The following is a 106,028-nucleotide window of genomic DNA, read 5'->3' on the forward strand; positions in this document are numbered from 1 at the left end:
TGATATGAATTTACTTGATCATCACACAGTTATTCTTAGAATGTTATATTTTATGCATATATTCATTTATGTTTTGCATTGATATCTTTCAACATGGACCTAGTTCTACTTTGTGGATACCAGTATTTATTTATATAATTTGGATTTAGTTTTGAACCCATTAGCGTCTTATATCTGATCCGCCATTTTGTACCCAATTATTATATTACAAACTTGCCTGCGCTCTTGGACATATATTGTTTATAGAATTTGCTCTGTATATCTTATCAGAATGCTTTTCAATTTGATTTACCATGAATAGATAGGATTGTCATATTCTGGATTCTTTACTCCGTTATTAATAGGTTCCCCTTATAGTATCTACTTCCATTGTTTATTATGCGCTGTTTTTAATCCTTTATTGTCTTTATTTGTTTTGTTTATGTCTATCACTTTGTCCTTTTGGCACGCTCAATTTATTACTAGGGACGTTCCAGCGCTGTTGCTGGCGATCCTCCGCTCACACAGGAACAGTCTGAGTCTTGCGGGCAGTGCATTGGTTGATGGGATTGGCCAATGAGATCTGTCCGTTTGGATTTTGGCGCCTTTTCCACTGCGCATGACGTACTGTTTGGGGCGGGGGGACATCTTTATCAGCAGGAGCGTTCACAGATGCAAATTCACTCTTTGACAAAGGGCTTTTTGCCCGAAACGCGTCAGAGTAGCATCCTTGCGTCCCCCCACGTCTCAACCATGGAATAAAGAATAATTTAAACCCTTCTCGCTGGTGTTTGGCCCCACTGGTTCACAGCTGTGCTCCGCATTTTTCCTTTGGTATACATTAGAAGTACTGTAATGCAGTAATTACAAAATGAAAACAAAAATACTTACTCTGTTGTGACTTGGGGACACCGCTTTACACTTTTTGCCTTACTATGGACATGATAGCTGACGGTGCTTTTTGCTAAACCAAGGCCCGAAGAAACTAACCAGCGTTGGATCTTTAAAATTCTGTGTCCTTTCTTGTACATATCCTGTATTCTCTTGCTGAGATCCTTGGGAATCCTTTTCCTCTGCATCGCTGCTTTAGAAAATAAATCAAGCATGGAGGAATGTATATTCGATGTATATTCAATGTGCATTGAATCAACATAAGCAGTGGTGTTTTTATACAATGTGATGGACCTCGCTTGATAGGTTAAGCACTGTACACCCACTTTTAACACATGTGTCATGGGAGACTCCTGTGGCGGGTAGGATCTCTGTGGCCGGAACAGCAGGAGCGTAGTAGGGGTCACAATCAGAGGGTCCGAGGCAGGCGGCAGACAGCGCAGTCAGGTAACAAGCAGAAGTCGGCAACGAGGAGACTGGAACAGAACAGGGGAGCAGGAACAGGTCCGGGAGCAGGGACTGAGAACGGGGAGCAGGGACTGAGAACGGAGAGCAGGGACTGAGACCGGGGAGCAGGGACGGAGACCAGGGAACAAACAGGGACAAGCCAGATTATCAGCAAGGGCCTTTACTATGAACAGAATCAAATACAGGATTTGTACAGGAACAGATTAGGATCAGAGACAGAAGCATGTGCATAGGAGTCTGACTCAAAACAAAGGCAAGGGAACAAACAGGAAGCAGAAGCTATAAAGGACAGAGACAGGAGCAACAAGACAGACAGACAGAGGAACCCCAGAGCACACAGAAGGCAGCAGCACACCCAGTGGACAAAGAAGAACTATGGCTAGGCAGGAGGTCTAGGAGACCCTGACAACCTGCAGCTTGTGTCTATGCATAAAAGGTGACCCAAATTGCATAGCCTCCCACACGCTGATCTCTATCTGAATGAGCTCTTGTCTAGATACTGTGTTATGCATTCTTCCATCTGCTTTCATGGATTTTCCACGATTCTACAACCACGAGAAAGCGAAAGGCTGAAGCGGTTTCCAAGCCAAAGGTTAATAAAGAAAATGTTTAGAAGACTCCCAAGGCAAAGAAGCCTGGAACTTATTATGTGAAGAAGAAAATTGCCAAACAAAACTTCATTCAACCTTCTTGGCCGGGCACCAGAAGTGCACCCGCACCCACCGAATCGGACGTCCCAGACTTTTCACTGCCATCGCCAACCGCCACCACTTCCTAAACATTTGCCCGCCCTGACCCATTGTCCAACGATGCTTGTCCAGAAACCCCCAGCTCACCTGCTCCAGCACCCATCCACACCGATTCTCATCCAGAAAGTCCCCGGCTTACCTGCTCCAGAACACAGCCACGCCAATGCCCATCCGGAAACCGCCAGCTTACCTGCTTCAGCACCCATCCACGCTGACGCTCATCTGAAAATCCCCAGCTTACCTGCTCCAGCAGCCATTCATGCCGATCGTCGTCTGGAAACCCCCAGCTTACCTGCTCCAGCACCCAGCCACGCAGATGTTCATCCGGGTGACACCAGCACTCCTTGCACCAGATTCAACTCGGTCGCCCCCATGCTGAATGTTTTCAGTGATGTCGATATCACTGACAACTCAATAGAGCAATACAGGGACCGAATGAAGGTCAAGATGGATCGTCTTTTGGAGATCATGGATAGGTGCATGGGTGTTCAGCTGGATCAGATTGAGAGGGACATCGCGGGGCTCTATTCTTTGCTTGGAGTCCCTGCCCCTGTATGTTCGACGCAGGAGCATGGCCAGGAGGCACCTTATTCTCCCATGGAGGAACTGCATACCCCCTCCCCCCGTGCACCCTCTCAATCTCTGGATTTAACCTTCACAGTGCCAACCACACCACAGGACCCCCCACGCTCACCCCCTCCGTTTGAAGAATAAACGTATAGGCTTCTGGTGGAGGAGATGACAACCCAGGTAAGGCCACGGCAAGAGGAAAGTATCCTCCCAGACCATCTACCCCCGTCCGCTACCAGAAGCACACCCGCTCCAGCACCCAGGATTGGACCTTTAACGCTCCCTGACATCTTGTTGAGAGAACTGCCCCAGAGCGTCCGGGATAAATCCAAGATCAGATGTGGTGGTCTACCTCAGAAATAAGCCCAGTTCATCTTTAAACACCACTTCAGTTTTGAGCTGTACAGCGAGTGGACCCAAAATGTCAATTATGAAGGCAATAAATACAAGAAAAAATACCAGGAAAAAAATGATGGAAGAAGTGCAGCGTTATTTTAATGTTACCACTCTTCTTATGAGATACACTAACAGCAGTACTGTACTACTGTCTAGCAGATACAGTATTTACTGTAGCGACTCCATGAGGAAATGCACTGTGCTGCATCTTACTGTACAGTACTGAAATAAAAATGCTTTTAGTGCTTAAATAAACTTACACTACAGTATCTACACTATACTATAAAAATCTAGAAAATAAACATTGTTTTTACTTGTTACAGTATATACAGTACACTACCAGCAGAACTGTACTACAGTCATGACTCGCATATGCGTTTCAACAAGTTCCAATTAGACATACACTCATGCACAGAAATGTGCTGACCCATATACGTTTCAATCAGATTCCAATTAGACATACACGCATGGGCAGAAATGTGCTGACACGCATATGCGGTTCAATCAGATTCCAATTAGACATACACGCATGCGCAGAAATGTTATGACACACATATGCGTTTCAACAAGTTCCAATTAGACATACACGCATGCGCGGAAAAAATATTTAACATTTTACATTAGGAAGAAGAAGCGAAAGCGACGTTGGATTTTAGTATTATTCCTTTTCCTTTATTATCCTGTACAAATCCAACATTTAATTCGTTAAAAAATACTTTTTGTTCTGTGCGCTCATATTTTAATACTTCTACAGTTAGAGGATTTGTGCATAGCTAAGTAGCCTCAGAAAGGACTTCTTTCCCATGTACACTATACAGTATGGACTCGTAAATTTAATCTTCAAATTACAATTACACATACTGTATTGTACTGTACGGCAATAAAAGACAGGTTGAATTGCAATTAGATATTTAAGACTACATCTCGCGATCGCCCACTTGAGTTTCTCGACGGTATTGCAGACAACGCTAAAATGCAATTTTCTGCACTCGATAAAAACACTAGTAAACACGCGTCTTAATGCATTAAAGTTTGAGGAAATCACGCAGCACGATCTGGGTATGCCCAGGAATACAACCCGTGAAATGTTCGAATAACAGCCGCTGCATCTGTAAGAGTATGTTAAAGCGGTCCTGTTTAGGCGGTACTGGGTTAATCCTAAAACCTATCAGGAGCGGTCCAGTACTGAGGACAAGACAGCCCGAGACACCCACACGGATTTCATGGCCCGGATAATCCATCGGGGTACCCGGTGGGTAGAGGGGTGCAACGCCTATACCCACAAGGAATTGCTGACCACATCTTTTGGGAGAATATCTATCAGAGGTGTCTGCCAGAAGTCGGGAATGGGTCATTGACCACAAGCTGTCAAACTGCGAGGAGGCAGGCACCTTGGCAGATGAGTTTGTGAACACCCGACCCCAGCATAGGAAGTGGGTGGCGCTGCCTTCGGTGACCCCTGCCAGTCGGGCAGGTAAGCCAGCAGAGGCTCCCCCTACATCCCCGACCTGGAATGTAGTCTTCCACCGGGGGTAGTGCAGCCAAGCCCGCAGGATTTACCCATGAAGCGCGGTGCTATCAATGCAACTGGACCAGACATATAAAGCCAGATTGCCCCAACCTGCCTCGGACCAGCAACCCCAATCCGGGGCCATGCACTCCAGCGGAGAGACCAGTCGCCTCCATGGGACTGGCACAACCAAGGAGCAGTGAGCAGCCATCCACCAGATCCAGCTACAGACCTAGGCGGCAGTCCCTACATCATCTACAGGCAGCATTGCAGCGCAGACGGACAGGCATCAAGTTACAGCTATCGGGCTGCAAGTGAACGACATCCGGAGGAAGCCTTTGCTTCCACTGACCATCGGAGATCACCAGGCAGCAGGCCTGATCAACTCTGGTGCCACCGCCTCTGGTGCAAACTGATATGGTCAGCCAAGAGGATCTGCTCCCTGGCCCAGGGATGCAGATCACCATACCAGACGGGGGACCTAGGTCAATCCAGGTCACCCGGGTGTTTCTCAACTGGGGTGCCGTCGAGGAGTGAGGGATGTGGGTGTCCTTCCAGGGTTAGATATGTAGGTGTTACTCTGTAACGCCCTGGGACACTCGTATGCTCTTTTGCGGAGGAAGATTTCCCTGTGGCTGCGGTCACGAGGAGTCAAAGTCGGGCACTTGCCCAGATGGGGAAGCCTATGGCACCCTTGCCCACTGAGGAGATCACCGTCCCCCTGCATTTTGGACCACCGATTCCTGAGGTCCCAGAGGAGACCGGGCAGGTAAGCCAGACCGAGTCTGTACTGTGCCCTGACCTCCTTTCCAACGTACCCGTTTCCCATTCCCCTGACTTAATGACTGTGGATTAGTGGCTTTAGCTGATGGCACAGTTCAGAGAAGCAGTATGGTCTGACCCCGACTTAGCGACTTAGAGGGCATGAGACTTTGGGTGTCCGAGCCTGTCTCAGAGTGGGTCAGCTCAGTATCATGGGCACCATAGGCTCCTGTACAGAGAGCATGCCCCTGATGTTTCAGACAGGGTATGGCCCGGTAGGAGACAGTTAGTGGTACCCAGGGAGTATAGGCAGTTGTTGCAGGTAGCCCACTCCATCCCGCTAGTGGGGCATCAGGGGGTCTGCCACACTAGATCCCAGCTATTGCAGCATTTCTACTGGGTGGGGGCATCGCAGGCAGTAGTGGATTTCTGTCACTCCTGTGATGCCTGCCAGCGGGGAAGGCAAGTCGGGTGACCGCGTGAAGGTCCCCCTGAACCCACTACCAGTGATCAATGAACCTTTCCAGAGGGTAGCAGTCGACATAGTGGGACCCCTTATGATTCCTAGCTGGACGAGGAAGTGCTACATCGTCACAGTGGTTGATTATGTAATCAGGTACCCTGAGGCTGTGGCACTGTCCTCGATCAAAGCATAAAAGGTAGTAGAAGCTCTGATAGGGATTTGTTCTAGAGTAGGGTTCCCTAGCGAGATTCTGACCGATCAGGGGACACAATTCGTGTTTGAATTGCTCCACTGTCTCTGGGAGGGGTTCAGAGTGACAACCCTCTGTACTACCCCTTGCCCCCCCCAGACAAACTGACTGTGTGAGCAGTCCAATGGTACCCTGAAGCAGATGCTGCAAGCATATGTAGAAGATGAACAGTGAGACTGGGAGACTCATTTACAGCATCTGTAGCCCACCGATGGGGGACCCGGCAAGCCAAGCTCTGCTCAACATCCTAGGGGAAGCTAGGCAGGTGGCACAGTAGAGCAGGGTGCAGGCACGAGCTATGTTAGAACAGAACAAGGTCCTTGTGATGAGGAAAGGGTTAATCAGGCCTAAAATAAAGGTTATACCCGGCTGATTAATCCTACCTTGCGTTGGGAATGAAGGGGTTAACAGTCTCTGCTCAACACCACTGTACTTGCCTTGTCCCAGCCTTTTTAATACCCATTTGCAGGCTATTCCTGGCCTGCTGTGATGAACATAAATGCATTGCTTGCTATATTCTGTGGAGATACAAGATGACGTAATGAGCACCACAGTAAGCACTGATTGAAGAAGTGTGGCTGCGGTTAGCAGTCTGTGTAAAGGATGGGTATCCATTTTTTCTATCGGTTTGACCTGTAACCACAAGTCAATTGAATAAGTGGCTTGTGGTTAAATCTGAAGAGGCTTTACCGGTAGAATGTATCCATGCCTTAACTTGAAAGCCGGAGAGTCAATTGGTGTGGGAACTGTGTCAATTGACATGAGAATTTGGTGAACTTTGTTCCCAGAAGCCGGCATTTCAATTAAGGGGGCTAACTAGAGAACGGAGGCACCCAGGACCCTGATTTTTGGTGTGCAAGTGTCAATAAATAAAACACGAAAATACATAAAAAAGTACAGTGATGGTACACCCAGAACATGAAGTTTGAATAAAGTGTGATAAAATGTGATTTTAAAATGTACAGGCAGGAACTGTTTTTTCTATAAGCCCGGGAAAAATCCTTTGGCATGTAAATGTGTTAGGGGTGAATGAGCTGAGGGTATTCCCTCCCTGGCACTTCAAGGGGATACCGCTGTAGCGGCGACCCTCAGTCTATAAAAGTGTCAGGGATGAAAGACCCTAGAGCACTATAATGTATACATGGCCGGACTCCTGAGAAGTGGCAGATCCCGGACCATTGAAACCTTTGGGTCAAACCTCAGACTAAGAGGCGCCAGCAAGAGGGTGTAGCCCACATATGCTAAGTTGCCGGGGTGTCAAGCCGACACATGCGCTTTGCAAACCGGAAAACCTTTTTGCCCGGTTTTGCAAACTGCGGGCAATGCAGCTATTGGTGGGTTAAAAGTTCTCACAACGGGGATTGGGTGCACATGTTAAATGTACCCAGGAATCGCCTATAACTGTGCCTACCAATCTGTCCCCGGTGTGATTCCTATCATCCATGATGCGACTACGCTTTACTCAAGACTTTGTTCAAGCACAGCGGCAGCCGTTCCGGAAGGCAAGGGGTTAATAACAACGCAACTAAGGATTTGCCCCAAACTTTGGAATTAGTTAGCCCTGGTGACTCCCGAACGAATTCTAACAAATATCTACGAAATTCTTTGAGGTGGCTGAGTTATTAGATCGGCAAGTTGCGATCTGGCCACGGGACCTTTAAACCAAGACTGCATTTCTTGCGCTTGCATGCTAAGGACAATCTATTTCTTTCCGTTATCCCAGTAAATGTTGTTTTAAGTGTATTCTGCAGATGTCGTGTGTTTGTCAACCCAGGAAATAAATCACAATTTATTTTGCTCCTTGTTGTGTTCAATCGAGTACCCAAAAATATAAATGTGTTGAAAAGTTGTGTCCACCGTGACAGTCCTGTTCACAGACAACCCGGGCAGGACCCATATTACTGATCACCCAGTCCACACCGGGGATCAGAGACCTCTGCATAAGAATGCCTATCAAGGGGGGGGGCTGCACAGCCAGGAGAGGCCTGAGGAAAGCGGGGGGCTGCACCGCCAGGAGAGGGGGGGGGCTGCACAGTCGGGAGAGGCCACAGGCGCCGACCCTAAATACATTTGGGGACAAGGAGAAGAATTGTTTTGGTGAAAAGCAATCTGAAACCCAGAACAAGAAAAAAATGGAGAAAAAAGCAGGAAGCGAAGTTGCTGGATTAAAGCGAGAGGCGCTTTGTGTCCCAGCCTTTATGAAGGACAGGCTACAGCTTTATGAAACCTTGAAAAGGGAACACAAGACTTTGCTCGCAGATCGAGCTGCAAACCAAAGCAAACCTATAAAGATCACATCGGCCGATGGAAATGTGATTGGAGAGGAGTCTTGGAGGACAACACCATATCAAGTGGCTGCTGGCATCAGTCATTGCCTGGCTGATAATACTATTATAGCAAAGGTGAACCAGGAGTTGTGGGACATGGATCGTCGATTGGAAGAAGATTCATACTTGGAACTGCTTAGGTTTGATAATGAAGAAGCTCAAGCAGTTTACTGGCACTCGAGTGCTCACATCCTCGGAGAGACGATGGAGAATTACTACGGATGCTGCATATGCTATGGTCCGACCATCGAAAATGGATTTTATTATGATATGTTTTTAGACGGCAGAGAAGTGTCCAGTAATGAGTTCCCTGTTCTGGAGACCATGTGCAAGGCCATCATAAAGGAGAAGCAACCGTTCGAAAGGCTGGAAGTCAGCAAAGCGCTACTGTTAGACATGTTCAAGTACAAAAAATTCAAATGCCGAATCTTGAATGAGAAGGTCGATACACCAACCACAACTGTTTACAGATGCGGCCCACTGATTGATCTGTGTAGAGGTCCACACGTAAGACACATTGGGAAGATTAAGACCTTGAAAATATACAAGATTTCTTCCACATATTGGGAGGGGAAGTCCGACATGGAGACACTGCAGAGAATCTACGGGATATCTTTCCCTGATACCAAACTGATGAAGGAGTGGGAACCGTTTCAGGAATAAGCTAGGAACCGGGACCATAGGAAGATTGGAAGGGAACAGGAGCTTTTGTTTTTCCATGATTTGAGTCCTGAGCTGTTTCTTCCTCCCTCGAGGTGCCTATATTTATAACACGCTTATTGATTTCATAAGGGAGGAATACCAGAGACGGGATTTTACAGAGGTTGCCACTCCTAATATCTACAACAGCAAACTGTGGGAAGCGTCCGAACACTGGCAACATTACAGAGAGAACATGTTCTCCTTCGAGGTTGAGAAAGAAACATTTGCTCTTAAACCTATGAACTGTCTGGGACATTGTCTGATGTTTGGTCATCGTCCTCGGTCCTGGAGAGAATTGCCCTTACGATATGCAGATTTGGATGTCCTTCATTGTAACGAGCTGTCGGGGACTTTAAGTGGCTTGACCAGAGTAAAGCACTTTCAACAGGATGATGCCCATATTTTTTGCACTATGGAGCAGATCGCACAGGAGATGAAGGGATGTCTCCAGTTCTTGTAGTTGGTATATGCCGTGTTTGGCTTCACTTTCCAACTCTACCTTTCAACCAGACCTGAGAATTACCTCGGAGAAATAGAAATTTGGGACCAATCTGAAAAACAACTGGAAAGCAGTTTAAATGAATTTGGAGAACCGTGGAAGCTAAACCCAGGAGATGGAGCTTTTTATGGTCCAAAGGTTGATATAAAAATCCGAGATGCTATAGGCAGGTACCATGAATGTGCCACAATACAGCTTGATTTCCAGCTACCGATTTGGTTTAACATGACATATGTGAGCAAGGATGGCGATGATAAGAAAAGACTAGTTATCATTCATCGGCTGATCCTGGGCTCTGAGGAGAGGATGATAGCAATTCTCTGTGAAAACTACGGACGAAAGTGGCCATTCTGGCTTTCACCTCGTCAGGTCATGATCGTCCCCATAGGACCAAGCTGTGAGGACTTCTACGAGGCCGGGTTTATGGACGAGGTGGACTTGGATCACAGCTGCACATTGAACAAGAAGATCCGAAATGCACAGCTGGCTCAATGCAATTTTATTTTGGTGGTAGGAGAGAAAGAAAAGGCAAACAACGCAGTCAATGTGCGGACAAGAGATAACAAGGTGCACTGAGAGGTTTCTGTGGCCTCTGCTATAGTCAAACTACTACGCCTTAAGAAGTCGCATTGTAAGAATGCGGAAGAGGAGTTCTTCAGAAGAAGTGTGCGCATGCGCACGAAACACGTAGGGCAAAGTTCAAAGTTGATTTGACGGCGTGACGAGAGCAGCGTGGCAGATGCGAGTCGGAGACGGAAGGTGTATTCAACCATAAGGTCCGCCCCCCCAGTGACGGAGCATCCGCCCCAGAGAAGCGGGGAGCCATAGAAGTGTACTCAAGAAGCGCTCCACTGTGTGACCGGAGGGAGAACATTCACCGTTCCATGACCGACTTTCACTGCCTGCTTACTTCTACATTTCTCTGAGTAGGGTCCTGGTTTTAGACCCTCCGGACCGGCGGTCTCTCAGTCATCCGCGTATTCCCTATTTTATGTTGTTTTATCTCTTATTAAATTAGCTTTTATCAATTTCAGCCTTGCTATTGTTTGTCATAATTGTTGGGTAGTGTCTTGTCTTGTATTGTTTGTCCTAATTGTTGTTAAGTGAATTGTCTATGTGTGTTAGTCTTAGGGTAACATTTGTTGGCATATTACACTATTATTTTTTTCCACATAGTTTTTTCCACATATCACAAAATCCACGGCGGAAGCCACTTTAGACCATCTGGCATTCGAGGATCAGAAGGGTCTATATTATTGGGACACTTTTCTTCATTATTGGACTTCCAATTCACGATTGGACTTGTAAGGCGCCGGTTACTCTCTTTTTGTTTGTATTGTTTATTCTGATTTGTACTATCAGTATTGTCACCAGGCAGCCTAGTTTACCACTGAGGGGCATACTTTAAAGTTATATCACTTTTAATCATTTAGTGCTTATTATACACCTTCTTTTTTCTGTCTATTAGTTTTAATAAACAGCAACAGATGTGGATTGATTCAAAAGTAAGCAGCAGTGTAGTATTATCCAACTAATTGGTATGTACACAAATACCTATATACACTTGTTGCAATGCCGTTGATGGTAGATCTTACATCAGGATTCAAAGGGGAAATTTTGTCGATAGTAAGGGTACAGTATGTAGGAGTGGTGTACTCTAGAGCGGACCGCCCATACTGGTCAATACGGTCTTCTAGTAGTTATTAATTTATTTACACTGTATACCTGGATCCCCTAATACCCCAAATGCTATAAAATTAATAGCATTCAATTACTTACACCACCATCTTTTAGGTAGTAAGATTGTCACATGTAGATGTAATTATATTGAATCCTATAGGTTTACATGGCATAACATAATGAGGAATAATCCATCACTGGTAATGAAACAACCGATGAGCCATACCAGAGTGGGTAAAGTTATTTAGTAATTGAGACATAATTAATGCTCTCCTTATAGAAATTATGAAAATAAAAAGCTTTCATTAAGCCCTGTTGGTGCCATGGTATCTAGCTTATAAATCCAGCGGCATTCTTTTTGTAGCAAGCGTCGATCCCAATTGCCTTTTCTTATTCCCCAAGGAATATGCTCAATGCCAGTAAAGGTTAGGACTTTCCCATCGCCCTTATGTGTTTGTGTTACATGTTTTGCAATGGGGGTATCATAGTTGTTCCGGACAGATCCAAGATGTTCTAGAATTCTTATTTTGAGTGGCCTATGGGTTTTGCCCACATATTTTTTCCCACATGAACAATCTAATAAATAGATTACCCGTTGTTAAGCAATTCGTAAAGTCTTTTATTTGATATGTTTTTTGACCTGTGATATTGGTAAATTCTTTTGTCGTTTTAAGACTACTGCAGGCTTTGCATCTCCCGCAAGGGTAGCATCCCTTTGGTTGTGGCCCTAGCCAAGTTTTCATTGATATTGCCCTGTAGTGACTATGCACAAGATGGTCTTTTAAATTCTGATTTCTTTGACTTATCATGCTTGCAGAATTTGACAGAACATGTTTTAACTCTTCATCATCCAAGAGGATGTGCCAATGTTTGTTCAGAATTTGGCAAAGACTATTCCATTGACTACTGTAAGTCCCAATGAATCTAATTGATTTCTCTGATGACTCCATGGGGCTGTTTGTTACTAGTAGTTTGTGCCTTGGTGTGGCAAGGGCATAGCAATATGCCTTTTTAACATTTGTCTTGCTATGGCCTGGTTCATAAAATGTATTCATCATTTCTATTGCTTGTGTTTTATATTCTTTAGTGGTAGAGCAGTTTCTTCTTAATCAGAGGAATTGTCTGACCGCAATATTGTTTATAGTGTGGCGTGGATGATGGCTATCGGCCATCAAATAAACTATTTGTAGCGGTCGACTTCCTGAATATTGTTGTTTCCAATCTTCTTTCCTCATTTTTAATTATGGTTAGGTCCAAAAAGTCCATCTTCATTGAGTTACATTGGTATGTGAGTCTTAAGTTGTAATTATTTGTATTTAAGATATTTATAAACTCTTTTAGCAGCTCCTCTGTACCCCTCCATAGTAGCAGGATATCATCGATGTAGCGTATCCAAAATTCTACATGTTTTGTGTAGTTCTCCATTTCCTCCCTGAAGACCACGGTCTCCTCCCACCAGCCTAGATATAAATTGGCGTAGGTGGTGGCGACTGTGGTCCCCATGGCTCTGTCTTGGACTTGGTGATAGTATTTACAATCAAATAAAAAGTAATTATTTGTGAGAACAAACCACAGGAGGTTTAAAACGAAATCAATGTGTGTTTTAGAGTGTTGGTTCCTTGATCTTAGGAAATGTTTAACTGCCATTATCCCTGTATCATGTTGGATGCTTGAATACAGGTTTTCTACATCCAAACCCAAAATTAGAGTGTCATCATCTGTCTAGCTGTCCTCAATTTTAAGGAGGGCATCTTTGGTGTCCCTAAGGTAAGAGGGCAATGATGTTACAAAAGGGCGAAGAAAATCATCCAGATATACACAGGCTTTAGAGGTTATATTATCAATGCCTGCCACTATTGGCCTGCCAGGTGGAGGGGAACTCCCTTTATGTAGTTTAGGCAGGTGATAAAAAGTGACAGTCGTTTGTACTTGTATTGACATTCAATCCTTCTTAAAGGATTTTCATTAATTCCCTTTGAAATTCTTTTGTGGGGTCAGTTGTCAAAATGTTGCAACATGTACGATCAGACAGTAAGCGTACACACTCTTTTGCATACATGGATTTATCTAATATTACCATGTTTCCCCCCTTATCTGAGGGTTTTATGATGATTGAATCATCACTTTCCAAATCTTTTAAGGCTTTATACTCCCGGTAACTGAAGTTTCATGTATTTTCCTTGGTTCAAGGACAGTAAGATCTTTTGTCACAAGACATGTGAATACCTATACATTACTGCTAATTCCCATTGAAGATGTGAAGACTGATTTGACTTTTAAATCTGTAAAAGAGCCTACCCCCCTTTAATTTTTCGCTCTCCTCTAAAAGGCTATTTAGAATTCTCGTGTTAGCTTGGTTACTCGGGTCAAATGTATCAAAGGAGACCTCTGTAGACATTCTATTTCTTTTATCTCCTACCTCTCACTGAGTACCGATCCTTTAGAGATCAACTCTGACAACAGAGTTGGTGTTGGGTCAGTACTGTTTACTACCTTATAGATAGATTGGTTATTATAACACCACCTACCTGAGACGCTGAACAGACTTTATACCCACCTGATCTGAGTCAGCCCTACCGTTGTTACTATGTATGTGAGCCTAGTATGTTATACCCACATTGTGGTTAGGGACTTATTGCTTTGCTCCCTAGACTCATAATCACTTCTCCTAGGGTTATATTTATAGCCAGTGATATTGAGCTGATTATATACAAACCCTATATTCTATCATCTATCTACAGTATTCCTAGCTCTGTATTAGCTATATTACTAGCCAGGATCCCATTCATTCAGCCAGTGACACTACCTCATTGTTTTTTGGCAGACCTGGCTAGGTTTCCTTATGTATGCTAGAGTGCTGTATATTCTGCGTATTAGGGTTTGTTTATACTGGCACATACTGCTACAGCCGCGACATTGAGGGTGCTTTGGTTCATCTGGACAGTGACTCACCATACTCACTGGTCCAAACTGCAACATACATTAATAGAGGATATTTGCAGTCAGCATTCATTGATCCAGAACACCACATTCAGAGTTCATATGAAGGATCTAAGCGTTTAATTCTTATTTTATCACCCATTATTTTAAAATTATTTGAATAAAGTATATGTTTTAAAGTGTTCACCATACCACCTATGTGTTTAGAGTGCCCTTACTAGGTTCTTTTTCTCTGGTCTATTGAAAAATGTATGCAACAATAATTTTCTAGAAAAAAGATTCACATCCTTAATTGTTTTAAACAAGTCCATTTTACTTGTTGAACAGTAGGATAAGCCTTTAGTTAAGACCTTTAAATGATCCTCAGTTAAAGTCTGTTTAGACAGATTGATCACTTGAGTTATTTCGCTTTTCTTTTTGAATGGTTTCTTCTGGATTTCCTGATCTTTGTGTGCCCAGATGTTCCTGTCTCTTAGGCTGAGGACCCGCTGCGTACGGGCCACCAGTCCCTTACCTCCTGCCTGTCTGTCCCCGCTGCCTCCTTCCGGTGAGGCTCACTACGCGCTGTCACTCGTCAGCCGCCAGGGGATGCAAGAGAATTGCGATCCCGAGCGGTGACGCGTCACGTGGTGCGCTGGTGAGCCTATCAGTGCCGGGGGCTGGAGTGTCAGAGCTTCCCCCACTTACAAAAGGTAGGGGGGGAGGGAAGTGTGTGTGTGTGTATATGTATGTGTATATGTGTTGTGTATGTATGTATATATGTGTTGTGTGGGGGGGACGGCAGACCAACGGGGGGGGGGCGAATGGACGGATGGACCGGGGGGGCGACAGCACGGAGAACGAGCAGCAGAGGGCGTGTGGGGGCTCCCTCTTGCAGCCCAGGAGACCCCCGCTGCAGCCCTCTGCTCAAACCACGCCCTCCCGCTCCAGCTCCCTACAGACCGCAGGCAGCAGTCAATTGCCTCTCAACGCGCCACCTGCATGCAGTGCAGGCGCTCTGACTGAGGCAGCGGGGCCTCCGCCTTAAAAAGGCCTCCCGCCCTCCTTCTTGTTTTCCTCTTCCTTTGTTTAGATTTAGGCCTGTCTGATCTAAAAAAGACTGTGTGCCTAATGTTGAGGTCGATGGTTGGGTATTACTGGTTGATGTGTTGCCTGATCTATTCCCTGCTTGTTCTAACTCTGTGTCACTGTTTGAAAGTTCCCATTCTGTGGAAGATTCTTGTGTTTTAGAGTAATTCTTTTGGTTTTTATAGCTTTTATTGATCTTATACCTGAATATTTTATTATCTCTGAAGTCAACAGTCACGTATAAATTGATGCTGTTTTTGGATTTAATGTCTGTAGTTAGACTTTCAATATTCAGTTTCAATTGTTTTTCAAGATCAATAAACTCTATTGACTCTTTCCATGTTGGGATCTCTATTAGAAGTTTATCTATCTATTTCCAGATTTACCAGGTCTATTTTTTTTTATTTTCAAAATCAATCAGTAATTTGATAAGTTCTGCAGAACATTTTAGCAGAGCATTTCCCCATGCCTTCAACAAAATGTCATCAGTAATCTGATGTGAAGGTGGTAAATTAACACAAAGGCCTCTTGGCACCAATTCAGTTAAGTAATTTTCCAGGCTTGCTATTTCCCACCATAACTTTGTGTGCAAGCCATACATTTTATTAAGATCTAAGAAAAATCCATGTATGTCTTGGTTTATTGGTTCATCGGTAATATGTACTGTATCAGAAAATATATTTCTAGCCTCATTCTTCCATGCTGCATGATTTGCTGGTATACAGGTTGAATTACACCGGGGCTACCCAGTGTCCCCCAGACTCTTGGTTTTCGAGCCCAGTTATCCCAGACCCATTTCCCTCACAGGTATGGGTCTCCCCAAGTTATACTATGTATTAAAATATGTTTTATCATGTTGGGTGTATTTACTATAAATGTATACTCAGTCAGCCCGGGCATCCACATTAGTGCCGGTTGTCTGGATAGACACCGGAGTTCAAAGGCGGGAGGATGTCCAAAGGTGACCAAACTGTTTGGTGGGTGAGGAAGGGTGAATTGCCAGGTCCGGAGAACAAGGGGTACCCTGTGGGGACACCCTTTGAGTCTGCCAGACCTGGTAGAGCCTGCCCAGCAGGTGCAATGAGTTAGCCGGGGGAGATACAGCTCATAGGCACATTTCTCATTGGCTAATTCGTATTTCCCACCCACCCGGCTTTTCGAGCCAGCTTGGCACGCCTCTTCCGACATCAGCCAAATACGAGTCCCTATTCCTTTTGGCTAGTGGGAGGGAATTCCCACGCTGATTGGTCACTCCTCCTACTTCCTTGCTGAAGATAGAACAGCAAAAGGTATGTAAAGAGATGCCCCAGTCAGAGACCCAGACCATCCTGTGATTTGGTTTGGTGAGAGGAAACGGCGGTCACTGCTGCTCCACTGCTTTTTTTGTGGAGCAGCAGTGACCGCCGTTTCCTCTCACCAAACCGGTTTACCTACTTACGAGCAGGAGCACGCCACCGCGGTCAGCAACAGCAGCAAATTTCCTCAAACAGCACCTGGCAGCCTTACAGCTTCATCGGACATGCGGGCCAGCTGATTTAACCCTTCCACTACCGGACGCAGGTGAGGCAAGCAGTAGCTGGATATCTGATTTACTTTGGGGCTCTGTTCTGACAGGGCTCCGCTGTACTTCTACCAGCCTTGCTTTAAAAAGCCCCCCGTCTAGGTTTATGGGTTTATCATTGGAGGTTATTGATTCTATTGAATTTTATGTATATCTAGTTGCTGCGGCGTATTACTCCACTGTCTAATATATATCCACATACTGCAACGTTGTAGCATCAATCTTAGGGGCTCATACCCCCCCCCCCCTTTTCCATCCTGTGATTTGAACACACAGATACCTAGTAAGCTCATATAAACCCCCCAAATTACCACAAAATATATATATGTATATAAGTGTCAAAAGGAGTGCTACTGAGCGTGGCACTGTATACTACAAAAAACAAAACACAAAGGGAGCCCAGAGCTACATCTAATATGACAAAAATACAGTGAAATATATATATTATAAAAATATTACTTGTGAGCACATTCACATGTCCTTAGACAGTTCTGCAACCCTGCTTTTCGCCATTATCACCTAGCATACAGTGCTTCCACTGCAAGGGATTCTGGGAAATGACATGCAAATGAGCACACAGTGCCACCTTTTGTCTCAAGACCCCATCCCCTCCCCCCTCCTCCACCTACCCCATCCTCCCCCCATCCCCTACCCCCCCAACCCCTCCCCCCCCATCCCCTCTCCCCCCAACCCCTCCCCCCCATCCCCTCTCCCCCCAACCCCTCCCCCCCCATCCCCTCTCCCCCCAACCCCTCCCCCCCCATCCCCTCTCCCCCCAACCCCTCCTCCCCCATCCCCTCTCCCCCCATCTCCTCGGATCACTGGACCTCATCTATGTAAAATGCCTACCAATAATAAGTGTTTGCTGGAACTGAACCCAATCTCTGGGTTAATGAATCAGGACCTCCCCACTGGGAAAGGAGAGGCCCCAAAGACTCACACAACAAAGAGTCCCAATGGCTAGCCCAGTCGCAATTAAGATAATCTCCCTAAACGTGAAGGGCTTACAAAATAATAGAAAAAGGAGACTAGCTCTTCAAGAAATGAAAAGATCAGGGGGTGATATTATATTCTTACAGGAGACCCACTTTACAACTCAAGTTCCGACCAATTTATTTAAAAAAGGGTTCCCAATGAGCTTTTTCGCATCATTTAGTAGTAAAAAGAGAGGAGTCTCAATTTTGCTCCGACAGGGAACGCCATTCAATCATGTAAAAACAGTGGACCCAGAGGGTAGATTTTTAGTGGTTATATGGTTCACTCTCTGGTTCTGCAATCGCCCTGATCAATATATATGCACCTAACGAAAACCAAACAGAATGTTTAAAAACAGTCCTCGAAGGTGTTGACCCTGGATATTTGTCATCGGTAATAATCGGAGGTGACCTAAATATGGTTCTAAACCCCACCGAGGACAAATCATCCACAACGGGTCACCCCCACTCTGCCCACTCCCAACAAACTGGGAAAAGATTCAGGGAGATAATTAATGATTTCTCACTGATCGACATTTGGAGATCCCAACACCAGGGCCAAAAGGACTATACTTTCTACTCAGCTCCTCACCAGACCTATTCCCGTATAGACTACTTTTTGGTATCCAAGAATGTCCTAGAGGCCGCCTCAAATTCAGATATTGGTCCAATTACTTTTTCGGACCATGCACCCCTATCATTTTAACCCTCATCATCCCATTCGTAAAATCAAATTCCTATAACTGGAGATTAAATGGCTCCCTATTGAACCATCCTGAGATAGAGAGGTCAAAACAGCACTCAAGGACTATTTTTTCTTTAACTCCGGATCGGTTACATCTCCGGCGACCTTGTGGGAAGCCCATAAGGCTGCAATCAGAGATAAATTTATCTCCATCGCATCCCATAGGAAAAAGGTCAGACTAAAACTGCTTAAAGATTTGACAGACAAAATGATTAAGTTAGAGCAACAACATAAAACTAACCCGTCAAAGAAAATTTATAAAACTTTGACTACTGCTAGAACTGAATTAAAGCAAGTCCAATTAGAGGACGTAGAAAAAGCCCTCAGATGGACCAGCCAACAGTATTATGACAAGGGCAACAAGGCTGATAGACTCTTGGCTAGCAAATTGAGAGGGATATAGAAAAGGTCTCAAATTACAGCGATCAAAAATAGATCTGGAGAGATACTATATAATGATAAGAAAATAGCAGAAGAGTTCCCTAAATTTTATACCAAACTGTATAACTTAAGAACCCAAAATGGATACTCTGAACCAACAGCGTCGGAATCCATCGCAAAATATTTAGACAGCTGCCATTTACCCACATTAACAGAAGAGGAAAACTCTATACTTAATGCTGAAATATCAAAAGAGGAATTGGCAGAAGCTGTAAGAGTACTGAAAGTGTCTAAGTCCCCCGGCCCTGATGGATTCACCAATGTCTATTATAAGAGATTCCTACCAATATTATCCACGCATCTGTTAAAAATGTTTAACTTTTTATGGAAGGGAACCCGATCCCAACATCAATGTCCCTAGGCAACTTAGCAATTATACACAAAGATGGAAGAGACCCGATGCAATGTGGAAGTTATCGTCCAATCTCCCTTCTACACAATGACCTCAAATTATATTGTAAAATTTTAGCAAATAGGCTGAACCCTATACTAATTAGAAAAGAAAAGGAAACACCCTTTTACTTGCACTCATTGTTTGAATTGAAGTGATGAAAAAAGTTAATACTTATTATTTTATTTAATTATGCTACTTAAAATAAATGGGTTTAGACAGAATTTGTTACATAGTTAAATATAATACCTTGTAGTGGAGCATAGCCTGATATTACCTCGGTAAATTGTTCCAGCACTCAGAGGCACTCAGAGGCTCTTCTTACTCACCACCCTTTACTGCATTTGTTTATTTGCATCGGATGCATTTCTCTGTGGAAATTTACATGTAATGTGTGCAGTTTTGTAAAATCAAGCAGCTTTGTAGCATCAAGACTGTCAGCCTTAGGTACCTGTTTTGAATTAATGCAGGTCCCCAACAATTTTTAAATTAGTGCTGGATTTAGGAATTTCTTGATTACCTTCGTGAGTCCAATCACTGCAATTTAGTATCTATTTGAAGGGCACCCATTCCTGATCCAGTTTATATGTTGATATATGTTGGTCTGTTTTGTATGTTTGAGGTTCTGTCTAAACCCATTTATTTTAAGTAGCATAATTAAATAAAATAATAAGTATTAACTTTTTTCATCACTTCAATTCAAACAATGAGTGCAAGTAAAAGGGTGTTTCCTTTTCTTTTCTAATTAATATAACCCAATTCCCCTTGTGCACCTTTGTCATTATTAGTTTTTTCACTAGGCTGAAGCGAGAGTCACCATTTTCCCTTTCCCTCCCCCCTTCCTTCCCTTGTTAGTATCCAATGAACCCTATACTACCCAGACTAATAAACACAGACCAAGTCGGGTTTGTCGCGGGCAGACAAGCCTCAGACAACACCCGCAAGATAATTAACATAGTCGATCATGTGCACCTCACAGGAACTAAAGCAGTATTATTAAGCCTGGACGCAGAGAAGGCGTTCGATAGAATTGATTGGCTATTTCTAGATAACACTCTGTGCAAATTCGGTTTTAAGGACACATACATAGGAGGGTGTCCGTAGGCTTTACCATGACCCATCGGCTATGGTAAAACTACCAGGGGGCAGTTTACAACGATTCAACATTAAAAACGGCACAAGGCAGGGTTGCCCCCTATCTCCCCTCCTCTTTGCTCTGACTATAGAATCAATAGCATCCAAAATACGAGAAAATGTTGATATCCAGGGTATAGAAATTGGGAATAAAAAATATAAGATATCCTTGTTTGCCGACGATATAATCCTAACTCTGTCCAGACCTCAGACTTCCCTTCCCAACCGTCAAAAGGAATTACTGGACTTCGGCAAAATATCAGGATATAAAATCAACAACGATAAATCCGAAGCCCTAAACCAAAACCTACCAGAGCCAGAGGTGAATTTATTAAAACTAAATTTTAATTATAGATGGAGTTCCTCATACATTAAATATCTGGGAGTAAACGTATCAAGGAACTACCAATCCCTATATCAACACAATTATCCAGCCCTTTCCAGGAAAATTAAAAACGATCTGGATAAATGGGAAGGTTACCAGATATCATGGATCGGGAGAATGATTTCGGTCAAAATGAATATACTCCCCAGATTGTTATATTTTTTCCAGACACTCCCGGTCCATGTACCCGGATCAGAATTGAAAAATATCCAGAAAAGGCTGTTTCATTTTATTTGTCAGGGTAAAAGACCCAGGATTTCTAGATCAGTTCTGTTATCATCAAGAGCGAGGGGAGGCCTTGGAGTCCCAGATATCGCAAGATATTATCAGGCTACCCAATTAAGACTTGCAGTAGTATGGAATGCCAACCCGGATCAATATTGCTGGCTAGACATAGTCACAATATGCCAGAACGCCTTCTCTGCCAACATGTCTTTGGACCCTGAACAGAAGTGACACACAAATCTGTAAATTTAAATTAGGAGCGATGAGGCATACTTGGGAGATCTGGTTGAAATCTAAATTTAAATATAAGCTCACAACCACCAATTCGCAACGCACCCCAATCTTCAAAAACCCCAAATTTCCCCCTGGTTGTGAACCCAGACACCTTGACCAATTCAAATCAAAGGGTATCGGGGCGATCGCTGATCTATTGAGTCTAGGAAAGTTCCTGAGCTACCAGGGACTAAGAAACAGATATGAAATTCCTGAATTGGACACGTTTAAATATCTCCAAATTCGGCACTTCACACAGAAAATAGCCCCAACATTAGAATTCCCCTCTCACTAATATCTAGAAGCTGTGCCGTAACACTGCTCATCAAAAAGGTCTAATAACTAAAATCTACACTGAAATGGAGATGTCAGCAGATCCCCCTGTCCACGAGTATATGCTCAAATGGGCAGCTGAATTTAACGTAGTTATAGACAGAGAGGAATGGGAAGATATATGGGAATCTGCCTCAGGAACTTCCATAAGCACCACGATGAAAGAAAATATTTACAAAATACTATTCCACTGGTATCTTACCCCAGTGAGAATAAGACAAATCTACCCTCTGGCCTCCGACCTATGCTGGAGAGGCTGTGGACAAAGGGGAGACATGGCCCACATTTGGTGGACTTGTCCAGATTCAGAAATATTGGCTTACCATACAAACTATGATAAAAGAGGTCACAGACCTCACTATACCCATTGATCCATTGACCTACATACTGGCCAGACCAATGGAGAATATTGACCAACCAGTAAGGAAATTAATCTCCATCATTCTCACAGCGGCTAGATGTGCAGTGGCAGCCTCATGGAAAAAGGTATCACCCGTCTCCAAGCAAACAGTGAAAAGAAGAATTAATGAGCTAATGCTCATGGAAAAGCTGTCAGCCTTCCTAAAAGGAAACACAACAGCTTTCTATAAGATACGGGAACCATGGCTGATCTTACAAACAAGGCCAAGACCCCCTAATTGAATGAGGACACTCGGGACTCTGAGCCGATGGAGAAGGTGTCGGTGTCTGGTGACGCGGGTAAGGGGTTGGGGCTGAGGAGGCACCCCCCCAACCTTCCCTTGGTTTACTGTGTTCACCCTTTCTCTTTTTCTTGCCTTTCCTTCTTGGTCCATTAAGTGGACTAAAGGCCTTGCAAGAGCATTCTCTACCTTAAAAATTGATTAAAAAAACTCTGTATTAGGCTAAGGAATAACACTATGACTGTTCAAATGTAAACATGCCTAATAAAAAATTTTGAAACAAAAAATATTACTCGTGAGCACATTCACATGTCTTAGACAGGTCTCTTGAAAAAAGGGTCATTTAGTTTAACCCTTTGGCCAAAGCATTATAAGCCTGCGAGCCACTTCAAGGCATGACCAGATATCGCAGGTCCTAACACCAACTGATTAAAATTCTTATTTACCTGTATAATTACAGGAAGAATGATCTGCATTGGATCTGTCACAACCAGCTGCATGAAAAGACATTTGGAAAGTGGGGAGGGGCGAGCTTAAAACCTGGCGAGCTTAAAACCTGACTTGGGCCGGTGATGCAAAGGCTGGCTTTTCAAAGTCGCTGTGTTGCAAATAACAGAGCACCCGGCTTCATTTTTGGAGCTAAGAAAGCCTGCCTAGCTGAGGTTAAGTCAGACGCGAGGTCCAAGTTCTCGTTTTAGAACCTAGTGGTCGCGACTAAGGTTTTTAGCTGAAAAGAGAACCAGCAAGCCCGAGTGGATATCCTGGTCAGTGTGAGCCTTCCAAACCAGGCCGCCTGCACCTATTTGAGCCTAGTTTTCACCCCCAGAAAGTGTGTATTTCGTCTTTACTTTGTATATTCATAGTGTGTATGCGGGTTTACCTGAATAAACATTTTATTCCACCATCTTGTTTTGCCTAGTGAAATATCCGGTATAAAAGTGTCAAAAATCCTGGTCTCCCGTGACACTCATAATAGAAGATTCCCATATTGAAGAGACATACTGTAATGTGACCACTCATAAAACCAGTCCTGTTTGTCCGGTCTGTAACCTGGCTAGGGAAGTATGGGAAAGCGGGACACCAGAACCCCACCTAGGAAGGAGCCTGGGTATCCCTCATACCCGACCAGAGTCCCTTGAGTATAAATATTGGCAATATCCGTGAGAGTTCCATATGAGTGTTAACAGCAATGTTTAGTATGTACTCCTAGTATCATACCAGATAAAATCTCTTTCATAAAGTGCCATTAACGTCGTGAAAAGCATTAGAGGTACATTACCTTTTTGTACCCACTTTTGCTCAATAAATACCTTATATAGTTGCTTCCAGCCCTCTCCATTTTTCCAATGCTGTGCTCTGCTTTTTAATCTTCACCCTCATGTTGACTAAATAACCTAAAATGAAATGCTTTTCCTTCTACATGGTCTGTTCAGAATTACTAAAAGGAAGGCTAGCTGAAAATCTGACATCTCCATCTCTTGAATTCATATTTTTTTTAAAAATCATTTGGTATATTGTTTTAAAATCATTTGGTATTAGGTTTTATACTATTAAATAACCAAAAGTTAGAGATTATAACAATAGCTAGTTATGATCACTGATACTTATGACAAAAACACCTGTTGTCTAGCTTGTTTGCTGCATTTATGTTAGTAATGAGAATGTGTAAATTGTTGATGCACCTTTTGATCAAAGAGGTCATATTCCTTTCCACTTATTTCTAATGTTTGATGACTTTGTGAAATACTCAGCAAAGGTCCGCTATTGGTTGGTTTATAGATTTGTTTGGTGGTTTACAATGTTGTGGTAATTTGATCAGTTTGAAAGTTTCCTTGAGTTTAAAGGACTTTAACCTGAAAAAATTAAAAAGGGGCTTTACTTTAGAATTTGTTTGACAATACTTCTATGTAACATTGTAGAATATGGCAGATTAAGGCTGATCTTTATTTGATGACGTACAGGCAGTCCTCCGTTATCCAATAGAATCCGTTCTGGAAGTAGCGTTGGATAGTGAAACCGTTGTAAAGTGACTCCATGCTAATCAGTGGCGGTGAGCGTTGGATAACGCATTCAGGCATCGAAAAACAGCCCATATGGTTGCATTGTAAAGCGTTGGATATGCCATTCGTTGTTAAGTGAAAATTGGATAGCGAGGACTACCTGTACTGTACATCCTACTGTGATCCTGTGTTTATCTTTACTCTGCACTGTGTTCAATTGTTCATTTTAATACTGTAAACCTGTGAAGCCTGCTAATAAAATATACTATAATGTTTTAATAATACTTTAAAAATTAACATTTCCATGGTAAACAAATGTTTTGGAGGGTGTTTACAATCTCTTGCCAAGTTTGTTGTCAGGCCTTAATTTTGCGAGTAACTTGATGTTTTTGTTTGTAAAGTTACAATAAAACATTTGAATTCAAGTTTTCATAATGGGGTATAATCTGCCTTTAAGGGTGATTTTTTTTTCTAACGAATTAAATTACACTGATATTTTTTTTACATATCGTACTTTTGCAATTATCCGATAGCAGGCTACTATTTAACTTTATCAAAATTAACCAAAGACACGATTAGGGGTTAGATCTGAGTGATTAACAACATAGTATCTTGCAATTCTTTTTACAGTTAAAACAGCATAAGCTGAGACTTGGGAGGGGTTTGACTTCCATTGGACTGAGCAAAACCAGTATAGGTAAATTGTCTGCTCAAATCCTTTTCCATCTCATTGGTAGAATATGATTTAGGTACCCGAACGACAAATGGTTTTAAATATGATAACATTTGTTTAAGAAAGCAAATTACTTTTTTCAGAATGAGTTCTGTGGGACTGTTTACTCATACCTATAAGTACCTAAAATTATCCAAAACAATGAGGAACAGAAAGTCAAAATGTGGTTTATTTTTGTTTTCAGTGGACATTTGACAAAAATGATGTTTAAAACAAACAAATCAGATATTCATTAACCAACTTTCAGCTGCATTGTTTCTTTAATCAAGCACACAAAAATGCCCTGAAAATAGTAACTAGATAATATTGGAATGCAATTGAACATTTAAAAAAAATATATGAATATACTGAAAGCATGTTTAAATTGCTAATGGACAGCTAACATTTAAAAACTGTATCAAGTAGCAATTAACAATAAACATAAGCTTTACATCTTTCGTGCTGGCAGAGCAAGGCATTGGACAATATGTAAAACTGAAATGTAAACCCTTAAAGAACAGAATTTGAAATGAGAATACAGAGTAGGAATCAATGTATATTTAAAAATTGGATCCTTGGTGCATCTTCATTAAGAAAACATTGGTCTGTGTCCAGAACCATGAACACAAATAGGGGTTTCAGGAAAGAACTAATAATAAAATGCTGTAGTTTCATATTTAAATTTGCAGTTGCATAAAATGTCTAAGTAATTTGGAATAGACCATCTGCGATTCTGTGCAACACTGTATACATTTTGTAAAGAGTACATTGGAAGTGACATACAATGGTAAAGGTCTTCATCACTGATCCTAAAAAGACTATTTACTGTAACTGTGCTGTTTCTAGAAAGCAACCATTCAAATGCCTAGTAACTTTAAAAAAAAAAAAAAAGAAGGATTACTAACACACTTATAGCTTATCCCATTTCAGTCCAACACAAAGTCATGCCTCTTAAGAAATGCCCTCATCATGTTCAATTAATTCACCTTTGGAAGAAAACACGTCCGCCAGCATATGCTTAGGAATTTCAGAACCTCTCACTTTCAAGGTGTAACAGGCATTTTCCACTTTTGCCAGGCTTTGCTTCAATGCATACAGCTTACGAGAGATTTCGTAGGGCCCAGTGTTTCCAATGTAAGAGAACCCATCAAAGATCTCACGTAAGAACTGGCTCAGTTCAAAGGGTGTGTCAATGTCGCCGTTCCCAACGCTGCCTATGCACAAGCGCATCAACTCTCCAGTGAGATCAGCTACACCAAGCAGGTAATCCACAGGAGTCACCTGGAGGCTCCAGACATGTGGGTGTGATGGTTGCTTATCTTCTAAATCTGACAATGGCCCATCAAGTGAATTCGATGAGGTCTATAAGTAGGTAGGGGAAAAAAAGAAAACAATTACCACTGTCTAAATATTTGTTGATATCTGTTAGATTTATACCATTCAGAACACAAAACCCCAGCAAGCTCTTTTTGGGAACCCCTGAGCCCCCACAAAATATATGTATGTATTTAAGTGTCAAAATGGAGTGCTATTGAGCATGGCATATGTATACAACAGACGACAGAGAAGCCCAATGCTACATCCAACATGACAGAAATACACAGTAAAATTAGTTAGTAGGTCCTTTCATTCTACTGGATATAGATCCAATGTGGTCTTTCTCCCTCCTCATAGAGGTAAATGAGAATTTTAATCCTAATAGAGGTATATTAGTATTTTATCTGGTAGTGTTAGGACTTGCGAACGGGTGTCTGCCTTGACGTGGCTCGCAAGCTTACAACGCTTTGGCCAAAGGGTTAAACTAAATGACCCTTTTTCAAGAGAATATATAAATATTTTACTGTGTATTTATGTCATGTTGGATGTAGCATTGGGCTTCTCTGTCGTCTGTTGATTTATACCATTCAACAAGATTATTTGTAGGTTTTATTGGAACATGGAGTGTTCCATAAATACACATTAAGGTAACTGTGAACAACTCTTGCTGGTCCATTTAAAGGGCAGTACAACCTGTGATTATTCTAAACTGTTCCAGGAATACTGCAGCTAATAAAAGACTATAGTATAGCACTTGTCACACAGCATAATTAAAATTTTCACCAAACTAGCCTTCAAAATGAATATGAAATGCTTCTGGTAGAGAATACAGGATTCAAGCATATCAGCTATTTAGAAACATACCAGATGTTACTACTCCCGTTAATGTTATGTGCAGTATTAACCCAAGTACCATTGAAAGCAATGGTAATATGTGCGTTCACCTTAATGCATTCAATATTTAACACGTTATTTCTTATTCCACGTTAACAGATATAATGTCTGCCACATCTGTATGTTTATCATCTGTTTGACTACTAATGGTATCATAAATACTTTGTAAATAATGACAATACTAAAAGTATAGAACAAAAAACACAATAAGCCCTAGTGCTACATCCAACTTGACAAATTGTATAGTTGAACTACAGATGCAGCACTATGGAAGGTCGTGCTACCACCCTTAAATCAACTGCGGCACCGTATTTATTTAATCTGTGCTTGTGTGTGCTCATTGTCTCAGTTAGGAGATTAATGGCCCATTGGGGTTAACACAACAGTGGTCCCTCCGTCTGAATGGGACTCACACTGTGTAAATCCTACCTGTTTGCATCTGTCTATAAGAGACACACAGTAAGCGTGAGACTGTATAAATTACTCTAGATAAAAAAAAAAAATCCGGGGAGCAGTGGCTATACCAAATAACAAAAATTACATAGAGCAGTATAGTGGTGATATCAGTGAACAGTAGTCTTCCAAAGTTCCTACTCACACTTTGGACTTTCCAAAACTGTGGCAATGTAGAGAGTTGCAAAGATGTTAGCATCCCGATGTGAAAACAGCGTTCGTGTAGATCAAAAGAGCAATTTTACTTTCACACAGACCCCTCAACGCATTTTGCTAGAACTGCTTCGTCAGGAGTATTGGTAACCACCCTCATCTAGAGGGTTGATATACCTTAGTCTAATTAGAGCCCGCCATTCGCCTATTAATCTGCCTATCATAATAACGCATCACTTAGTAATTGCAATTGCCCGTATTAGTAACATAGATGTGTGAGAGTTTAGCATCCAAAATATTACACATTATTTATAGTCCCTAGAATTATCTACATATTTCTGGTGTAGTCATATGTATGTCTTTTGACCAATTTGGTCTTTTTCTGATTAACTTTGTATAAATAATGTGTGTAATATTTTGGATGCTAAACTCTCATAAATTTATGTTACTAATACCGACAATTGCAATTACTAAGTGATGCGTTATGATAGGCAGATTAATGGGCGAATGGTGAGCTCTAATTAGACAAGAGGGTATATAAGCCCTGTAGATGTGGGTGGTGCCCAAAACTCCTGACGAAGCAGTTCAAGCGAAACACGTTGAGTGTTTGGATTTCATCGGTGAATGCCCAGAATCTGAAGATCAGCAGCTTCAAGCTTCCCCCGTCGGACTGGAAGAACCGGAAGTGACGTAACGGGAAGTGGGAGCACGCGGACGCAACTGATGCAGCCAGAGCAAGTGGTAAGACTGAAGCACACCTGGCTCTTGGGTTATCATTCTAACTGCCCGTATGTCTCTACTTTGATCTAAGCCTTGAATCTAAGGGTCTGTGTGAAAGTAAAGTGTTTGCTCTTTTGATCTACACTAGTGCTGTTTTGTCTTCTTTTTGGAGAACATCAGAATACCCACATATTTACACATTACCACAGTTGTGGAAATACTTGATTTAACGTCCAAAGTGTGAGTAGAAACTTTGGAAGACTATTGTTCTATATTTTCACTGATATCCCAATTATACTGCTCTATGTAGTTTCTATTTTTGTCATTTGGTATAGTCACTGCTCCCCTGATTTTTTGGAATCTATTGCTTGGAGAAGACTTGGAACAGTCTTAAGGGTCAAGTAGAGGCTTACTTCTAATCACATATTATGCTTTTATTTATTTTATTTACTATCACTGAGTTGCACATTCACTTAAGAGTGTTTAGAGCACACCATCTGTTTTTGTGTGCATGAATCAGTCACTCTACCTGCGCGCCTTTAATAGGTGATCCCACGACTTTTATTTTATTGATATGATTACATTTTATTTATATGATAAACAGTGTTGAAGCAGGGGGTCTCCGGAGCTGAATCACATTAATTTCATATCCGGGTTCACCCTGCTTCCCGTTACAGGCCCCGTTATGGGGTGCTGGTATCCCCACCGTGTTTAAATTCTCCAGCGTCATGGCCTACGTGACCGGGACATTTAAACAATGCAGGAAGATACCAGCACCCCATAATGGGGCCTTTAACTCAGGAAGCAGGGGGTCCCTGAGGCTGAAATTAAAGCGGTTCAGCTCTGGAGACCCCCTGTTTCAATACTGTGTTATCGAAATAAAGTAAAAGCAGCTTCATTACCTTAGCGGTCACGTAGGCCGTGACGCGTGAGAATTTAAACAGGGTGGAAGACGAGAGAGAGCATTAGAGGTGAAAAGGAGACAGTTATGAGCAGAGCACAGGATATGAGCAGGGACATAGCGAGAGATCAGAGCTAATTTGTAGGAAGAAGCAGATGTGTGGAGAGTCTTTAAAGGTAAGGAGGAGAACTTTGTAGGTGATGCGCAACTTGATGGGAAGACAGGACAAGGATTTAAGGAGATGAGCAGATACAATAACCAACATTCCCCACGGAGACAGTTGAGAAATACAAGATAAACATTAACTCCCCTTCAGTATCCCTACTAAAACTGAACACTTTCAAACTTTCTATAATTATTTAAAACAACTTAATGTTTATTAGTAATATGGATTGTCAAACGGCACTCCTCAGAATTTGTGAATAAATATAATGTATTTGTTTGAGTGCACATGGGAAATCCCCCACTGTTCCTGTAAAATTCTAATGTAACAATATGTGGGAAGCTCCAGCACTTCAATAAAGACCAGACATCAGTCTTCATTGGCAATGCAATATAAAGAACTGTAACATATGCAATTAAGATTGTGATACAAAAGTGAAAGAGGGGGGGGGGGGAGGAAGAGAATACACCGCCACAAGAATTTATTTTGCTATTGCCAAAATTTTTTATATGAAATGTGTTACAAAAAGGAAACATGAGTACAAATCCCCCACATTTCTAAAATAATGAATTGTTAATTAAACATTAAGGGGCCTATGCTAGTAGCCTTCATAAACCAACTTGCTGGGTCTGTTACGCCTGAGACAAAGGCCCCGTTATGGGGCGCCGATATCTGCTGTGCATTTAAAGGTCTTGCGTCACCTGACCATGGGTGAGTCGCGCAAGCGTTTAAGTAGAGATTTTGCCGAGACAATGTGCCTATATGTATCTGGGAATCCGACCTGTTCCCGGGTACATTTTTGGGGTATCCAGCAACTCTGGACCCTGACTAGTTAAGACACATTCTGACAACATTTTCTCTGCAAAACCCCACTTAAAAACACATAGCCCAGCAATCTCTGCTTGGTGGCACTCCTGGAAAGGTTAAAAAAAAACAAAAAACTATTTTTTTATTGTCGCATCATTTTACAATATGGTTATACAACAGTTAGGCTCAAGTACCGACACTCCTGAGCCCCAATACATGGATCAGAGGTAACCAAACGGGCTTAACCTTTATTAGTGAGCCTGGTCGTCGTCCTCCCCCATCCTCCACCGTCACACCATACCCAGGGACTTAGGACATGTAAAAGTATAGTCTGGACCCCCAGACATCCGTGGGAACAACCCATGAGGCAATGGAGCCTAGCGGGGACCACCCGGAGGCATACAGACACCGTGGGTACCCCCCGGGGTGCACTGTGGGGCCTGCGGACACCCGTGGGGACCCCCGCCGGCCTGTGGTATTAATCCTGTGTTTATAAAAAATAAATATGCATGATCGGGACATTTCCATGCATAGGAGATACTGGCATCCCATAACAGGGCCTGTATCTCGGAAAGTAGGGGGTCCCCGGACCTAAAACCAATGCGGTTCAGCTCCGGAGACCCCCTGCTACATTACTGTAATGTTTAAAATTAAATAAAACCATTGCGATTGCCTGTGAGAGGCGCGCAGTAAGAGTGACTGATTCAGCCTCTTACTGCACATCTATTACAGAAAGGCAGACCCTGGTAGGACTTGCACAGCAAGGACCCCTGCTGTGTTAATCCGATGGGCCATTATGTCTGTCGCGGCAAAACTAGTGAATACATCGCAACCTACACAGGGCACGACGCAAAATTTACCCAGGTAAAAGTTTGGATAACGGCCGCTGCATCTGTACCAGAACGGGACTGGGTTTGTAGTTGTCACCGCTATTGTTGGGGGTAGCCCTGGAGACCTTCCAGGCGATCTCATCAATGGGCAGCGATGACTACAGGCATGTAAAGTCTTTGCTACTCACACAGTATGCCCTCACACCGGAGGCATACCGTGGTATGTTCAGGGCGGGCGAAAAGACTGGCAAGGAGTCCTACAGATGCAGCGGCCATTATTTTAACAAATAACGCAGTGTATACCTCGGAATACCCATGTCATGGCACGAGATTTCTTCCAACCATACCACCTTAAAACGCGAGTGCAGGCGAGTGCATAAAATGGCATTTTAGTGTTCTGGCTTTTAAACACCCGAAATTGACACAGTAGCACAGTACTGTACACATTACAATTCATTCATTTCATTGCATTTAATTGCACACAATCCATGAAATTCAAGCAAAGCAACCGTGATAAACACGTGTGCCTGGGGCGATTGGCTGCGTTCATGCCACGTGGAGTACAGCAGCGCACACGAAAACGGCACAGTGATTTGTTAAAATAATGGCCGCTGTATCTGTATTTGCATTTTTCATCCAGATTTATTCAGCAGTGGGTGGGAGGGAAGTGATGCCACCAAATATCATAGTTTATTGGACTTGATGTTTAAAGAACAACTCCTCCAGAGTTGTCCCACTGATGTGTGGGATTGGGTATTTGACCGCAAACCAGCAACTTGCCATGCTGTAGCCATCATGGTGAATGAGTATGTGACTATTCGTGCACTGTCACACAAAAAGGGATCTGCACAGATTGGAGCCAGTCCGGCTCGGGCAAAGAACAGTCCACTACACTGGAAGCCAAAGCCAGCTGCTGAGGGGGGTACACCCAAGATAGCAGAGTTTAAGCACGAGCGCAGATGCTATCAGTGCAACAAAATGGAAAATATTAAGCCTGATTGTCCAGACCAGACAAAGTCTGGTAATCCCCATCAGGGACAATGTTCTCCAGCTGCGAGGCCAGTCACCGCCATGCGACAGGCACACACAGAGGAGTAGAGTGCAGCCGTCCAGCCAGCCCAGCAAGGGACTCAGACAGTGAAATCTACACCTGCAGCCAGTGGAACAGCACTGGAGACGGGGGACATCAGATTGCAACGGTCGATTTGCAGTCCAACGATGTCCGGCTAAAGCATGAGGCCAGTGTCCATAGGGGATCACCCTTGCTCGATTCCAGGCCACGGTCACTCTGGTCCAATCTGATATGGTGGGACCAGAGGATCTGCTCCCGGGAACAGGGATGCAGGTGATCATGCCAGACGGGGGATCAAGGTCAATCAGGGTCGCCAGGGTCTCTCTCGATTGGGGTGCCGGTCGAGGCATGAGGGACATGGGTATTTTACCTGAGTTGGATATTGAGGTGCTCCTGATAACGATCTGGGGCATCTTGTTTGTTCTTCTGCTGGAGAAGCTGCACTGGTTGCAGCGATAACAAAGAGCAAGAGTAGGGCACTTGCCCAGGCAGGGGAGCCTTTGGTACCCCTGCCACCTGATGATCTCGCCGTCCCCCTGCATTTGGGATCAACAGCTCCTGGAGTCTCTGAGGAGACCAAGCAGGTAAGTCAGACAGAGTTGCGACATTGTACTGACCTAACTACCCATTTACCTGTTCCCCTATCATCTGACTTAATGACAGGGGGAGAGTGGCCGGAGCTGGGGGCGCAGTTCAGGGACTCGGTGCAATCCAATCCCAGCTTAGAGGGCATGAGACTTCGGGCATTCGAGTCTGCCTTTGAGACTGGGTCGGCTCGGTACTTATGGCACGAGGGCTCTTGTATGGACATCATGATTCTAATGCTCCAGATAGAGTGTGGACTGGTAGAAGACAGTTAGTGGTACCCAGGGAGTATAGGCAGCAGTAATTGCATGTAGCCCATGCTATTCCACTGGCGGGGCATCAGGGAGTCACTCGAATGAGAGCCCGGCTGCTGCTGCGTTTCTACTGGCCAGGAGCATGAAGGGCAGTGGCACAGTTTTGACGGTCCTTTAGGCAGTGAGGCATTTAAAGTGAGGTTTTTAAGTGATACAGTTAGACTACAGTTAATATATATATATATAGTTAATATACTCACCTTCTTCATGCAAGACCAATAACCTCAGCTGATATGACATGGATCTAATTGCATTCTCTTCACAGGTATGTTCCTGATGTTGAAACCCTGTGTATAAGACTGAATCTGGCCTTGTTGAATTGATATATAAGTATGTTCCTGATGTTGAAACCCTGTGTATAAGACTGAATCTGGCCTTGTTGAATTGATATATAAGTATGTTCCTGATGTTGAAACCCTGTGTATAAGACTGAATCTGGCCTTGTTGAATTGATATATAAGTATGTTCCTGATGTTGAAACCCTGTGTATAAGACTGAATCTGGCCTTGTTGAATTGATATATAAGTATGTTCCTGATGTTGAAACCCTGTGTATAAGACTGAATCTGGCCTTGTTGAATTGATATATAAGTATGTTCCTGATGTTGAAACCCTGTGTATAAGACTGAATCTGGCCTTGTTGAATTGATATATAAGTATGTTCCTGATGTTGAAACCCTGTGTATAAGACTGAATCTGGCCTTGTTGAATTGATATATAAGTATGTTCCTGATGTTGAAACCCTGTGTATAAGACTGAATCTGGCCTTGTTGAATTGATATATAAGTATGTTCCTGATGTTGAAACCCTGTGTATAAGACTGAATCTGGCCTTGTTGAATTGATATATAAGTATGTTCCTGATGTTGAAACCCTGTGTATAAGACTGAATCTGGCCTTGTTGAATTGATATATAAGTATGTTCCTGATGTTGAAACCCTGTGTATAAGACTGAATCTGGCCTTGTTGAATTGATATATAAGTATGTTCCTGATGTTGAAACCCTGTGTATAAGACTGAATCTGGCCTTGTTGAATTGATATATAAGTATGTTCCTGATGTTGAAACCCTGTGTATAAGACTGAATCTGGACTTGTTGAATTGATATATAAGTATGTTCCTGATGTTGAAACCCTGTGTATAAGACTGAATCTGGCCTTGTTGAATTGATATATAAGTATGTTCCTGATGTTGAAACCCTGTGTATAAGACTGAATCTGGCCTTGTTGAATTGATATATAAGTATGTTCCTGATGTTGAAACTCTGTGTATAAGACTGAATCTGGCCTTGTTGAATTGATATATAAGTTAGTATGTTTGAATGTAAAAAGGAAATTTTTTTTTTTCCCCTCTTAACTCTGTGCTGTTAATTGAACAAATGGAACAAGGTGACTGATTGGGGAGGGGGAGGGTCATGTGACCTTTTTTTGTGTATAATACTAACAGCTCAGCTGCATTGGGCAGGAACTGCATTAGGCAGTGAGGCATTAGGCAGTGAGGTTTTTAAGTGATACAGTTAGACTACAGTTTGACTAGAGGTGACTGGGGACTGCTTCTTTCTGCAAACTCTTTAACTCAAGACAACAAATGGTAAGCTATTCAGATCACACTATGATCCCATGCTTGTTAGCCTGCATAGTTTAACCCCCCACCCCTTTACAACTTCTTTCACTGCAGCCTCTCCCAAAACTGACTGCACAAAACACTGAAACCCTGACTTGACCCTAGCATTGCAATGCAGCAAAACACATGACAAGGTACAGGTTCACCCCTGCTGTTTAGTCTGCACACACTCACTCTGCTCATAACAGCTCCATGCAACACTGCCTACCTCTGGCATCATGAACCTGCTATGTCTTCTAACTTTTTTCTTTCTCCTGGCCTCATGGAGATGTTACTCCCTCTATCCACTACAAACTCCTCCATCCTGGCCCGCACCCAACATCACCATACACACTGGACTACTCAAAAGCCTTGCACTATCTACTGAATGTTGGTGGAGAACTCTAAAAACCAGCACACCAACCACTGCTCACTCTAATGGAAAACACCACAAATCTACAACTTGTAAACAACTACCCAAATTTCTTCTCATACTATTACTCTCTCTAGCAGGTGATATTGAAACTAACCCAGGTCCTCCCATTTCAGCTCTGTCCCATGCCCCTGAGAATTCCACCTTTAAATTCCAAAAAGGGCTATCTGTCGCCCATATAAACATCCGGAGCCTGCTGCCCAAACTAGACGAACTAAGGGCATGGTGCCTTATGCATAAACCCAAAGCCATCGTTCTTACAGAAACATGGCTATCCTCTAAAACCCCTGATGCAAATATCGCCATTCAGGGATACTCCATTTTTAGGAGAGATAGGTCAAAGAGAGGAGGAGGGGTGTTATTTTATATTGCAGACACCTTACAATTTACACTGCTACATTGCCCACCAAGTCCACCCTCTTTTGAAACTCTAGTTGGCAAAATCTGCCTCCCCTTTTCTAAGCCCATCTTGCTTGCTGGCATCTACCGCCCCCCTAAAGCCCTTCTACAATCCCTGACTGATATCACCCAATTTCTTGGCTCCATTTCCTCTCTGAATGAGAAGAGTGAGCTGCTAGTTCTTGGGGATTTCAACTTCAATTGGCTTGACCCTAAAAACCACAAAATCCAGATACAACTCAAGTCACTTAACCTATCGCAACTCATTTCCCAACCCACACGAACAAACCTGAAATCACACAACCATTCCTTGCTTGACTGGATTCTCTCCTCAAACCCCAGCAGAATCCAATCCTCTGGCATCCTTCCTGACATTTTCAGTGACCATGCAATAGTGTACTGTGTAAGGAAAATTAAACCGCCCCATTCAAGCCCCAAAGTTCTCCTCACTAGAACATTTAAAAACTTTAACCCACAACAGTTTCTGGATGACCTTACCAACTGCCCATGGCACAGAATCGATTTAATTCCCGACCCTGATTCTGCGCTCGACTATTTCCAATCCGAGTTCTTAAAACTCTGCGATACCCATGCTCCACTACGCAAAATAAGGGTACGGGGGGCCCACCTTCCATGGGTTACACCTGACCTTATAGAACTCTACCAGTTCAGGGATGCCTTGTGGAAAAGCTACAAAGTAACTGGCACTACCAAGGATCTCAATCACTACAGATGCCTGCGGAACGTGTGCACAAGGCAAACAAGGCATGCAAAAGCACAATATTACTCTGACAATCTCCTCCAGAATACATCAAACCCAGCTAATTTCTGGAAGGTTATCAACAATATATTCCAGCCTCCTAACCATCAACAACCAAGTAATATCACTAAGGGGGATATTACTCTGACAAACCCCACTGACATTGCAAATGCATTCAATGATTACTTTGTGGGGTGTGCCACTAACTTATTAGCGAAACGCAGCACAAACCCCAAACCTGAATCTCATCCTGGGAGTACCCCTATAGTCCCACCCCCTCCCAACACTGCCCACAATTTTCAATTTAGCCCAGTATCTGAAGAGGAGATTACACAAGCGCTCCTCAAACTAAAACTAAGCAGCCAATGTGGACCCGACTTACTACAATCTAGGTTCCTACGACTTGGTGCCCCAGCCATTGCCAAACCAATTGCGTCCATAGTCAACTCTATCCTGTCTGCAGGCCATATCCCTAAGACCTGGAAAACTGCCAGAGTTGTCCCAATCTTCAAAAGTGGGGACAAAAACACTGTCTCAAACTACAGGCCAATCTCACTTCTCCCAATTCTATCCAAAGTTATGGAAAAATGTGTCCACTCCCAATTAAGCGAGTTCTACACCAAGACAAATTTCCCTAGCCAATTCCAGTCTGGGTTTCGTCCCAAACACTCCACCGTAACTACCCTGCTAAAAGTTTGCAATGAAATCCAGTGTGGAATGGAACGGGGACAACTCACTGGTGCAGTATTCCTAGATTTTGCAAAGGCTTTTGACACAGTTGATCATGCTATCCTGCTTAACAAACTCCAGAGCTCTGGAATAGGGAAACATGCTTTAAACTGGTTTCAGTCCTACCTATCAGGAAGATCCCAACATGTGTCCATCTCAGGCTCTAACTCCAACCCCCTGGATATCACCTGTGGTGTCCCGCAAGGCTCTGTTCTGGGGCCCCTACTCTTCTCAGTGTTCATTAATGATCTTCCCACAGCTTGTAAGGAAGCCTCAATACACATGTATGCAGATGACACAATCCTGTATGCACACAGCCATAGCCTCTCTGACCTTCAACACATACTTCAGTCTGACTTTTTGAGACTCGAAAACTGGATTTCCCAAAACAAACTGTTTTTAAACACTGACAAGACTGTAACAATGGTATTTGGGACCAAGACTAAATTTGTAAAGCTTCCAGTGACTGAGCTCCTGATTAGAACCAACGCTAAAACCACCCTAACACCTGTCACTAGTTTTAAATACCTGGGCTTATGGTTTGACTCCCACTTAACATTCGGGATGCACATTGATACCCTGACAACCAAGACCTATGCCAAACTAGGGGTACTTTACAGGAACAAATCCTCCCTAAGTCTCCTGGTCAGAAAGCGTATTGCACAGCAGATGCTAATGCCAATTATTGACTATGGAGACATAGTACATGGCTCGGCTCCTCAAACCCACCTTAGCAAACTTGACACCCTCTACAATTCAATTTGTCGTTTTGTTCTCCAATGCAACTACAACACACATCACTGCGAAATGCTCAAAGAACTAGATTGGTCATCACTAGAGTCTAGGCGCAAAGTTCACCTTTCCTGTCTCACCCTCAAATACTTTCTGGGCAAGCTACCCAGCTACCTGAACAAGCTCCTCACCCCTACCACATGCAGTACCTATCACCTGAGATCAGACTCCAAAAGACTATTCATGGTCCCAAGACTCAACAAAATATCCGGACGTTCCTCCTTCTCCTTCCGTGCACCCCAAAACTGGAACAACCTACCAGAGACTCTCATATCCACCACCAGCTTAAGTTCTTTCAAATCTAAGGCTGTCTCACACTTTAATCTGGTCTGTAACTGTTTCATACGCTCATAATATATATTTTCTTTAACTGTGCATGCAATGTCTTGTATATAAATGTATACCTTGTTCATTTATGTAACTGTATTTGTAACCATGTATTATTTGTTTTACTCTGTGCCCAGGACATACTTGAAAACGAGAGGTAACTCTCAATGTATTACTTCCTGGTAAAATATTTTATAAATAAATAAATAAATGCCTGCCAGCGAGTAGGTAAGGCAGGTGATCGTGTGAAGGCGCCCCTGAACCCACTACCGGTAATAGGGGAACCCTTCCAGAGAGTAGCCATAGATATAGTGGGACCTCTATGATCCCTAGCTGGTCTGGTAAGGGTTACATCCTCACAGTGGTGGATTTTGCAACCAGGTACCCTGAGGCTGTCGCGCGTGCCACCATTGAGGCGAGGACAGTAGCTAAGGCATTGTTATTTTCTCTAGAGTAGGATTCCGTAGTGAGATTCTAACTGACTGTGACGGTGAAAGGATTAACCAGGATCATGAATTAAGGTCAAGTCCACCTGGTTACCCATGACCCGTGTGTGGGGGTCCTAGAGTGTCAGCTCTGGGACCCAGATGTTGAAAATGCATTGCAGAGACTGTATACTAATTTTGCGACATTAAAGATTTATTTGACTTTTGCCTTTACTGGGTTGCTGGGATCGGGAGATTTCTAGGCTGTAAGTTTCAGGGTGGGTTTGTCGGACAAAGTCTTAACAGAATGAGTCTATGTATCGGGGTTCCAAAGTTATGGGATACCCCAAAAGTTGTATTCGGGAATTGAGTGAGATTCTCGGATACAGCCAAGCACATTACTCCGCCAAACTCTAAGACTCAAAGCGTTATTGTGGTTCACCATCAGAATCCCTGCTGCAGCATCTTCCAGACAAGGTAAATGGGTATGAAGGGGTTAAACTATATCTGCATCTATACACGGAGTCCCTAGTGTAACAGGGGTTCCCCAAAATAGCAGAGATACCTAGATACATACCCAGGTACACTGAACCTAGTGTAGGGGTTCAGGGGATGCTCCAGCTAAGTTATAAAGCTGAGCCTGATCACAGTGTCTAAGAGTTTTCAAAGCTATTTTTATAATGTGTGCCAAGAATGAGGCTAGTGAATGTAGGGAATATATATAGGCATACCCCGGTTTAAGTACACTCACTTTAAGTACACTCGCGAGTAAGTACATATCCCTCAATAGGCAAACGGCAGCTCACACATGCGCCTGTCAACACGTCCTGAACGGCAATACTGGCTCCCTACCTGTACCGAAGCTGTGCGTAAGCGGGGAGACTATAGAGCCTGTTACACATGTGTTATTTATATCAGTTATGCCCGTATATGACGATTGCAGTACAGTACATGCATCGATAAGTGGGAAAAAGGGAGTGCTTCACTTTAGGTACATTTTCGCTTTACATACATGCTCCGGTACGTTAATGCGGGGTATGCCTGTACACTCACTCCATCCCTGACACCAGAATAGGAACTCATACCTTTTAGCACACAGAAAACACAACACAATATATTTTATTAAATAGTTAAAGTTTAAAATATATATATATATATATATATATATATATATATATATATATATATATATATATATATATATATACATATTGATAACCTGTATATGACCTGAGGGATTTTCTAAGTCATGGATTCAGCTCATGGATGTGCCAGCCCAGATGGCAACCAAGCTTGGTGCCTCGGTGTCTATGTGGAGTCCGTACTTGAAAGCCCCAGGGATGTCAAGGTGTTAGAACAGGTGCAGGGTACTGCAGTTCTGCTTGAGTACCCACATCCAGGGCTAACACAAGGCTATCCGGCAACCATTTGCCAGAACCCAGACTCTGTGGAGCCTGGGCAGCGGGTGGCTTGGTATGCAAAGAGGCAGAGGTGCCAGGTTGGAGCATTCCCCTTTACAACCTGAGAAAAGGTGCCCTCCCGGCTTTACAATACTGTAAAATCGGTGATTGGCTGGCAGGAGCATTCCCACGCTCTGATAGGCTGCCCAGGTTAGCGAATGAAAGCCTGAAAACCTTAAGAGAGCTTGCAGCCAATCAATCAGGAGCGCAGATTCCAAGCGCCAAACCAACAGCGGCAAATTCAAAGATGCTCTGGACTGAATAAACGCGAGCCGGCTTCAAAGATTTTGAACTCAGAAAAGTTCCTACGTCCCGCTTTTGAGAACGTAGTGGTCGCGTCTGGCATTGCATGCCGAAAACAGTTCCAGGACTTTTGTGAGTAACTACCCAGTCATTGGAAAGTGCTCTAAAAAGGTAATCTTGGTGAATATTGTTCCAGAAACTGATTTATTTGTTAGCCCTGTTCCCAGTAAGTGTGTTAACCTTGTGAATTGTGTTACATTGTGTGTATGTCTTTTCGTGAAATAAATTACCATTTATTTTACTTTACCATCTTGTTTTGCTCAATCAATGAACCCGGTAATAAAAAGGTGTTAAGAAACCTTGTCTCCCGTGACACTGACCCATGGGTCGCAATTCATGAGTGAATTACTACAGTGTCTCTGGGATTCGTGCGGGGTGAAGAACCAGCGCACAACCTCCTACCACCCCCAGAAAAACTGTTTATGTGACAGGTTCAATGGTACCCTGAAGCAGATGCTTCGGCATTTATAGAGGCTGAAGGAAAAGACTGGGAGATACACCTGCAGCACTTGCCGTTTACATACCGAGAGGTACTGCAAAAATCTACTGGCTTCTCACCCTTCGACCTTCAATATCCATGAGGGATGGGAAGGGGAGACTACCAATACTGATGCTTCCGTGCTAAAGTATGTGGTAGATCTCAGGGACCGGTTAGAAAAGCTCATGGGGTTGGCACAGGCTAATCTCAGGGAGGCTCAGACCAAGCAGAAGACTTAGGTAAAAACAAGGTGAGGGAGTGGTTGTTTGGCAGACAGAGTAGATAAACAGCAGCCTTTTCATAATGTGGCAGTTGTGAGTGGAACGATGGTTGTAGTTGAAGGTGCAGTTACAATTGGATCTTAGCAGGGATAGGAGAAAAAGGGACCAATAGCGCAAGATGTAAAAGAAACTTTAATACAGCATGCACATATAAAATAGTCCCTGTGGATGCACACACACATTTGGTAATGTCATTCAGGGCATCAAAAGGTATCTTTTAGTTCAGGATCCTCTCTCTCCCCTCCGACGTAGGATTCCGGTGGATGTCTCTGCTCTCTGGTTTGCCTTGTGTTCTTTCCTAGTGCAGCCGCTGGAAATGGCACTCGGCTGCGCATAGAACTTTGGCGTCACGATTCTCCGGTTCCGTCGTTTACGTCTCCTCCTTTTGCTCACTCAACGATTTTCGTTGGCTCTTGTCCAACTTCGTCAGGAGTGATTGGTGATCCGAGCTACCTACACTAATAATACCAGAGTCCTTCTCCTATTGGTTGGGAGGGAAACTGGAACAGGGCGTGTGATCGGCTGATTCACTAAACTGCCAACTATCCACACGTTTGCCAACGATCCCTAATACGACCGGGCACATATTATTAGTTTCTTAGAACGTAATTCCTAACAAACACAATCATTTATTTATACTATTATAACAGTGTCTAACTTCTAGTACATCGGACACATACGTTGTGCATTAGAGATGAGAGTAGAAAATCACTCAATGATTCTGTGAAGCAGATTCGGCACAGTCCTGAACCTAGACAGTAAAATACTATCCATCAGACGGCCGGCTCTAGTCAAAAATATGTGTATATGAACCAAGTCCAAGAAACGGTGCTCAATAGTACAAATGAACATATATTGCAATAAAGTATTTGTATAATGAAGTTGTTAGGTATTGGATGAACCTATAATACAGTCTTGTGAGACTCTGGACCTGATGCATGTAAACTCCTATAGGGATTGAATAATAGGACAGTACATATAGTGGTTCCAGACAATGTCTGGTAGATAATGAATCCTCTATGAAAATACCACTAGGATAGTCACCCTGGAGTAGCACCTATGTAAAGTCTCAATACCTCCAATCATGAAAAGAGGGGAAGGTGAGTACTCACATGTGTCGCAGTCCATCCGTGCATCACGCAAATAGGCAATAGCAAGATATGTCCATCAGGAGCAATAGCAGAGCACAGCAATGAAAGAACAAGGGGCTACACACCAATGTAGTAGAAATAAAAGTACCTTTAATCCATGGTACACGTGGTGACACGCAGGTAAACCACTCTAACGCGTTTCAGGCCGTAGCCCTTTATCAAAGAGTGAGTTCGCGTCTCGTCAAACTGCTACTCTTATATACGATCCCCCGCCCCCAGCAACCAGTGACGCGCGATGGATTGGCGCGAAATTCTTAACAGAGCAACACCATCGGAAACAAAAGTGCAGATGACGAGGAGATACAATAACCAACATGGTTATACAATTCACATAACATAAAACATACATGATAAAAGATATATAGACATGCATGATTGAAAAAATATTTAAAAACAACGAACTATTCGAATGGACGAAGATATAAGCAGGGGACTCAAATTTAGCTAATAAACATTCTCCATGTAATGAAATTTATAAAACGGCAGCGGATCAGTCAATTTTGTCTAACAAAATGTATCATTTGAGAAATAATGTGTCTAGTTAACTAAAACCACGCTGATAATGTAGGAATTCATCAAAAACAATAATATTGGCAGATGTTAGAAAAAGCATATGTACATAAGCAGAAGTAGCATGAATCTAAGCTCAAATACAGTGGATGTAAAAAATATAGCAACATGTTAGTATGTATCAGATTTATCTTCAAGCAGATTGAGCTGTTTTGTAATATATAAACATTATGTATTGAATATTACAATTATGATCATAAAATCTGACAATGTGGAGTAAGTGATGTCCAACAGGGGAAGGTGATATGAGACACTCCTAGGAGGAGAACCTTGTTTCTATATAGTATAGAGGCGGGGGATCGTCTATAAGAGTAGCAGTTTGACGAGACGCGAACTCACTCTTTGATAAAGGGCTCCGGCCTGAAACGCGTCAGAGTGGTTTACCTGCGTGTCACCACGTGTACCATGGATTAAAGGTACTTTTATTTCTACTACATTGGTGTGTAGCCCCTTGTTCTTTCATTGCTGTGCTCCGCTATTGCTCCTGATGGACATATCTGGCTAGTCAAAAATATGACTCCGGACTACCATTTGCCCCACCAGACTTGGAGGAGCCTAACGCAGCAGGTGGCATCAGAATAGCAAGTGGCAAAGGTGATAAGGATAGAAGATAGCTGGGAAGTGGGTAAAAGCAAGGTCAAGATTGGTAATATACTGTACCAGACAAAGAGACAAAATGCAAAAATAGAAAAATAAAAATAGTGAACTAATGAAATTAGAATATTGATGAGGAGGTGTTGCCCAAATGCATGACTATGATGAGAATCACGAAAAATTAATAGTGCATACGTTTAATTGCTGTAATATATTTATTTTTAACCATTTTTTTTTCATCTTGCGGTTTCCCTGCTTGCGAGAGGCAGAATAAATTCTTTACTAAGACAAAGTCTACTTGAGTTATTTATTGTCCAACCTTTAGAAACATGACATTGGCCTGACTTCTAACTCAATATGCAAACCACTTATGGACTGGGTTTGTCGGCATCCAGATTTGCAATTGATTGACCATTGCTAATAATAGAAAAGAGTATCCACCTCCGACATAAGAAACAATGGTGATACCAATTAACTGCTTTTGTAGTAATCCAAAAATACAATCTTATGCGAACAAGGTCTCAAGAGAATGACATCAGTAAAAGAAAAAAACCTTTGAAATTTGGCTCTGTTCTTTCGCTTGTGGCTTTTCCAGAATGTGCACATTTGAAACGTGCTTTGTTTACCGACAAGTTTTGGTCACTTCCTTTTCCTCTTTTAAAAAGTTTGATGAAAGATCTTTATTGCCTATGCCTGGTGTAGCACACAGGAAAATGAAATGCTTCCTATGTGTGGAAATACCAGTGGGAAGGAGCAGACAATTTCAATAAAGGGTGGATTTAAGCAGTGGACCTTAAATATGAATCTTAATCATAAGAAGAAATAAAAAGAAGAGAAACACGAACAAAATGGTACTTACAGCATCAAGCACCTTTTCAAAATCTTCCTTGAATATTAACTGTTTGTTGATATCTTCAATGCTAACAAGGGTACTCGTTTTAATAAAATTCTGGAAAGTGACAGCTTCTACATACTCTTGAAGCCCTGTATGGAAAGGAGTGGATACGTTAAAGTATTAAGAGTATCAAACACACGTAAAGCACTTCCCCTGGATAGGCTTTTATGACTGCAGCTGTTCAAGCAGGGGGACAGTAGCCTTTTGCATTAGCTCCCCATGTAAGGTGCACTCATTTTAATTTTCTGAACGTGCCTGAAAACCGGAATTCATCATCTGTTGAACTTGTTGTACATGAGCTTTTAGATTTCAAAATCCTTGAGTGCAATTTACATTTACAGAATACACCTCTCCAAAATAGATATACCTGTTAAGTTATTGAACTATGTTTTTTCAATGTGGCCAAGCTGATATTGCATTTACCAATGCAGCTTAAAGGAGCAATCCAAGCGGGCACATTTTGTAGCTTTTTTAATTACATAGGATTGAAGCAGGGGGTCTACCCATTCATTTCAGCTTTGAGGACCACTTGCTACCAGAGATACCGAAGAGGGTGTCAGTATCTCTCTGCTTTTTAAAGCTCCGCATAACGCAGGCCTATAGGAAGCCGCACTGGATGATGACATGGCTTCAGATTGGCCCGTTGGGTGCGAGAGCTTTGAGAAGCAGCCATTACGTGAGCGGCTATCGGCACCCCCTAAGGAGTTAAGTATCTCGGGAAGCAGGAGGTCCATGGAGCAGAAATTAATGGGGTCCAGCACTGTAGAACCCCTATTTCAATCCCATGTTTAAAAAAATAAATCCACCCGCTTAGATTGCCTCTTTAAGAAAGCAATGAAACACCATAACAAATGGTTTTAAGGTTCACATACTATGACAAAACAATTATAATGTATTAAAGCAGACTATAAATTTGTTATGGTACATGGAATCAAACTGTCGATTAGAAGTAAATTAAAGCAGAACAGGTCCTACCAAGGTTGGGCAATTACAAAACATTTCCCTTGGTAATGGTATTAAAAAAACACGCCACGATAATATTTATATTGATGTCTGCTGAATAGTATGCACAGAAAAGAACACTAAAACACAAACAAAAATAACTAGTTTGAAAGTACAGGTAGTCTTCGTTATCCAACGTTTCACTTTACAACGAATGGCATATGCAACGCTTTACAATGCAACCCTGCCGGCCGTTTTTCGATGCCGGAATGCGTTATCCAACGCTCACCGCCACTAATTAACATGGGACTCACTTTACAACGGTTTCACTATCCAACGCAACTTCCAGAACGGATTCCGTTGGATAACCGAGGACTGCCTGTATAGTTTTCCTATAATAAAAATGTGGAAGGTATTTGGTTTTAAAATGTATTACAAATGTAATGTGTTTTTAAATAAACTACATTTTTTTTTTTTTAAATAAAATACCCTCACTTCCTCAGAGATGGGGGTAAGGAATGTAACCAGTGGAATTGGGTAAACACAGCGCAAAGCTATCCTCAAGGTAAAATACGAGTGCTGCTAATCTCAGTAAAGAAGGCAAGATGTGGTGCTATGATCCAGCTGTTCGTCAAAGGTTAATGATTTCCATGGTTGATCGCAATACATCATCAGTTAAAAAAAATAATTTACAGTACATATTGACTTAACGTCATTACTTATTATTGCCATATTACCATCATATCAGTATATTGCCCAACTAGTTCCTAACATTTTAAGTTTAATGAGCATCGGGACTTTTCTTGGCATTTGGTTTTATTTAATCAAGGAGTGGGGTTACAGAAAACATGTAGAAACGGATCATTCTCTTACCAGTTTCGAAAAGGAAAATAATAAAAGTAAAGATCAACAATACAGATAAAAAATAATGTTTTGCTGTAAATTGCAAAGATCTTACCTGCACATTTTAAAATTAGAAGTGTCAGAAGCAGAAACCTATCAATTCATGAGCCATTTAATATTACACTGAAACAGTTTGGAAACAGACTTTTCACAAATAAGCTCCATGTATATATATAATAAGTTACTCAAAATTCTAGGTTTGTATCTCTGTTGAACCACTTCAACTATAATTTACAATCAATTATTAGAAAAAGTTATCTTCACATGTATGGCAGATACATTATGTGCAACAGAAGCTTATTACACTTCTACAATAGTCCTATTTCCTAAAATATTTTTAAGTTATTCTAGAGAAGGGTAATTGTTACACTACAATAGAAAAATACAACCGGTTCCTTTACTTCAATAAAGGAAGCTCCAGGAGTAAATATATATATTTTTTTCCTCTAGGGAAAACAAATCACTCAAATACAGTGACTCAAAATATTAAGCCCCAGTTCTAGAGACAATGGATATCCTTTGTTTAACATTTCTAAGGTGAAGGATCCTATTCTTTTCGCAATCAACTATACATCCCTTTCTGCCTTTGGCTTTACTCCAGACATGATTAATATACAAGTAATTTGCCCTAAGTCCAAAGCAGGTTTTAGGTGACTAGTGTATATGGAGTTTGCTCTGGAAGTGTGTGTAAGTCTGCACGTCTTGCCATTTCAATCTACACATGGGGAAGAGATCTCTTACTTACACCCCACCCTAGCACGTTTCTTCATTTACAGCAATGAAAACAGTGCATGTATTTAAAACAGCAATCCACAGGAGTTATTTAGAGATTGTATTAGATTACAGTCACTTACTTTCACTCATTTAAGTTATTATTAATTACATGTGTACAAAATCAGAGTGCTTTAACTTATTTTATTTTTGTGAAATACTATTTGGATGGATTGTGAATATTTAAAAGTACAGCTGAACCCCCTTATAACGCTGTGCTTGGGGTCCAAAGAATCACATCGCGTTATAAGCAGATCGCGTTAGAAATAATGTACAATTGTATGCGTTGCACAATAAAGTATTTAAGATACCAATAATCGTGTTGTAAAGTATTCACAAATACGAAAATTGGGAGCCACGCTTGCATCGCGTTATAAGCGGATTCGTGTTGTAACAAATCACGTTATAACGGGGTTGAGTTGTATATACTTGTTTATGTCAGGTCCCAGTGATTATTTTAGAATACTAAATCTAGCATTAATTAAAGGAGCTGTTCATGCAATATCGTACAATAACAAAAACAGTTCTGTAGTATTTCATCAGTGTTTCCAAACCAGGGTTCAGCGGTACCCTGGGGTTCCGGGAGAAGATCAAAAGGGTGCTGCTGGATTTCCCACATCTCCCAGAGCAGGACAGTTTCCTCTATCCTGGATGGCTGCTGCTGGGTAATGCAGCCAATCAGGAGGCGGTGTCAGGAGCCTGCAGGGTGTAGCCAAGCAGATGAGGAGGAAGCAGTATGGGCAGTAAAGAGGTGAGGTTGTGTGTCTCTGTCCTGTGTATTTGTTCTGTTGTGTGTGTTTTCTGCGACTCCTCTGCCCCTTCTGACTGTCTGTCTCTCTGCTTGTGACCCTATCCTGTTGGAGGGGTGCCTCAGCAACTTAGCACTGTGGTTAAGGGTGCCCGGATAAAAACAAAAAAAAAAAATACGTTTTTAACCACTTTATTGGATAATACTGTACTTACTTCAAACAGCTTATATATTTTTTAAATATATACACATTATATACATATACATATATACACACACACACATATATACACACACACACATATATACACACACAGCCTTTGATTAACTTTAATTAAAACTAATTACCTAAGCTGCAGATCAATTCGTTCTCCCGTGACCGATCAGCAAAATCCTGCATCCCAGGGTTCATTAAATGGTTGTCTTTCAGTTTCAATTGAATCCTTCAGATAGCATAACTCAGTAGCTATAATGTATGTTTATATTACCAAGGTAATATTTTCTATTGTTACAAGTCACAGATCAAACTGCTAGGAATATTGGCAACAAATCACAAACAGGATAGTGTTTACAAAAGTCTTGCACTGCTGGGGAAGTGTGCTAACGCCTGCTATAGAAATCAAAAGATGCTCAGATTATTAAAACTCAAAAAATGGCATTAAGAGTAGAATTTAAAGGAGGCGCATGCGCAATGACTAAGTGTATAGCTTCGAGTGTAAGCTCCATCCCTCACGACACTAATTAAGCATTAAATCAGCGATATTACACAAAAAGGTGAACCAAAATACTAAACAAGAATCGGAATACTTAGAGATGGCAACGAGAGCAAAATCGCGGCGATCTACCTCCGTTTTAACAGATTATTTTAACAAAGGAGGTTTGCCGCGTGCGTCAAGTTCAAGGGCCCCGACCCCACGGGAGTGTTCCGACTCGGAAGGAGACAGGTCGGAAGATCAAGGAAATGATAGAGACCAGCAGTTGGTCACACAGAGAGACCTAAAAGAATTCTGCGGCGAAATAAAAATATTTTTTCAAAGAGAAATGGCAGAGTTGAGGAGAGATATCAATAGCACAGGCAGTCGTACCGATGCAATGGAAAAACGACTGGATAAAACGATTAAATCTCCCCCAAAAAATGAAAAAGCAACTGCCCATCTAAAAGCCCTGATAAATAACTAATCCGACAAACAAGAATACACAGAGAACAGAGACAGGCGTAATAATATTCGGCTGAGAGGGGTGCCAGAGGATATCACAGACCCGGAGGACTACATTTCAAAATGGCTGACGCACGTTGCCTGATAAGTCTGAAGCAGACCTATACTTGGATCGGTGCTATAAATCAACACCTATTTTTGACGGTGAGGGGGTAACCAGGCTCACAAAGGTTAAGCCCACTTGGTTACCACTGATCCAGGTCTTGGGTTCGGGAGTGTCAGCACTTGAGCCCAGTGTTTGTAAATGCATTGTGTAAAATTATGCGACAATACAGAATTTTCTGTGTTTTACCTTTCCAGGAGTGCCAGCAAGCAGAGATTGCTAGGCTATGGGTTTCAGGGTGGGTTTTTCGGAGAAAGTCTTTTCAGATTGTTGTGCCAAGGTAATCAGGGACCAGAGTTGCTAGATCCCCAAAAATGTACACCGGACATCAGGTCGAAATCCCGGATACATAAAATGCTCCTGCCTTGAAAACGCTTACGCGACTCACCGCTTGGATTCCCTGCTTCAGCACAGACCAGAAAGGTAAATGGGGTATAGGGGTGCAAGGTATCACCTGAATGGTAAAGGGGACCCTAGTATAAGGGGATGCCCAGTTAATGCCCTGATCACCCAGAACGTGGTATAGGGATTCTGGGGGTGCTCCAGCTATACATACAGCTGTGAGGATTTTAAAAGTCTAAGTCAGGTTTGCAGTGTGTGGGGGATATGGCTAGTGGGAATAAAAGTTCAGATTCTCATTCTATCCCTCATAACCAAAAGACTTAAGACAGTATAGCAGTGTAAAGCATATTTTATTAAACAGGTATGTTTAAAGTGTATAAATGCTTGTGCACGGTATATGAGCTGGTGACTTCCAGGTCCACGGTTCCAAGAGACCATGTGGCAACCAAGCTTGGTGCCATCAAGTCTGCTCGGGTCCCGGACATGAAAGCCTCAGAGGTTGCCAAGGTGTGAAAGCCATTTGGGCCAGAGTTAGGCTACGCTTATAGTGCCGGCGACGTCGAGCTGCAGTCGCTGGAAAAATCAAATTGAGATAACTTCCAGCGATCGCGACCAAGCCGTCGCTCCTACTATAAGTGCACAAGACAGCGGCAATGCATTTGTTTTGACGCGATGTCGCGTCGCTGTCACTATAAGCGCAGTCTTAGACTCAAGTACTCATGTCCTGGGATGAATGGAAGTCATCGGACCACTATTTGCCCCAGACCAGACTGTGATGGCATTAACTCAGCGGGTGGCTTCTGCCTGACAAGCAGCAGAAGTGCCAGATTGGCGTATGCCCTTGTTAGAATCTGAATCCACACATGCCCGGCTTAGATAGACTGGTAAGATTTTTCCCACACTCAGATTGGCTGCCATATTTCATGAATGAACTCTGAAATACTAGAAGGATGCCTCAGTCAATCCAGACGAGAGCGTGAGAACAGCAGCGGTAAATGTGAAACGCCCAAAAGATGCTCTCGGAGAAATGGCAGCGAGCCGGCTTCAGAAATGTCAAGGCGGAATATTTTCTAAGTCCCACTTTTCGGGCCAAGTTCTGAGAACGTAGCGGTCGCGGCTAGGATTGCAAGCCAAAAATATTTCCAAGACGTTTGGTACTAACTCCCGGTCAACGGATTTCGGCATCTCCGGACGAAAGACCAGTGGCGTCAGGAACTTCACGCCGATTTGAATTCCAGGATATTTCGGCCCAAGTCCCGGTCAACCTAAAGACTTTGTTTTCTTTTCTATTTTACCTAGGAAAGTCTAGTTTTGCAGCCCAGACCCCCAGTAACTGTGTTTTCTTCTGTATTTTGTAATTCACTGTGTGTACGTCTGTTTCAATGGAATAAATGACAATTTGTTTTAGTATCTTATTTTGCTCAGTGAATGATCCCGGTAAAAAAGGTGTAAGTACCTGGTTTCCCGTGACACTCTACAATCTCGCTTCCGCACTGCTCACTCCACTGAAACAGCCCTCACTAAAATAACTAATGACCTCCATGCCGCCAAAGACAGAGGTCATTACACTCTGCTCATATTACTCAACCGCTCTGCAGCTTTTGATTTTGTGGACCACCCTCTTCTCCTTCACATTCTCCATACTCCTGGTATTCGTAACAAAGCTCTATCCTGGATCTCCTCTTACCTCTCCCATAGCACTTTCAGTGTCTCTTTTGCCAACACTTCCTCCTCCTCTACCGATCTCTCTGTGGGGGTACCCCAGGGCTCTGTCCTGGGACCTCTTCTCTTTACACTCTTTCTAGGTGATCTAATCACATCTCTTGGGTTCAAATATCACCTCTATGCTGATGACACACACATTTACTTTTCAATCCCTGACCTTACACCAGCTGTACAGACCAAACATTTGAATGTCTCTCTGGTATATCATCCTGGATGGTCCTCCGCCGACTTAAACTTAACATGGCAAAAACGGAGCTCCTCATACTTCCTCACAAACCTGACCCTTCTACCTCCTTCCACATTACTGTTGGAAGTATTATCATTCACCCAGTAGCCCAAGCACGCTGTCTAGGGGTCACACTCGACTCCCCTCTCACATTCTCCTCTCACATTCAAAAAGGTAGCTAAAACCTGTCGTTTTGTCCTCCGCAATATTACAAAGACACGCCCAAGTTCCTTGACTGCTAAAACTCTGACACAGACACTCATTCTCTCCTGTCTCGATTACTGTAACCTCCTGCTGTCCAGCATTCCTGCTTCTCACCTGTCTCCCTTCCAATCTATCCTAAATGCAGCTGCCAGAATCACGCTACCTTTCCTAAATCTGTCTCAGCATCTCCCCTGCTGAACTCCCTCTCCTGGCTTCCTATCAAATCCCGTATCACACACTAATTCTCCTCCTGACTTTTAAAGCTTTATACTCTTCTACTCCTCCTTACATCTCAGGCCTAATTTCACGCTATACACCATCCCAACTCTTGCGTTCTGCTCAAGGATGTCTTCTATCTACCCCTTTTGTATCTAAAACGCTCTCCTGCCTTAAACCTTTCTCGCCGAATGCCGCACACCCTGGAATGCCCTTACTCTCAATATCCGACTAGCACACTCTCTATCCACCTTTAAGATCCAGCTTAAAACACACTTGCTAAAGGAAGCATACGAGCTACTCCATGGTTGATAATTTACACCTCCTACATAAGCCTTGTCCCCTTGCAGACGCACTTACCAGAACACCCTACTACTGTCTCTGTACGTTCTTCCTACCAACCAATTAGATTGTAAGCTCTTCGGATCAGGGACACCTTTTTCTAAAGGTTACATTTATTGCTGAAGCACTTCTTCCCTTTGTGTGTTATTTGTTATTTATAGGATTGTCACATGTATTACTGCTGTGAAGCACTATGTACATTAATGGCACTATATAAAGACATACATACATATCAGGTTTTAACACAGTTCCCCAGCAGTGCAAGATCGTTGCAACACTTTCCTGTTTGTGATCATTTGTTTCCAATATTCCCGACAGTTTGAGCTACAAACGGTAATAGATAAATGTTACCTTCGTATTTTAAGAATACATTGTAGCTGCTGAGTTACACTGACTGAAGGACTGATTGAAACTGAAAAACAGCCATTTAGTGAACCCTGGGAAGCAGGATCTTTCCTGATCGATCACTGGAGAACTAATCGATCGGCAGCTTAGACAATTAGTTTTCAATAAAAGTAATCAAAGACTGCTTATATTAAAAAAAAACTATTGTTTGTTTTAAGTGCTGCTTGGATTGCTTCTAACGGATTCAGAATTTGTTAATTGTAGATTACGCTGGGTAGAAAAAAAAACCACAATAAATACATTTCAGTAATTGGAGCTGTTCAAGTTATAATTAAAATGTTCCCCTTTGCCACTCAATAAAAAATATAAAACTTTCTGTAGAATTTTGTTTTGGGAGAACACTAAAAAAGTTAAATAAAATTTCTTTAGGATTTACAGGTAGTCTGATAGGCATGTTCAGATCATTAATCTTTGTAATTTTACTAGCTTTAAGGCCTTTTCTTTTTTTATGCTGCACAACGATCGTGCAAAATATTAAAAACAGAAGTTTATGTTGCCCATACAGAGCAGCAGTTCCCAAGTTGACAGATCGTTTGGAGTGATAGAGATATATATATATATATATATATATATATATATATATATCTCTATTAGACAAATCATCCAAAATGTTGCTTGCTCCCCCCCAAAAAAGGCACTCGCCAACACCCCTACTGAAGACTGGGTCAGGCAGCCGGCTTTTCTCCTGCTGCTCACATGGATATTAATACTCACTCTCCTTCTGCTGCCGCTGCCCGCCTTTCGCAATCTAACGCGGCCTGCTACCATGGTCATCGTCTTCTCCTGCCGCCAGCTTCTTCTTCCGCTCCTGTCTGGATTCTGCCCTGCCGCCGCCTGACCAGCTCACAAAATCAACTCGCCCCCAGGCGAGGGTCCGAGTATATAATCACACACACACACGGCCTCCATATACAAATCAGCCTGTTAGTCCATTCGCAATATGCTTACACTAAAGCAGAGAGCTGTTTGGTGTACATTTTGAAAGGTCTTCAGAGACCACCACTACAGTCTTCTGGGACCATCAATGGCCAGTAACCACAGTTTGAGAGCCACTGGTAAAGGACATAAGCTAATTAGAGGAACAAAAATAATTATTGAAACCAGGCTCAATGAGCTACAAGTTGCACCAACATAAAAAATCTGTAATTGAACCAAGGTTCGGTTTAGCAATGTGCACCCAATTCACTGAAAAAAAAATTATTATTGCAAACAGAAGAATGTGGTGTTTCTATTAATTGACTGCCATTTGTTCTTACCAGGTGTAAAAGCTCTGTGGTATTGATACATGTCTTCTCCCACAAGTTCTTGAGCTACCTGCTTAATTTTCTGTCGGACAGCATCTAATTTGGCCTCAGATTCAGTCAATACTTCATCTTTGTTAGGTGTACTGTCAAATAATAACAACAATACATAAGATGAAAACAGAGAATTCTATACAGCATTTACAACTTTTTAAAATTATCACTACAGAGTGCAAAGTGCAGTGTTCATTCAGATATCACGTAGAAGGTTTCCAGGTGGGTGATGCCAAAACGAAAACATTTTTAAATGAGTAAATGTTATTTTACGCACTAGGCATCTTCCGTCATAATTGGAATAGCACTGTCTTAAAAAGGGGCAACTTAATTTGACTTCCTTAAACAAATCTTGATTTGTATTCTTTGGTTTTAATGTGAATTAAGAAAACTTTTCTTTTTAATGGTGACTTGAACAGCATGTTTCTTCTTTGTCAGAGAACAGAGACATGTAGCACGCTGTCAGTCTTCCTAGACATCCTGCTCCCAGCCACAGTTCCCATGTCTTTCCACCGGGTGTGCTGTTTCTGTCTGATCTGGGGTTCCTCTCAGTCTGTCTCCTCTTGTTGGTCCTTTACTCTGTCCTTATAGTTTACCGTTTCTACCTTGCCTTTGTTTTGTGTCCTGACTCCTTATGCCCATGCCTCTGCTTCTGTTCTTTTAGCGTCCTGATTCATTTTAAAGGCCCTTGCTAGTGTTCTAACTTGTCCCCCTTTGTTTCCTGCTTGTGAGTCCCTAGTCTCAGTTCCTGCTCCCCTGCCCTGGTTCCTGCTGCTTACCCCTGCCTGGACCCCGACGATCCTTTCTTGCCGCCTGCCACCGATCCCTGCCTGTGACCCGACGATCCTGCTTGCCACCTTCCACCGACCTCAGCCAGTGACCCCAACAATTCTCGCCTTCCCTGCTGTTCCGGCCACCGAGGTCCTACCGGCTCCTGAAGTCCCCGTGATAGAAAACAAAGGCCATCTCTGGACCTCGCCGGAACAGATTCTCTGCCTTCCTCCTTCAGCAGACCCCATCCAATTGTATTGGAGGAAGATAAGTACTTTTGTTTTGGTTTTTGGAAACCCCATTTGGGATCTTGCAGGGTTTTATTTGCCACAAAGTGTTCTGTAGGATTTGCTGTGCATTTTCTACCTGAGTAAAACTCCCTTATAATAATAAAAAAAAAATTAAAAAACACCTTGCATTTTTCTGCAGTACCTGGTGTCACCATTTTAGACTCCCAGACTTTCATTCCCTGGACAAGGCTTGTCTCTCTCTGCATTTCCAGGTGAGCCACTGCAGATTTTCAGACTTGCATTTCTAAAAACAGACTTGCTTTTGATTTCTTTGCTTGGGTACAAAACTGCTAGTTCTCAGGGTCCATTTCAAAAAGACAAAAATATTTCCATTTGTTTGTATTTTTCTGTCTATTGTTTCCCCTGCAATTATGATATTTCTAGCACCTATGCTAAGGTATCAAATCTAAAAGTCAGCTCTCTTATCTTTTTGTCTCCCTGTTTGTGTCTATTTCTGTTGTTCATTCCTATGCTTCTGCTTTAAAGACACATTTCCTCTTTACTGGTTTTCTTGGGGAGTTTGGTTTTCCCTGTGTCTGGAACTATGGCTCCCACTTTGAAAACAGTCTTGAGCAATAAATGTGAACACAGTACCATTGATTCTTCAGAGCTCCTCAAAGAATAGAGAAAAAAAAAGCAGAAAGGGTCTCCTGTTACAGTGGAAGCTGCAGAAGGAATTAAGGATGATCATTCATCCTCAGGAAAGCCTGCATTTGAAGGGAACAAAGATATGCTGCCGCTTAAGGCCGCGCGTATAGTGCCCGCAACATCACCCGTCGCCATCGCCGCTAGCAAAGGTTATATTTTGCTTCGCAGCGGCGTCGCAGGCGACCAGGGCATGGATTGGTTCAGGGGCTGTCGCATGAAGCAACTGCCCCTGAAAAATCAAATATTCCCGGCTTCCGAAAATCGCGTCGCTTTGTTGCGCTTAATATAAGCGCACGCGGCGGCGACAATGCATTTGTTTTCAGGCGCCGTCGCCGGCACTATATGTGCGGCTTAAGGCAAATCACAGATTGTTCCAGGGGTAGTGGAAAAGAAAAAGGATGCCTTTAACCAAGCTAAAGATGCCTTAACTCAGGCACTTCAATCTGCAAAGAATGAGATTGATTGCCTCCATGGACGACTTGATAAACAGCAAGAGGCCAAGGCTGCACTACAAAAGTGTCTGTCCAAAGCAATTGCTAAGTGCGTACTCCAGGAGAAAGAAAAAGGATCAGTTGGAGAGTGACAGGGTGATCTTGTCAAGTAAGCTGGAGAAGGCATACGTTGATTCTGCCCAGGACCAGAGTTTCATGGATCAAGTTGGTCCAGCGCTGGAAGCATCTCAGAAATAAGTTCACAGGCTTAGTACTGAGCTGGAACACTCTCGCCAGGAAGGCTACGGTCTAAACACAGGGATGTATTCATTGAAGGATGCTTATGAGACGGTCCTAAGGGACATAGTCAGTAAAGAAAGAGAACATAAACCTGAAGGAAGAGGTTTGGAATCTGACTAGTCAGGTCTGTGGAGAAACTGAGAAGCTTCACAAAGCATAAAAAGTGAAGAAACAATTGGCCCAGGAAGTTAGACGTACAGGCAGCATGCAGAATGCAGAGAGTGCTGTAAGAAGAACGTGCCTCCCTGGAGCAGCGCACATAAGCAGAGAACATGCTGCAAGAACTGCGTGAGAGTCTGCAGGATGCCAAGGAGAAACAGGTGAATGCTGAGGAGAAGAAGCGAGTTCTGCAGGAAAAAAGTATCCAGACTGCTAAGTAAAAATACTGCAAGAGCATTTGAGTACCCAATGTGTCCCCAAAGAGCAGCACGAGGAGCTGAAGGCCACACAGAGCATAACCATAGCCTTGCTGGAGGAGCTGAGGCCAGATAATTCTGTATGAGAGAATCTTGCCAGAAACTGAAGCAAGAGTTAGGGGAGCAGAGACACGGCTCCATCCCAAACAATCAGTACACCCAGGAGAAAGAAACCTGGAAAAGGCAAGCTGCTGAGACCTTAGTAAAGAAATTAGCAGAGCTCCAAAACGTAAAGAAGGATGCGTAGAAGTAAGCTCAGAGCAAGCACAGTGAAGCGATGAAGGTCCTGAGAGGAGAATTGCAGGATGCACTCAAGAAACATGGGTCTCTTGCTGAGTGGAACTTGCAGCTAAGCCTAAAAGTAGAAGAGCTAAAGCTGGCAGCTGAAAACACATCCTAGCAACTCACAGTGCTGCAGGTGCAGATCGCTGAGCACGAGATACAGCTCGCCAAAAAGGAAGAGAATGAGGAGGTGTCCGTCCATCAAGTGTCCGGCCTGACACTGCCCTATGAGGTCAAAATAGCCAATGCCTGTGAATTGCTGGACCACACGGCCAATGAGAGGGCCCGGCTGCAGCTGGACAAGGTACGGAAGGAGCACAGGCCGCTGCAGGTCAGAAATAAAGAAAAGGAAACAGATTTAAGCCTTGCTCTGAGTCAGCTGGGAGATGTGGAATTGCGACTCAACTCCAAAGAAGGTGAACAGACAACTGCATTGAGTGGGAAAAGAAATGCAGAAGGACAGCTTCAAGAGCTGAAAACTCAAATAGCTGATCTTAAATGCTAATTAAATTATTCCACGAAACGGCACAAGACTAGGACAGTAGAAATAGATTACGGACATCAGACAGAGTTCAAAAGCAAGCTGGCAGAGGCTTTGCAAGACCTGAGCAAGGGTTACAAGGAACAGACATTTAGTGCTTTAGTGCTAAATTGGAGTCTGAAAAGATGAAGTTGGAGAAAGAGATTCCAAACCTAAGAGAGATACGTTGGTCAGAAATGGAGACCACGGAAAGTGAACTCAATGCCCTCACTGATTTTTATGAAGAGTCTGCTGGACCGTTTGTTGGTCCCTGTACCATCACTGTGGGGACAATTACTTTGCCCGTCAATAAACCACCAGTGGGTCACCCAGTCTACCTTTGACCAAGGTCTCACTGAAGAGCCTGGAGGATCGTCCGGAGAATACATCTGAGAGGGGGGAGTAGTGTCAGAGTCTATCTAGACATCCTGCTCCCAGTCCCAGTTCCCTGGTCTGTCCACCAGGTGTGCTGCTGTTTGTCTGCTCTGGGGATCGTCTGTCTGTCTCCTCTCGTTGGTCCTGTACTCTGTCTTTATAGTTTCCTTTTTCTCCCTTGCCTTTGTTTTGTGTCCTGACTGCCTTATGCCCATGCATTAAAGTTCCATGCTAGTGTTCTGGCTCATTCCCGTTTGTTTCCTATTTGTGTGAGTCTCTAGTCTCAGTTCCTGCTCCCGTGCCGCCGATCCTTGCTTGCCGCCTGCCACCGACCCCTGCCTGTGACCCCCGATGATCCTGCTTTCCACCTGCCACCGACCTCAGCCTGTGACACCAACAATCCTTGCATTCCCTGCTATTCCGGCCATCGAGGTTATACCTGCTCCTGGAGTCCCCGTGAAACAGTAATTGAAGAATAATCAATTAAATTCAAGTTAAAAGGGCACTCATATGTAGCAGGCAAAAAAAAATGTTCTTAAACTATCAAATGTATTAGCTTTCCTTAGAAATATTCAATTCCCCTGAAGCTAAATGTTCACTTATTTGTTTCTTTAAAATTAAGTGTGTCAATATTCTTCCAGCCCACAGAATTTAAATGTTATCTGGTAATTATTATTCTTTGTTCTTAATCTTTTTAAACAGTGTGATGCCATTATTAGTTCAATACGGTACATAATAAAAGAGAAAGGCTCTAGATAACTTTTAAATTATTTTATTCCTAAAATGTGAGACTAAAACATTACGTAAAATGCTTGCTACGCCCCTCTTCACTCAATTACAAAATTACATTTCAAAGGGACATTTTCTGAGAAGCTTAGGATATGGCAACTTTTCTTATAAGGCCCTTTGTAGTTTGTATGAAACAGTTGTGTGCTTCCTGTTTGGGTGGAGTAAATTAGATTAAAAACAACAGAGGTTTCCATGTGAATATTCTAAAGCAGACTTAACTTTCGAAGTTAAAAATATATAAATACAAGTAGGAAAAAAATAAGCTTGGTAATCTGCGTCAAATAGTCAATTTTGGCGGGGAAATTACACCGTACCAACAAAAGCAGGCAAATCGTATCGTTATAATATGGTCCTATTCATTGAAGAAATATAAAAATGTTTCTAACAGGTTAACCATCAGTGATTGCACCTTGAAGGTACCTGCCTCAGAAGAGTTGTATACCAGTTAAAAACTCAATGCTTCTTCCTTTTATTTCCCTTTGCATCTGGTCCTAAAATAATGCACGTACAAGCTCTTCTATACATATATTTACTGGATCTATGTTTTTCTTTGTGCAATAAAATGTAAATATAAAATGTCATTGCTTTAGACATAGCGGCATTGATAGCATTTTAGAAAAAAGATGAAACACTAATACCTGGTAACCCTGTGTAAAAGAAATATAGTCCGTTTGCTTTCAATAGTTATATCCCGGCCAAGCTTCACAAGTCGCTCATATTTATCGTGCCTTGTATCCAGCTCATGTTGAAATGCTGGGAACAAAAGAAATATATGCCAGGAAATATGTGAATGAAGCAAAGATTACATTGCACAATAGTACCAAAAATAGAGAAGAGAGAAAATTTAAACAACTTACCGTAATTTTATTTTCCTGGAACCATGGCAGTGGGCACCATAGGGTTAACTCTATCCTCAGTTTAGTATAACAGGAAATTGAATTCTTGCAGGTAGGCCATAAAGGCCCCTCCCACTACCTGCAGATAGTCTTTGGATTCTACCATAGCTGAAAAATACAACTGATATATAGTAGGCATACATAGGGAGGGTAACTATGTGCCCACTGCCATGGTTCCAGGAAAAGAAAATTACGGTAATTGTTTACATTTTCTTTTCCTGTTCACCCGGACAGTGGGCACTGTAGGGACATACCCCAGTAGTATTATTTAGGGAGGGAAAACAAAACCCAAATGCCAATATTAGTTTCAACCATTTTATTGATTACATTTTCACTTTATTTTACTACAGACTGTAACACTTATCGCCCAAAACTTGCTTCAGCTGAAACCTGAATGTCCAATCTGTAATACTTCATAAATGTGTTAAATGAAGACCACACTGCCGCTTTGCAGATTTGTCCTGGTCATGACTGTGCCTTAAATGCCCATGAAGCGGCCATGGCTCGTTGAGTGTGCTTTTCAATTTAAAGGAAGAGTTTGTCCTTTGTTTTCATATGCTTTCCTGATACATGATACAATCCAATTGGATCTAGTCGCTTTGGACGCTGCTTGCCCCATCCTTGGCCCTTCAGGAATGATAAACAGCCTACCTGACTTTATGTCCTGCACCCTTTCAATATGTTTCCAAGAACCTTACTACTTCAAGGTTATGCAATCTCTCTTCCATTTTGTTACCTGGTTTTGGGCAAAAATGAAGGAATTACAATTGCTTTGTTCATATGAAATTGAGAAACTACTTTCGGCAAAAAATTATATACCGGTCGCAACACTGCTTTATCCTGGTGGCTGACCAGAAACTGATCCTTACCAGAAAAGACTTGGAACTCTCCCACTGTCCTTGCAGATGTGATACCCATCAGGAATGTCACCTTCCATGATAGTAACTTTAAGAGTATTTGATCGATAGGTTCGAACGGGTGCATAGTGAGAACATTCAGTACCAGTGACAGGTCCCATGTCGGCACTCTGCTCTTGACTTGTGGTCTTAATCTCTTGACCGCTTGTAAGAAACGAATAAGTCTCTCAGTTGCTAGATTCTTCTCTACACACCGAACCCCTACAAGCTCATATTAAAAATAAACACACAAATATATATATATATATATATATATATATATATATATATATATATATATACGTATAAGTGTCAAAGTGGAGTGCTACTGAGCATGGCAATATATATTTAAAACCAGACAGAACATAAAATACAGACAGTGCTCAGTGCTACATCCTATGACACAAATACACAGTACAGTATATATATATATATAAGTATCTTTTGAATAAAACGGTCTTTTAGTTTAACTCTTTGGCCAAAGTGTTGTAAGCCCTTGAGCCACTCCAAGGCAAACCACGTCTCAAGGGTCCTAACACTAATATAAATTCTTAATAACCTGTACATTACCAGGAAGAATGATTTATAATAAATCTGTCAAAAATTAGTTGCATAGTTCTAAGTCTGATTGAAGCTCTTATTAACCTGTATAATACCAGGAAAAGCACTCTGTATTAGACTTGTCGCAATCAAACTGTCTGCAAGTTCACGAGTGTAGAAGGTGAGATGGAGTGAGCTTTTAACCATTTCAAAGTGGGTGGGGGTGAGCTTCAAACTTGGGAAGGAGGAGCCACCCTCCAAATCAGCCAGGAACAGCTGAACAGAATTGCAAAACACCTAAATATAGATTCTTCTGTAACAGTGCTGACAATGCCAAAACTTGCACCTTCAATGAAGTGAGGCCTCTATCAAAACCTTCCTGTAGAAATTCTACTAGTGTCACAGTATTTGGAGAAAAAAACTTTTGTCTCTGTTTCACATACCAGTCTCTGAAGCATAACCAAATTCGATAGTACACTGAAGTAGATTTTTTTTTCTTGCTTCCAACAAAGTTTTTATTGTCCTATCTGAACAACCTTTTTCTCTCAATGTCTCCCACTCAATCTCCAAGCCGCCAAGCCCCGCTGTTTGGGGTCTGGGTGATATACTGGTCCATGTTGCATCAGTTCCTTGATATTTGGAAGATGCCATGTTTATGAGATGGGCAAACCATAGTCTTCTCGGCCAATATGGTACACCAGTATCACTTTTGCTTGATTGCTCCTGATCTTCCTCACTATCTTTGATATGAGATGAATTGGAAGAAACAGATATGCCAAATTGAATTGCCACCTGAAACTGAGGGCTTGTGTGTGATTTGCGGTGGGATAAAAATGCCTTGCGCTATAATTCGCCACATTTCTGTTTTGGTGAGTAGCCATCAGATCTATCTCTAGCTGTCCCCAGCATTCTACCAACCTGTGAAATACTTGGTTGTCTAACGACCATTCTCCCGGGTGAATCAGGTTGAGACTGAGAAAATCTACTGTAATATTTTCTTGCCTGTGATATGTATGGCTGTTATATCTATAACATAGCCTTCTGCCCATGATAGAATCTCTGATGTTAGACTCAGTCTTTTGCTTCTTGTTCCTCCTTGCTTGGCTATATATTTTTCCACGGCTCTGTTGTCTGACTTTATTTGTAAATGTCCATCTTTTACTTGGCTTTGGAATGCTTCCAATGCTTTCTGCACTGCCTTGAGTTCCAGCAGGTTTGATGGTAACTGTTGTTCTTTGGTTGTCCAAGAACCCTGTACCAGTAAGTCCCCCAATTGGGCTACCCAACCTGCGCTGCTTGCGTCTGTGGTGATTGATACCCATTGTTTCTGGTGCAACGTATGTCCTTTTAATAGGTTCTGTGCATTTTCCCACCATCTTAGTTCTCTCTTTGTGTGTGGGTATACGTATATTTTTTATCTTACATCCTAGGGATCTCCATTCCACTGTTGTAAAAATTTTTGTTGCAATGATCTCATGTGTAGACCTGCCCATTTTTCTATGTTTAACGTTGAAGTAAACTTTCCCAGGAGTCTCATGCAGTCTGCTGATGATGTGTTCGCTGTTCTGAGCGTTCTTGTCTGAATTCCAATATCTTGGATCCTTGGGTATGGCAATCACACCTCTCCTTCCGCCGTGTGAAATTCTACTCTCAGAAATTTTTGAGACTGTGTTGGTATTAGCTGGCTCTCGTCGACATTTATGATCCAGCCATGTTGTTCTAGAAAAGACACGATAATGTTTGTCTAGTAGCAGTTTCTTTCTTATTGAGACTTGATCAGGATCTCATCTAGATATGGATAAATCTCCACGCCCCTTTTCCTTAATTCTGCTATCAATGGGGCCAACACCTTTGTGAATGTTCTGGGAGACGTCGCCAGTCCAAACAGCAGAGCTGTATATTGGTATTGTTGTTGATTTACTGTAAATCTGAGACATTTGTGATGCCTTTTTGCTATAAGAATGTGTAAATAGGCATCTTTTAGATATATTGACATCATCCAATCCTTTGGTTTTACTTCTTGAATGATTATGTTTAATGAAATCATTTTTAATTTTCTTACCTGTAAATAGGTACAGTATTTACTATTCTTAGATCCAATACTGCTCTGCATCCTCCTGATGCCTTTTCTATCAAGAAGATTTTGGAATAAATCCCATTTCTCCTCTGTCTTTGAGGAACCCTTGTTATTACATTGGCCTGTTAAAAATCCTTCAAGATCAAACTCATTTGCTTTATTTTTTCTTTTGTCTTGAGCATATTTTCTTCTTAAATATATATCCCTTCTTGAAATGTCCTTGAACTCCAGGTGGTACCCTAAAGAAAGGATCTGTAGTACCCACCTGTCTTTTATTGATTGAGCCCATGTCGCTTCAAATTGGTTCAGTCTTTCCCCAACTGAAAGTCGCTGGACCCCCTGACCTTCATGGGAATTTTCTTCTGGCAAATGACGCTCTCCCTTTGGCGCCACGAAAAAGCTTATTCTGTCCGCCTCTCCATGACTGTTGCCTTGAAAACGTTTTTCCCGGACGATATGTTTTTGCTTCCCTATACTGTGTCTTTTCCGTCTGATGGAATGTAGGGCCATATCTTCTATTTCAACTCTCTTGTAGTAAAAATGTGCTTTTACCTCCCGACGCTTTATTTATAATCGCATCCAATTTATTCCCAGATAGGAATTCTCCTTCAAAGGGCAAGTTACATAAACTTTTCTTGGAAGCTGTGCCTGCCATCCAGTGTCTGAGCCATAGAGCTCTTCTTGCTGTTACTGTACAAGCCATTGACTTGTCTGCCAGTCTTAATGCATCCAGTGACGCTTCCACTATGTAATCCGCTGCCCACTAGATTTCTGACAACGCCTTCAGAATAAAAATTCTCTCTACTAATTTCTCCAATGCTTCTTCTAGATTAGCAATCCATATCCGAATTGCCTTTTTGGGCATATTTTGTTTTCTATCCAGCTGTGACAATGCCATCTGTATCATCTCCTTGATCACTTGATGAATTGGAAAACATCTGGTTTTCTTCTGCCTTGTCCCGAATAATTTATCCGATTTTTGAACCATTTCTTCCTTATCCTCTAGCTCCAATGTTTCCCTCATTGCCTTTACAAAAGAGGGTTCACCATTTCTAAATCAAACTCTGATTCTTCAGCTTGCCTTTCTTGCTCTGATGAATCACACTCCCCATCTGACACCTGGTCAACTCTGATTTGTCTGATGAGGAATCTCTTACTTTATCCATGCTGGTCTGAGACCTGCTCTCTTTTGCGGTGGCTTCACTGCTTCGTGCACTGCAGAATCTACACTTTGTTTTACTGTATTTAAGATCCAAGCTAGAAAAGTACTCATCTGCTCATTTGACTCCCCTGCTGCAGCTTTAAGGCAGTCTGCACAAAGCATCCCGCTCTCTATGGCTGACTTTTCACAAGCCGCACACCACTTATTTTTTTTTAGCAGCTTTTTTCTTCTGATGCAGGGACTCTACTGTCCCCTTAGAAGTTCTTCCTTCCTCTTGTTGTATAACCATAGAACTAAAGTAAAAAAAAAATATCTATTCCTTTAGTTCCTGTAATCCACTCTCTTAAATCCATTTGTAGAACTAACCTAATTTTTGTCAGCGACCCTCTACTTCCAGCAGTGTCCATGCTGGTTTCCACACTCCTTTCAGCTTCTTGGAGCTGATTTCTTCTGTCTGTCTGTCGAGCGTTCCATACTGCGGCTGCTTCAGACTCCTCTTACACACTGTGTTCCGCCGCGCAGTGAAGTCAACCCAATCGGAGCTCTCGGCCCTCGCACACCCGTGCACGTGCCCGCCAGTGGAACCTATGCGGTATACACTGAGCGTCCGTGCTCAAACAGCCCCGCTGTTCTGCCCCAGCATTCCGAGACGCTTCCATGGGTCTGCCCAGTCGCGCAGGCCTCCGTCCTGATACCCACCAGGGCACGTCGATCGGAGCTTCAGGGACAAGAGAGGCTGAGATTCCCTGGCTTTACTGCACTAATTACAGTCAGGGTAGTCTTTTTCTAACAAAATAACAAAACCTGCTCCTAGCTGTAGGACAGGAAAAAGACTAACCTGCAGGGAGTGGGAGGGGTCTTTATGGCCTACCTGCAAGAATTCAATTTCCTGTCCTACTAAGCTGAGAATGGAGTTAACCCTACGGTGCCCACTGCCAGTGTGAACAGAAAAATAAAGAATCCCTTTGAATGCACTCTAAACTATAAATAATGAAATGGTAATAGTACTAAAATACTTTATTCAAAACCAAAAATATAAAATGGAGTTTATAGATTGCTAAATATGTCTATGGCCAACCATAAACTACAGGCCAAGCGCTCTTCTCCCAATACTATCCAAAGTCATGGGAAAATGCGTTCACTCCCAATTAAGCGATTACTATACCAAGACAAATTTCCCTAGCCAATTCCAATCTAGCTTTCGCCCCAAACACTCCACGGTAACTACCTTGCTAAAAGTTTGCAATAAAATCCAGTGTGGAATGGAACTGGGACAACTTACTGGTGCAATATTCCTAGATTTTGCAAAGGCTTTTGATACTGTTGATCATGTTATCTTGTTTAACAAACCCCAGTGCTCTGAAATAGAGAAGCATGCTTTAAACTGGTTTCATTCCTACCTATCAGGTAGATGCCAACATGTCTCCATCTAAGGCTCTAGCTCCAACCCCTTGGATATCACCGGCGGTGTCCCGCAAGGCTCTGTTCTGGGGTCCCTACTCTTCTCAGTTTTCATCAATGATCTTCCTACAGCTTGTAAGGGAGCTCCAATACACATGTATGTAGATGAGAATCTAATATGCACACAGCCAAAGCCTCTCTGACCTTGAACAGATACTTCAATCTGACTTTTTGAGACCTGAAAATTGGATTTCCCAAAACAAATTGTTTTTAAACACTGACAGGACTGTAGCAACGGTATTTGGAACCATGTCTAAATTTTTAATAAGTAACAGAAAAACAGAACTACGCTACACAATATAAACCAAATAAATTTGATGGATACACATATACCACGTCTATAAAGATTTTGTCTAAACTCTCCCTGCAGCTGGCCCAGACTCTCACCCAGAGAGAAATGTCTATCTGTGGACTGTGACACTGCGAGGAAAGGACGCAGGACGTCTATTCAGGAGGTGGTGAGAGTATCTCTTGCAGAAGAGAACCAGAGTGGGGCTTCCTCATCACAGATATATCCTTGCTGTTTTAGTACTATAAATGTCATGCACTTGAGAGAGCTCTCTCTCTCTTTTTTTCTTTCCTTATCCCTTCTCATCATATATAACCTGGGAGCATACTATAGTTCACCAGTTATAAGAAGATTGGAAGTGTGGATTAATTTCATCAAAACATCAACCTGAGAACATCTACTTTTGCCCTATTTGATTTGATATCTTTTAAGTGCATTCTTTATAGCAGGAATGTATATCTAGTGTTTACAAATTACACTATGTTTTGTTTTCTTCTCTCCTGTGCGCTATAGGTCGTTTTTGCTATCTACATTTTTAATGACTGAGCTCCAGATCAGAACCAACGCTAATACCACCCTAACTCCTGTTGCTAGTTTTAAATACTTGGGCATATAGTTTGACTCCCATTTAATATTTGGGATGTACTTTGATACCCTGACATCCAAAACCTATGCCAAACTAGGTGTACTTTCCTGGAACAAATCCTCCCTAAGGCTGCGTCCAGGGTGGCGCTGAGCTGGTGCGGGCGCTCACGCTGGCCGTGATGAGACACATTGCAACAATGTGTGTGGCCTGCGTGAGCTCCCTCCTGCGCGTGCCTGTGAGCTGTAATCGGAGCTCAGTTTCAAGAGTTTCAAAATTTTGAATCTGTAGCTCCGATTTCAGATCACATGACCAAACTTACCCAATCAGAGGACAGCAAGGCAAAACCAATGCAATACAAGCATTGGGAGCTTGCATTGGTTGCTGTCCTCTGAAACGGGGGGGGCACGAAACGGGGGGGGGGGTGGGGACACGAAACAGAAAACGGAGAGATGTGAACGGGGGAGGGGGGGTAAAACGGAGTGGTGGTGGGGAAGGGGGGGCAAACAAAGTGGTGGGGAAGGGGGGGGCAAACAAAGTGGTGGGGAAGGGGGGGGCAAACAAAGTGGTGGGGAAGGGGTGGAAAACAAAATGGTGGGGAAGGGGGGGCAAACAGAGTGGTGGGGAAGGAGGGGCAAACAAAGTGGTGGGGAAGGGGGGGAAAACAAAGTGGTGGGGAAGGGGGGGCAAACAAAGTGTTGGGGAAGGGGGGGGCAAAATAAGTGTTGGGGAAGGGGGGGCAAACAAAGTGTTGGGGAAGGGGGGGGAAAACAAAGTGGTGGGGAAGGGGGGCAAACAAAGTGGTGGGGAAGGGGGGGCAAACAAAGTGGTGGGGAAGGGGGGGCAAACAAAGTGGTGGGGAAGGGGGGGCAAACAAAGTGGTGGGGAAGGGGGGCAAACAAAGTGGTGGGGAAGGGGGGCAAACAAAGTGGTGGGGAAGGGGGGCAAACAAAGTGGTGGGGAAGGGGGGCAAACAAAGTGGTGGGGAAGGGGGGGCAAACAAAGTGGTGGGGAAGGGGGGGGCAAACAAAGTGGTGGGGAAGGGGGGGGCAAACAAAGTGGTGGGGAAGGGGGGGCAAACAAAGTGGTGGTGGGGGGGCAAACAAAGTGGTGGTGGTGGGGGGGCAAACGGAGTGAGGGGGGGATGGGGCAGAAAGGGGAGGAAAGGGGGGTGAGAGGGGAGGGAAGGGGGGTTGAGGGGAGGTAAAGGGGGGGTGAGAGGGGAGGGAAAGGGGGGGTGAGAGGGGAGGGAAAGGGGGGGTGAGAGGGGAGGGAAAGGGGGGGTGAGAGGGGAGGGAAAGGGGGGGTGAGAGGGGAGGGAAAGGGGGGGTGAGAGGGGAGGGAAAGGGGAGTGAGAGGGGAGGGAAGGGGGGGTGAGAGGGGGAAGGGTGGGAGAGAGAGGGGAGGGTCGGGGAGAGAGAGAGTGGGGGGAGGGAAAAAGCAGGGGGGGAGGGAAAAAGCACAGGGGGGAGAGAGAGAGATAGCGCGGGGGAGGGGGAGAGCGCAGGGGAGGGCAGGAGAGAGAGAGAGCGTGGGGTGGGGGAGGAAAAAGCACGGGGGGGAGAGAGAGAGCGCAGGGAGGGCGGGAGAGCAGGGGAGAGAGCAATGGGGGGGAGGGAGAGAGGGGATATATATCCATATAGATATATATCTATATAAAGCAGAAAATAGCCGTGTTAGTCTAGTTGCGATAGTGCAGAATAAATGAGTTCTTCAGTATTAGGTGATACCTTTTTTTGTTAGTCCAATAAAAAAGGTATCAGCTAATACTGAAGAACTAATTTATTATCTATCTATATCTATATATATATATCTATATATATATATATATCTATCTATATCTATATCTATATATATATCTATATATATATATATATATCTATATATATATATATATATGTTACTGCAATACACGTCGCTCGCAAATTTTTTCTAGCAGGACAAGATTGGTCTCCTGCTTACATGCACGTGACGTCACTGTGCATGAGTGCCAGCTCGCTCTGCTCTTCCCTTCACCCTGGACGAGGCCTAAGTCTGCTGGTCACAAAGCGTATCGCACAGCAGATGCTAATGCCAATTATCAGCTATGGGGACATAGTATATGGCTCGGCACCCTAAACCCACCTTAGCAAACTTGATACCCTCTACAATTCAATATGCCGTTTTCTTCGGTCGTGTTTGCGCTCCAGTTTTTAAACACAGCATTATTGAGATATTGGTAAATTTAATTTATAGTTAGAAATACTCTTTTTAAGTCCTCATACTTACATTTAAAAGCAATAATCACTGATGATGAGGAGTCAACATTGCTGCCCATTTCATCTCTCTTTTGAGAACGTGGGAAATTGTCACGTCTGCGTTTCTTAAACTCACCTAAATTCGGAGCAAAGAAACAACAAATTATTTAGTATACAATTTCTATGACACAGATACAGATAAATGTGAAAGTATGAGTTTATATATGTATCTGTGTGGTTAGAGATGAAAAAACTCCAAAGTATATCATAATATACTGTATGTATAGGATATATAGAACAGAAAAAAAAAACATTTTCTTTAAAAAGCAACAAAACGTGTGGTTTTTTTTCATTACACAATTTAATTAATTTGAGCTCCGAGTACCCCCTGCTTCCAGAGATACTTACCTCTGTAGGTGCTGCCAGTATCTGAGCCAAGTTTCAATGTACAGGTCACGCGGGCCAATAGGAAGACAGCTTTTATTGGCCCACGGGATCTCGGACATTTAAATGGCACCATTTTGTTAGGCATACAATTCCCTGGCTGCAGATACTGGCACCCCTTACGGAGGTATCTCTGGAAGTAGGGCGTCCCTGGAGCTAAAATTAACGTAGTTCAGATCCGGAGACCCCCTGCTTCAAGTATGTATGTATGTACACACGTACACAAAATGTAAAAATTGCACAGTGCTACAACTGCTACTTTAAATGTAACTTTTTCAATGAACATTAAATAGCTAAGTGACATGCCCAGTTCATGTTACAAGGAATCACAAAATGTGCTATCATGGTTGTGAGGCAGTTTAACCTAATCACTTCAATGCTACAGTTCCAACTTCTAGTAGTCATATTGCTGAAGTGTAGATTTGTTGACTGTGATACCCTTTAAAAAAGGGACCAACAGGAGTTTTTCATAGATAAAACGTAATCACTTCCTCACTTTATATTATGACAATAACTGGAAATGCCATCTAGTTGATGCGCGGCCCTTAAGCCCTCAAAAAGTCCAAACTACACACACACACACATCCAAAAAAGAAAAAATCCGCAGCACTCACCAGAATTTATCAATAATAAATACGGGGGTGACTGAATGTAATGGATTATCATTACTACATTAGTGTGCTGGGCTGTAAAGTGTTACTCCGACAGATTCACCTTGACTTTTTACAACATTGCTGGGTACCTACCATCATGTGTCCTGGGATATGTCTACTGTTTCCCTTATGTCATTGGTGCTACTATGGAGAAAGTGGGGCTCTACCATGGGGGTGCAGAGTGGTATATGTGGTCTATTTACTACAGTCTTTGACTGAGCCACTGATTGAGCCACCTGTGTTGAAACAGGGATATCCATAAAAGCTGGCCTGTTGGCGGCTCCCGAGCTAAAAGATCACACAATCGCACGATTAATATTCCTGGGGACACTATGCAGGTAGACGTATAGGTAAAGATTGTTTTGTTGTAATGCTATACATACATCTCTGTCAGAGCATTTCCAGCTCAGTGTCTGCATACGTTTTTGCTTGTCACAATTATGATCCTGCAGGGCAGAGTGAGGTATTACAACACACATATAGAGACTGTGTTTTATCCTTGTTAAGCCACCATAGGTATGCTAGCACTGTTTTGGCGCCAAACTGAACTGTTTAATGCATTATTTAAAGACCTAGTGTGATGTACACTGTTGTAGGGGCTTGAGAAAGGACCGGGAGGTCCGAAACTTTGCGCAATTGTTCTTGTGTTCACCCCCTGATGCCTGTAGATGAATTAAACAATGTATTATTGATAAATTCTGGCGAGTGCTGCAGATTTTCTCTTTTTTGGATCTATCTATTTTGTTGCTGGATGGTGATCCTAGCTACACTGCAAACACCCTGATCTACAAAGATAAGTTATTTGTCCTACCTTGCCCACATAGAGTGCCTTAAACATTTTGTGTTATTTATGTATGTAGCCAGGGTTCCCCTCTGGTCAGTTAACCAACCCCACACTGATGAGACCCATTAAGGTCGAAACAGCTGTCTGTGGGTGGGTTTTCTGGCTATGCATCTTAACCCTGGCTGTGCTCAAAGCTGTGACCATGCAACAAGCTTAAGCTTATAGGCAGTGGTTGACAAATCACCAAAAAATCTACTCGCCACACAAAAAAATCTACTCGCCACCTAGTACCAAACGTGTGCTGCTTGGGCCAATATTTACTCGCCCGGGGGTTAATTCCACTCGCCCGGGGCGAGCAAATGTATAGGTTTGTCGAACACTGCTTATAGGGAACCATGTTAAAAATGGTTTTTGACGCAAAAAGTGGCACTGTGTGCTCATTTGCATGTTATTTCCCAGAATCCCTTGCTGCAGTGGAAGTGCTGTGTGCTGGGTGATAATTGTGAAAGGCAGGGTTGCAGACCTGCCTAAGACATACAAATGAGCATACAGTTGTATTTACATTTGCTATATGCTTTGCTGTGGAGGGTTTTTGTCACTTTTTTTACTCACCATAACTTAACTTAGTGTGCACAAACGTGCACACGCACACGCACACGCACACACTCAGTTATGGTGGGTGAAAATGACAACAAGAAACCTCCACCGTATAGCATAAAGCAAATAAAAATATAATTTGTGAGCACATTCACATGTCAGACAGGTCTGCAACCCTGCCTTTCACCATTATCACCTAGCATACAGTGCTTCCACTGCAGCAAGGGATTCTGGGAAATTACATGCAAATGAGCACACCGTGCCACCTTTTGCCTGAAATCCATTTTTACATTATGAGACCCATTAAGGTCGAAACATGTCTGCGAGTGGTTTCTCTGGCTTTGCATCTGATTCTCATGCTGTGCCTAAAAGCTGTGTTAACAGCGGGCATAAGCCTTATAAGGGTTCCATGTAAAAATAGATTTCAGGCAAAAGGTGACACGGTGTGCTCATTTGCATGTCATTTCCCAGAATCAACAACGAATATGACACCAGCACTCCTCACATATATTAAACGTCATTAAAATGGGTAAACGGATGCGCATGCGCGGCTGGTTGAGGATGGCTGCATAGACACACAGCTCCTCCAACCGCCGGCACAATAAAGCAATTAAACAATAGCAAAACCAGCATTTTTGAGAAAAAAAACATAGCGACGGCTGCCTAAACCCTTCCCAGTTAAGATAATCCACCCCAAAAAAGGATGGCAGCTACAAGACAAAAGACTCGCCGAAAGTCAGATGTCAGGGCCTACTTCACCGGCCAAAGCAAGGCAGGGACTGCAGAGATGTCAGCAGTATCTGACTCAGACTCAGCCCAGGATGCAGAGGGCTCCGGAGCGGCAGCAGAACAAACAAAAGTCATCAAAAAAGAAATATCAAGACTATTAATTGATCTCAAAGCTTTCTTCAGAGGAGAGGTGGAGGGGCTCAGACATGATCTGGTACAGATAGGGACGAGGACCAACGACCTGGAGGAGCGCATGGACGTTAGCTCAACTGCCCACAAGGAGACAAACTCCCGGGTACAAGCGCTGGAACAGAGAGTGGCAGAGTTGGAAGCCAGACAAGAGGACGGGGAGAATAGAGATCGAAGAAATAACCTCAGAGTGAGGGGGATCCCAGAAGAAATTCTGGATCCAGAAGCTTTACTCTCCCGCTGGATGGCCTCAATATTACCAGGCAGCCCGGCCTCAGACTTTAGGATGGACAGATGCCATAGGGCCTTACGATCCAGACCCGTGCCCTCCAACCCCCCTAGGGATGTGATCCTCCGGCTCCACTACTTCTCTGTCAAAGAAGAGGTGAGCAGAATAGCCCGTGCCACCCCACACATTACCTTCGAGGGGATTACCCTGTTGATCTTCCAGGATCTGTCCCCGCTGACACTGGCCAGACGGAGAGCTGTGGGGCACATAACTAAGGCCCTAAGGGACAATGAGGTGCGCTACCGTTGGGCATTCCCATTCGCCCTAGTAGCCATCAAAAACGGCAGACCGCAGGTGCTCAAGCACCCCTCAGAAGGGGCAGCCTTCCTTAAAAAACTGGGTGTGCGGGGATCACAGGACAATGGAGCGGAGGGAGCCCAGCAGGGGAAGAGGACGGACTCCCCGACAGGAAAGCAGGGCACCTCTCCCACGCCGGAGAGGAGAATCAGCAAGGAGGGGGGCAGAGGGAAAAGCCCGTAAAGGAGAGACTCTATAAAGTTCAAGAGCTGCAGTTGCGCCCGTTGCGCAGTTTAAACACACCCTGCCACACAGGCTACACCAGACATCCCCCTACCGTGAGATTGCCGAGGTTCCGGAGTTGTCCCGAGTCCAAAGATGACGGCATTCAGCAGATGGCCGCAGCACATGGGTCCCCAAAATGGCGGATATGCACCTAGTGGTGAGGAAGAAGGACGGAAGGGCGCGAGATCTCCAATGGCGGCGGGGGTTTCGGCGGGAAGATCTGCTCTGCCGGATGGACCCGCCCAGGGAGCCTCCCCCGATCCAGCCCTCTCGTCTCGGCAGTCCACCGCGGAATGAGATCAACACGCCCACACCGGTGACGTCATGGATCCCGCTATCACGAGAGTTGGAGGAGAGGCGCGGTGAAGAGCCCGGGCGGACGCCAGGATGACGTCAGATGCGAGGCGACCGGCTAGGAGTACAGCGATCTCCTCTGGCGGGGGCACGCGAGCTCCTCCGCCGGGGAGGTGATCACAGGACAGGCGGAGTCCCGCAGAAAAGACTCAGCGGTGCAGAAGGAGGTTGCCTGGCCGCTCGAGGAGGGGACATGCACGGGCGGGAGGGGGGAGGGGGGAGGGGGGGGGGAAGAGGTAGCACAGGCCCCCATCAGGGACAGGAGACAAAGGGGGGAAGACAGCATAGACAAGCCTAATAGCCATAAACAAAGCAGAGTACAGGGGCAAAGTATCATGTACTGAGCAAGAATAGCATAGAGTAGATAGCGGACAAAAGAACATGAGTGAGAACATAGGGGTACTGGAGCGGCGCAAGCGGAGGTCTCCCAGGAGAGATAACAGAAATGCGGCAACGAGGGACCCGGCAGGATCCTAGAGGGAGTGGGAGAGAGGGAGAGCACCCGAGCCCGGAAGCAGGGAAGAATGCATGAGGGGAGGTAGAAACGGTCAGCGGTTAAAAGGGCAGGCAGAGAACAGGGTGAAAAGTTGTAGTTACAGTTTTAGATAAAAGGAAGAGTTCATGATTCGAGCTCAAGGTAGTTAAACGCTTAAGTTTGGATTAATAAGAGTTAATAAAATAGATAGAAGAGAAGTTAGTTGTTAGGTTTTGTAACGCACAGAGCAGCCGGCGGGGAGGGGGGGCAGCCACCACTCTGCCTGCAGGCATGTGCGTCTTCGCCAGGAGGGGGGTCATATCCCACCTACCTGGTTCTGACCCGGAGATCTGTGGCGAGTTCTGGAAGCCACAGAGAGGGACCAAGGGGGAGGAGGGTCCAGGGAGAAAATCTCTCCTCCGGGCATTGAACCCGAGGTCTCCTAAGACCAATACGGTTCTCATGATGTATATAGGTGTTTTATGTGTGTACTCTTCCCTCATGTTTTTTCCCTTTCCTTCTCCAGTCCCAACAGGCGGTGGGTTGAATAGGCGCTTCCGGAGTCTACACCACAGAGTCCATGAACAGAACATGTCCAGGGTCAGGGGTAAGATCAGACCGGCTTACATTCTAGGTCCACACAGACACTACTACATAAAATGGAGGTAATTTTCATCTCGCAAAACGCCAAAGGGCTCAACAGTCCACGTAAGCGGAGAGTCGCTTTCACTGAATTCAAGAGGAGAGGGGCTGACGTGGTCTTCCTACAGGAGACTCACTTCAGCTCGCGTAATAATCCAAAATTTCTTGACTCTAGCTTTCGTAAGTTCTTTTTAGCATCAGGGGCAGAGAAAAAGAAAGGTGTAGCTATCCTATTCCAAAATCACACCCCCTTCCAGGTTGAAAAGATTAAAAGGGACCCAAAGGGAAGGTATCTGGTGCTGGTCGGGCTCCTTAAACAGGTCAGAATGACATTAGCGTGTATATACGCTCCAAACGAGGGTCAGCTAGACTTCTACAACACATTCTTCCAGAAGCTGCAGGTATGGGCTGAGGGACAAATAATTCTAGGGGGCGACTTTAACACAGTCATGAATGCAAAGGTAGACAGATCTACGTCCCAAAAAAATAATAAGAAAGAAGGGAATAGCTCATTACTGAAAGGCCTTAAACAGACTAGCCTGGTGGACATATGGAGAGAGCAGCACCAGGGAGACCGCAGTTATTCGTTCTACTCCCACCCACATGACAGCTACAGTAGGATTGACCACTTCTTTGTATCGGGCAGAATGGTCCCACAAATTTCCGACACAAACATACATGATATTACTTGGTCGGACCATGCATCGGTAGAGCTAAGATGCACCCAATTGAGTAATGCCAGCCCGGGAGCAAACTGGAAGCTAAATGAATCAATAATCAAAATACCGGAGACCCAAAACAAAGTGAAATCTGAAATATCAGAGTATTTCCGGATAAATAGTGGCAGTGTAGAATCCCAATCACTGCTATGGGAGGCTCATAAGGCCACGATTAGGGGGGTTTTAATCGGTATAGCGGCAAATAGGAAAAAGAAAAAGGAAGCCAAATTAGCCCAGCTTTATCACAGGTTACATGAGCTCTCTACTCTACATAACCAGACAGGTAGAGATGTTGATCTGAGGGAGTTGAAGGATGTTAGAATTCAGCTAAACCTCCTCCTTACTTCCCGAGCGGAGAAAGACATGAGTTGGACACAGAGGAAGTTCTATGAGAAAGCTAACAAACCGGACACTATGCTAGCCACCAGACTCCGTAATAGGAAACCAAATTTTAACATTCATTCTATTACGACCGCAGGAGGCCAGAGTTCCTCAAACCCTAAAGTCATAGTAGGGGAGTTTGCGAAATTCTACGAACAGCTGTACAATGGAGAGAAGGTAGTTCACAATGCTAGGACAAGTAGTAATCTACAGAAATTCCTAGCAGACGCAGCCTTGCCACAAGTAAACAGAAAGGAGCGAGAGGCTCTGCAACGAGACTTCACAAGGGAAGAACTAGAGGCGGTTGTAAAAAACTTAAAAGCATCAAAAGCCCCAGGCCCGGATGGGTTCTCCAATCTGTATTACAAAAAATTTATCGGTGTCTTAGCTCCACACATGCTCCAGCTGTTTAATGGAGTATTAGCAGGAGAGCCCTTTCCGGGACAGATGCTCCAGGCGTCAATCTCGGTAATTCATAAAGAGGACAAGGATCCCACTAGCTGCCAAAGTTACCGGCCAATATCATTAATTAACACAGATGTAAAAATCTACGCTAAATTGCTGGCCAATAGATTAAATGTAATCCTGCCGGGGCTCATCCACCCGGATCAAGTTGGCTTCATTAGAGGTAGACAAGCGGCCGACAACACTAGAAGAATTGTTGATATAATAGATTTCATGGGAGCCAACGAGATTCGGGGTGTGGCCCTAAGCTTAGACGCGGAAAAGGCCTTTGACAGGATTGATTGGCCATACCTGGAGTCCACGCTTGGCGCATTTGGGTTTGGAGGCAAATTCCAACAGGCTGTCAAAGCACTATATACGGCACCGTCAGCCAGAGTAGTTCACCAGGGATTCCCCTCGGAACTATTCCCAATTAAAAGTGGGACGAGGCAGGGATGTCCGCTTTCGCCCCTGCTATTCGCCTTATGCATCGAACCACTCGCAGCACAAATTCGGAGTAACGCTGATATCGCTGGGGTACAGATCCATTCGCAGGAGCACAAAGTGGCTCTGTACGCGGATGATATCATTCTAACCCTTGCCAAGCCGCTTATCTCGCTGCCTAATCTGTTCGAGCTTCTAGAGCGTTTTGCCCAGATCTCTGGCTTCAAAATAAATCAAACTAAATCAGAGGCCTTAAGCCTACACCTGCCAAAAGAAATGGAGAAGTTGATAGAACTCAACTTTGAGTTCAGATGGCGTCCATCCGCCATGAAATACCTAGGAGTGCAGATCACAAAAAAGGCGAGCTCCTTATATTCGGCGAACTATCCCAGACTGCTGAGGACTCTCAAAAAAGAGCTGCAGGAATGGAAGGCATATGGTATTTCTTGGTTGGGGAGGATCTATAGTGTCAAGATGAACATCCTTCCCCGAATTCTATACCTGTTCCAAACTCTCCCGGTTGCCGTGGTTAGAGCAGACATCGCAGGGCTCCAAAAGGCTATTTCCCAATTTATTTGGAAAGATAAAAAACCACGAATTAAAGGGAAAATTATGCAAAAATCCAAGGAAGCTGGTGGCCTGGCAGTCCCGAGCGTCTTGTCCTACTATAAAGCGGCACAATTGTGTCAAATCACGCAGTGGCATGGGGACCCGGGGCTCAGGAGGTGGGTGGCACTGGAGAAGGAGGTGTGCGCCCCGCTTGAGCTCAGGGACCTAATCTGGTACCCGAGGACACGGGTGAAGGATAAGCTCATCCCACTATCCTCTGTGCTCAACTCACTCTCGGTCTGGGAGGCTTCTAAAACTAGCTGCTCTCTGACCTCCAAACACACACTGATGGCTCCTTTATTTGGCAATCCGGACTTTGCTCCTGGGCTGGCGGAAAAATGCTTCCCGCGCTGGCGGCAATTAGGGATTAGTCGGTTGAAGGACCTGGAGGATAAAGGCAAGATCAAATCTTTTGAACTATTACAGTCAGAAACGGGCGTACCTAACACTGATTTTATGAGGTACCTCCAGGTCCGGGCATTTTATAACGCACACCCGGTGAGACCACCGCTGACCAAATTCGAACAGCTCTGCGTGCGCGGAGCCGACACGCGGGGACTAATCTCTGCGTTGTACAGAGAGGTGGTGAATACTGACTCAGACAGGACAGTCAAACCCAGTTTTATGACACAATGGGAAGAGGATCTCCAGACACAATTAGAGGACGAGGACTGGGCTGCGGTGTTCAAAGCTGCGGCCTCGAGCTCCATATGCACGACATTGAAGGAGAACTCATATAAGGTATTATTAAGGTGGTATCTCACCCCAATCAGATTAGCTAAATTTGTCCGGGGGGCTTCCCCGCTCTACCCCAGGCGGTGCGGGGAACAGGGGGATCTGGTGCACATGCTGTGGTCTTGCCCAAGATTAGTGCCGGTCTGGACCCAGATCCGCGATTGGCTGCAGAGGATCTTTTTAGGGCTCACAATACAGCTGGACCCGTGGCTATTTTTATTAGGTAAACCTACAAACGAGGTATCTAGATCGGGTAACAAGCTGATAGCACATTTTGCTACCGCTATGAGGTGCGAGACCGCAGCACTGTGGAATCAGAACGCAATTCCGTCTATTGATAAAATTAGAAACAGAATTTGGTTCATTTGTAGAATGGAGAAGTTAACGAGTTTAGTTAACGACTCAGCCGATAAATTTGAGAAAGTATGGTCATTATGGCTTGCCCAGACTGATATTCAGGGGATGAATGAGGCCACAATATGGCTCTGATAGAGATAGATGGGTTCTCCTTGGATGTTGGGTTGGGAGTCGGACGGGACGATCGGACAGTAGGGCTCCCTCCGAGGTACAGTGGTGAAGAGACTCTCCGACTCATGAAATCCTGATGTGTTCCGGAACTGAGCTCCTCTGAGAGGCGAACTGGAGCAGAACAAAGGCAGCATTGGTGAAAGACCCCGGCGAAACGTGGAATCAGCGCTACTACCAGGCCGCTCCCCACCCCTACCCCTCCCTCCCCCCTCGTTTTCCTTGTCCTTAGATGTGGTCAGTCTGTCTGCGTCCTGTCCTGTGGTCCCCCCAATGTTCGTCCGTTACTTGTAAAGTTTCCCTGTAAGTTAGGTGTATACCTGATACAATTGACAACATCCTGCATTCCTTGACGTGTATGCACAAAAAACCAATAAAAACAATGTTTAAAAAAAAAATAAATGGGTAAACGGTGCACTAGGGAAAAGCAAACAATAGTCTAATTGTAAAAAACTGGTAAGCAACAGAACCGAGAGGGGCCATTAGACCAGTAAAGTCCCCTGTATATCAGCACTCGATCACACTACATGGTTAAGTAGTATAGTATGTCCAATAAAGAAAAAAGCGCAGAGCTCAGAACATCCAAGAGTGTAATGGTATGATGTAAGTAATATAAAAACAATGTTAATAGTTATATAGTTAAATAAAGGGTATTAAAAACTCCCTGGAGAAAAAAATGGGATTCAAAAAAATGGAAGCTCAGATGCAGTACTAATGTAACTGTCCCCTATAGTAGGGTAATAACAAGGCTGGGTAGCCTGACAAAAATAGACGATTGAGCCTACTATAAGGAAGGGAGCTCGTAAGCAAACTCCCCCCTCTACTTTGGTACTATATTACAGGAATGTCCGTACTAGGAGAAGATATATCGAACATATAATATCTATAGGTCACTGTAGATAAATAACAGATAGTGGTAGATGGAAATACAATCAGCCTGTAGTAAGTAGAAATGTGATGGAGCAGCCGTGAGTGACTGGATAATTAACACCCACTGAGGGGACAGGAGCTCAAACAGAAACTCTCCCCTCCCAAAGCCACATGTTCATGGAAGGTAAATATCCCAGCCACTATTTTACCCTATATAAAAATGTATGAGAGGGTGTAAAACTGAGGTTATGTGAGTGTGAAAAGGTAACACTCAAATGGTAATAGTATGCCAGCTGTATATAACCTCATGTGTACATGGAGACAACTATGAGATCACTAAAATCTACTAAAATACTTGCAGTACTGGAGTAATGCAAGGTATACTGATATGTGCTTAATCACAGTGGTTGCAAAGTCAGTGCGATGTGGTCGCAGGCTCAGACGGCTATTAAGCAAATGCTTCCAATAGCCCTTAGATGCCCATGGGAGTACAGTGCAGCGATTCCGACGGCCGTTTCGATTAGGTGCTTCTTCAAGGGATGTGATTAATGGTCAGCCGCTCTCTGTCATTTAAACGCGCTTGGAGGGGGCTCGACGGAGCGCCCTCCAATAGACATGCTTTGGGGGCGGAACCATAATGACGTCACGGCCGAAATCTTTAGTCCGATGCTGCTGCGCGATTAGTTATTGAGTGAACCAATCACTATGCAGCAATGTCTAACAAGCAGTGTAGAAAGCGTAACACGGACCAATAAATGGTCGTAAATAGAGTGAAAATAAAAACACTGGAGAGTGCACATTGGTTTAGAGCGAATGACATGGTGAGAAACTGGAGAACAGATGATACACCGAGATGGATAGATACGATAGATAGTGCACAATGCACTTGAAACCATTGTAGGTGAGGAGGAATATTTAAAATCAACAACGCTGAAAATGGATAATAAAATAGACCATATTACAGAAATGGGGTAAAGAGAACCCGCTCATTTAGACCTTTAGAAGACAGGGTCTGTAGGTCATAGATCTACCTGCACTCCTTCTGCAGGAGGATCCTATCCCAGTCGCCATGTCTTTGTCCGATCCTGAGATGGTCTATACCAAAGAATTTCAGGACTTGCATGTTGTCCACATGTGCATCATTTATGTGCCTTGCTATCGGCATTTCCAGATTATTACGAATAGACCCCACGTGTTCCAAGACCCGACGTCTTAATTGACGGTGGGTCTTGCCCACATATTTTTTGCCACAATCACATGAGGCCATATAAATGACCCCAGTAGTTGGGCAATTAATAAAGGTCTTGATGGTATATTCTTTGGAATCATTCCAGTTATGGAATTTTTTAGCAGGCAACATAAAGGCGCAAGCCTTACACTTCCCGCATTTGAAAAATCCATTCGGTATGTTCGCAGCCACGTTTTAGAAACACGTTTTATATTCCTCGCCCTCCTGCTTACTAATGTTGGTCTAGGTTTAAGTACCGGACACAAATCCTCATCAACAAGCAGAAGGTGCCAATGTCTCTGAATGATACTTGATATCTGAGGCCACTGACTGTTAAAATTCCCAACAAATCTAATCGTTTTAGACTGTTTGGAACTCTGTTTCTTGGATCGTAACAGATCCTGTCTGTGTGTTTGCAAAGCTCGATTTAACGCCCACTTAATGCATGCTGAGCTGTATCCCCTCTCCAAAAAGCGTGATTTAAGCTCAGAGGACTGTTGCTTGAAAACCTCCACGGTGGTGCAGTTCCTGCGTAGCCGCAGGAACTACCCAACAGGAATAGTTTGCACCTAGTGTGGTGGGTGGTGGGTGGTAAATTGTAAGAAGCTATTTGTAGCCGCCTCTTTCCTGAACGTTTGTTTGTAGAGTACCATCTAAATCTCTATATATGGTGATTTCCAGGAAGTTGATGGAATCTTCCTGAATTTCACTAGTCAACTTGAGGTTCAGCTCGTTGCAATTTAATTTCCCAGAATCCCTTGCTGCAGTGAAAGCACTGTATGCTAGGTGATAATAGTGAAAGGCGGGGTTGCAGTGTGCAATGTATTATCAATTCTGTCTAGCAGTAGGAACTTGTTTCTTGCCTTTAACAAGTTAGCTGGGTACTGTGGCCCAGACCCACAAAGGGTGCTAAACTTTAGCACTCCTTTAGGCTGAGTCCATAGAAGGACAAGCCGCACTGAGCCGTGCGGACGCTCCGCGCTGAGCCCCGGCATCCTCAATGAGGATGCCTTGAGAGGGGGCTCACGCGAGCGTCCGCAGGCGTGCTGAGGAGTTGGATTTTTCAGCCGACAGCCAAGCTGCTTTTCAGCGCGGAGTCGGCTGAAAACATAAAATCAGTGCGAAGCAGCGTCAACGTCACGGCGCCGTCGTGACGTCAGTGCGTCGTGGGCGATTGGCCCAGCGACGTCACTGCCCCGCCTCCCCATCGCGCTCGCTGGCTCGCCTGCATGTGCATGAAATCGCACAGCTTCAGCAGGCGAGCCTCAGCGCGCCTCAGCACTGCTCCCCCCCCATATGGACTCAGCCTTACGATCAATAGATGCTGAGGCGTACACCCCTTTTGTGGTTCTGGACACATATACTCAGCTTAATAGGATAAAGATAAATTCACATGCATCTGTTCTTCAGACCAGGCATACTTCTCTTATACAGGGCTATTAACTCAGTCACTTGAACAAAAGTACTACTGTAAACTCAGCCTGTACAACAATGAAGAATGCCATGATATGCCTAATCTGCCTTGATATTTTTTTAGTGATTAAACAGGCAGATGGATGCCAATTATATGGCCAATTACTGATCTTATTAATACTTGGAATGAGCAAATGACACTGCAGGACTTTTAACTCTTTGTTTCTTTTAAGTTAAAGGAGTATTTGCAGAACTCTGGTTTGTGAATAGAAACTCGGTATGTAATTCAGTTCTTATTTAAAAAGAGAGTAACTTTAAAATCACCCCCAAAAATGATGAGTTAAAAGGTCCTGCATCCTGGAAAACACAACAGGGCAGCATTAAACTTGCATTACAGTTTTCCCGACAAATGATGCAGGTCACATCAGTAAGTAGATAGATTAATATGACCTTGGTTAGTATTAATATAGTTTATGTACGAACATATTCCACAGTGCAGTACGATGGAGGCAAGAAGACAATACAATTGCAGCACTAACATCCAGGGTGCAATATATAAGGAAGGCCCTGCTCGAATTAGATCTCAATCTTAAAGGAAGGGTTTACAAGAAGAATTAAGTGACAAAGCCACCCCAGCACGGTTTAATAGTGTATGCTCACCTTCCCTACTGCTCATAATGCCTGATATCTCAGGATATCCACCACGTTTAATAAACGGTGAGTCACTGGGGACCAAATAGATCTGACGGGAACACAGCAGTCACACAACGCCAGGATCAGGAAGGCATGAGCCATGCAAGGACCTCCAAGCAGCAGCCACGGTATTCTCCTGTGCAAACACCCACAGGAACTAGAGATAAAACAACCAAAGAAAACACAGTCACAGCAGTATGCACGTGGATATGCAGCAGTAAAGAGGGTTTGGGCTTTAAATTGTATTTTTTTTTTTTTAAACAGGATACTTAGACACCTAAGCTCCGGCAACTAAAGTCCCAGTTGCATTATGGGAAGTGTAGTTTTTTGTTGTCAGAAGCTGCTGAGATGCCAAAGATTTGCCATTGTCACGCTCAGCTCATGATTATAGAGATGTTAGTAGTGGTGGAAACATACTGGTACTAATGGGCTGTCACACTACCATTAATTTTTAATTTGCAACCCCAGAGTACCACTATTTTTTTTTGCTGACAAACATATGGTTCTACTTTTTAAAGAAAAGCTGACTTATTTCGAAGCATTAACACTGTAAAAATATTTTTTAAATATGCTCACAATAGATAGAGCTGTGAATAACCATGGGGTGGAGAGCGTAATAGGCTTGAGCGGCAAACTTAGGCTACGCCCATGCTGCCGCTGAGTGCGCTTGGCGCACTCACTTCAATTAAAATCAATTTGCACGGACACGCTCGTACACGTACGCTCTCTCAAGGTTGGCGCTTGGGAGACAAAGGTAATTTATTTGCGAGCGTGCTGAAGGCCCTCTCTCCCCCCCCCCTGCTTGCGCTTGCAAAGTATTGCAGGACAGCCTGCGCTCATGCTTCGAGAGTTGGTGACGTCACCGCTCTCAAGCATGAGTGCGCTCAGCGGCAGGGTGGCTGCAGCTTTAGGCTGCGCTTATAGTGCCGGCACCTCCACATCGCTTCAAAACAAATGCAATGAATCTGTAGCATGCGTTTGTAGTAGGCGCGACGGAGCGATGTGAATCTCTGTAGTCAATAGAATTTGATTTTTACAGAGACGGTCTCATCATGTGACAGGCTGTAACCAATCAGATAGTTTCTGATGCATGGAGAGGGGGTATGTGTCTGTGTGTGAGTGCAGGGAGAGGAGGGGATGTGTGATTGTGTGGGGGGGTTGTGTGAGGGATTGTGTGGGAGGGGGGATTTTGTGTGTGTGGAATTTTGTGTGATTGTGTGTGTGTGTGTGTGTGTGTGAGGGGGGATTGTGTGTGTGGGGGGGATTGTGTGCGTGTGAGTGATTGTGTGTGTGTGTTTGATTGTGTGCGTGTGGGATCATGGGGCCCAGGACAAATTAAAGGAGCACCCCCCCCCCCCCAACCCATAGCGCACCTACCACGGAAATATTTTTTTAGCGTGTAACTTTTACTTAACCCCCCAATACATATAAAAACACACCTCACTCCCCCCAATACATCTACAAATATACTCCACTCCCCCCATTACATCTACAAATATACCACACTCCCCCCCAATACATCTACAAATATACCCCACTCCCCCCCAATACATCTACAAATATACCCTAACCCCCCCCCAATACGTCTAAAAAATAACCCATCCCCCACACCCAATACATATATAAAATACACCCCCAATACATATAAAAATCAGGCTTACCTTGGGGATTATCTCAGGTCGGGACGTTGGCTGCAGGGGGGGGGTGGTGGGGGGCTGTGTGGTGGGGGCTGTGTGGTGTGGCGGGGCACAGCGTCTGGCCGGACTGCGGGGGGCGGAGGTGAGGGCCTGGCAGCTGGCGAGACTGCGAGGGGGCCAGTGGGTGGCAGGACTGCGGGGGGCGCCGGCGGCTGGCGGGACTGCGGGGGGGTGGGGGGGGGGGGCTGTGGGTGCAAGCGGCTGGCAGGACTGTGGGGGGCTGGCGGTGGCAGGGCCCGGCTGCAGGTCACAGCAGTTGCTGCCAGCCCTGCCCCGCTGCAGGCACCTCTCAGTCCCACAATGGCTGCTCATGCGCGCGCCGGGCCTCCCTCTCACGCCAGCGAGCCGGAAGCTTAACCCAGCTGACTTCCGCCGCTGCCGAGAGACCCGGCACCAGGTGCAGCGTTTTATTTTTGGGGGTGTACTTTTATATGTATTGAGGGGTGGGTGTGTACTTTTATATGTATTGAGGGGTGGGGGTGTATTTTTATATGTATTGGGGGGTTAAGTAAAAGTTGTGCGCTATAATTTGTTTTTCCGTGGTAGGTGTGCTATGGGTTGGGGGGGGGGGGTGGCCTGCTCCTTTAATTTGTTCTGGACCCCATGATTTCTGTTGGCGGCCGTGTGTGTGTGTGTGTGTGTGTGTGTGTGTGTGTGTGTGTGTGTGTGTGTGTGTGTGTGTGTGTGTGTGTGTGTGTCTCGGTCAAGTGAAACACACTATGTGAACAACTTTAAAATTGTAAATTCTCCCGTAATTTAAAGTAAAAGTAAAGTAAATTCAGCATAAAAACAGAAATTACAACTCCTCTCCATTTCAGCCTTCCCCATTGCTCTTGTCCCCACCCCTCTGCCTTCCGTCACTCCCCTTGTAGCAAAAGATGTCTCCCAAACTCAAATTACAACTTTCGCTTGGGTTACGGAGACAGGAGACGTCATCTGTAGCCGGCACTATAAGCGCAGCCGTAGTCTGTAATTATACTGAAGAACTGCAATGCGCACGCGCACATCTGTGACCTCATATTTGCGACATTGCAGAGCGACATCTGCACAAGCAGATTCTTCTACGCACGCGACTGCAGGGGAGACAAGGCTGACATCTGTACTTTGATTGGACGGCTGCGTCACATGACACGGCTGTCGCAGCCTGGATACAAATTTGCAAATCTCTTCAACTGTCTCCCGCATTGCAGCTGGACACGGTATAAACACTTTGCGGGGATGTATACTCTTTGTTTTGGCGCTGCGCGACGTTGCGTTTTTTGGTATAATCATGGCCTTGGGCTACTGCCCCAGTGATCATGGCTGCACGTGCACCGGAGCGTCTGGTGGCGCGTGCACCCGTTTCAGCCACGACCTGTGGTCTGTGGCAGTGCTTGCAGGGGAGAGCAGGAGATCCGACGGGGGAGAGGGGGTGATGCGGGGGCGCAGCCATGACGTCACGAGACTGGGTCGCCCTCATTGAGCCGCTGTGACGTGGCCAATGCTTGGCCGCCGTGCCTAAAGACAAAAATCTTGTCTTTTGGCCAAGGCGGTCGCATATCGTGCCTTGTGCGTGCACGCCAACTGGGGCCTGCCCAATAGAGCGCTGTGTCTGGTGTGTGGCGCACCCGCCGTAGAGCACGCAGCAGCAGCAGCCACTGGAGACCTAGCCTTAGATAAAACCCACGGAGTTTCAAACTCCACATCGCCCAGACTCTCAGATACCCACAATGGAGGCTGTACAATTGATATTGATGTGCTGATGTGAAAAAGTGAACAATACGAAATCCTTAAAATTAAAAACCATGACGGGAAATTTGGGAATATTAATATACATTTTGAAAATGAACACAATTTGAATAACTTATTTAACAATTAAAAACATGAAATTAAGTAAATCAATTGAAATAATGAAAGTAAAAATATATTTAAATTATTCCCCATATTTGTTTGCTGAGCAGACATTATTCGGCAATGAACTTTATTAAAAAAATAAGTACAGATGCTCTTCTGGGCAGTCTGCTTCTGTTTTCAACCTGCAAAGTCAATGCTAATATTGAAAAACTTTTAATTGGAATGCAAGTTCATAAATCACATTAAGACATTTTAAGTTCAGATTCTTCTTTTTTTTTTTATTAGGATTTCACGTTTTTTTGTCTTTTCTTAATAAAACATCTCTGTAATATTTAAATGATATGGCAATCGAGAAAAGTATGGAATATCCTATAGAGGAACTTTTAATTCCCAATGCCAAATCTGTTCAATTTGGCAAGGGAGAATTACACGGAGATACACCTCTGTTTGTTACAGGGTACTGTAATCAAGAAATGAAAATTAGGAAAATATTGCAGAAACATTGGGGTGTCCTTCATATGGACCCCAGGTTACATAACCAATTAACTACTAAACACAAAATAGCTTTCAGGAAAGCAAAAAATGTAAATTAAAAAACGTATTGTCGCCTAGTGCACTTAAGAAAAGTACCGCAATGCAATATCCTTGTGGTAACTTCCTTCAAAAACCTAAGGGAGATTTTGTTTGTGGCAAATGTGTGATGTGTGCATATATGTCACGAGATAAAAGTATATGTGACACTAGAAATAAGTCAACGAAAATTACCTCGGTGCTCTCTCTCAGTGGAAATAATGGTATTGTAATATAAATAGGGTGACCACCCGTCCCCCTTTTGCCGGGACAGTCCCGGTTTTTCGGTTGCTGCCCCGGTTTCCTGTGTGTCCCGGAAATGTCCCGGTTTTTCCCCGTGTGTTCCCGTTTTTTTTTTTAATGTCCGCGGCGGTGCGCGAGCAATTAGCTGCTGTGCGCGAGTGAGTGGCGGCGCGGAGGAGGAGATTGCAGCAGCCCGGCGGTGAGTATTTTTTTTAATGCCAGGGGTTGGGCTTCTCCTGTAGAAACATGCTGGGCCTTGCTGATTGGAGGATGCGGCCCGGCATTGAACAAAGTCCCGCCCCCCAGCATTTGCTACCTTTGCCAATCCCCTGCGTCCCGGCATTAAGCCCCGCCCATGGCATCATCGTTCTCCAAGTCCCGGCATGTGGGAATGGAAAGGAAGGGTGCCTTGGGGCAGAGGCCAGGGCCGGTGTGCCTTGGGGCAGGGCCAGGGGGCGGGACTTCCGCTTCCCGCTGCAGAGCACACGTGGTGTGTGTCTCTACCCGCTCCTGGCTCCTTTGCGCGGTGTCTCCCCCCTCTGCCCGCCTGGGGTGATAGGAGGTGGGTTTTTCTTCCTTTGCCTCCTGTCCTGGCGCTCCGGTCCCCTTGGTGCTAGAGACGGGCGCGGGCAGTGGTGGCTGCGCGGTGTCCCCCCATTCTGCCCAGGGATCCCGTGGCTGCCCGCCGGGGGAGGGAAGAAGGGGGGTTGGCGGCAGTTTGTACCTTTGCGTCCCGGCGCTCCCATCTACCTCCCCCCCCCCCCTTGGTGCGGGAGATGGGCGCAGGCGCGGGGTGGGTGCAGGGGGAGGCGGGGAGCCGCCTGCTCGTGGCTGCCTCTGTCAGTACTCAACTGTGTGTATGTGTGTGTGTACCAGTGTGTGTGTGTGTGTGTGTGTGTACCAGTGTGTGTGTGTGTGTACCAGTGTGTGTGTGTGTGTATACCAGTGTGTGTGTGTACCAGTGTGTGTGTGTACCAGTGTGTGTGTGTGTGTACCAGTGTGTGTGTGTACCAGTGTGTGTGTGTGTGTGTACCAGTGTGTGTGTGTACCAGTGTGTGTGTGTGTGTGTGTTTACCAGTGTGTGTGTGTGTGTACCAGTGTGTGTGTGTACCAGTGTGTGTGTGTGTGTGTGTGTGTGTGTGTGTGTGTGTGTGTGTGTGTGTGTACAAGTGTGTGTGTGTGTGTGTGTGTGTGTGTGTGTGTGTGTGTGTGTGTGTGTGCGTGTGTGTGTGTACCAGTGTGTGTGTACCAGTGTGTGTGTACCAGTGTGTGTGTGTGTGTGTGTGTGTGTACCAGTGTGTGTGTGTGTGTGTGTGTGTGTGTGTGTGTGTGTGTGTGTGTGTGTGTGTGTGTGTGTGTGTGTGTGTGTGTGTGTGTGTACCTACCAGTGTGTGTGTGTGTGTGTGTGTACCAGTGTGTGTGTGTGTGTGTGTGTGTGTGTGTGTGTGTGTGTGTGTGTGTGTGTGTGTGTGTGTGTGTGTACCAGTGTGTGTGTGTGTGTGTGTGTGTGTACCAGTGTGTGTGTCTCACTCTGTCCCTCTCTCCCTCCCTCTCTCCCTCTCTCCCTCCCTCCCTCTCTCCCTCCCTCCCTGTGTCTCTCTCCCTGTCCCTCCCTGTGTCTCTCTCTCTCCCTCCCTGTGTCTCTCTCTCTCCCTCCCTGTGTGTCTCTCTCTCCCTCCCTGTGTGTGTGTGTGTACCAGTGTGTGTGTGTACCAGTGTGTGTGTGTGTATACCAGTGTGTGCACCAGTGTGTGTGTGTGTGTGTGTGTGTGTATACCAGTGTGTGCACCAGTGTGTGTATACCAGTGTGTGTGTGTGTGTACCAGTATGTGTGTGTGTGTGTGTACCAGTGTGTCTGTCCCTGTCTCCCCCTCTCTCCCCGTCTCCCCGTCTCCCCCTCTCTCCCCGTCTCCCCCTCTCTCCCCGTCTCCCCCCGTCTCCCCCTCTCTCTCCCCGTCTCCCCCTCTCTCTCCCCGTCCCTCTCCCCGTCCCTCTCCGTCTCTCTCTCCCTCCCTCCCCGTCTCTCTCTCCCTCCCTCCCTCCCCGTCTCTCTCTCCCTCCCTCCCCGTCTCTCCCTCCCTCCCTCCCCGTCTCTCTCTCCCTCCCTCCCCGTCTCTCCCTCCCTCTCCGTCTCTCTCTCCCTCCCTCCCTCCCCGTCTCTCTCTCCCTCCCTCCCCATCTCTCTCTCCCTCCCCGTCTCTCTCTCCCTCCCCGTCTCTCTCTCCCTCCCCGTCTCTCTCCCTCTCCCTCCCCCTCTCTCCCTCCCCCTCTCTCCCTCCCCGTCTCTCCCTCCCCGTCTCTCCCTCCCCGTCTCTCCCTTCCCTCTCTCCCTCCCCCTCTCTCCCTCCCCCTCTCTCCCTCGCTCTCCCTCCCCGTCTCTCTCTCTGTCTTCCTCCCTCTCCCTCCCCGTCTCTCTCCCTCCCTCTCCCTCCCCGTCTCTCTCCCTCCCTCTCCCTCCCCGTCTCTCTCTCCCTCCCCGTCTGTCTCTCTCTCTCTCCCTCCCCGTCTCTCTCTCTCTCATCTTAACTGCCGTATACCTACACCGAAGTAACCTACCCTGCTTTCTTCCAGATGTGACTCAAGTTTCACCCGGGAGACATCGGAAGAGATGTAGGGAACACCTCCCCTCCAGTATAGTACCTTGAGGGACAGCGGATCAGGTAAGATCCCAGGCGGGATTGCTGCTTTAGAAATTGTGAAGAGGGGGCATCCTGACACTGGTTAATGGGTACAGAATCATTCACATCTGGGTTTTTTTTTTGTTCGATTAGTGAGGTACACACACGCACGTAACAAGGACTAATGGTAGTAAAGTATAAGTGTACTACAATAAAAAAAAAAATGTCCCGGTTTTTCATTTTCAAAATCTGGTCACCCTAAATATAAAATATATTACCATGCAAAGGTCCCCACGTGAATCACTAATATCGTAATTGTCTTAGGGGACCCCTGTCTGCTGCTCGAACCCTAAAAGGGATTTTCCTTATCCCAAGTGAGGTTGTACAATATGAGCAGTGCACATGTTAAACAGATATATCACTAACAGAGGAGATATCATCCATGTATTTATTGCGGCGGTAATTGGTTGAGGAGGAACGTATCAGGCTCAGGAGGAACGATTCTCGCCAGACAACAGGACAGGATCCAAGAAGCCCCTGATGCACATGTGCCCACATAAGCCCGTGTGAGTATCTATTTTATACATTTTGTTATACCAATGTGACTATATCAACATCCCCGCCATAAGTTTCCTTCATGTGCATTGACTGTGGCTCATACTGAACCCTTGTGCACTGGAGTGTTACTTTTGAGTCTAGCTGTACTTTAAACCAGTTCACCATATTCTGCATATCATATATCGTTCTTTCATCCGCGCTCCCCTTGTTTTTTTGTTTCTCTGTTACACAAGAAATAAAGAACATCCCATTAATGATTTCATTAGTTGCCACACATCCTTTGTGGTGTATGTAATTAATTGTCCATGCAATTTAAGATATGTAGGGAAAACCATCAGAACCCCTATAACTAGAATTGGTGAACATATCAATGGGATCAAATATGCTCAATGTAACTTAGATAAAGGGAAGAAAATTCATAATTTATCTCAGCATTTTTTGACCCACCACCAAGGGAAAAGTAATGGACTACGTTTTAGGGGGGTGGAAGTAGTTGCAAGAGATCACAGAAGAGGGCATCGCAATTTGAAACTCTTGCAAAGAGAACAATTTTGGATCTTTACATTGGGGAGCAAATCGCCAGGTGGGCTCAATGAATTAATAGAACTTGCCCCATTCCTCAAATAAGATTCCTTTATTTTCTTGTATATGCATTATTCCTGTTTTCATTTATACCATCATCCGTGTTAATTATATTATCAATTTTATTATTTTTATGCCAAGTAATATTTTTTTCTTCTTTTTTATTTACATCAGCTGTTTAATTATTGGTTAGATTAACTCTATTTTAGAGATATTCATAATACATCATGCATTTAGTAATAGTTAGATTAATTATGCCTTTTATGTAGATATAGTCCTTTCTTAGTTTCAATTGGTATTTATTAGTGTGGATTATAGTATTAAGCTTCATTAGGGAGTATTATAGGTTATATTATGATTTTGTAGTGTTGTCATTATGCATATATGTCTTGTTAGTGGATAATGATTTATGTTGTAATTTGTCTCAGTTTGTCATTCAACCATGTACTGCTGCTGATGGTTCAGCAAGCTAGTGGTTGCTTTTTCTGCACACCAGCAGCATGTAACACTAATAAGGCAATCCCATTGGCTGAGGAAATGCCGGTCTTGCTATAATAAGCAACCATGGTTGTTGCTGGGATATACCTCCTGAAGAAGCGTCATATGATGCGAAACGCGTAGAGGTGACGCCATCACGCAGTGGGGAGCGGACGTGACGACGGAAGCCCAGCCAGTTGCGGATGCTCACCAGTCCTGCATGGGGTGTGTTCCAATTCATATGTAAGCAGGAACATCTCTTTTTTCACCCTGAATTTTTCTATCTATAGTTCTGAGAGGGTTGTGATTTGGGAATACTCCTTTAGTGCATAGACTGTGTGGGTCTTAGATCTATCAGGATCTTTTTATTATATCATGTAATATAGATGTGTGATTTTTATGTAATATTGAGTCAATTTATAAAGTTTTTTAATTTTGACTGATGGTTTTTCCTTTTTTGCGCTTCCTTTTTGTGTATGTAATATTTAAATGTTTCCTTATTTACTTTTGGCGTTATTTAGTTAAGGTTTAGCTATTCATTTAAACCGGATGTACTGGGGGACAGTAGGACAGTGAACCGACAAAAAATGTGTGCCCATTTATTGGTATGGTGGTGGAAAAATAAGTGTGAATAGCGCTAGTGTAAACAATATACAATATACAATATAATATACAATATTAATTGAACCTGTGATACAGAGTTGTTAAGGTAGTCCTTGAGCAGCCTGTGAGGTTGATCTGGTATCTCCCAACCAGATATAAAGTCTGTGTGGATGAAACCTCCTATGGCGCTGAGGGAAGAATGGACGTTGATTCTCTTGCAACAGATCTTTTCTTTGAGCTGAAAAAACCTCAGAAAAGGAAGACAAAAAAAGGCAAAAAACACTGCAATAGTGTATTACCCAGGGATATGCTAGTGTGTACAAATCAAGAGCAGTTATTAAAACATGACAATTAGGACATATATGACATTTAAACAATTAATAGATCAATCAGATAAGATATAAAACTTCCAAGCGCTTGTGCTAAGGAAGATATGCTGCTCCGCCGTGGTAAAATTGAAATCCTACTCACCGGACATGAGTAGGACATGTGCAAGGGTTTGGGGTCTTTTCCTCCAGAAGACACCGCTCGCTGTGGGGTGCGTCTGTCTATTAATGCGGGGGGACCGGCTTCAATGCTCGTGGGCTCGTTGATCACTCGCTGCCCGAGTTCGCCCGATCGTCTCCTCCGATGACGTCACCGCCTGGATTCCAAAGCTACGGTGTCCCTGAGTTGCCAAAAACCTCTCCTACGCGTTTCAAAACTCCTATTAATGGGTCTCTTCGTCAGGGATGGTTGCTACATGGGATTATGCTTCTATTTATACCTCAGAATGTTCAAATAGGATAGTTGATGTGATTGTCTTTTGGGTACACCCTAATTAGAAGTCCTTCGTTATAAGAATACAATTATATCAATTGTGTTTGCATTCAACATTTGTTATACATACAACAGTTTATGCACAGATAACATGAAATACAAATCACATTAGTATTAATATTAATATTAGTGGATGAAGCGCAATTAAGTATTATAATGACTTGCAATTGGTCTTGTTTATGCTGAGACCCAGGGACATATATTTATGGTATAATTTCATTCCATTAATTATGAGTTATTGGGCTCATTTTGAACTAATGTTCAAATGGAAGTTAAATGATAATTCCCTGATGTCAGCATGAAGAACAGCAATATCAATACAATACAGACAAAACATATGCAGATAGACACACAAATATGCATATATAGTTATAGTTAACACCAGAAACTTGATGGTCAGCAAGCACTTGTGTACATATAGTAAGCTAATAATTAAAAAGCTGATTACTCAGAGAGACATACTTTGAGACTAGAGAACAAAGAATTTTTTATAATATGTGAATATATATAGTGTCAATGTGAATAAATATTTATTTTTAATTATTTGTGTTATTAATCATATATATATACATAATATAATTTTAATTATATATTAGATTACTGTGATATCAAATATAATACAATATAATACAATAAATATATTAAATACAATAAATACAATAAATATATAATACAATAAATATATTAAATCATTGATTTTGATCATTGATATTTAAATATTAAATCTTGATTTGTACACACTAGCATATCCCTGGGTAATACACTATTGCAGTGTTTTTTGCCTTTTTTTTGTCTTCCTTTTCTGAGGTTTTTTCAGCTCAAAGAAAAGATCCGTTGCAAGAGAATCAACGTCCATTTATTGGTATGCCTGTACTCCACGTAGACGTGCAGGGGCAAGAAATGGTGGACATAGTTTTGGTCATGGTTGTTGTGGTGAATGTGGTATAAATGATTGTGACAGTGAGGGGGTAACCAGGCCCGTTTGGTTACCTCTAATCCATGTATCAAGGTTCCGGAGTGTCAGCTCTTACGCCCATTGATTGTATATACTGTACATGACTTGTAAAATGCGACAATAAAGATGTTTGTGTTTTTAACCTTTCCAGGCATGCCAGCAAGCAGGGATTGCTAGGGTATGAGTTTCAAGGGGGATTTTGCGGAGAAATTGTTGTCAAAATGTGCGTAGATAGTTGGGGTCCAAAGTTGTTGGTTCCCCCTAAAAATGTACCCGAGAATCAGGTCTGATTTCCGGATACATGTAGGCACATTGTCCCGGCAATATCTCCCCTTGAAAACGCTTGCGCGACTCACCGCTAGGGTTCCCTGCTTCAGCACAGCGCAGGAAGGTAAAATGGACATAAGGATGCAAAGTTGCCCTGTAACTATGAGGGGTCCCTAGGTTACCTATTTAGGGGTTCAGTGGTGCTGCAACCATGAGTATGAGGTTGTGAGGGGACTCTCAGAGTCCAATCTAAGTCCCTTAGATAGTGGATGGGGAATAAAGGCTAGTAGAAATAAAAGTGCAGCTTTTCTATTCCCCATACCCAGAGACTTAGGAGTGCAGTGTTTTATATTTGATTAACATTGGGTTTAATGCATTGTAATATACTGTTGTGCACTGTATATGAGCTGGGACTTTCAAAAACGATGCCCACTTAGACTGTCAGGGCTACCAAGTTGGTGCCAGTAAGTCTAGTGGACATCGGAGATCAAAGTACTCAGAGGATGCAGGAGGTGTGAAAGCAATTTGGGCAGAAGGGAAGGGCTCAAGTACCCAAGTCCAAAAAACAATGGTAGCCATCCTGCCTGCAATCTGCTCGCCGAGACCTGGAGGAGCCTTACCCAGCGGGCGGCATCTGAATAGCAAGGGACGGAGGTGGAAAACTCGCGCATGTCCCTATTTAAGAGAATACACTTCAATTTATTTCATTATCTTGTTTTGCTCAATGAATGATCCTGGTAAAGGTGTACATTAAACCTGGTCTCCTGTGACAGGGTTATTTACTGGTGGCAGAGGTTTATGTTTTAAAATCCTGCAGGGTCTTATAACATAAAGAGCAACTCGTAGATTGCGAGCTCTCAAAACAAGTAGTGACTTACACACGTTACACAAAGCAGGAAAAGTGCAGGCTCTCTCTATCCCTTAAGTTTAGAGCCACAAGGTGAAGATAGACAGAAGGTCAGGTCGCTATCAGACCTGGGACCGTCCACGAATTGTAACCTGATGTGAAAGCTATGGACTACCGACCGTCGGTCGGGCAAAGACAATGCTGGAGGAGAATCTCGAAAGACATGAAGCGAGCATAGCTTCACCTGAGGCGGGCATAGCTTCACCTGTGGATACGGGGGCCACTAACCCCGCCAGGGTACCGGAGGATCGTCCAGCCCTGGGGAAAGTGGAGGCAGAGGAGGAGGCAGAGAGCGGGGATGATGAAGAAGCAGATAGTGAGCATGATCCAGGGAGTGCTGCCGTGGAATGCCCGGTGACTAACGGTCTCCCTGCTACAGGGCTTGCCTCTCTCCTCGCCACCTGGGGAGAGGGGGTCACCTTCAAGCAGAGGTTGCAGTTGATTGCGACTTCTCAAGGTGTGCAGCCCCCAAGACCCCGGTGGAACCCTGACCAACCTTCCCTGCCAAAGATGTCACACTACAGCTTCAGCAAGTTTGTAGATGGCACGGACAAGATCGATGGATTCCTGAAAGTGTTTGAAGATTAATGTGTCCGGTTCTGTGTGCCAGAAGGGGAATGGGTTTTGCAGTTGTCACAAGAGACCTGTCATTTACACCTTTATACCGGGATCATATCACTGAGCAAAACAAAATAGTAAAACAAATTGTCATTTATTCCATAAAAACAGACGTGCACACAGTGGGTTACAAAATACAAGAGAAAACACACTTACTGGGGGTCTGGGCTGCAAAACTAGCCTTTCCTAGGCGAAACAGTCCATAAAACAAAGTCTTTAGATTGACCGGGGCTTGGCCCGAAATGTCCTGGAACTCAAATCGGCATGAAGTTCCTGACGCCACCGCTGTACAGTATCTGCTCCGGAGCTTCCAAAATCCCTTGACCGGGAGATAGTACCAAACGTCCTGGAACTTTTTTCGGCTTGCAATCCCAGCCGCTACTACGTTCTCTTTTCAGAACTTGACCCCGAAAACTGGGAATTTCTCGCCTTGAAATTTCTGAAGCCGGCTCGCTGCTATTTCTCTCAGAGCATCTTTTGGCGATTTTGAATTTACTGCTGCAGTCTTTGCGCTTTGAATCTCACGAACGGATTGGCTGCTGGCTTTCTTATAGTATTTCAACTTCATTCATGAAATACTCCTGCCAATCCGAGCGTGGGAGCGTGGGAGAGATCCTTACAAGCCAATCAGAGTGTTGCCAGTCTATGAAAGCCGGGCAAGCATGGATTCTGATTCGGACAAGGGCATGTGTCAACTTGGCACCTCTGCCACCTGTCAGTCATAAGCCACCCGCTGAGCTAGGCTCCTCACAGTCTGGCTTGGGGCAAATGGGGGTCCGGGACCGCCATTCATCCCAGAACGTGGGTACTTGAGCATAACTCCAGTGCCCAAATGGTTTTCCTACCTTGGCAACCTCTGAGGCTTTCATGTCTGGGACCCGAGCAGACATTATGGCAGCAAGCTTGGTCGCCAAATGGTCTCTCAGAACCACGGACCTGGAAGTCCCCAGCGCATATACTGTGCGTACAGATGCAGCAGCTGTTATTCGAACACTTCACGCGTTGTATACCTCGGAATACCCATGTCATGGTGTGTGATTTTTTCCAACCGTACCGCCTTTAGACGCAGGCGAGTGTACAAAATGGCATTTTTGTGTTCTGGTTTTTAAACACCTGAAATTGACACAGTAGCACAGTAATGTACACATTACAATTCATTCATTTCATTGCACACAGAGAAACAGAATCTTTGAAATTCAAACAAAGCAACCGCGATAAACACGTGTGCCTGGGGTGATTGGCTGCGTTAATGCCGCGTGGAGTACAGCGGCGCACACAAAAACGGCTCTGTGATTTATTCGAATAACGGCCGCTGCATCTGTAAGCATTTCCCCTTAAACACAATGGGCTCTATGCAGTAAGCGCCGAAAAAGTGCAATCGCCAAGGGTACCTTATCGGCATGATTCTGCTGATTTTCCCTCTCCGTATGCAATAAGTGCCGAATCCCTTCCGAATCAAGCCGAAAACATTTGCTCCCACTCTGCCGATGATTTGCCGATCACACACAGGTGTATCGGCGTGCATGGCGAGGTGGTGTTAGGTTCCCCAATGAAACTTCTTGCTGAATCTGCCGAAGCAAGCATGTTTTGGATTGAGCGGCCCATTTAAAGGCAGCGTGTATTTTTATTCATTCTCTGTGTTGTTGGGAGAGAGAGAGAGAGAGACACACAGAGCTGGCCGATTTACATATTTCATTTTGACTGAGTCTGTTGTTGTGTATTGTGAGAGGTTTGTCCTGTGTTGTTTTGTTTACATCTTTGTCTTGTTTTCACTTTGTAAGTGTTCAGTGCGATTGTCTTTAAATTTCTTTTCTGTTCTTTGTGAGTGCTAGAGGTATGGCCGCAAGGCGTGGGAAGAGTGATGCTGGTGTGAGTGGTACTGGTAGTCATGTGAGTACGCGTCTGAGTGAACGTAGGATTCAGGGGAGTGCTGTTGCTGCGAGTGAAAATGGTGTTGCTGGGAGTGAGAGTGGTGTTGCTGTGAGTGCGAGTGCTGCTGGTGGCTCTGTTGCTGGTGGGGTGTCTGCTGCTGGTGCGTCTGGTGGTGGGGTGGTTGCTGGTGGCCCGCTTTTGGAGTCTCTTCCATTGGAAGAAGGAGAGTCCACTGAGCAGCAGCCAAGCTCTGGGCCTGCACGTATTCGGAAGAAACGTCTGAAGCGGCCACGTAATCCTCGGTTCAATGAAGAGGAAAACAGAGTTCTTGTCACAGGGATTCTGGAGCGCTATGACTGTCTGTATGGGCATTTACTAGGTAAGTCTATCTTTGCATTGATTCTTCAAAGACATGTTATCCTAGGTCATGTGAGATGTCTTAATATCGAAATATTATTCTATAATATCTATCAATTAAACTTAATTGTTACACACATATTCCTTCATGCTTTAGAACGACCATAACAATCAGTGTAAATTTTTTGGCAAAGTTCATACAATATTCATGCAAGCTTCCTTACATTTGTATGTTTACACGTAAATGCTCATGTGGTACACATATTACACCTAAACCAGCATGTTTGGTATCTCTTGGAACAGGTAGCAGTTTAGGAAACTGATCGTTTTTATAATAATAATTAACGTCATATATTTTGTATGTATTTCAAGGGCGGACAAGTTCAGCATCAAAAAAAGAAATATGGGATCAAATAACCTTGGCTGTGTCTGCTTGTGTGAATCATGTCAGGGACCGGCCGAATTGTCGGAAGAGATTCGATGATATCAGGGCAAACTTAAAGAAAAAAATACAAGCACAACGGATACATGCTTCTGGCACTGGAGGTGGGCCGCCAGCACAAGCTCTAATCTTAAAACCATTGGAGGAGCAGATGCGGGAAAAATTTCTTCCTGTCGTCGTGGAGGGTTTGCCCGGGGACAAAGATATCGGAATTTATTCTGCTCCATTTCCACCAGGTGACAAATGTTACTGTACTAGGCGTGTCGTAGGTTACAGTTCTTAACTATATTTCCGCTGCAACTTATACTTTCTTCCCAATATAAGCATACCTACATATATATATATATCTGTATATATATCTCTCTCTCTATATCTATATATCTATCTATCTATCTATCTATCTATCTATATATATTTATATCTAGTTGTCCTACAAAAAGTAAAAATTAATATATATGGTGGCAAAAGGTGGCACTGAGTGCTCATTTGCATGTCATTTCCCAGAATCCCTTGATGCAGTGGAAGCGCTGTATGCTGGGCGATAATGGGGAAAGACAGGGTTGCAGACCTGTCTAAGACATGCAAATTAGCATACAGTCATATTTACAGTTGCTATATATATATATATATATATAAATTAGTGATAATCTATGTTACACCTATAAACAGGCCATTACTGCCTCATCAAGTCTTGCATGGAAGATTGCGCATTCAAAGGCGAACATTCATAATTTGCACAAACCCATTTCGTTATGTTTAATTAAAGCTCTTTTTTTGCTTTATGTAGTATACTGAGATCATAAATAGGAACATGTACCATATGGTATTTAATTGTGTTCATATGTAGCTCACTTCAGATTTTTATTTCGCTCATGTAACGGTGTGTGAAACCAGCTGCAATTAATATGTAATCACAGCATAGAGGTGAACAGAGGGGGTGGGATCGGGCACAGAGCCAGATCACAGGGTCATGGTAGGGTCAAGTCTTGTGGGACGGCTTACAGGTGGTAGAACCAAATAAAAGGTCATGGTGGTGTCACGTCTTGGGGGAGGGACTACAGTTGTTACAAGCTCACAAGGTGAACAGAAGTTCATCACATTCATTTGAAATTGTAATTCTCTGAAGACTTTCACCCACCAGGCCACTATATATGAAAACGTACGTTAGTCATTCGTTCACTCATATCTTCTTTTTACCTTATAGATACGCCACATTATCACACCAGTACCATCTGTGAGCTACACACTGCATGTGTTGATGAGTGTCAGCCACATTGAGCGCTACACCTGCTTCTCTTAAATGTTCCCACAGATCACTAAAAACATTCATTCACATTTCCACAATTAGGTACTGAATTATAAGCAGAGTCAACTTTGCTGTCATGGTAGTGATGTACATTATTATTGTTAGATTACTACACAACATATGCAGTGTATGTACAACAGAACACTTAATTTTACAACGCATTCATGCATGAACATTGTATGTTGTATGGTTTTTACAATAAATGTGCCAATTAGGTTCACATGTACATTTATGTTAAGATGGATAATGTACAGCTTGCCAGAAACATATCATTGTAATTTCGTTATGTGATGCTGATATTTAGCCATAAATACTCCCACTACACAAACTTAATGTTAATTATGTACACATGTCAATAAAATTCTTATGTTATTCTTCTATACAGTTGCTCCTGAAGCTCGTGTGTCACCTGACACTGAACATGTCTCATCACCTGGCTCATCCAGCTCATCATCAAGCATGGAAGGTGAGTGTATGAGGTGCAGCACATCTAATGTGTACATTTGTAGATGTTAATTTGCCATGCTAAATAAATGCCTTTCACATGTAATTAACTTCACATCAGTTATTGTCACAGAAGATGTAGTGTTTCCTGACAACATGTATTGTGTGTGTTGTAAACTATCAGCTAGGAGTTGTGAGGGTACAACAAACTTTCATTCATTCTTCTTTCACACTGAGTCGAAACATCATTGTTACTTCAAGCATAAACTTTTAATTTGACACAAACTCAAAATTATGGAAACATGTTATGTGTTACACTATGAGAACAACTATCATTATATTGAAAAACAAGTGAAAGTTCCATGGCAGTTCATAATGTGTTTCTTTATTTGTAGAACCAGATGTTGCAACTCAAGGACAAATTCACTCAAGTGACCATGAAGATGTTCCCACTCCTGGATTAACCCAGCATTCAAGTCCTCCTGCTCGTGACACCTACTCAGCTATTGCAGCTTCTGAAGAAAGAATCTTGGGTGAAGAAAATCGTCGCCATTCAGAAATGACGTCAGTGCTTGAAAGGATGATATCACTGCAGGAAAGGTCAATATCACAAATGTCACAAATTGAAAGAGTCATCATCCAAGTTCCTAAAGAAATCCAGAATGTAAACAGGACATTACAAGCAATAGTTGTGAATCTAAGCCAAGCAAATCAGTTGCGAATTACAGCAAGAGAACAACAATTCCACTTTAACCCATCTGAGGATAGATCTTTATATGCTGCTACTTTTTCTCCAGAGTCATCAGTTCTTCATTCCCCAGTTCTGGATGATACCGGTACAGTAGGTGCAAGTTCTGTGCAGGTCCCTCTCAACATCCAACCGCTTACATCTGTTCAAAATCAGGAATGGACACCTACAAATGAGACACGAAAAAGAAAGTTAGGGCAACAATTACTACTAACCAGCTTTTGGAAAAAGATTAAAACACCAAAACAAGAAACTGCTCCACCATCAGTCGTGCAATGTTTAGCAACTGCTTCACAACTGCCACAGGCCACACCCAGTGCCCCTGAAGAGCAACAGCCCACACCCAGTGCCACTGAAGTGCCACAGCCCACACCCAGTGCCCCTGAAGTGCAACAGCCCACAATTAGTGCCACCTAAGTGCCACAGCCCACACCCAGTGCCACAGAACTGCCACAGGCCAGTACAAGTTGTACAGTTAAGGCCAAAGTACTTGGCAAAGGGAAAAGGCAAACACAACAGCCAACAAGCAGGCCTGTGACTCGCTCTCAAAAGGATAAACAAAAATAAATAATCACATTCACTAAATTTGTTGGTGTCCTGGTGGTGTTTACTGCTGACTATTTCATGCATAGTGTATGTATGATCATGTACAGATGCTTGATAACATTCAAGTATGTCCTTGTACACATGAATGTTTAGAAATGCTCACTGGCTGAATTAAGGCATATTTAATAACATATGAATATGTATTAATCATCAGTTGATTAATGTTACAACATTACACACTTGCCATGTTAATAGAAGCTGACATTTACTTAGCTCTTGTTCAAGATGAGATGTATGTGGGTTTGTTTGGTAATGTAGATAGTCATTTCATGCTAATATTATTGACATACAACTTTAAGTAACTACCCATATAACAGCATACATTTTGATGTTGTGTTTTCTGGTGTCTTAACTCTGTAACACATTACTTACCTTAATCTTCTTTCATAGTTCATAATGCTGGCATGTGATCATGTATGATTTTTGGTTACAATAACAGATCAGTAAGTGTGTATGAATATATCTTTATTATCTCTGTATCTCTATGGATATATGTATACACACACAGTGTGTGTGTGTGTGTGTGTGTGTGTGTGTGTGTGTGTGTGTGTGTGTGTGTGTGTGTGTGTGTATATATATATATTAACTGATTTATATATTGTGACAGAAACCAGGGGATGGTAATAAATTCCATATACAGGGCTCCCAGGATACTGAACAGTTTCTGTCCTGTCTAGGCTGAACAGGGCAGCCCTGTGGTACATGCACTCCATTCCACAGTTTGTCTGCTGCCTGTTTTCTGTCACCTGTCATGCTGATTAGAGATCAGGTATATTAGACCTGTTTCCTGTTTGCTCTCCCCTCTCCCAAAGAGCCTGGAGGCTGAAAGGCTGCTGAACTACAGAGGGGAGAAGCCTCTTCCTCAAACAGGTTCAATCATTCTGTTCATTTGTCTAAGACTGCAAAAGTACCTTGTTTTGTTGTTGGAAGTGGAAAAGCCACTTCCACCCTGAGTTAGGGAAATCTAAGTTAAGTTATCGCTCAGGTGAGCAGCTTTTGTTTTGATGTGTTTCTGTTGTATGCACTGTGGCAGTCTCAGTGCCTGGGACTGAATAAACCAGGCATAGCCTGTTTAAAGGAACAGTACGTGAGGCCTCATCATTTGACCTACCCTAAAAGACCGTGTTCTAACAGTCCCGGACAAACGGCGGAGCCCCGGAGTAAGCTGTTTGTCACAATATAAATATATATATGAACAACAAAAAAAGAAAGCGCCCGATCCTAGTGCAATATGAAAAAAAACACTTTTAATACAAATCGATTAGGTCCAACAAAAATAAAACTCACAAACAAATAAAAGGTAAAAGCATGTTATGAGTATACTCATTCGCCTCCACGTGCTGCTGTAACTCCGTTTGTAGACTGCTCACTCTTGGGTGAAGTGTCTGCTTCTCCAATAGCCCTTATCGGTGCAGGAACTGTGAGAGTCTCTGGAACCGTGACCCGGAAGTAGGATCAAATGCCAGGATGGTGGGTATAACCCTGAGGTTTGGTGTAGACTGGCAAGGTGTTTTTCCCTATAATGCCCACTTGTATGAAGTACCCGGTTCTTGTACCTCTACTGGCAAACCGCTCCCTTCAAGGATAGAGCTCCGGTCTTTCCCGTAGTCCTCCGGTGGGTATAGGGGTTGGAACTGTAACCCGGAAGTGTAATCGCCCCCTCTGTGTAAACCGGATGCGGAGCAACGGATGTGCGACCCCGCTGTTGAGATCTTATTATACCGGCAAAGTTCCAAAGTCCTGACACAACTGTGCAAAAATAAATTTACTGTTCCAACCCCTATACCCACCGGAGGACTACGGGAAAGACCGGAGCTCTATCCTTGAAGGGAGCGGTTTGCCAGTAGAGGTACAAGAACCGGGTACTTCATACAAGTGGGCATTATAGGGAAAAACACCTTGCCAGTCTACACCAAACCTCAGGGTTATACCCACCATCCTGGCATTTGATCCTACTTCCGGGTCACGGTTCCAGAGACTCTCACAGTTCCTGCACCGATAAGGGCTATTGGAGAAGCAGACACTTCACCCAAGAGTGAGCAGTCTACAAACGGAGTTACAGCAGCACGTGGAGGCGAATGAGTATACTCATAACATGCTTTTACCTTTTATTTGTTTGTGAGTGTATTTTTGTTGGACCTAATCGATTTGTATTAAAAGTGTTTTTTTTCATATTGCACTAGGATCGGGCGCTTTCTTTTTTTGTTGTTCGCAGATTCCTGGGAGGTCGTTGGTCCTTGTGGAGAGCTGCCAGATCCTATTTTTGAATCCCTTTTTTCATTTTTCATTTTTTATTTTTACCTTTTATTTTTATTTTTATTTTTATATATATTTTTTCATTCATAGAAATTTGTATTTTATTATATTATTATATCACTTATTTCATGTATTTGTATTAGTGATTTAGGGTTTTAGCTATTTCAGTTTAATTATATACAGGTCCACAATTACACCCATTGATTTTAGTTTAGCATGTTTAGAAAATACCAGTACTAATTCAGCTATTCTATTAGAATTCAATTTATGTATAGTCAATCAAATATGCCAATCAATACTGTTTATTAACTACATTCAGATCTTTATTACCTGTTGAGCGCAGTCTTTTTTTTTTGTCTATATATATATATATATATATATATATATATATATATATATATATATACAGTGTTCGACAAACCTATACATTTGCTCGCCCCGGGCGAGTGGATTTAACCCCCGGGCGAGTAAATATTGGCCCAAGCAGCAGATGTGTGGCGAGTAGATTTTTTGGTGATTTGTCAACCACTGTATATATATATATATATTGTGACATAGTCCAAATATGTTAGGCTGCTTTCTGCCCCATTTTAGGTCAGAAAGTGCAGGAATAGTTAAAAATGATCCGTTCCACAGCTTCCCATTAACTCAGGCAGCTGGATGAAAAATCCAGACCACAGATTACAATGGCTCTAGTTCTCCCTCACCTGCTCTTCTAATCACATGCACAGATATTTATCTCTTTAGAGCCTGGAGGCTGGGGGTATCGCTGCTCCCCGGTATCCAGTTTCGGGGTGGATGGCCCCTCCAAGTATCACAGTACCAGAGGATTTGCCTGGACACTTGGGACCGAGTTCCCACCACGAACAGATAAGACAAAACAAATGGTTATTGCTGTTGCTAAAAGACTGCTGTATCTAGTGACCCTAAATGAGAGAGCATTGTTTTAAGCTGGGGAACCAGGTTAGTTGGCCAGCAGCTGTTAGAGAGACTTATTCTGATGTGTAGTTAGATCCCTGAAAGGGATAGGATTTTGTTTATATGATTTTGGTTTTATTTCTTAAAAATAACAGTGTGGGAAATACTGTAACACCGAAATGTGTGAACTGCTGAATGAAAGTATCTAAGTACCTCTAATCTACACTTGTTAAAGCTGCAGTACCTTACTTGGATGAAAATAAAGCAGGCAGAAGCCTGAGTTAAGCAGCATAATACTTTGAATGATCCTGTTTTTGTATAAATAACCCTAGAAGACTGTGTCGGGAAGAACCCAGACAGACGTCAGCGCTACAAAAGAGGGGCGTTTGTCACAATATATATCCTCCATTGGACATTGCAGCTAATCTCTGGACTCATCTCTGTTCTTTCCAATTGGACTTTGAGGCGCCGGTCTGGTATGCATAAATAATAAACTGGTGGCCCATAGGCTTCAGCCCAAAAAAGTGTGATCCTGGTGCAACCACCACCTCACCTGAACTCCAACGTGGTGGACCTCTGTGAAGGCTCGCCAGATCTATTAACCCCGATGGTGCGGGATCCAGATGAAACTGAACCTCCCTCTGAATGCAGGGATGGCACCCCGGGATGCGATGCCAGATGACAATGGCAGAGACCTGTGCAAACAGAACCTCCTGCTCCTTCACCGGGTGCCCTCGACCCACGTTGTTACTCTCAGGTACCTTGCAGGGGGTGGCGGCCGATGAATCACCGGTAGACGATCCGCTCCTCCGCGATTGTCGTCTCCATCAGGTGTCCTCCTCTCGTGGTGTCCGCGTGGTGAATGGAGCCCGTATCACACTGGCTGAGCCGGATCCACTGAGCAGCTGTGGAGGAAATCCTCATGATGGGACGCTGCTGAGACTGTGCATGTAACCGGATGGGCGTGCTACAATACCGGTAGGGAATCAAAAATAGAAAAAGTAGAGCACTGCAAAGGCAAAAGGCTGGATGCAAAAAGAAAACTATTTATTAGGCATATAAGCCAAATGGACAAACACACATGATGATAAAAAACTCTGACGCGTTTCTCGCCGTGGAGGAGCTTTTTCAAAGAGTACTAGAGTACATTTCAAACCCGTATATATAGTGATGTTTATTGATATGTGTGTTTTACTCATAGTGTAGATGTGCAGGGGATCTCCGGAGCTGAACCGTTTTGGTTTTAGGTCCGGGGACCCCCTGCTTCCCGAGATACATGCCCCGGTAAGTTATGTACTTTTTTTTTTTGCCGATATTTGCGCAGAGAGAGTGGCAGATCTCTCTGCTGCAGGCTGATCTCGGCAGGGGAGCCCTTCTCGGTGGGCAGACTGTCTCGCTACCGGCAACTCGCCATATTTGGAAATGTTGTTCTTGCAGGGATTCACGAGGGATTCGGGCCTTCCTGCATACTGCGAGGGCAACACGCAAAAAACATGGCAAGTTCAAACCCCTGCCGAAAGCACTTTTTCGCCGCTTAGTGCATGATCCCCTATGTTCGAGGGTAATCCATGGATGAGAAAGATTTCTTTGGTAAAAATATCTGCTAGTGTGGCCGAGTTGGGAAGGCCCTTTAAAGGGATGGAATGAGATTGTTTAGAAAAATGGTCGACTACAATGAGGATGGTGTTCATTCCCTTGCAGGGAGGTAATTCAACA

At 43.7% G+C, this 106,028-nt stretch overlaps 1 protein-coding gene and 1 pseudogene across 1 annotated transcript; one reads left to right on the forward strand and one right to left on the reverse strand.

The window, feature by feature from the left end:
* The first annotated feature begins 8,078 nt into the window (after positions 1-8,078).
* LOC142492353 (threonine--tRNA ligase 2, cytoplasmic-like) lies at positions 8,079-10,280 on the forward strand (annotated as a pseudogene).
* A 14,961-nt stretch (positions 10,281-25,241) lies between these two features.
* On the reverse strand, positions 25,242-82,821 carry TSNAX (translin associated factor X). The gene is made up of 6 exons (XM_075596843.1): positions 82,584-82,821; positions 68,909-69,013; positions 59,375-59,489; positions 53,876-54,006; positions 44,440-44,564; positions 25,242-26,431 (listed from the first exon to the last, which is right to left on the reverse strand). The coding sequence occupies exons 1-6, from the start codon at positions 82,597-82,599 to the stop codon at positions 26,021-26,023; spliced, it is 903 nt and encodes a 300-aa protein (XP_075452958.1). The 5' UTR covers positions 82,600-82,821; the 3' UTR covers positions 25,242-26,020.
* Positions 82,822-106,028: the final 23,207 nt, after the last annotated feature.

Source organism: Ascaphus truei, chromosome 4, assembly GCF_040206685.1.
Source record: "Ascaphus truei isolate aAscTru1 chromosome 4, aAscTru1.hap1, whole genome shotgun sequence".
Classification (NCBI taxonomy): Eukaryota; Metazoa; Chordata; class Amphibia; order Anura; family Ascaphidae; genus Ascaphus; species Ascaphus truei.

What these genes read in the sequence shown, in the direction of transcription:
- TSNAX (XM_075596843.1), bottom strand. An exon ending in CTTTTACACAGGGTTACCAG is followed by an intron (nt 54,007 to 59,374) that starts GTATTAGTGTTT and finishes ATTATTTGACAG; the next exon opens with TACACCTAACAAAGATGAAG. An exon ending in CCACAGAGCTTTTACACCTG is followed by an intron (nt 44,565 to 53,875) that starts GTAAGAACAAAT and finishes CTTTCCATACAG; the next exon opens with GGCTTCAAGAGTATGTAGAA.